The sequence below is a fragment of the Bos taurus genome, chromosome 3, assembly GCF_002263795.3.
Source record: "Bos taurus isolate L1 Dominette 01449 registration number 42190680 breed Hereford chromosome 3, ARS-UCD2.0, whole genome shotgun sequence".
Taxonomy (NCBI): Eukaryota; Metazoa; Chordata; class Mammalia; order Artiodactyla; family Bovidae; genus Bos; species Bos taurus.
The window spans coordinates 65,333,116-65,477,294 of record NC_037330.1 but is presented as its reverse complement, the minus strand read 5'-3'; positions in this window follow the sequence as shown (position 1 = coordinate 65,477,294).

Genomic DNA, 144,179 nt, shown 5'->3' with positions numbered 1-144,179 from the left:
TCAAATGGACAAATTATTTAAAATATTGCACTAAAAACAATGATTTTGATTGTAAAAAATTTTACTATAGCCTAACATTCTTAGATTTCTGATGCTGGGAGGGATTGGGGGCAGGAGGAGAAGGGGACGACAGAGGATGAGATGGCTGGATGGCATCACCGACTCGATGGATGTAAGTTTGAGTGAACTCTGGGAGTTGGTGATGGACAGGGAGGCCTGGGGTGCTGCGATTCATGGGGTTGTGGAGAGTTGGACACGACTGAGTGACTGAACTGAACTGAACTGAACATTCTTAGATTTTTTTCCCCATACTTTTGGTTCCAGACAGAATGACTATTTACATTTTGGCATGTGTGGCAATATTATTAAGGAATTTGGAACAATCTCAGGGGTTCACACATATCAAAAAATATAAAAATATTTATTTCTGAAGTTCAAAAGAAAACTTAAACCTATCCTTTTCTGCACATTTTAAACTTGGGTCTTGCTGTGAAATTCAGATAAGAATATACATTGAAGCCTAAAAGGAAATTTCTAAAGTCTTTGATGCTTAATAACTAAAGAAACAAACTATATTTAGGACCATGGAGACACAGTTTTATCAGATTAGGCCCATCATGTTTCCAGTTCTAGCATCCTGTGATTATAAAATGGGTTAAATCAAATTTCTATGATCTAAGTGTAGTTTTACATGTATAAAATAAACCATTGCTTTTGCCTCAGAACTGTAATACCTCGTTTTTTTGTCTTTGGCATCTGGGAATTTTCATGGTTTACTATATGGAATGTGGCTGTAATTTTTTAACTTGGGAGAGGAAAGGGAAAATGTTCTTATGAGTAAACAAAAGGTTATAGAGAGAAGGTTACATGGAAGTCTATTTACATAAAAATATTCTCTAAGTCCTCTTGGGAAAAATGGTAAAGGTTATGTGGGGGTAATTATTCAGTGCTCTGAACAGCCAGGATTAATAATTCCTTACTAAAATCAAAACACAACGGGTTTGGGCAAATGTCCAGAGATTATACTTAAGAAAGGAAGCAACAAAAGATATGTAGTAGGTCTGGAAGCACTAATCATAAATGCCTTTTAAATATCATACAATAGACTTGTGTGGAGAAATAAGTTAAACGGTATTTAACTTACCATTTATGGTAATGAATGGTAAAAACAAACTGTAATTAATTACTTCCTTAAAAATTCACTCCAAGCTTGCTCTTCAGCATAGCATATATGCCTGTCTCTAAATCCCTGAATATTTTCTTCCATAACTAAAAAAATATTTGTTTTTATAGGTTAATTTTTATTTTTGTAATGAAAGAAGAGAATTTGTTCACTTACTTTAGACCCTATTTATTCTTTTCCTAAGTCCAATTTTGAAAGCTTTATTAGTATTTTGAAATATTTTTGTTGGCTGAGTTAAATTGTTTACTTATACTTTTATTTCCTTTTCTTTTAAAATTTTTAGTGACATTATTATTATATGTAGTTTATACTAAATAAACTGCACCCATTCATAGTATAAAATCAAGCTATAGAGCATTTTCATCATTCCTGGTACATCTTTTGTGTACCTTTGCAGATTATAGTTCTTTGCAGTCCCTCCCACTGCTGTTGCTGCTGCTGCTAAGTCACTTCAGTCGTATACAACTCTGTGTGACCCCATAGACAGCAGCCGTCCCTGGGATTCTCCAGGCAAGAACACTGGAGTGGGTTGCCATTTCCTTCTCTAAGTCCCTCCCACAGACAAATAGTAATCTAATTCCTATCACTATATATTATTTTTAATTATCTTGACTTTTATCTATATTACTGGAATAATATAGTATATACTTGTGTCTGACTTTTGTCCAGCAAAGTGATTTTTAAATTCATTCATATTTTTTAATAATTTAATGGAAATTTCCTATTCATTGCTAAATAGTATTCCATATGGGCAGAAGGAGGTTGCTGGGGTATAGCCCATAGGTTTGCACAGAGTCAGACACAACTGAAGTGATTTAGCAATGTCAGATCTCTCCAATTTTAGCTATTTTAACAAGTTTGGAACCTCACTGTAGTTTTAATTTCATTTCCTTAGTGATTATATACATTGAATATCTTTTTATGGGCTTTTGACCACTCATATATTTTATCTTATGAAGTGTTCGTTTAACATATGCTTATTTTTATTGAGTTCTTTGACTTCTAGTTATTGTATTATGAATTATTTGTATATTCTTAATACAAGTTATATGCAGAGTGCATCATGAGAAATGCTGGGCTGGAAGAAGCACAAGCTGGAATCAAGATTGCCAGGAGAAATGTCAATAACCTCAGATATGCAGATGACACCACCCTTATGGCAGAAAGTGAAGAGGAACTAAAAAGCTTCTTGATGAAAGTGAAAGAGGAGAGTGAAAAAGTTGGCTTAAAGCTCAACATTCAGAAAACGAAGATCATGGCATCTGGTCCCATCACTTCATGGGAAATAAATGGGGAAACAGTGGAAAGAGTGTCAGACTTTATTTTTCTGGGCTCCAAAATCACTGAACATGGTGATTGCAGCCATGAAATTAAAAGATGCTTACTCCTTGGAAGGAAAGTTATGACCAACCTTGATAGCATATTCAAAAGCAGAGACATTACTTTGCCAACAAAAGTCTGTCTAGTCAAGGCTATGGTTTTTCCAGTGGTCATGTTGGATGTGAGAGTTGGACTGTGAAGAAAGCTGAGCACTGAAGAATTGATGCTTTTGAACTGTGGTGTTGGAGAAGACTCTTGAGAGTCCCTTGGACTGCAAGGAGATCCAACCAGTCCATTCTGAAGAAGATCAGCCCTGGGATTTCTTTGGAAGGAATGATGCTAAAGCTGCAATTCCAGTACTTTGGCCACCTCATGCGAAGAGTTGACTCATTGGAAAGACTCTGATGCTGGGAGGGATTGGGAGCAGGAGGAGAAGGGGACACCAGAGGATGAGATGGCTGGATGGCATCACCAACTCAATGGACGTGAGTTTGAGTGAACTCCGAGAGTTGGTGATGGACAGGGAGGCCTGGCGTGCTGCAATTCATGGGGTCTCAAAGAGTCGGACATGACTGAGTGACTGAACTGAACTGAACTGAATACAAGTTCTTTTATTTATTTATTTTTTTAACATCTTATTTTGTATTCGGGTACAACCAATTAACAATGTTGTGATAGTTGCCAGTGTATATGTCTGGCAGACAGTCTCTTCTCTGTTCACCTGAAAATACAATTCCTTTTTAAGATGTATGTATAAAAAATATTTTCTTCATTTTGTGGCTTAATTTCCATATTATTAAAAATATGGACATTTTTAAAATTTAAAATAAAAATTTGTTAAATGAAATTTTAACTTTGAGAAAAACCATTTTATTATTTTTCTTTTATTATGTTATTTCACAAGATACATTGATGAATGATAAAATTGTAAGGGTTTTCCTTTAGAGGTTTTAATTGTTAGATTTATGATGTGTTTTGAGTTAATCACTGACCACACAAATGTGGATATATTCGCGGATTGCATTCTATTCAGTTATTTCCCTTGTCTATCCTGTTTTGTAAAACCAGAGTCTTGATGAAAATATTTAGAAAGATGTAAATAGTGAAATATGGTAGTGTCTCTATTTTTCTTTTTTAAAAAATTGTTTTAGCTATTCCAGATTATTTGTATATGATACATATTTTAGATTCTGCTTGCCTATTTGGCTTTGAAAAAAATCATGCTGTAATTTGAAGAGGATTGTATTGAAACTAAAGCTCAAGTTGGAGAGAATTCACATTTAGCAATATTGTTTTTCAATTTATAAACAAGATATAGCTCTTTCATTTTCAGTGTGTGTCTATATTTTACATATTTTGCTAAATATGCCTGGGTAATTCCTTTGTTTGAATTCATCATAAAGTAAATAACATATTTTTTTTTTTACAAATAAAGCCTAGTATAGTACTGAAGTATGATACCATTACATTATTTAAATATGAAAACATTCACATATTTTAATTTACAATGAATATATAACAGATTTATTGTTGAAGCATACATGGAAATGATAGACACAGCTTCAAACTGGCCTTGGTTTAATTAGAACTTTTAAAAAAAATTAATAACAGTGTTTGCTTTAGGCTTCTCCACTGTACTGCCTGCAACAGTGCCATAACCAACACAGGAGACTATATAAAAGCAGAGCTTTCTCCTTTTATTAAAATTTTTTTTTTGCCAACTCAATAAATTATAGCTCTTCAGCTAGGCAACCTTTAAAAAAAGGTGTATTAGTTTTCTACAGCTGTATAATAAAAATGATCACAAGCTTAACACATTAAAACAATGCGAATGATCTCTCAGAGTTTCTATGGGTTGGAATACAAATAGTTGATTTTGTGAGATCTGTGTTGGTGATGGCGATGTTACAGGCAATAATCATAACAATAGAATCACAGCAGATTAATGATTGTAGTTTCCTTGCAGCCATGAGTGAGTTAAGGAAATCAATAGCAAAGTAAGACAGTAACTGAGGATCAGGAAAATAAAAGAGTGGGGAACAGGAAGTATTTTTGGCAATACAGTTTTGGGAAGAAGCTATGTTAATTAATGATATATTTACTCTAAATTTAAAGAGTAAGGCTTCAAGGAGTAAGACATGTAATTTGTAATTTGTAACAGTTAGTAGTCATAAAAGATCTGGAGTTTGAGGTGTTGCTAGTAAGTACAATGCTATGCTAGTCTTTAGAAGTTGGTAAAAACATGTAAAATTTAATTCAGCTTAATTTATATACTCTCAGCTAAGTTTTAGAAAGGTCTGATGAATTTCAAGATTTAAAAAAAAACCTCTATTTGCTATTGACTCAGTTTGTTCTTTTCTTCTACTTTCTTAGTATCTCTGTTTTAAATATTTCCTTCTTCCCTTGAGGTTGATTCTTCTTAAGGCTATTTTTCTCCAAATGGACCTTCTAAATTGGGTAAATCATGAAAATCCTATTCCCTATGCTAATGATTGGGTTATGGCAGGGTATTTAACCAAATGCTGACTGATGAATGAGATGGACGTTAGGTCTTCTGGAGGGGTTTTGGAAATGTTTTCTTGCACTGAAGCCAAGATAGCTAGAGAAGAAATAGTCCATCTTCTTTTTCCAGATATTGTGGGCCCTGGATTTTACTTGTTAAGCTGATACAGGTATTTTGCTTTCAGTTTGAAAACAAAGACATGAATAGAACATGGCTTATTGGAAAGTGGAGCTGGAGTCAGCATGTCTCACCTAGACCACACCTGCTTCTGAACTACTTATGTGAGAAAATTTAATTTCTTTATTATTCAGTGCAGTTTAGGACAGAGTATACTAGTCACTCAGTCCTGTCTGACACTTTTGAGATCCCATGGACTGTACCCTGCCAGGCTCCTCTGTCTAGGAAATTCTCCAGGCAAGAATACTGGAGCAGGCAGCTATTCCCTTCTCCAGGGGAGCTTCCTGACCCAGGGACCGAACCAGGTTTCCCACACTGCAGGTGAATTCTTTAACTTTTAAGCCATCAGGGAAGCCCAGGACAGAGTATTATTAGCTAAATCTCAGAAAGCATCTAAACTGATAATACTCCAGAAGTGTTTTGTCCTCTAAGCCAGTTACTGTCTTTATCTCTTTCTATGACTCATCATCTAATATCTTGAAAGAGAAGATATAATTTAGTTACTAGTCAGTATTTGGTATAGAGAACCTCTCATAGGCAACATTTTTGTACTTGGTAGGATTCATCATAGGCCATTGCCTCTTTATCCACTTTGATATCAAATTTGAGTGCTGGAATAGTCAGATATAGCCAGCCATACAGATTCTTATTACAGTTTGTGATAACTTCTGTAAAAGACAAGCAAACAGCTATTTTGCATGGAGATAAGCACAGAGACTGACAGATTGTTCGATATATTATGGCCTTTCCAGAAAAGATGCTTTATATGAGAACCCAATAAACCTAAGGATGACTCCTCATTTAGTTGGTTTTCTCTAGTTTAGCCTCAAATAAGAAATCCCAAAAAGACAATTCAGAAATGGTCTTAATCCACTGATGCTATTAAAATAGTCTTTAATGAAAAAGAGAAATCTCTTTAGAGTCTATTTTACCTTTGATCATAGGAATGAACCCTCAGATCAGCTATTGCATTAAAATCTGTAGTAGCTGAATAGAACCATAGAGATGAAATGGTCCATGATGCTTGCATGTTTATTTAAATTAAAGGCGGGGAGGGGTGGGGGTGGGGAGACTGCCAACCAAAGTCAAATCAAGCATCAGGCCTCTTATTATTTTTCAATATTTTTCCTCAGATTTTTCAAGAAGACAGCTAAATTGCTGAGCAATTTTCACCAATTGGACAGATATTTATGCAAACTTTATATATTGTCTTCAAAACTAAAACCACATAAGCTTTTCTTCTGGAAGTTTCAGGGTGTTAGTTCTAACTTTCTTTGGGACTTTTCAAATTGAAGAGTAGAATAACTAAGGAAGGTCATTTTATGGATTATACAGCAGAGAAAAAGACCTACAAATAACCCAACTACCTGTGCATTAGAATGAAATACGTTAGAAAGTGCCATCTGTTTTTCTACCCCTTCTTTTTCTATTTTTCAGAATGAATATATCTGACAGAACAATGAGTTTGTGAATGTGAATGAATTTACAGTTGACTGAAAAATAAAATCACTACAAAGTTGATCTGATAAATGATTATTCAAAACCCAAGATATATTTTACATAATAATAGAGCTCTGGTAAATAAGTGTGTGTTAAAAGAACAGATAATTTCGACCAGAAAGTTACTCTTTTAAAACGTTGCTTCCATTCTTCTCTGTCAGAATTAGTGATCACTTGAATACAAAATAATATCAATTTGGTCTGATGTTTTCTGACAGTTGTATTTGAAAGAAAAATATTATGTAAACCCATGCATGTTCATGGGAGATGAGAAAAACAATGCTCAGGGCAACCTGGTGGTATTCTCTAATATATAATGCTGTTTGTGTCTCTTCTTTGATTATCTTTATGTCCCAATTATTAGCAACCATTAGTGCCCTCAGGATAAGGAAGAGCAAAACAAAACAAAACAAAACAAAGACCTGTCAGTCTGTAACTGACAGATAGGTCTTTGAGGCTATAGAAGGATTTATTGGTTCTCTGTTTCTAAATCTGTCAAAAAGACCTGAACAATTTCTTGCCTGAAAGAGGTTGAGGACTGAGCACCTGGAGGCCTTTAATAATGATGATGGTGAGAAAGCATGGTACTTTTGAAGTTAATTTTCAATGTGAATTATATTGAGTACTCTGGCTCAGAAAGAAACTCCTCTAGTGAAAGAAAGGGAAATATAACATTTCCTGAAGAGGGTATAAAACTTTTTTTTTTTCTTTTTTTTAGATTCTATTTGTAAATGGTATCAACAAGCCTAAGAAATAAAGCCTCATCTGGGCTCCACTGAATGTGATGAAATAAGTATCGATATCTACTTTTTTTGTTTCAATTTTTATACTGCATTTCATAGTTTGAAAAAATAAAAAAGTCAAATATACTTTTGTATTTCTTTAAAAATTTTTTGAATTTATTTTTTAATTGAAGGATAATTGCTTTACTGAATGTGTTGTTTTCTGTCAAACGTCAGCATGAATCAGCCATAGGTGTACATAGCGGGGCATATGGTATGGTATGGTCTCCTGTTCTAAAATTTGATTTTCAGGTCAGTTCAGTTCAGTTCAGTCGCTCAGTCGTGTCCAACTCTTTGCGATCCCATGAACTGCAGCATGCCAGGCCTCCCTGCCCATCACCAACTCCCGGAGTCCACTCAGACTCACGTCCATCAAGTCAGTGATGCCATCCAGCCATCTCATCCTCTGTTGTCCCCTTCTCCTCCTGCCCCCAATCCCTCCCAGGATTAGAGTCTTTTCCAATGAGTCAACTCTTCGCATGAGGTGGCCAAAGTACTGGAGTTTCAACAATTTGATTTTATGATGTTACTAAAAGCAAATAGAATGTGTCAGTTACAGTTTCTAACTAAAATAAATGCCATTTTCTGCCCACATATGAGTATTATCTCATGATAAGTACTGGGACTAACATTCTACAGTATTACTTTTTTCCAGTTACATTTGTTGAACTTCTATTATGTGCCACACAGGGTACTGGGAGCCGGTGATTCAAAAATCATACTTGTGATCTCTTTATGTGTTCATTTTTTTTGTGCTCAGAATGTACTGAATAGGACCAATAAGTAAGAACTAAGCAGACAATTATGACAGTATGACAAATGCTGTAACAGAAATGCCTGTTTCTAGTTTAAAGAGCCATGTGATTTCTTTCAAAGTATTTGAACTCTCAGAGACGCAGCTTCTTTTCCATAAAGTGGTATTATTGTTACCTGGGTGAGAACAATCAAGTGGAGCAGATGCTTTCTTCCCAACTCTTGCAACCCTAACATTTACAATTCATCATAATAATAATTTCTTGGAAGTCACTTAAAATATCCTAATCAAACTCCCACCTCCAGAAAACAATCATGAAATAATCAAGAACACAGATTCTAACCTTGTTTGCCCTTTAAGAGTTTCTAGAAAAGGTTTGTTTGGCATATAAAGATTCACAGTAAGGATGAGACAGTTATACGGTCAATGATAATTTGCCATAGCATTTTAGTTTTAGTGAATGACTCCATGGTCATCCCAGTACTGGTTTCCACGTTTCCTCTTTTACAGATAGGCAGTTGGTAATTTTTAATTACAACGACCCAGAGGGATGGTATGGGGAGGGAAGAGGGAGGAGGGTTCAGGATGGGGAACATGTGTATACCTGTGGCAGATTCATGTTAATATATGGCAAAACCAATACAATATTGTAAAGTTAAAAAATAAAATAAAATAATAAAAAAATAAAGGTTTAAAGGGTAAAAAATTAAAAAAATAAAAAAAAAACTTCTTGCAAGTTTTTAGCTTTCATATTCTTCTGAACATACTCCATAAAGCTGTGTAGGAAATTACCAGGAAAAAAAATTAATAGTGTTCTCTTGATCATGATTACCTTATGAGGCTTCCAAAATAGTATCTAGAAATAAACTGAGAGAAAAGAAATAGACTTCCAAAGAATGTCCTAGTAACTGAAATTGTTGGATTTGATGTGCTTCCAGAGAAGGTCCTAGTAACTGACACTGCTATATTTGATGTCTTAGCACATGTCAAGCCTTGTATCTGAGTATGCAAAATGTAGTACAAGTTTTGTGCATTTGCCATGACTTCATATAGAAGTTAATATATGGACGACAATTGCCAATATGTTACTATATCTTTATATTTCAATTTAATCCCATATTTAATTTAAACAATATTCTCAGAATATAATTTAAAAATCTGCTCCCAAATAGGATAGAATATCATGTATCTAGAATGATTGACGTGGATTGCAATATTACTGAGATAGAAGAACTCTGGCTAGTCAAAGTCAATTTTAAAGTTAATTTAAAAAATATATTAATTTTCTTACAAAGGGATAAGATAACTCAAATCAGTAATGTGGTGTCATTATCACCATTATTATTATAGGAATAAGAAATTGGAGTAGATGACAACTTAGGTCATTTCAAGTGATAATAGCTTTTGGTAGTTCTTTCTTTATCATAACACTATTAATTAAGTGAAATAATGTATGTATGTAACAATGATTTGAAAATTACAGTGTTTTGTGTAAGTGTGCTATTCAGGTCATCTGATGGTCAGTTCTTCCTTAGTTGATCAGTTAATTCAAACAAATGGCCAATTTCATCTCTTAAAACAGTTTTACTTCTTCCTCATAAAAATGATCAACTGTGTTACTGTATTGACTGCTTTCTAACATATTGTTAGGGTCCTGCTGTAACATTATTCTGGAGTCAGAGCTGAGAGTATCATAGACTAGTATGTGGGACAGTTAAGCCACATCACTCCTTGGTGTTTTCTTATCGACAACTGAACATCTACAGTATGGCTTGAGAATTCTTTTACCTGACACAGAATGTTCATTGGAACATATGCCTGGCAATACTTTTAAATTTACATGGTTCTTTGGAAGTTGGTGGAAAAGAATTTGAATCATATGCATAACTGTGGTTTTATTAAGTATGAACTTATGTGAGGGAATGGACGTCACTAAAAGAAATGAGGCTGGTGAGAGAAAGAGTGGGTCCTTTGAAAAAAATATTCTGAGGACCGGCAAACAAGTAGCAGTGTACCTAAGCTAGCCGCAGGTCTGCTTAGACGTAGGGGAGTTGTTTCTAGAGTAGCATCTCTGGGAGGGAAAGCCTAAAACAAAGGGATAACTGACTGCTCTGCTGATAGAATTCCCTGGGAAAGAACTGGTGACCCAAACAGAACAGCGTTTCCAACCGACTGGGAAAAGAAAGCATAAAAAGATGGCAGTTCATAGCAGGGAGAATGTTGGTCCATGATTATTTTGTAATTATGTTTGGGAATCTACTCATACCACTCAAAGGTTCACTTAACTAAAGAAGCCATTGATAACTCACGTGCATAAGCTAGAAAGATAAGAAAAGACTATCATTACTTAAGCATGCACTTTGTGTCAGACAACTGTTTATATGCTATATTATTTAATCTATCAATTATTTAACCAATTTGTGCCTTTGATATGCCAGGCATTGTTAAAGGCTTGTAGATACATCAATGACTGTGATAGATGAAGTTTTATTCTTACGGGGCTTACAATATAATAGAACTGGATTAAAAATTAAAAAAAAGTAGATTAAGATAATTTCTGTAATAATTTTTTTTTGTAAAATAGTAGTATAATATTGTATGATGACTGAAGAAACTTTGATTAGAACTGTCAAAAGTTATGTTTAATAAAGAGCTGAAGATTGAAAAGATAGGTTTAGAGTAGTATCATCAGAAAAAGAAATAAGAATCCAATTTATTAGATTTTGCTGAGAAGCAAAAGACAAGAACAGAAAAAATGCCATCAGATTTAGTAAGATACAGGTCATGGCTAAATTTGAGAAAACATGACTAAATAGAAATTATTGAGAATAAAGATATAAAAGTGGAGATGGTTTAGAGAAAACTCTATTAGTATTGCTATGAAAGAAATCAGGGGTAGTGCAGTTGATAGAGAAAACTTGTCATCCAACGAGTAACTTTTTAATAGTGTGAAATTAGATTATAATGATAGGCATGATCTTAGAAGAGTAGTGATACAGATAATGATAAAAAATGGCAATGATGGTTTATAATCTGCCAGATATTTTTCTAAGGGATTTGCCATAATTATCTATATTTATCTTCACAGCATCCCCTCAAAGAAAATTTTACAATGAATTCCATTTTATACAGAAGAACACTGAGACTCAGGGATGATATCCTTTCTCAAGTTATACACATAGTAAACACAGAATTATGATTTGAACCCAAAACATTTGACTCCAGAGCATACATTCTTTATCAGTTATCTTTAACTTGAGAAAGCAAGAGAAAAGGGAGAGAATCACTGAAGTTAGACATATTGTGAAGGTAAATTACCTGTAAAAAGTCACTCAACTACTCTGCAAAGATCCAGTATTTGCATCCCAATCTCTCTGATTCAAAAGTTTCCCCTTGTAGCTCACTGCAAAGTCAACAAGCCCTAATCTTTCTAACATTACTCAACACTGTGCATGTTTTGGAATGAGGAAAGGAGAAAGTGAGTAAAGGAATTAATTGTATAGAAATTGCCAACCCTAACGTAAATATATATATATACTTGCGTATATTTTGGGAAGCCTGCACAGTCCTTGGAATTTAAAGCTCATTTTCTTAGTTACGTGGCCACGCCCAAGTACCAACATCTTCAAGTCTAAGTTTTCTGTCTTTTGGCTATGCCATGTGGTGGCTGGATCTTAGTTTCCCAGAGCAAGAATGAAACCTGTGCCTCTTGTATTGGAAGCTTAGAGTCTTAACCACTGGACAGCCAAGGACGTCCCCTAAGCCTTAGTTTCAGTTTGTAAAATGGAGTGGTTAATAATTCTCTTAGTAGATTTTTTTATAGATGAACTATATCATATACATGCAGGTACTGAAAAGTTGTTGTTGAAACACGAAAGACACCAGGATTCTTGGCCTCTGGAGGAGAAGAAAGCAATCTGGGGCCAGAGGCTGGATTGTTCAGAGCTTTTGTGTAATAAAGTTTATCAAAGTATAAAAGAGATAGAGAAAGCTTCTGACATAGACATCAGAAGGGGACAGAAAGAGTGCCCCCTGGCTAGTATGAGGCAAGGGAATTATATACTTTTTAATTAAAGCGAAGTTGCTCAGTTGTGTCTGACTCTTTGTGACCCCATGGACACCAGGCTCCTCCGCCCATGCAATTTCCTAGGCAAGAGTACTGGAGTGGGTTGCCATTTCCTTCTCCAGGGAAGTTCTGAATCCAGGGATCAAACCCAGGTCTCCCACATTGTAGACAGATGCTTTGTCTGAGCCACTAGGGAAGTCACTTTTTAATTAGTTATTACAATGAATCAAAAGAATGTCTGGAGGTTGTAAAGGTCTTACTAGACTCACTTCCATAATTTACATTTTAAGATAACAGGATTAGCCAGAAGGTTTTCAGGAAGAAGAAGCTGTCCTCAGGTAGGATACATTGTTATATAATCCTTAGTACAAAGTTTAAACTGAGTTGTTTGTTGTGTAATCATCAGTTACAGGCTTTAAGATAAAAATGTTTAATGTGACTAGGACTAAGGAGTGTAGAGGAAAAAAAAAAAAAAGAAAATTTGTCCTTTCCTCCTCCCTGGTGGCTCAGATGGTTAAGCGTCTGTCTACAATATGGGAGACCCCGGTTCGATCCCTGGGTCGGGAAGTTCCCTGGAGAAAGAAATGGCAATCCACTCCAATACTATTGCCTGGAAAATCCCATGGACAGAGGAGCCTGGTAGGCTACAGTCCACGGGGTCGCAAAGAGTCAGATGCGACTGAGCGATCTTCACTGTAAGCTCTCCTTGGAGACTCCCAGACTTATCAACCGGCCTAGGAATTGACTCTTTCAGTACTTTTTAGACTATAAAGCGTTATACTTCAGTAAGGTATTATTATGATCATTTTTACTATGGTTGCTTTTATGAATATTGGGAACTTGGGTGTACCAGCTATCTCTGGATTTTTACTTTCTCTTCTGGATATTCCTTGTATTCTCTGTGGTGGGGGAAGGGGAGAGAACAGGGGCTGACATTTGTATAATATATTAATGAGATTACTCTTTTAGTTGAGTTCTGCCAATAGGAGGTAAAAGTAGGAAAGTAAGGGATAGAAATAAAGATATCATCTGTCTGGCTTTCATCATGCCAGGCCAATTTTGGAATGGTTCTGTTTATCCTACAGAAGCCACAGATTCTGTCCGACTCTATTAACGGTTCAGGTCATTGGATTCTACTGCTGCCCCTTCAGGAGTAGTTGAGGTGGGTGGGGGGTAATGGATTTCTGCCTGTTGGTTTCACTATAGCAGCCCACTCCTTAGTTTCTCTTTTGACTATGCCAACTTTTTTTTTTTTGCCTAGACTGACCTCCTTTGCCTTCCCTGGTAACTCAGAGGGTAAAGCATCTGCCTGCAATGCAGGAGACTCGGGTTCGATCTCTGGGTCAGGAAGATCCCCTGGAGAAGGAAATAGCAACCCACTCCAGTATTCTTGCCTGGAGAATCCCATGGATGCCTGGTAGACCACAGTCCATGGGATGGCAAAGAGTCAGACACGGCTGAGGAACTTCACTTTCACTTTCACTGACTGCCACCTGCTTCATTAATAACTCTTGCTGTGGGGATTCTTAAGGTTTCTCTCTCTCTACTTTTGGTTTTGCAGTGATTTCTGACTTTTTAGTCAGTGGCTCTTTTCAATAATCATTCCTGCCCCAAAGTATCTTATCATAAGTGCTGACTCTGTTTTTTAAGAAATCAAACTTACATAAAACAGTCAACCACAATTTTGATAAATATGAAAGGGCCAACATTACAATCTGAAGTTTATTTTTTAAGTAGAGACAAACATTATCATCTGTATCAGTCATGTTATAAATACTTTCTACATTTGTACCATGTTTTGTGATATCCTCTCATAAACAGAAGTTCTAAGTTTTAATGTGGTTGAAATGTCCAGTTTTTCTTTAATAGATTGTTTTTAAAAAAATATTTAAGAAACACTGATTTTGCAACTTATTCTATGTATTCTATTAAATTTTTTATGTTTTTATCTTTTGTATTCTATTATTTAATCCAAGTGAAATTGGTATTTTACTATGATATGGGGTAAGGCCTAAGTGTAATTTTTAAATGAATGCATTATCTTCCCCATTTGTATGTAATATCAGTTCTATCATAAACTAAATTTCCATATCCCTGTTCTTTGCATTATTTAACTTTTTAGCCTTATACTGATACTTCTATCTTAATACTGATTTACAATGTCCTGATTGCTAGCTAGACATATCTATTCTATCTTATTATTATTATTTTTAGGAATGGCTTAACTATTCATTACATTTTGCATTGCCATTCAGATTTTAGACTGACAACCACTGCAAAACATGCTTATATTATAATTTTAATTATATTAAATGTAGATTATTTGGGGAGAATATACATCACGTTACATTAAAAGTCTTAATCCATGAACATGGTATTTTTCTTCACATTTGTTGAAATCTTTTAATAGCTTTGGATAACATCTCATGATTTCAGTCTTATCTATATATTTATTTTGCTGTTAAAATCTGTAAGATTTGAAAAATTATGTGCTCAGTTAATACACTTGGATATTGATTTATATTCAGTTGCTAAATCTTCTCCTTAAACTTAGTAATTCATTTGTAGTTTTACTTATATTTTCTATAATATTTGTGTACTTTTCTATATAGGTAATAATACTGTCAAAAATAATGAAAACATTTTTTCCTTTCTTTCTAGTTCTAGTAATTTTATTCCTTTGATTAATTATATATGTTTTAAGTTTTTATTCAGGCAAAGAGCCCCCCAGATAATGTTGAATATAAAAGATTCTCTTTACTTGTATTTGATATTAAGATGAAAGCTTTACATTCTTAACTTTATATGTATTTGCTTTAGTTTATTATACATGAAACTATATGTATGTATTATTTTACATATATCTTTTGCCACATTAATATAATTCCATTATATTGCTATTTTTCAGGTAATATATTGTTGAACATTATTGAATGTCTTATCTATATCAATTTTTCATAATTTATGATTTTATTTTTGTTTAATCAGTTGACATTGTCAATCAGGTTAATTTACTTATAGTGTTAAACTGATACTGTAACCTGAGTACTTTAAATTATCTTTACATTTTGCTGAGTCAGGTTGCTAATATTTCATTTAGGATTTTTAAATCCACATCCATGAGTATAATTTTCCTTTCTCATTCTGACCTTGTGCTATTTTGGTGTCAAGTTTATGTTAACCTCATAATTTGAGTTGGAGAATCTTTCTTCTTTCTCTGTTAGATTTTTAAAAAATCCTAAAAATTTAATTGCTTCTTTTTGTATTTGGTAAACCTTATCAGGAAGATATTAGGATGGATAGTTTTCTTTTAGAAAAAAATTTAAATTACTAATTTATTATCTTTGTTACTTATCAGATCAGATCAGATCAGTCGCTCAGTCATGTCCGACTCTTTGCGACCCCATGAATTGCAGCACGCCAGGCCTCCCTGTCCATCACCAGCTCCCGAAGTTCACTCAGACTCACGTCCATCGTGTCAGTGATGCCATCCAGCCATCTCATCCTCTGTCGTCCCCTTCTCCTCCTGCCCCCAATCCCTCTCAGCATCAGAGTCTTTTCCAATGAGTCAATTCTTCGCATGAGGTGACCAAAGTACTGGAGTTTCAGCTTTAGCGTTATTCCTTCCAAAGAAATCCCAGGGTTGATCTCCTTCAGATGGACTGGTTGGATCTCCTTGCAGTCCAAGGGACTCTCAAGAGTCTTCTCCAACAACACAGTTCAAAAGCATCAATTCTTCAGCATTCAGCCTTCTTCACTGTCCAACTCTCACATCCATACATGACCACAGGAAAAACTATAGCCTTGACTAGACGGACCTTTGTTGGCAAAGTAATGTCTCTGCTTTTGAATATGCTGTCTAGGTTGGTCATAACTTTCCTTCCAAGGAGTAAGCATCTTTTAATTTCATGGCTGCAGTCACCATCTGCAGTGATTTTGGAGCCCAGAAAAATAAAGTCTGACACTCTTTCCACTGTTTCCCCATCTATTTCCCATGAAGTGATGGGACTGGATGCCATGATCTTCATTTTCTGAATGTTGAGTTTTAAGCCAACTTTTTCACTCTCCACTTTCACTTTCATCAAGAGGCTTTTTAGTTCCTCTTCACTTTCTGCCATAACGGTGGTGTCATCTGCATATCTGAGGTTATTGATATTTCTCCCGCCAATCTTGATTCCAGTTTGTGTTTCTTCCAGCCCAGCGTTTCTCATGATGGACTCTGCATATAAGTTAAATAAGCATGGTGACAATACACAGCCTTGACGTACTGCTTTTCCTATTTGGAACCAGTCTGTTGGTCCATGTCCAATTCTAACTGTTGCTTCCTGATCTGCATACAAATGTCTCAAGAGGCAGATCAGGTGGTCTGGTATTCCCATCTCTTTCAGAATTTTCCACAGTTTATTGGGATCCACACAGTCAAAGGCTTTGGCATAGTCAAGAAAGCAGAAATAGATGTTTTTCTGGAACTCTCTTGCTTTTTCCATGATCCAGCAGATGTTGGCAATTTGATCTCTGGTTCCTCTGCCTTTTCTGAAACCAGCTTAAACATCAGGAAGTTCACGGTTCACATATTACTGAAGCCTGGCTTGGAGAATTTTGAGCATTACTTTACTAGCATGTGAGATGAGTGCAATTGTGCGGTAGTTTGAGCATTCTTTGGCATTGCCTTTCTTTGGGATTGGAATGAAAACTGACCTTTTCCAGTCCTGTGGCCACTGCTGAGCTTTCCAAATTTGCTGGCATATTGAGTGTAGCACTTTCACAACATCATCTTTCAGGATTTGGAATAGCTCAACTGGAATTCTATCACCTCCACTAGCTTTGTTCATGGTGATGCTTTCTAAGGCCTACTTGACTTCACATTCCAGCATGTCTGGCTCTAGGTCAGTGATCATACCATCGTGAATATCTGGATTGTGAAGATCTTTTTTGTACAGTTCTTCTGTGTATTCTTGCCATCTCTTCTTAATATCTTATATCTTACATCTCTTAATATCTAATATCTTACATCTCTTCTTAATATCTTGTTACTTATAAGGATAATCAAATATTCTAATTTTTCTTAAGCTATTTTTGGATTATTGGTCTTAAGAACTATTATTGCCTCAGCCTAACACATGAAAAAAATATCGTCAGAGAATTCATCATTTTCCCATGAGTAATCTGATGGAAAACTTTGAAGGAAAGATTTGAACCCAGGAAGCTAGTTCCAATATCCAGATTTTTAAACTTCCAAGTTGCACTGTCTATTAAATTGCACATTTTTAGAAAACTGTCTATTTCATCTCTGTTTTCAGGGTTTCAGAGAAAAACGTGTTTTTGTGTCATTTCAAATACTGCTGCTGCTGCTAAGTCGCTTCAGTCGTGTCCGACTCTGTGTGACCCCATACACGGCCTCCTGTCCCTGGAATTCTCCAGGCAAGAACACTGGAGTGGATTGTCATTTCCTTCTACAATGCATGAAAGTGAAAAGTGAAAGTGAAGTCGCTCAGTCATGTCTGACTCCTAGCGACCCCATGGACTGCAGCCCACCAGGCTCCTCCATCCATGGGATTTTCCAGGCCAGAGTACTAGAGTGGGGTGCCATTGCCTTCTTGGTTTCAAATACTAATGGTCTATAATTATAATTTCATTTTCATTCTTAGTTTTGTATGTATGCTTGGATGTTAAGTCACTTCAGTTGTGTCCCATTCTTTGTGATCTATGGACTATAGCCCACCAGCCTCCTTCATCCATGGAATTCTCCAGGCAGGAATACTGGAGAGGGTTGCCATGCCCTCCTCCAGGGGATCTTCCTGACCCAGGAATCGAACCAGACTCACTTAGGTCTCCTGCATTAGTAGAAGAATTCTTTACCATTAAGGCTACTAGGGAAGTTGTTTGTATGCATACCTGCTATGTTTTTCTCTTACTCATCTAACTAAGGATGCTTTATTTTTTATTGGCTGGTTCAGAAACAAGTTTTGAATTGATTCTACTTTGTCATGTGTTATACTTTATTAATCTCTGCTCTCTTCTTTTATTTAATGTATCTTCTTATTTTTATTTTGCTGTCTTTTCTAACAAGTTATAAGTTTAGTAATATTGAATGTATCTTACAGCATTGTGGAAGTTTTCACATAATTCATTTAGTACTAATTTAAACATTTTTATCTTGACTTGTTTTTTCATCAGTGAATTATTTTAAATATTTTTAATTTCCCTCTAAATACATGATATCCAAGTTTTCTTTTGCTGTTATTATTGCTACTTATTTCTAATTTTATATCATTCTTTTGTTCATATTTTCAAAGATTAGGTACTTAAAATATACAATATTAGTAAAGATCAAGCCAAGAGACAGAAACCACCTATTATTTGAATAGGGAAGCTTCAACATTATGATTTATTTAGTACTAACTAATTATCAAAAGAACAAAATAAGATTTTAAGGTATCCCCTTAATCTACTAAATATTATGACTTCTTCTGAATATCACTTTCTCAATGAATAGCCTTATTATTTATACCAAGAACTAAGTTATGAACCTCTATTCCACTCCCCACCCACTTTGGAAATTACCTTCTTCATCTCATCTAGTTACCATGTAGTGAAGAGTTCAGATCCAGTGAATCCATTCCACATTACCATCTGAGTGATATTTAGAAATGCAAATTTAATCATTTTTGTTAACTATTTATAATATTTCCACGCCTCCTTCTTCCCTTAAATATAGAAATCTTTGATCTGCCCTAAGAAATCTTTAGTCTCCCACTGATCCTGTCTTATTACCCACTTTCTGCCTTTTCTGTGCTGAATTACTTGCAATTTACTGATGCACAGCAGGCTTAGGCATGTATTTTCCCTACATTCTATATTGTACAAGTTTTTAAAATATATCGGTTCTTTACACTCTGGCGAGTTCTACTCTTTTCCTCATCTCTCTTTCAGATAAAGTTATACTTGCCTTATAAAGCTCATATAACTATCATATTAATTCAGAAATCTTTCTTTTCCTCTTCCTGGGAAGGGGAATAAATGTTCTCCCTTAGCATCATCATCACATCCATAGTATATATCATTATCATATAGCATTCTGTTATTATGTCCAACTTACAAATGAATAAAACAAAGAATCAGATAAGCCTTTTACTCAAGGTCACAGAGGAAAATATACACTGCTTAGTTTTATGGTCTGCTTATTACCTTAATATCTGAGGGACAAATAAAAGTCAAATCATCACATGCATAGAGGTGACATAATTCTAAAATAAATTTTTAGTTAGGAATTTCAAATGTTTTAGAAAGAAACAGAGCACTTTTTGGAAAAAAATAAGAACTTGTCCTCAGAAACCTGATATGTAACATCCACTCCCGTCCCCTGCTTCCTGAGTATAACAGTCTGAAAAACACTGCTCTATTTGTTTTTCTTGTAGTATCAGAAACAATACAAACCTGCATGCCTAACAAATCATCTGTGAGATAATGGCAAGGGGGTAGATAGCTTAAGAAAAACAGGAAACAATCCCCATGGTACTTTAAATATTAATCAAAACAAGTTTTCCTTAGGAAGACTTATGGTGAAGCTAAGATCAACAGAATGAGTCATATCCAGTCCAGAATGAGCCAGGGAGGGGGGGAGGGATGTGTCACTTTAGGATTCATTCTACTATTGGGAGAAAGGTTTTACAATTACAAGTATAAATTATATAAAGCACAGCTGAATCATATGCCATACTTTTATACAAACTATTCCTAAGTTTCATGACTTTATTATTGAATTGAATTTATTACAGTCATAGAATCATTTTTCAATATACTTGAAGCCAGTAAAAACAGGTGACAGTTCAACTGTAAGAAGTTTGATTTTGAAATCACATTATTTTTGTCCCTTTTAAGGGAGCATTTTATTTTATAATGTTTAACAGGTTAAGATTTATAGTCAGGCAGACACAGCTTCAAATCTCAACTGTGCTGTTTTCCAAATGGAAACCTTGGGCAACTTGCTGAACCTCTCTAAGATGGTTTCCTTGCTTCTATAAATGCAGATAACAATAGCTACAACATATGATTGTTGGAAGGAGGCATAAAATTAAGTATCACTTGTAAAATTATGAATAACTGACAAAAAACCAAACCAGTTTATGAAAAAACAAATTCATTTATTGGTTCTCAAAACTCTCAAATGTAGCAATAATCTGCTTCAGAGGAAGCTTGATCCAGGGTTCAAGCAAGATTACTACCTGGCTATTCTTTCTATATATCCCAATACGTTTCCTTTGTGCAGGCGCATTCACAGCCTTTTCCTCCATTTGTCACGTCAAACTATGGTGCTGATCCTCACACCCTTTTCTATTCATCCTGTAGGAAGCTCTTCATGAAAGATAGATTTTAGTTTTAGGTATAACTACCAAAGATACATTCACTTTAATTGGGCTGTCTTACATTACCCGGTTCTTAGACCATTCACCGTGACTGGCAGAATGTAGTAACCTGATTGACTTGGGCCTGATGTACATTTTCCATTCTAAAGCAAAATACTGATAGATCTTCCTCTTAAATGTCATGAGCTGAGAAGGAGAAATAAATCTCTGAATAAGAATTAAAGAGGAGGAGAAGTTCCAGAAGAAGAGTAAATAGGTACTTGAGAAGAGCTGGTGAATAAACCAAATTCTGCTCTCTTATATTAAAGAGAGTGACTCTCTAACTGCAGACCTGGAAGATTTCAATGTGTAACAATATCAAATAACAAACAATGAAAGAAAACCTAATCTTTATTTGTAACACTTTCCTTTTTTTTTTTAAGCCTTTAAGTTTCTAGACTAATGGTCATACATAGCAGAGTTCTTTAATTTTGACTAGATTTTCATCAACATGTTTCTTGTGGTTAGCAGGGTTGCATCTGATTCTCTTTTTAAAGCAATGAAAGTAATCAAATAGGAAATGCAAATTAAAATTTAAAAACATTTTCTAATGTGCTATAAATAAACTATTACTCTTCTCAATTATATTGGACTAAATAAGTAAAGAAGATTAAAGCAAAGAACTGCTGGGATTCAACATCAGGGTCATTTCATAAATAACATTTGAGCGACAGAAAAAGAGTCCAATCACTGCCACCATGTTGGCCGAATTAAATGGGAGGAAGTGCTGTGTCTGTATTTTAGTTTCCTTAAAGAAGTAGATATTAAACGATTCTTACAATGATGGTGGCAAGTTGTCCCAGATCTGTCTGTGAAAGTATAGTCACTGTTAAGCTGACTCCTCACTAAACACTCTTTCTAACATCATGTCTTTAAATTTGTTACAGCTTTAGAGAAAACTTTTTTGTTCAGATTGGATTACAAACAGTTCTAAATGTTTTGACTTAGTGCTGTAGTTTGCTACTCAAGTCACAAATGATGTGGTTTCTCCATCTCTATCTCTTCACCTCTTTCTACCCCAAAGATCCGATATCAGTTTCTGGCAAGCCTGCTGTGATGTGGCAGCAACACAGAACAATGTGTGCTAACCAGAGTTATTTTTAAATCATGTTTGTGACAAAATAGATATAGGGTAAGTTTGTACTCCACTTGCACAAAGATTTTGGCCTGTAAACTCAACAGACACTGTTGTATAAATAAGTTGACAAAGATTTACCTAGTACTAGGTAGCTGATAGTGTTTGTTGGGGACCTAGCTTCTGAGATATTTTAGTTTCTAAGTAGACTATTGCTATAAATGGAAAACCAGTTGCATTTGTTATTTATGGGGGCTTCCTGGGTGGCTCAGGTGGTAAAGAATCTGCCTGCAGTGCAGGAGACCCCGGTTTGATTCCTGGGTTGGGAAGATCCCCTGTAGAAGGAAATGGCAACCCACTCCAGTATTTTCGCCTGAAAAATCCCATGGACAGAGGAGCCTGGTGGGTTACAGTCCATGGGATCACAAAGAGCCGGATACGACTGAGCGACTAAGCACAAGCATAGGTCTGCTCAAAACCAAGTTGAAATCTTGACAGAATTAGTGTACTTATGTGGATAGCATAACTCTTGAGATTATTATTGTTTTTTTACTTTTGGTAATTGGAAAGAGTGAGAAATATTTTGTGAACTTAAAAACAATTTGGGATGTTGGATTCAGTTTTGGGACCTCCTTAAGAAATATAATTTATCCTATTTTGTCTAAAATTTAACTTCTATGGGAGAAAGTATGTCACAATTCAGGCTGAAAAGACACATACCAAGAAAAGGTCCTCACTTGATATTTTCAGAGCATATTTTCTTGAAGGATAAACATTTCCCATTTCCCTACATTTTAAGATGTGCACATGAAATCATCTTTGGATAAGACATTTGGTGGCATGTATAAGAGATACTTGATCATTTAACCTTCAGCTCCTGGTCTAATTTTCTGGTTCCTCTCAAGGAGGGTTGAGAATGTGAGCCTACTTGGCATTCCTTTGTGACATTGGGCAAATAATAGTTAATTCCTCTTTTCTTCAGAAGACTTGAACTATTTACAAGTCCTGTTCCAGGTTGAAAACAGCAGTGATACTGCGAGGCAACTTCAGAAATGAGAATGTTTCTTCAGTGTCTATTTTGATTTAACCATAGCTTCAACACGAAGTTTCAACTTTGGAAACCTAGATCTACTGCTACAGTTGATAAGTTTACAGAAGTTCCAACCTGTCTATGTGAAGATTTCACTTTTCTAGGCCACTGAAGAACAATTTAGAGGGATTATTTCTTTGGGTACTGTGAAGGGCACTCTGGAGGGTTTCACATAGGAAATTACTTCACATGGTTGAACACTGTATACTCAGGGAGTCATTTATTCACCTTTGTTCCCTTCAGGATCAGCCCAAGTATAAAAAGATATCTTATAGATCTATCAGTTAGCGTTAGCAAGGGGTGCTAAAGAAAATTACAAAAATTAAATTAGATTTCTGGAATCCAGCCTGGCCAATTAAGACACATTATCATATTGTTGAGCATTTTTACAAAAACTCACTGTTAAATATATTAAACTCCCCTTTGAGCATTAATTAAAGATACTCACAACTGACTTGAGAGGTATCATTTCTTATTCCAGGTCTGTTATTTTCATGTATGAAATATTAAGCAAAGAGAACAAAGCAGTTGTCTACTGGTCATCAGTGAGTCAGAAGCTAGAGGTAAACAGATTCTTGGCTACAGTTTGTTCTGTGTGGGTAACTGCAGTCTCTCAACTGCTCTTTTATATCCTGGTCTTGTTTCCTGCCTCTGGGAAAGAAAAAAAGGCAATAGGTATACTTTTAAATCATAATTAAACTCTGAGCCAATAAATCACCAACATTTTAAAGTATTCAATGAATTCTTGCTTTATCTAAATTTTTAAGAGCGACTACTTTTCAATAAGTCTTAAGAACTTGCTGTGAGATTGACCATGTTTAGGTCAAATGCGTCAAAGAGAGTTTAGAACAAAGAGGCTCTGCTTGGAGTACGCCTTCCTCCCTTCCTCTGTAGAGCCGCCATGTCAGACAGGAGGCTATGACCAGTTCCTTCCTGTGACTCTTACCTCAGCTGCTGAGTAGTAACAAAAGCACTTAAGAAAGATGAAAAGTGACCTGACGTTTTACCCAGATAACTAAAATGTTTAATCACAGTGTTAAAAGAACAATATGAATATAACACCATCTGACCTTTGAAAACAAAAAAAAAATTGACCTTTACAGTGTGCAGTTCTTGCTTTTATCGAAAAAAGTGATGTCTTTTCAATGTGCTGTGTTGATTCTAGCACTAAATAACTGTTTTCTGTCTTATTGCCATAAAAATAGTGTGTAATTTTTGTAACAACCAATTTTAAATACAAAAATGGGTCTAGTAACTCTAATTAAACATTTTATATAGTCTATTAAAATCTACATATCAGATGTACTGAGAAAAGTTCAAATGTTTTTTTCCAGAAAAGCCATTATATGTTATTTGTCCTGTGGGAAAAAAATATTTACCTGAGTTAATATGTATTTTGACTCCTAAGATAGCCTGCTGTGGCAAAGTTTTATAATAAACCCACTGGGGCTTCCCTGGTGCAATTAGAGACAATGATTAGCCAATATTCATATATATATATATATGATATTCATATATATGATATTCATATATATTAATATATTCAATATTCATATATATATTTAAGGATCATATATATATACATATATATAAAGGCTTCCCTGGTATCTCAGATGGTAAAGAATCTGCCTGCAATGCAGGAGACCCAGGTTCATCTCTGGGTCGGGAAGATCTCCTAGAGAAGGGAATGGCAAACCACTCCAGTATTCTTGCCTAGAGAATCCCATGGACAGAGGAGGCTGGTGTGCTATAGTCTATAGGGTCACAAAGAGTCTGATAGGACTAAATGACAAATGACTGCACTTTCACTTTTCAAAAATAGACTTAATTATTTCTAAAAAACTGACAGAACAAAACCTCTCACATATCTTTAACTACTCCACCCACCATTCTTTACACCTACAATGAATGACTTCCTCAAACTTCTGATGCTCAGTTCTTTTCCCAAAACTTCCTTAATAAAAAAATAAGAGAAGCAACATTTTACTGTTTACATTTATGTATTACAAGATGCAGTCTTGGCAAGACGCATATTAAAAAATATTTATTTGCACCTGTAGAGTTGGTTGAAATATGTATGCAACCATTTTAATGACCTGGCTTTCTCTATATATGGATTACAACTTAAAAAGAAATCTTCCCTGATTTCCAGTTTCTGTATATAGTGATTGATAGTGAAAGTTGCTCAGTCATGTCCTACTCTTTGTGACCCCATGGACTTATACAGTCCATGGAATTCTCCAGGCCAGAATACTAGTGTTGGTAGCCTTTCCCTTTACCAGGGATTGAACCCAATCTTCCACATTGTAGGCAGATTCTTTAACAGCTGAGCCACAAGGGAAGCCCATAATATATTTTTTTCAGAAATTGATTAAAGATTTGGAAAAATGAAATGTGATGCCTGTATTCTCCCTAAATAAACATTCCCCAAAGAGAATCTTACAAAAATCCTCTTCCAAGTAACATGCAACTCTAAATCGCAGCTGGCATTATTTTCATAACACCAATCTAGTTAAACCTGCTTCATTAAATTGCTTAATCTTAGAAAAAGGGATTCATTTCATTAACTCCACTTCACAAACATAATTCAATTTCATACCTAAAAGATATCTAGTATGAACAATTCTATTAAAACAACATGAATGATCAGATGCCATTGTTACTTCAAATTGGTTTCTCTAATAAAATAAACTGATTTTATTCAAAGACTTGTTTTTCACTCTGGGCACTGACTAGAAGTGGAATCCAGAGTGAGGCTTTCAGATAGAGAAATCCAGGGACATGAGAATGTTCAGATTATTCATAGGCTTGACAAGGCAAGCACATTTGCCTACAGGCATCCTTTCTCCAGGTTCCTAAACATTCCTGTGCTTCCTTTCCCTTCAGTTTCTTTCCTCTTTTCATTACCATCTGAATCACTGTACAACAGGGGCCCTTTCATGTGAATAATGAGATACAATTATTTGTCACTGGCTCAAAGCTATTTATACTTAGTAATGTTTGCAGTTTTCTTCTTCACAAAAGGGGCCCCACCGCTACTGTTTCAGTGTATGTATTTCATATGCAGCATTGCACATTGATCCTCTGTGTTAGGAGATTAAGTGACTAGACAGGTCTTGTAGGTGAAGTGTCTTTTGAAACCCTGAAGGTGAAGGAAGAAAATGTGAGAAAATTTAGTGGTTATGTTACAACAGTAATTTTGGGGGAAATGTGTATTTATGAGGAAAGAAAAAGAAAGGTGTAGGTTCTAATCACTATTTGAAGAGAAGTGCTTCTTTTATGTACCTCACACTGAATATTGACTCAGGGTAGTGCTTTTATACCACATCCAGCATCATTTGTCCAACTCTTTGTGAACCCATGGACTGTATAGTCTATGGAATTCTCCAGGCCAGAATACTGGAGTTGGTAGCCTTTCCCTTCTCCAGGGTGTATTCCCAACCCAGGGATCAAACCCAGGTCTCCCACATTGCAGGCGAATTCTTTACCATCTGAGCCACAAGAGAAGCCCAAGAATATTGGAGTGGGTAGCCTATCCATTCTCCAGGGGATCTTCCTGAACTAGGAATTGAACCTGGGTCTCCTGCATTGAAGGCAGATTATTTACCAACTGAGCTATAAGGCTGTATATTGTCACCCTGCTTATTTAACTTATATGCAGAGTACATCATGAGAAACGCTGGGCTGGATGAAGCACAAGCTGGAATCAAGATGGAGGGGGGAAATATCAATAATCTCAGGTATGCAGATGACACCAGCCTTATGGCCAAAAGCAAAGAAGAACTAAAGAGCCTCTTGATGAAAGTGAAAGAAGAAAGTGAAAATGTTGGCTTAAAATTCAACATTCAGAAAACTAAGATCATGGCATCTGGTCCCATCACATCATGGCAAATAGATGGGGAAACAGTGGAAACAGTGACAGACTTTATTTTTTTTGGTCGGGGAGGTGGAGGGGCTCCAAAATCACTGCAGGTGGTGACTGCAGCCATGAAGTTAAAACACACTTGCTCCTTGGAAGAAAAGTTATGACAAACCTATGCAGCATATTAAAAAGCAGAGTCATTACTTTGCCAACAAAGGTCCATCTAGTCAAAGCTATGGTTTTTCCAGTAGTCATGTATGGATGCGAGAGTTGGACCATAAAGAAAGCTGAGCAATGAAGAATTGATGTTTTTGAACCATGGTGTTGGAGAAGACTCTTGAGAGTCCCTTGGATTGCAAAGAGATCCAACCAGTCCATCCTAAGGGAAATCAGTCTTGAATATTCACTGGAAGGACTGATGCTGAAGTTGAAATTCCAATTGCTGTGGCCACCTGATGCGAGGAACTGACTCATTTGAAAGGACCTTGGTGCTGGGAAAGATCGAAGGCATGAGGAGAAGGGGATGACAGAGGATGAGATGGTTGGATGGCATTACTGACTCAAGACATGAGCTTGAGTAAACTCCAGGAGCTGGTGATGGACAGGAAGGCCTGGTGTGCTGCAGTCCACGGGGTCACAAAGAGTCAGACACAACTGAGTGACTGAACTGAACTGAACTGCATCATTTGTTTCAGTTCTTTAATCCAGAAAGTTTGCTCCTTGTGGTATCTCTGCTCTTTGTTTCTCTTACATGGGCTGCTCTTTTTCTCAGTCACTCCACAGAAAATGCTTCTTCAGGAATAGAATGATGGGTGTCAAATAGAACAAATGATATGAAGGAAAAGTGAAAGTGTTAGTCACTCAGTTGTGTCCAGCTCTTTGTGACCCCATGGACTACATGTAGCCTGACAGGCTCCTCTGACCATGGAATTCTCCAGGCAAGAGTACTGGAGTGGGTAGGCAGTCCCTTCTCCAGGAGATCTTCTCAACCCAGGGATCCAACCCAGGTCCCCTGTATTGCAGGCAGATCCTTTACTGTCTAAGCCACCAGGGAAGCCCTTATATGAAGGAATTTCTAGCAAAATAAAGGGAGCAAGAGTTTCATTACTGGGGAAGCAGATTTTCCTTTAGAACTTACATCGTATGAAATTGGAGAAAGTGTGCTGGCATTGGGGTTTCATGGAGCCTCACCCCCAGATGGCCCTGACTTACCCTGAACAGAAGAGTCGCTGAGAGTGTGCCTGTTCATTTTCCACTTGACTGGAATCTGAAAACACAGAAATCTCAGAAGAAACTTGGGTCTCACAAAGTTTCAAACCAAATTTTGCAGATTCAGGAGTGAAGTCAACTGAGCTTGATAAAATGGTATGCTTTGTTTTTTTCCCGCACCTCTAAAATGAACCATCTAAACCCCTTTCTATCAAGCACAGGGAGAGAATCATGTCTTATTCAACCATTCCCAGGTCCCTAGTTAGCAATAACCATAAGGAAAACCATTTAATTGCATTCTGTGAGGGTGGGAAGTGACAGTTGCCTCCTTTCCTATTCATTCTTACCTGCCTCTTGACCTCATGGAGACTGATTACTCTTTGATAAGAAAGCCCCTACTCACTGCTCCCCTAGACTATAGTAAACTGACATGGAATTTTGTCAGTATGTTGCCTCAGGAAAAGGTGCCATGTATTGGTTTAAATTGGCCTGTTACATACCATTTGATAGAGTCTGAAGCTTACTCAGAGAACAGTGAGCATTGCACAAAATGTGTGCTAGGGAGAGTTGCTCTGTTCTGTGAGCAGGTCATCTACAATTACTCCTTTGTCTCTTTTTAAGCTCCATTAGATTCCTTTCTCTCAATTTCTTAACTATCTGACTAAATATTTAAAATGTGAATTTATCTTGATATTATTCATGCATTTTGACTCAGCTCAAATACTAGTTATTTGGAGTTTGACACACTAAATAGTGAGACATTTCTTTTCTCCTTTTCCAATTGGAATGTGTTATCATCTATTCCTTGTGTTTTGTCCATAAAAGTGTTTAGTTATATTTAACATATTACAGGTTTTTCCTAATCATCTCTTCATATTTTTCATCATCTATAGTACATATAGCAGCACTATTTGTGCTGTGCTTAATCTCTTACTCATGTCCAACTCTTTGCAACCCCATGGACTATAGCCCACTAGGCTCCTCTGTCCATGAAGATTCTCTAGGGAAGAACACTGGAGTGGGTTTCCATGTCCTCCTCTAGGGATAGCTCTCTTTAAGTGCTGCTAAATAAGCACAGTGGTTGCCATGTGACAGCCATTGTTTTAAGACCTTATGAATGAAAGCATCTGAAAGTGTTAGTCGCTCAGTCACGTCTGATTCTTTGAGACTCCAAGGACTGCAGTTTGCCAGGCTTCTCTCATGGAATTCTCTAGGCAAGAATATAGGAGCGGCCTACCATTTCCTTCTCCAGAGGATCTTCCTGACCCAGGGATCGGACCCAGGTCTCTCCTGCATTGCAGGTGGATTCTTTACTGTCTGAATCACCATGGTTAAGACCTTAACATGTTATTAATTCATGTAATCCTAACAATCCAAAAAACTGGTAATATTGTTATCCTCCCTATGTAAGTTAAATAGTTTGACCAAGGACAGAAGCTAGTGAAAAGAATTCCATTCAAGCAGTTCAGCTGTGGAATCTATGCCCTTAACCACTCTACTACGCTGCCTCATCAACCTAATGATTTTCTTCAGGAATAATATATTTTAGGCTGCTATAGAGGGTTCTGGGAGGTTTTATATAAGACTTGTTACAGGAGTATACCATCCTCCCTTGTTCTTTTAAATAGCTGACTGCACTGAAACTACTTCTCTGTCAGTTAAGGAAATGTCTTAAAATCATCAAATGTTAAAGAAAGATCTTGTCACAAACACAACCCATTAAAAAATATATGTACAAACCCCACTTATATGAACAGTGAAATATACCTTATTTTCTTCAGATCATTTTAGACAAGTCTCAACCAGCAAGACAGGAGCTAAAATGATTGACTCAAAAAAGGTTTGCATTGAAAAGAAAGTGGAAAGCAAATCTGTACTCTATTATTTCAGTTCAGTTCAGTTCAGTTGCTCAGTCATGTCCAACTCTTTGCAACCCCATGAATTGCAGTACACCAGCCCTCCCTGTCCATCACCAACTCCTGGAGTTCATCCAAACTCATGTGCATTGAGTCGGTGATGCCATCGAGCCATCTCTCCTCTGTCGTCCCCTTCTCCTCCTGCCCCCAATCCCTGCCAGCAACAGGGTCTTTTCCAGAGTCAACTCTTAGCATGAGGTGGCCAAAGTATTAGAGTTTCAGCCTCACTGTCAGTCCTTCCAATGAACACTCAGGACTGATCTCCTTTAGGACAGACTGGTTGGATCTCCTGGCAGTCCAAGGAACTCGCAAGAGTCTTCTCCAACACCACAGTTTAAAAGCATCAATTCTTCGGCACTCAGCCTTCTTCACAGTTCAACTCTCACATCCATACATGACCACTGGAAAAACCATAGACTTGACTAGACAGACCTTGGTTGGCAAAGTAATGTCTCTGCTTTTTAACATGCTTTCTGGGTTGGTCATAACTTTCCTTCCAAGGAATAAACATCTTTCAATTTCATGGCTGCAGTCACCATCTGCAGTGATTTTGGAGCCCAGAAAAATAAAGTCTGACACTGTTTCCACTGTTTTCCCATCTATTTGCCATGAAGTGATGGGACCAGATGCCATGATCTTCGTTTTCTGAATGTTGAGCTTTAAGCCAACTTTTTCACTCTCCACTTTCATTTTCATCAAGAGGTCCTTTAGTTCCTCTTCATTTTCTGCCATAAGGGTGGTGTCATCTGTATATCTGAGGTTATTGATATTTCTCCCGGCAATCTTGATTCCAGCTTGTGCTTCTTATAGCCCAGCGTTTCTCATGATGTACTCTGCATATAAGTTAAATAAGCAGGGTGATAATATACAGCCTTGATGGATTCCTTTTCCTATATGGAACCAGTCCGTTGTTCCATGTCCAGTTCAGTTCTAACTGGTTCTTCCTGACCTGTGTATAGGTTTCTCAAGAGGCAGGTCAGGTGGTCTGGTATTCCCATCTCTTTCAGAATTTTCCAGTTTATTGTGATCCACACAGTCAAAGGCTTTGGCATAGTCAAGACAGCAGAAATAGATGTTTTTCTGGAACTCTCTTACTTTTTTGATGAATCAGTGGATGTTGACAATTTGATCTCTGGTTCCTCTGCCTTTCCTAAAACCAGCTTGAACATCTGGAAGTTCACCGTTCATGCACTGCTGAAGCCTGGCTTGGAGAATTTTGAGCATTATTTTACTAGTGTGTGAGATGAGTGCAATTGTGCGGTAGTTTGAGCATTCTTTGGCATTGCCTTTCTTTGGGATTGGAATGAAAACTGACCTTTTCCAGTCCTGTGGCCACTGCTGGGTTTTCCAAATTTGCTGGCATATTGAGTGCAGCACTTTTACAGCATCATCTTTCAGGATTTGAAATAGCTCCACTGGAATTCCATCACCTCCACTAACTTTGTTCATAGTGATGCTTTCTAAGGCCTACTTGACTTCACATTCCAGGATGTTTGGCTCTAGGTCAGTGATCACACCATCGTGATTATCTGGGTCATGAAGATCTTTTTTGTACAATTCTTCTGTATATTCTTGCCACCTCCTCTTAATATCTTCCGCTTCTGTTAGGTCCATACCATCTCTGTCCTTTATCAAGCCCATCTTTGCATGAAATGTTCCTCTGGTATCTCTAATTTTCTTGAAGAGATCTCTAGTCTTTCCCATTCTGTTGTTTTCCTCTATTTCTTTGCATTGATTGCTGAGGAATGCTTCCTTATCTCTTCTTGCTATTCTTTGGAACTCTGCATTCAAATGGGGATATCTTTCGTTTTCTCCTTTGTTTTTGGCTTCTCTTCTTTTCACAGCTATTTGTAAGGTCTCCTCAGACATCCATTTTGCTTTTTTGCATTTCTTTTCCATGGGGAAGGTCTTGATCCCTGTCTCTTGTACAATGACACGAACCTCATTCCATAGTTCATCAGGTACTCTGTCTATCAGATCTAGTCCGTTAAATCTATTTCTCACTTCCACTCGGATAATTTCTGAGGCCTTTATTGTTGCTATTGAAGCGATGTGGGAGAAGCAAGAATTTCACATTGGGAATATTAAAATCAAGGGTGAGTTCTGATTGCCTTGATAGCTTATCCTATGCTTTATACGAAAGATAAATTACTACTGCATAGGTTGTGACTTCAGGATGGTATTTGTCTTTGATCTGTTGGTTGAGTCCCCCATCTGGTGGCTGAATTTTTCTTGAATGTTGCTACAGAGGAGATTCTAGGTCTCACACAACCCACAGTAATGTTTTCTAGACCTCAAGGGCTTCAGAATAAATTCTCTTTTATTTGAGGTTTCTCTTTAGAAATATTAAATGTTTTTCTTTCATTATGGCCTTAAGGAGTGATTACTTCCTCAAGGATTGAAAGTTTTCACATCTTATATGATCCTGCTGGGCTCTTTCCTTGAATGTTTCTCAAGTTGTGATCTGGGACCCACTCATCAACTGAGTGACTTATAAAATGCAGACTCCTGAACCTCATCCTAGAAGCACTTACTCAAATCCTCTGAGATGAGACTCAAGAACCTGTATTTTAAATGAATATTTCATGTGGGTTTTGCATATTTAACACCAGGGAATCTTGGGAAAGGGCCTTAATGTGGCTGCTTTTTAATATATTACTAATGGGCTTCTCTGGTGGCTCAGAGGTAAAGAATCCATCTGTCAAGCAGGAAATGTGGGTTCAGTCCCTGGGTCAGGAAGATCCCGTGGAGAAGGAAACATCAATCCACTCCAGTACTCTTGTCTGGAAAATCCCATGGACAGAGGAGTCTGGAGGGGTACAGTTCATGGGGTCATAAAAAGAGTTGGACATGACTTAGTGACTAAACAATAATAACAATAGCATTACTTTGAGGTAGGGGGAAAGTTTCAAATGCTAAGTAAAGGGAAATTATTACAGAGGCATCAGTGAAGTAAAGAGGTTATCTCTTCTCCAAAGTGTTCTGCAGATAAGAGTATTTGTACTTGCTCGTAGACATAAAATCTGATATAATTCCTTTGGTAGCGTCTTCAGCTTTTGTACTTGCCCATAGACAAGAATCTGCTATAATTCCTTTGGTAGCCTCTTCAAGCATTTGTGGAAGAAAGGTTTAAAGCACACACAAACATCTCTTTAATTTTTATATTAGTCATATTCCTCCATGCCCTTTTATGAAAAAAAAAATCTGCCAGGATATCCGTTTACCTGCAGCTTTGTGAAATAGAAAGTTTTTGTTCAAAGATCACTGTCCTTTTTCTTTCTTTCTTTATTTCTTTTTTTTTTTTTAATAAAAACAAATGTCATCAGGTAAGATAGAGGATGAAATGACAGAGGCTGATACTAACTTATTGAGTCCTGCACAAAACTAAGATTGTAAATAAAAACATTTGAGAGACTTCAAAAATATTTTCAGTGTATAAACAGATTGTCTTATTCTCATTGAACAAGGTATCTGAGCTTACTTGTTTCAGCTGAATGCCTTTCCTTGATTTTCTTGTATGATTCAGTTGTAAACAGCAGATACTTTCAGGTGATTAAAACACATTCACAACAATGTGAATATATTTTTTAAATGCTTTTCTATTTCAGTCCACCTGTCATAAAATAATGCAAAAGTAAACACAAAGATGCTTTATCTTTAACAACAATGGGCTTCCCCAGTGGCTCAGATGGTAAAGAATCCCCCTGCAATGCAGGAGAACTGTGTTCCATCCCTGGGTCAGGAAAATCCCCTAATGAAGGGATAGCTACCCACTCCAGTATTCTTGCTTGGAGAATTCCATGGATAGAGGAGCCTGGTGGGTTACAGTCTATGGATTCACAAAGAGTTGGGCATGACTGAGTGACTAACACTAACAACAATAACAAAATAATAGAAAACTATCTTCATAGAGTTATACATGCTGCCATTGCTTTCCAGGATGACAAGCACTTTCCTTTAAGGCTTTGGTGGATAATTTTGTAAGTCAATAATTTTCCTGGACAATGCCTTTTCCCTGAAGGTAGCTGATTCCATTTGGTCCCTGAACCACAGACATAATCACATCACTGTATTTCCCCTGTGATATTTACTTTTTTTTCTCACAGATAGGGTGGGATACAACTGACTTCAGGAACAAGGTATTTGAAATTAAACTTTACAAAAACATAAATATTTAGAGGTTATGTTATAGTCAAGGCACAGGAAATAAATAAACTATAGAACAATATTGTAACTGTTTATTTAAATTAAATTGTAATGTTAGATATTCTAAAAGGAAAAATAATATGCAAACATAAAACTAGGATTAATGAGGATTTTCTAGATTATGAGTTCTTGAAAAGATGCTATTTATCTTTGTTTATCCAAGTAGCAAGAGCATAAAGTCTAGAACTTACATTATAGAAGCACACAGGATGAGTTTGTAAACTAGTTCTGCTATTCACTACTTACTACATATGTTTGACTAAATTACTTAAGTTTTGTCATGTACATAATGGGAATAATAATGGTACTTATCTCATTATAGTCTGTAAGTATTACATGATATAATGAACATGCAATTCTTGACATTTTTCTTGACATATTCTAAACTTCAATGTTAATTATTGCTATTTATCAGTACAGAATGAAAAAGAGCTTAACAGTTAAATGAAGGCTATTTTAATACTATTATATATACTCTAACCTTCTTGGGTCTAGATTGTCTCCAACTATACATATTATTTTTCTCACCTTGATCTCTCTGACTGAAATTCCCTTTAAAGCAATTTACTATACAGGAAATTCCTTACTTATTGTTGAAACATGGAGGACAAGCATAATAAAATGCTAAAAAAAAAATGTTCTCAGAGATTTTTAACTCTGAAAGCAACAAATACATAACAAGAAAGCTATAAATGCTTTCTTAATAGTATAGCCCAATTGCCAAGGGAGCAGTATTTGACCCTAAATTACTGATTCCTCAAAGGGAGCATTTTTGCTACCAAAGAGTTTAGCAATGTCTGGAGACATTTTTGTTTCTTACAACTTGACAGAGAGTTGTTCTAATAGGTAGAAGCCAGACATGTTGATACACATTGTAAGCCACTTGGTAGTCCCCATAGCAAATAAACATCTAGCTTTAAATTTCAATAGTGCACATATTGAAAAACTTGGCTAATCTGATAAAATACAAATATATTTAAAGAAAGAGAAAAAGGCATCATTTAAATTCTTTTAAGTAACTTTTTTAAAAAATTTATACTCACTAAGAAATCTATCAATACGGCTTCTCTGTAGATTTTTTGGAAAAGCTGGCTCAAGATTCTGCCCTACATGAAGTCATTTGATGTAGGTAGACATTCTCAACATTTAGACAAGGATGAGATCTATTTTTAAAGTAAGTCAATCCTGAATATTCTTTAGAAGGACTGATGCTGAAGCTGAAACTCCAATACTTTGGCCACCTGATGGGAAGAACTGACTCACTGGAAAAAATCCTGATGCTGGGAAAGATTGAAGGCAGGAGGAGAAGGGGACGACAGAGGTTAAGTCAGTTGGATAGCATCATTGACTCGATGGACATGAGTTTAAGCAAGCTCTGGGAGTTGATGATGGACAGGGAGGCCTGGCATGCTGCAGTCCATGGAGTCACAAAGAATTGGACACGACTGAGTGACTGAACTGAACTGAAGATCTATTTTTATTTATTTATAAACCTGAAGTTCAGACTCCTGGACAAAGTAAATATTAAATTTTAAACTGTATGGAAAGATGTTTAACTTCTGATTCAACTTTTCTAAGAGCTATAGAGCTATTTAGCCTATCTTTTTCATCTCGAGTGAGTTTTGGTAGTTTGTGTCTTGCTAAGATTCAGTTCAGTTCAGTCACTCAGTCGTGTCCAACTTTTTGTAACCCCAGGTACTGCAGCATGCCAAGCCTTTCTGTCCATCACCAGCTCCCAGAGCTTGCTCAAACTCATGTCCATTGAGTCAGTGATGCCATCCAACCATCTCATCCTCTATTGTCCCTGCCTCCTCCTGCCTTCAATTTTTCCTAGCATCAGGGTCTTTTCCAATGAGTCGGTTCTTGACATCATGTGGCCAAAGTTTCAGCTTTAGCATCAGTCCTTCCAGTGAACATTCAGGACTGATTTCCTTTAGGATGGACTGGTTGGACCTCCTTGCAGTCCAAGGGATTCTCAAGAATCTTCTCCAACACCACAGTTCAAAAGCATCAATTCTTCGGTGCTCAGCCTTCTTTATAGTCCAACTCTCCACATCCATCAGAGAAGGCAACGGCGACCCACTCCAGTATTCTTGCCTGGAAAATAAACGGAGGAGCCTGGTAGGCTGAGTCCATGCGGTTGCTAGGAGTGGGACACGACTGAATTTCTTCACTTTTCACTTTGATGCATTGGAGAAGGAAATGGCAACCCACTCCAGTGTTCTTGCCTGGAGAATCCCAGGGACAGGGGAGCCTGGTGGGCTGCTGTCTATGGGGTCGCACAGAGTCGGACACGACTGAAGTGATTTAGCAGCAGCAGCTCACATCCATACATGACTACTGGAAAAACCATAGTTTTAACTAGATGGACCTTTGTTGGCAAAATAATGTCTCTGCTTTTTAATGTGCTGTCTAGGTTGGTCATAGTTTTTCTTCCAAGGGAGCAAGTGTCTTTTAATTTCATGGCTGCAGTCACCATCTGCAGTGATTTTAGAGCCCCTCCAAAAATAAAGTTTCTCACTGTTTCCATTATTTCCCCATCAATTAGCCATGAAATGATAGGACTGGATGCCATGGTCTTAGTTTTCTGAATGTTGAGTTTTAAGCCAGTTTTTTCGCTATTCTCTTTCTCCTTCATCAAGAGGCTCTTTAGTTCCTCTTTGCTTTATGCCATAAGGGTGGTGTCATGTGTATATCTGAGGTTATTGATATTTCTCCCGTCAATCTTGATTCCAGCTTGTGCTTCATCCAGCCCGGCATTTCACGTAATGTACTCTGCATATAAGCTAAATAAGCAAGGTGACAATATACAACTTTGAAGTACTCCTTTCCCAATTTGGAACCAGTCTGTTGTTCCATGTCTTGCTAAGATTAGATTGCTTCAATAAGATACAATTAAATTTGTTCAAAATACTTTGTTATTATTCTCATAATATGTGAAGAATCTGAGTATCATTGCTTCTCACATTTCTTATGGTATAACATTTCTTGTTCTTTTTTTTTTTTTCCTTAACCATGACCAACTTGGCTAGTTTATCAGTCTTATTGACCTTCTCAAAGACTCTGCTTTTGGTTCCAAATATTTTCTTTATTATTTCTCTGTTTTTTAAAAAATAACTATTTCATTATTTTACAATTATTTTGTTACCTTTCTCCTCCTTTGATGCTAATTTGATCTTCTTTTTCTAGTTTCTTAAGGTAAAAGCTAAGATCATTGAGTTTATGCTGTTCTTCTTTTCTAAGAATTTAGAGATATGATATTTCCTTTAAGTACCTCTTTAGTGGCATCCTACAAATTTTGATATTGTGTTTTCATTTTCATTCAGAGAAAAATAATTTTTCATATCCCTTTCATTCTTTCTTTGACCATGATTATTTACAATATGCTATTTATTTTGCAAATATTTTGATATTTATCACAAATCTTTCTATTTTGGATTTCTAAATTATTTATTTGTATACACAGGTATACTTTTAGTTACTTAATACTTTTAAATGTATTAAGGTTTCCTTTATGGCTAAGGATATGGGCTATCCTGGTAATGATTCTGTGTGATCTAGAAAAGTATTTATATTCCCTATTGTTTGTAGGGTTTTCTATAAGAGTTAATTAAGTAAGATAGTGGATAGTTTTGTTCACTTGTTACTGCAAATAGTGAACTTGTCAACATAAATGTTCAACTGTAGACTCCTGCCTAGGAAACTACTTGGGTTCTAAGGCAAGCTCTTCTTTCTCATTAATGAAATTTTGGGGAATTTTGGCTCAGTTTTCCCTTAGGACTCAATCAAATGTTACCTACTTTAAGAAGCCCTCTTTGATTTATTATTTTAAAAACTTACAATATTGTTTACATTGACAGTATATTTAATTATCTATATTTATTTTCATGCTTTTTTGTACCTTGAGAAAAAAATCTAGTTCATATTTATCTGCATTTACCTAGCAGATGGTGGAGAAGGCAACGGCACCCCACTCCAGTACTCTTGCCTGGAAAATCCCATGGACGGAGGAGCCTGGTGGGCTGCAGTCCATGGGGTCGCTAAGAGTCTGGCACAACTGAGTAATTTCACTTTCACATTCATGCATTGGACAAGGAAATGCAACCCACTCCAGTATTCTTGCCTGGAGAATCCCAGGGACAGAGGAGCCTAGTAGGCTGCTATCTGTGGTGTTGCACAGAGTCGGACACAACTGAAGTGACTTAGCAGCACCTGGTAGAGATCTTACAATATGGCAGGTGTTCAAAAATGTTGTGTCTTTTAAAACCCTTGTGTTTATCATAATGTTGAGTAGCATTTGCACAAACATTGATATTTGTGAGTAAATAGATTCCTTGTAGTATATTCTAAACCAGTGACCATCCAATATTACTTTGAATACTTCTAAACATATGCAGCTTGCCTTGTGGCTCAGATGGTAAAGAAACTGCCTGTATTGTAGGAGACTCATGTTAGATCCCTGGGTTGCGAAGATCCCCTAGAGAAGACAATGGCAACCCACTCCAGTCTTGCCTAGAGTATCCCATGGACAGAGGAGCCTGGTGGGCCACAGTCCATGGGGTTGCAAAGAGTCAGACACGACTGAGCAACTAACACTTTCACTCCAGAACTAACTTATTGCATGCTTGAATAGTTCTGTTAAATTTTTTTCTTATGTTATATTAAAATATGCCTTGTTGTTATTTGTATCCAGAAAAAAGAGATGCACCTTCTTGTCTTGTTTATTCTGTCTCACTTCTCTTAGCCATTTCTCTGTCATACTAAGAATTTCCAGAGTCTTTATTCTTTTTAATGGCTGAGAAATACTCCATTGTGTATATGTGCCACAGCTTTCTTATCCATTCATCTGCCGATGGACATCTAGGTTGCTTCCCTGTCCTGGCTATTATAAACAGTGCTGCGATGAACATTGGGGTACACATGTCTCTTTCCCTTCTGGTTTCCTCTGTGTGTATGCCCAGCAGTGGGATTTCTGGGTCATAAGGCAGTTCTATTTCCGGTTTTTTAAGGAATCTCCACACTGTTCTCCATAGTGGCTGTACTAGTTTGCATTCCCACCAACAGTGTAAGAGGGTTCCCTTTTCTCTACACCCTCTCCAGCATTTATTGCTTGTAGACTTTTGGATCGCAGCCATTCTGACTGGTGTGAAATGGTACCTCATAGTGGTTTTGATTTGCATTTCTGTGATAATGAGTGACGTTGAGCATCTTTTCATGTGTTTGTTAACCATCTGTATGTCTTCTTTGGAGAAATGTCTATTTAGTTCTTTGGTCCATTTTTTGATTGGGTCATTTATTTTTCTGGAATTGAGCTGTAGGAGTTGCTTGTATATTTTTGAGATTAGTTGTTTGTCAGTTGCTTCATTTGCTATTATTTTCTCCCATTCTGAAGGCTGTCTTTTCACCTTGCTTATAGTTTCCTTTGTTGCACAGAAGCTTTTAAGTTTAATTAGGTCCCATTTGTTTAGTTTTGCTTTTATTTCCAATATTCTGGGAGGTGGGTCATAGAGGATCCTGCTGTTATGTATATTGGAGATTGTTTTGCCTATGTTCTCCTCTAGGAGTTTTATGGTTTCTGGTCTTACGTTTAGATCTTTAATCCATTTTGAGTTTATTTTTGTGTATGGTGTTAGAAAGTGTTCTAGTTTCATTCTTTTACAAGTGGTTGACCAGTTTTCCCAGCACCACTTGTTAAAGAGATTGTCTTTAATCCATTGTATATTCTTGCCTCCTTTGTCAAAGATAAGGTGTCCATAGGTGCGTGGATTTATCTCTGGGGTTTCTATTTTGTTCCATTGATCTATATTTCTGTCTTTGTGCCAGTACCATACTGTCTTGATGACTGTGGCTTTGTAGTAGAGCCTGAAGTCAGGCAGGTTGATTCCTCCAGTTCCATTCTTCTTTCTCAAGACTGCTTTGGCTATTTGAGGTTTTTTTGTATTTCCATACAAATTGTGAAATTATTTGTTCTAGCTCTGTGAAGAATACCGTTGGTAGCTTGATAAGGATTGCACTGAATCTATAAATTGCTTTGGGTAGTATACTCATTTTCACTATATTGATTCTTCCAATCCATGAACATGGTATATTTCTCCATCTATTAGTGTCCTCTTTGATTTCTTTCACCAGTGTTTTATAGTTTGCTATATATAGGTCTTTAGTTTCTTTAGGTAGATATATTCCTAAGTATTTTATTCTTTCCGTTGCAATGGTGAATGGAATTGTTTCCTTAATTTTTCTTTCTATTTTCTCATTATTAGTGTATAGGAATGCAAGGGATTTCTGTGTGTTGATTTTATATCCTGCAACTTTACTATATTCATTGATCAGTTCTAGTAATTTTCTGGTGGAGTCTTTAGGGTTTTCTATGTAGAGGATCATCTCATCTGCAAACAGTGAGAGTTTTACTTCTTTTCCAATTTGGATTTCTTTTATTTCTTTTCTGCTCTGATTGCTGTGGCCAAAACTTCCAAAACTATGTTGAATAGTAATAGTGAAAGTGGGCACCCTTGTCTTGTTCCTGACTTTTGGGGGAATGCTTTCAAATTTTCACCATTGAGGATAATGTTTGCTGTGGGTTTGTCATATATAGCTTTTATTATGTTGAGGTATGTTCCTTCTATTCCTGCTTTCTGGAGAGTTTTTATCATGAATGGCTGTTGAATTTTGTCAAAGGCTTTCTCTGCATCTATTGAGATAATCATATGGTTTTTATTTTTCAATTTGTTAATGTGGTGTATTACATGGATTGATTTGCAGATATTGAAGAATCCTTGCATCCCTGGGATAAAGCCCACTTGGTCATGGTGTATGATCTTTTTAATGTGTTGTTGGATTCTAATTGCTAGAATTTTGTTAAGGATTTTTGCATCTATGTTCATCAGTGATATTGTCCTGTAGTTTTCTTTTTTTGTGGCATCTTTGTCAGGTTTTGATATTAGGGTGATGGTGGCCTCATAGAATGAGTTTCGAAATTTACCTTCCTCTTCAATTTTCTGGAAGAGTTTGAGTAGGATAGCTGTTAGCTCTTCTCTAAATTTTTGGTAGAATTCAGCTGTGAAGCCGTCTGGACATGGGCTTTTGTTTGCTGGAAGATTTCTGATTACAGTTTCAATTTCCATGCTTGTGATGGGTCTGTTGCTGCCAAATCCCTTCAGTCGTGTCCAACTCTGTGCGACCCCATAGACGGTAGCCCACCAGGCTCCCCCGTCCCTGGGATTCTCCAGGCAAGAACACTGGAGTGGGTTGCCATTTCCTTCTCCAATGCATGAAAGTGAAGTTGCTCAGTCAGGTCCGACTCTTCGCAACCCCATGGACTGCAGCCTACCAGGCTCCTCCGCCCATGGGATTCTCCAGGCAAGAGTACTGGAGTGGGGTGCCATTGCCTTCTCCGGATGGGTCTGTTAAGATTTTCTATTTCTTCCTGGTCCAGTTTTGGAAAGTTGTACTTTTCTAAGAATTTGTCCATTTCTTCCACGTTGTCCATTTTATTGGCATATAATTGCTGATAGTAGTCTCTTATGATCCTTTGTATTTCTGTGTTGTCTGTTGTGATCTCTCTATTTTCATTTCTAATTTTATTGATTTGATTTTTCTCCCTTTGTTTCTTGATGAGTCTGGCTAATGGTTTGTCAATTTTGTTTATCCTTTCAAAGAACCAGCTTTTGGCTTTGTTGATTTTTGCTATGGTCTCTTTTGTTTCTTTTGCATTTATTTCTGCCCTAATTTTTAAGATTTCTTTCCTTCTACTAACCCTGGGGTAATAGCTCAGTAGGTAAAGAATCTGCCTGCAATGCAGGAGATGTGGGTTCAATCCCCAGGTAGGGAAGATGCCCTGGAGAAGGGAAAGGCTACCCACTCCAGTATTCTGGCATGGTCTGGAGAATTTCATGGGCCGTATAGACCATGGGGTCACAAAGAGTCAGACATGACTGGGTGTTCTTTGGAAGGACTGATGCTAAAGCTGAAACTCCAATACTTTGGCCACCTCATGTGAAGAGTTGACTCATTGTAAAAGACCCTGATGCTGGGAGGAACTAAGGGCAGGAGGAGAAGGGGACAACAGAGGATGAGGTGGCTGGATGGCATCACCGACTCGATGGACATGAGTTTGGGTGAACTCCAGGAGTTGGTAATGGACAGGGAGGCCTGGTATGCTGCAATTCATGGGGTCGCAAAGAGTCAGACATGACTGACCGACTGAACTGAACTGAACTGAACTGATAGCCAATCAACAAATAATGTTGTGATAGTTTAAGGTGAACAGCAAAAGGATTCAGCTATACATATACATGTATTCATTCTCCCCCAAACTCCCCTCCCATCCAACCTGGCACATAACATTGAGCATAACATTTCCATGTGCTATACAGAAGGAGAGAAGGGATAATTAGTGAGTTTGGGATGTACATGTACACACTGTTATATTGAAAATGGAGCTATATTGAAAACAAGGACCTACTGTATAGCTCATAGAACTCTCCTCAAAGTTATGTCCATTCCTTTTGTATGGCATTGCTTGGTGACCATCACCATTATATTTATTTTACTCATGTAGAGATGCATACTCTAAATTCTCAGTGTATGTAAGCAGTTTTCTATGCCTCTTATGATCATATACTATCTTGAACTGAATGCTATGCTTCTATATTCAGTCATAGAAAGAGTGGAAGAGAGGAGAGATGAAAAAAATAGAGGTTGTCTCTTCTCTAACTCATATCCAGGGTCACCATACATCTTTCTGCAGGTTGTTCATTGCACAGTAGTATCCTGCTAAAGCTTGCTAGGTGGCTCAGTGGTAAAGATCCACCTGCCAATGCAGGAGACATAGGTTCAATCTTTGGGTTGGGAATATTCCTGGACATGGAATGGCTACCCATCTCAGTATTCATGCCTGGAGAATCCCAAGGACAGAGGAGTCTGGCTGGCTAGACCATGAACTTGCAAAGAGTCATACATGTATGAGCACACACATGTTCAGCTAAAGGGGAGAGTGAAGTATAAAATTAAATTTTGACTCTGTTGACCATATCTTTTACTTGAATCTAGGGCCTGCTTGTCCACCCAGTATAAGGAGTACCTTCTTCAAATTTGAACCAGGTTTGGGTTCTTAGAATTTGGGTCTACCCCAAGAGAGACATCTTTGTATAATTATCATAATAGTACTGTATATTTTTATCACATCCCTCTTATCATCCATCCCTTACATTAATGGCAAGAAAAAGTGAAAAAAATGAAAGCAGCTCAGTCATGTCTGACTCTTTGTGATCCCATGGCCTATACAGTCCATGGAATTCTCCAGGCCAGAATAATGGAGTGGGTAGTGTTCCCTTCTCCAGGGAATCTTCCCAGCAGAGGGATCAAACCCAGGTCTCCTGCATTGCAGGTGGATAGTTTACCAGTTGAACCACCAGGGAAGCCCCAAATGACAAGAAATTATACCTAAAGTGGCAAAGTCACTCACCCCAAGCTGCATAAGCAGTACATATTTCCCATAAAAAGTACTATTGAAATCACATTCCGTGTGAAATCTCTTATTTTGGTTTTTGCCTGTGCTTTCTCCCTTATTTATATTTAACAATATTTGGTCCAGATGCTTATTCAAGCAAGACTTTGTGGGCTTAGATTTTGTTTCTTGTGTCATGGGTTCAAATCTGTAAAATAACTTCCAATCCTAATAAATTTGAACATGAAATTGTCAGATGGGAAAATCCAGAACACAGATATTGCAGGAATAAAGGGTACACTTGACGATGTGAGGCAATTTGATTCACTGTTGTGGTTAAATCCATATTTAATTTCTGGACAGCTTCACCATTGCTAGGTTAGTGAAGACAGGCCATATACTTGTAATGATTTTTACCACAAGGTTTATAGAAATATCAGAATAAAAGTGGACATCACATCAGATGCAAAGAAGAAGTTACAAAGTGAAATGTATTAAAAATTAATTTTCTGAAACCCATTGTATTTGCATAATATACTTTATGTATTATTTCATTTTCTTTCTGCTATAAAATTCATTAATTTTAATCCAGGATTAATACAACAAGAAGAAGAGAATTGGTTTTCTGTAGCATCTTCCCTACTCAACATATCCTAATGTACTTTATAAATAATGAATGAGATACCGTTAGAGTAGGGACTCTGTAGGCAAACAGAGTAGCCATCATATAAACTGGAAATAATTCTCAAAAAAGATAAATATGAAAATGAAAGCCCTTTATGCCCTTTCTTTTGTTCTTCTAAGTTTTTGGTAAAACTTTTAATAAGTTGTTGTCTGGAAGTAAATGTCATGTCTAAAGAGAGGGAAATGGGAAAGGCTATGGGAAAGGATATGGGAAAATGCATTAATCAGGGTTGTATTTGTAGGTCATGATAATCATTTATTAGTCTAAATAAGACTGCTGGGTTTTTTTCACTTCTAGAACTTATCCTCTAAAAACAATTTTTGGCTGAGGTCAAAGCCCCTGCCAAACAATCCAAGATAGTTTCCATATAGCTTCCAGAGACTTATGAAATTCAAGCATATTGTCTTTTACTAGAGGCAATCACATATAAAGTAAACTATGGTGAGTCTACCCCAAACAGGTTTTTTAAGCTAAAAACAGAATTCAAATATAACCAAAATGATGACTCTGTGAATAGCAGTTTCCCACTGATTACCTTTAGCATTTCTCTCTCTGATATAAAAGCAAAATGATTTGTGGAAATACAGCCATAGATTGAACACTGTGATGGGAGATGGAGCCATGGGTGAACTTGGGAAAAGTTTCTTTTTAGCCCAAATTTCCTGACTACCTCTAAATTTACTCTTATTAGAGTGATTATCCAACTTAAAAATATTTAATTTGTTATTTCTTCTTTAGAAAAATAACTGCTTGAAGCCTGGCCATTGTTTCAAAGAAGAAAAATGTTCTCTGTTGAGGAAAGATTAAGCAAGATGATGTGTTTCTACATTTGTAGAGATTAAAGAAGTGGCAAGAGCACACAGAAGAACTATACAAAAAGGTCTTAATGATCTGGACAATCACGATAGTGTGGACACTCACCTAGTGCCAGACATTTTGGAGTGTGAACTCAAGTGGTCCTTAAGAAGCATTACTACAAATAAAGCTAGTAGAGGTGGTGGAAATCCAGTTAAGCTATTTAAATTCCTAAAAGATGATGCTGTTAAAGTGCTTCACTCAGTATGTCAGCAAATTTGGAAAACTCAGCAATGGCCTGGAAAAAGTCAGTTTTTATTCCAATCTCAAAAAGGCAATTCCAAAGCATGTTCAAACTACTGTATAATTCCATTCACTTCACATGCTAGCAAAGTCATACTCAAAAAGTCCTTCAAGCCAGTTTTCAGCAGTACATGAACTGAGAACTGCCAGATATACAAGCTAGATTTAGTAGACAGTGAAACCAGAGATCAAATTGCCAATATCCACTGGATCATAAAGAAAGCAAGGGAATTCCTGAAAAACATCAACTCTGTTTCATTGACTATGCTAAAGCCTTTGACTGTGTGGATCACAACAGGCTGTGGCAAATTCTTAAAGATTTGGGAATACCAGACCACCTTATTTGTCTTCTGAGAAACCTGAATGCAGGTCAAAAAGAAACAAGTTAATATTGGATTTGGAAAAGCTGAATGGTTCAAAATTGGGAAAGGAGTATGTCAAGGCTGTATATCACCATCCTGTTTGCTTAACTTATATGCAGAGTACATCATGAAAAATGTCAGGCTGGATGAATAATGTGCTGTAATCAAGATTGCCAGGAGAAATATCCACAACTTCAGATACTCAGATGATACCACTCTAATGGCAGAAGGTGAAGATGAACTAAAGGGTGTCTTGATGAAGTTGAAAGAGGAGAGTAAAAAAGCTGTCTTAAAACTCAACATTCATTTCAATATTTGGCAAAACTAATACAATATTGTAAAGTTTAAAAATAAAATAAAATTTAAAAAAAAAGAAAAAACACACACACACACACAAAAAAACAAAACTCAACATTCAAAAAATGAAGATCATGGCATCCGGTGCCATCACTTCATGGCAAATAGAAGGGGAAAAAATGGAAGCAATGACAGATTTTCTTTACTTGGGCTCCAAAATCACTGTGGACAGTGACTACAGCCATAAAATTAAAAGACACTTACTCATTTTGAGAAAAGCTATGATAAATCTAGTTCAGTTCAGTTCATTTCAGTTCAGTCGCTCAGTTGTGTCCGACTGTTTGCGACCCCATGAATCACAGCATGCCAGGCCTCCCTGTCCATCACCATCTCCCGGAGTTCACTCAAACTCACGTCCATCAAGTCGGTGATGCCATCCAGCCATCTCATGCTCTGGCGTCCCCTTCTCCTCCTGCCCCCAATCCCTCTCAGCATCAGAGTCTTTTCCAGTGAGTCAACTCTTTGCATGAGGTGGCCAAAGTACTGGAGTTTCAGCTTTAGCATAATTCCTTCCAAAGAAATCCCAGGGCTGATCTTCAGAATGGACTGGTTGGATCTCCTTGCTCAATGATAAATATAGACAGTGTATTAAAAAGCAGAGACATCACTTTGCTGACAAAGGTCAGTATAGTAAAAGCTATTGTTTTCCCAGTAGTCATATACAGTTGTGAGAATTGGACTATAAAGAAGGCTGAACATGGAAGAACTGATGGTTTTTAATTGTGCTGGAGAAAACTCTTAAGAGTCCCTTGGACTGCATGGAGATCAAACAAGTCAATCTGGATGGAAGTCAATCCTGAATATTCATTGGAAGGATTGATGCTGAAGCTGAAACTCCAATACTTTGGCCACCTGATGTGAAGAGTCCCTGATGTGTAGTCCATTGGAAAAGACCCTGATGCTGGGAAAGATTGAAGGCAAAAGGAGAAGGGGGCAGCAGAGGATGAGATGGTTAGATAGCATCACCAACTTAATGGACATGAACTTGAGCAAACTGGGAGATAGTGAAAGACAAAAGATCCTGGGATGTTGCAGTCCATGGGGACACAAAGAGTCGGACACAACTTAGTGACTGAACAACAACCACAATATATATTAATTTAGAGACCTAATGCATTAGCATTCAATACATCTGTCAGAGGCCATATTTGTCAGATCAGATGAATCCAAAAGAAATAATCTTTGTGGCTCAAAGTTGAAGAGTAGAAGCCAGACTGAATAAGACTTGAATCAGTCATTCAAATGGCTGGGAGTTCTTGTGGTCTAATGGGTGTCCATTGCTTTGCAGTTGGGTTGTAAAGGAGTCACGAATTGTCCCCAAAGACAGCTCCCAGAGTCAAACAAGAAGTCTCTCAAGAGAATAAGATGACATAAGAGTTGCAAAGTCAAGCTGATCAGAGCCAGATCTTGAGGCAGACTTGGAGGCACAAAATGAAACTAAAATTAGAGGACTTGGTCTGAGTCATTCAAATGAGGTAGTGGTCTAAGGTAAGCAAACTTTCTGTGAAGAGTTACAAATATTTTTATTTTTTGTTGATTATATGATCTCTGTGGCACCTACTGTATACCATTGTAGTGTGAAGGAGCCCATAGACAATGCATGAAAGAATGGATGTGGCTGCATTCCAATGAGCCTTTACAAGCATAAAAAGATGGTGGTCTATATTTGGCTCTTAGGTCATAATTGCCAATCTCTGGTATAAACAACAATGCTGGTTTAAAGTAATCTATAGTTGAACAGCAGTCATATTGTAAGGGAATGGGACATGAGGCCTATGTGTAGTCCATATAAGCCCCTGTAGACTAGCATTCTTCAGAGAAAGTACTGCTATGGGAAGACTTATACTGGGAATTGGTCTTTAGTAAATACCCTTATTTATTGTGTGTGGATCACAATAAACTGTGGGAAATTCTTCAAGAGATAGGAATACCAGACCACCTGACCTGCCTCTTGACAAATCTGTATGTAGGTCAGGAAGCAACAGTTAGAACTGGACATGGAAAAACAGACTGGCTCCAAATAGGAAAAGGAGTACATCAAGGCTGTATACTGTCACCCTGCTTATTTAACTTATATGCAGAGTACATCATGAGAAAAGCTGGGCTGGATGAAGCACAAGCTGGAATCAAGATTGCTGGGAGAAATATCAATAACCTCATATATGCAGATGACACCACCCTTATGGCAGAAAGTGAAGAGGAACTAAAAAGCCTCTTGATGAAAGTGAAAAAGGAGAGTGAAAAAGTTGGCTTAAAGCTCAACATTCAGAAAACAAAGATCATGACATCTGGTCCCATCACTTCATGAGAAATAGGCGGGGAAACAGTGGAAACAGTGTCAGACTTTATTTGTTTGGGGCTCCAAAATCACTGCAGATGGTGCCTACAGCCATGAAATTAAAAGACGCTTACTCCTTGGAAAAAAAGTTATGACCAACCTAGATAGCATATTAAAAAGCAGAGACATTACTTTGCCAACAAAGGTTCGTCTAGTCCAGGCTATGGTTTTTCCAGTGGTCATGTATGGATGTGAGAGTTGGACTGTGAAGAAGGCTGAGCGCCGAAGAATTGATGCTGTAGAACTGTGGTATTGGAGAAGACTCCTGAGAGTCCCTTGGACTGCAAGGAGATCCAACCATTCCATTCTAAAGGAGTGCCCTGGGATTTCTTTGGAAGGAATGATGCTAAAGCTGAAACTCATGCGAAGAATTGACTCATTGGAAAAGACTCTGATGCTGGCAGGGATTGGGGGCAGGAGGAGAAGGGGACGACAGAGGATGAGATGGCTGGATGGCATCACCGACTTAATGGATGTGAGTTTGAGTGAACTCCGGGAGTTGGTGATGGACAGGGAGGCCTGGCATGCTATGATTCATGGGGTCACTAAGAGTCGGACATGACTGAGTGACTGAACTGAACTGAACTGTCTTATTTAATCCTTGAGAATGTATATATGAGAAATGGCAACCCACTCCAGTATCTTTGCCTGGAGAATCCCATGGACAGAGGAGGCTGGTGGGCTACAGTGTATGGGGTAGCAAAGAGTTGGACATGACTGAATGACTAACATACACACAGAAAGGATATCTGATGAACTTGTGGTGTTGATATATACTAGCAATGATTTAATGTAATATACCTGACTAAAATTATGATTAATACAGAAGCATATGTATATGTATGTTTATGGGTTATAAAAATATGCAAAAAACTTCACCAGTCAGGGGAAAAAAATCAGTGCCCAGAGAACAAAGAGAAAACAAGGATAATTATGAATAAACTCATCAGTCCATGTTTAAGCCTTAAAACAAACTCCAAATGGAAGAACAGCCAAATATATTTTTGAGGCCTAGAGGCTAAACTTTTTTATGTTGAGATCTTTTTGAAAATATAAACTTTGAGTTATTGCTAAAATATGTTTAATCTTTACAGGTCTTTTAGATATTTGTGTATTTTGTTCATAAAACAGTATATATATACATATCTTTATTTTGTTTCTTATTCTTCAGCTGCAATAATCCTAAATGACAGAGTCATACTATCTACTTGTACAGAATTATAATATCAAGGAGTTAGAATGAAATGTAGGTCTTTTTAAGGTCTTTCTCAAAAATTATGCTTCTATCTTTCTGAGGAAAGATAATCTTCCTTAGAATGCTAACATTTTAGTCTGTTCCATTTGCTTGAGTTTAGTTTGTATGAATTGACATTGCCATTATAATCATAATAATCACTATCACACCAGACATGGGTAAAATATTGATATATTTTGCTTCTTAGTAGTGATTCTTACAATTAAGGGAATAGATGAGGCTACTAGGTTCAGAGAGATTAAGCATCTTGTCTGTGGTTACCAGTTGGTATGTGACAGAGCTAGGATTTGAAACCAAATCCAACTGATTCCCTTAACTATTATAGATAGTAATATAAAAATATATGTATACACAACTGACTCTTGAACAGCAGGGAGGGTTAGGGGTGTCCATCCTCTATGAAGTTGAAAATCCATCTGTTCTTTATAGTTGGCCCTCCGTATACATGGTTCCTCTCCATACTTGGTTCCTCTCATATCTGTGATTGCACAGACATGGATTCAGCTGGCCTAGGATGTATAGTACTGTAGTGTTTACCATTGAAAGAAGACCTGTTTATAAGTTGACTTGCACTGCTTCAAATCTGTGTTATTCAAAGGCCAACCAACTGTATATACATGATGTATCTCATAGTAAAAATATTTATGATATTACTGCTAAGTGCTAACATCTACTGAGTGCTTATTAATTGAGATAAAATCTTGAGTCTGATGCATTTTCTATCACAATGCAATGACAAAGCATCAGCTAATCATGCCAAGAACTCTGCACTCCTGCTTCTGATTTTCACAGCTGACTTCTGAAATGTCAGTGACCATTTCATTGTGTAGTGCAGTGCCAAAAACCTCTGGCTTAATAACTAGGTCATTCATGTCTCACTGTATTTTGCTGCCCAGGCAGAAGATAAGAATTTGCTTTTCATAAACACAGAATCTTATATTTCTTGTGACATTTATTCTTCATTTACCATTTACATTTTATACAGAAAGATTATGTTGGTGATACCATTCCTTCAACCCATGGAAGGAAGTCAGCCAGCTTTTAAAAATTATAAATCTGTTCTCTTTGTGTCCATTCACTCATTCATTTCCTATGTGTGTATAATAAGCAAGGTGTTATTCTAGAGTCAAATTAAGCAGTGAAGAAACAAGCAAAGTCTTACTCTTATGAAGTTTTCATTTTAGTGCAAAAATAAATGAATAAATTCATATGATTTCAAGTGGTAACAAACACTATGAAAGAAGAAAAAGAGAGCAAAAAATAAAAATTGACACAGCAGAATAGAGATGTGATATTTTAGCCATCTTGCTCCAACCTCTGAATTTACTTATATAGAATCTTTTATACATGGGCTTTAAATGAATTTGAATTGTCTTATTTGTGATTCTCTCAGTTCTGTTCAGTTCAATTGCTTAGTCATGTCTGACCCTTTGCGACCCCATGGACTGTAGCATGCCAGGCCTTCCTGTCCATCACCAACTTCCGGAGCTTGCTCAAACTCATGTCTATTGAGTCGGTGATGCTATCTAACCATCTCATCTCTGTCGGCCCCTTCTCCTCCTGCCTTCAATCTTTCCCAGCATCAGGGTCTTTTCAAATGAGTCAGCTTTTCGCATCAGGTGGCCAAAGTATTGGAGTTCCAGCTTCAACATCAGTCCTTCCAATGAATATTCGGGACTGAATATTCAGGACTGAATATGTGATTCTCTAGAGGCATTTAAATATGCGTGTTTTTCTTTGTAACTTTAAGAATCCCATATTTCCTCAGCAAAGTGACTTTGAAATGTTGTAAGTGATAAGATTTAAGATGGTACTCAGAGTAGGACAGAAAATCTGCAATGTCCTGTGCTGGGCTTAGTCGCCTGACTCTTTGTAACCCCCATGGACTGTAGCCTGTCAGGCTTCTCTCTCCATGGGTATTCTCCAGGCAAGTATACTGAAATGGGTTGCCATGTCCTCCTCCAGGGGGTCTTCCCAACCCAGGGATCAAACCCAAGTTTCTTGCATTGCAGGTGGATTCTTCACTATCTAAGCTTCCAAGGAAGCCCTATACTACTGGAGTGGGTAGCCTATACCTTCTCTGGGGGATTTTCCTGACCCAGGAACATCCTAGAAATGAACACCAAAGAAATATGCTTTTAATGGTTTTTCAATGTTTATAAGAAATAAGCAGTCAGGGTTTCATGTTTCCATGTCTAGAAGTTACATGATTAAAATGCCATGTTACCACACAGGGAGAAACTGTGGTTAGAAATTTTCACATGTGTGTATTAGTGTGTTGCATGTGTGGTATGTATTATGTGGCTGTTTGACTCCAGCTGGAATATAGATTTGGTCCTATGTTCAGAAGGGAGCAATAAGATTTCTTTAAGGTGTATGATTTTAAAGATGGCAAGGGAGAAATTCTGGGCCTTTATGTTCTTGAGTCCTAATGTGAAAAGCCTGTCATAAGGAAACTCAATTCAATAGTATCTGAATATGTTGGGAGATTGATAGAAGAATCTTAGAAAATTGTGCACAGTGACTCATTGAGGTACCAACTAGAGATGGTGTGTGAGTGGTGTCAATAATGTGGACTAGTCTATGAGAGAAGGACCTAGAGCCAATGTTAACCATAATGAGTCACAGAAGTGAAAATACTCATGCCCAGGTGCAAAATCAACATTCCTCACAAATCTGTTGAGTAACTCCAGATGTTTGTCTTCAGGTTTCCTTATAATTAATGTAAATTTTCCAGGTTTTAAAAGCCTCAGACTTCATCTGGACCTGACTGTTTTAAAGCAACTTAGGTGTTCTTGTTTGTTCTGAAAAACATGGAGTGCCAATATCTATGATAATTCAAATATAACTAATAAGGATAGGCATGATTTATTTAGATTTTTATTAGCTTAAAACTTTTGGGATTTTAAACTAAAACCATGTAGCATAAATTAATCTGCATTTAGAAAAAAAATTTCATTGGATTTCATACTAAAAAAGTTTCATAGGAGAAGGATAGAAGAGAATTTATAAAGATACCAGACCTCTAAGGATGTTAAATTGCCATAACATGAAAAATTAATAGTTAACTAAGAACATTATTTTAAAATACTAAGGATATTAATTTTTTAAAACTCTCATTCCTGAAATATTTGGAGACAAATGTTTAATGCATAAAGTAAGCAGGGGTACATTTGTTTTTATTTTGAATGCTCTCCCATGGAGATTTGGCCTATCTTTTATACATACAAATATAAGCTGCAAGGAATCTTTAGGCATTAAAGAGGATTCAAATAAATTTCAACATGGAGGGTAAGCTTATAAACACAAGACATCAAAAGTCCTGAAAATACATCACTAGAGTCCAGTGCAAAAAAAAAAAAACAACAACGAACACCATATAACTTTAGGATTTTTCATGAAAACATGAACTGCAGAGAATTACTTACAAAGTAATGAGGCATTCAAAAATTGTTTTGAAAACCCTAAAAGAGAGATTAACAATAATTAATACATACACACATATGCACAACACAAAACACACAAAACTCTGAAAAGTTTTTGAATTTTTTTTTTTGAACATGAAAAGTCATGTTCTGAAAAATGTAGGAAAATGAGTTATCCAGAATATAAAATTTGTGTCCTGTTTTTTGGACTACAGTGTTAGAAATTTGAGTTTCACAAAGAGCTTTGTACTGAAGAAAGTTATATTTGAAAAAACTAAGTCAAATTTGGCATAAAAGACTATGGGGAAATTTCTCTTTGGAACTTTGCTTTAAGCAGCTTGTCATTAATTGACATGATTGGCAAGTGAATTTTTATTCTTCTGATTTTTATCTAAATTCTTGTATTAAATAAGACATTTACTTTTAAAAGATAGTTTTGCTAATTAGCCAAATAGCAAAATATGAAAATATTGAAATTATAAAGGTTGTTTTTCACATTTAGAGTAAAGAGTTTTAAAATGAAGTTTTAAAATGAAAACAAAAGGGAGAGGATAAAGAATGCCTACAATTAATGGAAATTATATAAAAGGTGTTATCATCTCCATTTCTTGATTTGTTGGTGTTGTTTGTTGGTTTAGTCCCTAAGTCATGTTGACTCTCTTTGAGACCCCATGGACTGTAGCCTGCCAATATCCTTTGTCCATGAGATTTCCCAGGCAAGAATACTGAAGTGGGTTGCCATTTTCTTCTCCAGGGGATATTCCTGACTCAGGGATTGGATCCGTGTCTCCCGCATTTGCAGGCAGGTTCTTTATCACTGAGCCACCTGGGAACCCTTTTTCTTGACTCTTTTTAAAAATTTATTTCCAACATTAGTTTTTTTTAACTTCCAAGATGAAAAAATATATACCTCTCTATCCAGTAGATCTACAGTCTTGAGTGAAGAAAGAGTACTAATAAATACTTTTCATTTTGTTGGTAAATACTAAAAGACTAATGATTAAGGTATTACAGGGACATAAAGTTTGGCATACTACCTTCGCCTTGTGGATATCAAGGAAGACTTTATGTGAAAGAGGTACACCGAGTCGAACTTGAAGTTTGGCTAGGGAGCTGGCCAAATGAAAGAATGCCAGACAGGGATTCTAGGCAGATAGAATAGTATCAAATCTAAGAGCAAGAAAATTATTATTCCAATATTCACTGAGCATCTAGTATTTACCTAATATTGTTCTGAGTGCTGGGTTTGTAAATCCTGCTTCTATTAACAAGGAGGTTACTTACTGAATGGAAAGAACAGATCATTTCAAGAAAAGAAAAAAAAAATAATAAAAGAGATGTACAATTGAACCAAGGTAATGAAGGTTTTGTATTTTATTATAGTGAAGATTTACTGGATTACAGGAATATGCTTCTCTTTATGCTTTGATAGGTATAAGATACTTGTTTCCCAAGTTTGATGTTTTGTTGTATACCCTGATGATTTAGGATATGAGCAACATGTTCTGTGTTTAGAAAGCTACTTGTAGTCTGGGGCTGGAGGAAGAGTGCTTTTCCATCTCATTTGGTCCCTTTTCTGTTTACTTCCTTGTTTGCTGCTGAATTCTTCACAATACCTTTATCAAATAGTCTTGTTCACATGATGACTCTTGGAGCAGAGATGGACCACAGGATAGTGCCTGAACTCTGAGAGTTACTCTTAGGAAAACAAAAGTTAGCTATAAATGTGATGATTGTACATGAAATAGTTCTGACATGTAGTTTGGAAACAGAGTCTATTATATGGTTACTGGCTAAATTCAAATTTTTAAAAAACCTGTTGACTGAATTTATTCTGACTAATAGTGAAAACAATTACTTGGGAGGAACAAATTAGGGGTATAGGATTAGCAGATACAAACTACTATGTCTAATATAGATAAGTAACATGTGCACTCTGTGTAGCACAGGGAATTATAGCCATTATCTTGTAATAACCTATAATGGAGTATAATCTGAACAAACATGAAATCACTATGCTGTACACCTGAAACTAACACAATATTGTGAATCAACTATACTACAAAAAAATTCTCTTTATGCTAAAATTATGTCAAACCTTGACAGTTTCAATCTCTTCAGTGGCCAATGAGTCTATCTTATCATGACAAGTTTCTAGGTGGGTATGGACATAGTAAAAATGATCTAAGACAGTAAAAATTATACTACCTTCCTTAGATAAAAATATCCACTTTGTTAACTGCCATGGCAATATTATTTGAGAGGCCTAGGAAAGTTAACTTCAGAACATGAAAAGGCACTTCACACCTCATTATTTTATAATCCTTTGGGTCCTGACAAGATAGAGTGGTCAATGGCCCTGACTGGTGTGTATCAATGACCCCATTGGAAATTGTTAGCTGATGAACAAATAGGTAAGACTTATATCTTCTTCTGGATGCAATAATTGAGCCGAGGTGAATCCCTTGAGCAAGAAGATTAGCTAGGTTAGAACTAATAGTGAAGAAAACTGTATTTTCAAGTTTATTCCAACTTAACTCTAGGGACATATAACTTCAATTTACGGACTGAGCAAAGGTCATCAGGTGATGTGCAAGCAATGTTACAGCCATATTTCAAGGCATCTGGAGTGGATATCACTTAGAATCCAAAAGCTTAGGGTTAGAGTGGAATAATTTAAAGTATCAGCAGCAAGTTTGTATCTGTGCTCAAAATTCAGCTTAGAAAAAGCTGTTTCTTTGGTAAGAAGTCTGCTAATATGAGATATGCCCTGGAGACTGACAGAGAATCATAACTGTGATAACTAAAAGTGATGTCTTTTCTGTCTGTCTACCTGAAACTACTTGTTATTTTTAAAAACTTGATTGATCACAATCAAAAACTGATCACAATCACTCACATAGACGTCTTTACAAATTTCTCCCACTTGTTCATCATTTATTCATTCTTTCTTTCATTAAATATATGATTATTGAGCTTCAACTATGTAAGCTAGAGCTGGAGATATAGGAACAAAAAATGACTCCATCTCTGTCCTTTTGAAGCTCACATCCAAACTGAGCACATGAACAAAACACTAATTATATAAAGCTACAATTGAGCTAGCAGATAATAGGAAAGGTAAAGTTTGGTGGGACAGTAACTGAAGGAATCTAATAGTTTGGAGGTTAGACAATGTTTCCTTCAAACACTAGATTCAGCTGATCTCTAAAGGATGGATGGGCATGAATAAATGAGAGGGAAGAAGTTAGTGGAAATAGTGCTGTGGGCATAGAAAGCAGCATTTGCAAATATCCTGAAGCAGATGCCGTGAAGAAGGCCTGAGTCTCAAGAGGATAGAGATAATGGAACACAATGTCTGGAGAGCTTCCTGGTAGTATGCAAAGGTTATGGTCTTTTTTTATAAGAACAATAAGAAGACATAAAAGGATTTTAAACAAAGATGAACATAGCCATATTTTCATGTCAGAAAGATTGTTTGGATGTAACGTGAAGGTTGTTCTGGATTGAAAATGAGAAGAGTGAGTAAAGAAGACTAACAGAAAAAGTTGCATTTCTGTAATTCAGAGATTCACCTATAGAACCTTGAGCTAAGTGGTAGTAAAAATGGAGAAAATTACAGAGATGAGAGACATTTAATAGGTAAAGTTGATAGGATTGAGCAATTAATTGAAAATGGAGATGGGATAGATGGTTTGTAGAATGACTTCTGAATTTGGAATCTGTGTAATTAGGCAGAGTGGTGCCATTTATTGACTAAAACAAAACAAAACAAAACAAAACTAGAATTGCATCTACCATATGATCCAGCAATTCCATTTCTGAATATATATTTGAAGAACACAAAAACAGTACTTCAAAAAGATATATACACCCCAATATTCATAGCAGCATTGTTAAGATATGGAAGCAACCCAGATGTTCATCAGCAGCTATGTGTGTATATAAAAATCTCCATACTTGCATATATTATATATGTATGTATATGTATAATGCATGTATACATTATCATATACTTATGTATAATGGAATATTAATTAATCAGCCATAAAAAATGAAATTTTGCTATTTGAAACAAAGAAGATGGAACTGGAGGGTATTATGCTTAGTAAAATAAGTCATACAGAGAAATATAAATACTATATATTATCACTCATATGTGGAATCCAAAAAACAAAGTAAGCAAATAAATATAAGAAAACAAAAATGGACACACAGATATAGAGAACAAACTAGTAGTTACCAGGCAGGAGAAAGAAGAGTGAAGGGCAAGATAGAGGTAGGGGATTAAGAGATACAAACTACCAGGTGTAAAATGAATAAGCTACAAGGCTATATTGTAGCATAGCACAGGGAATATAGCCAATTTTTAATGATCATTTTTAATGAAATCTAATCTATAAAAATACTGAATCACCATGTTGTATATAATATTGTATGTCATCTGCACTTCAATTTTAAAAACCATAAATTCAAAACAAAAAACACTGGAGAAGAAACACTTTGGGAGAAAATCGTTGATACACTTGAATAAGTTAATGATCCATAAATGTGTTACATATCAACAAATTAGATGAAACAAAATACCCATGTTTTGATAGAAATTTTCTATCACCTAAGCAATCACCAATGTCCCCCCCCCCGTTTATGCATAAAGTAACTGATTATATCATATTCTTTGAAAAATATTTGTTTTCTTTTTGAAAGAGTTATTCTCTTACTCATCATTCATTCATTTGTTTATTCATTGATTATCTTAATAATTTATCCAAATATATATTGCACAACTTACATATGACTAATGTTTTACTGGATACTGGAGACTTGGGAATGAACAAGGAAAATTCAGATATGGGCCTTTTTGCCTTTCCAAACTTTCCAGCTAAAGGAATTTAAAATATACTAGGAGGGAAATGGAGAAACTCTTCATTAGGCAATTTAATAATATGTCATTTTAGTAAAATGTCATACATATTTTAAAGTGTTAATATTTTGATATAATAATTTACTTTCTAAAAATATACCTTAGAAATATCTGAGGTAGAGGAAAAAAATCTATGCTTAAGAATATTTTTCAGTGCATTTTATAATAGCAAAAATCAGAAACATTTTAGTGACCAATAATTGATATTTTGACAAAATACGATACATTTGTATGGAGTAATATTTTCTAATCACTAAAATCATATTATAAAAGAATATTTACAAATTTCGAAAATGTTTCTTCTGTATGCTGCTGCTGCTGCTAAGTTGTGTCAGTCGTGTCCGACTCTGTGCGACCCCATAGACGGCAGCCCACCAGGCTCCCCCGTCCTCGGGATTCTCCAGGCGAGAACACTGGAGTGGGTTGCCATTTCCTTCTCCAATGCATGAAAGTGAAAAGTGAAAGTGAAGTCGTTCAGTCGTGTCCGACTCTTAGCGACCCCATGGACTGCAGCTCACCAGGGTCGTCCGTCCATGGGATTTTCCAGGCAAGAGTACTGGAGTGGGGTGCCATTGATTCCTCCATTCTTCTGTATAGTCTAGTGCAAAAATTAGGCACATATGTAAAAAAATATATAAATATTGATAAATGTATTAATTTTGGAACTTCTCAGCATTAGTATAAAAGTCTGAAGTTCTAGAATTCTAGGAACCCTAAATGTTTCCTTGTAAAATCCCATTTAGAATTAAGAATCACGACAACCAATCAATGAGGTACAGTAAAAAAGGAATAAATAATCTAATGTGAAAAAAAGCTGGGTTTGGGTGCTACCATTTACTTGCTCTGAGAGCTTGAGAACATTTTTGAGTCTGCTTCTTTGCTTATACATTAATGATATGCTTTTTCATTTAACAATGATTTATTGAGTACCTACTGTGTGTCAGGCATTATGAGGCTAAAGCAGAGCAAAGAATAAATTATGTGTTGTTGGTACAACATTCTGAGCAAACAGAAAAGCACTGTATTAAGTCCCTAAAATGGCTCATAGTGAGGAAGGGAGAAGGATATGCAAGTCCAATCAAGTAAGACAAGAATATGAAATCATACGTTAATTTGGATAACATGGGGCATGTGTTTTTTACAGTTACACTAATGTTTAACCATTAATTCATCAGTTCTCATGTTTTGCTAAGTTGCTTCAGTCGTGTTCGACTCTGTGTGACCCCACAGACAGAAGCCCACCAGCTTCCTCTGTCCCTGATATTCTCCAGGCAAGAACACTGGAGTGGGTTGCCATTTCCTTCCCCAGTGCAGGAAAGTGAAAAGTGAAAGTGAAGTCGCTCAGTCGTGACCAACTCTTAGTGACCCCATGGATTGCACCCACCAGGTTCCTCCATCCATGGGGTTCTCCAGACAAGAGTACTGGAGTGGGGTGCCATTGCCTTCTCCTTCTCATATGTTTTATTATAAAACTAATCTGAAGAAATTTTATTGCTTTGTTCATCTGAATGTTTTAAGTGTCCGTAGTCTTGAATGATCTGTAGATTGTTTTTGAGATTAAAAAGAAGTTTCTTCTGTGAAGTCTTCTGTTTTCTTTATTTAAAGAAGAGGCATCAAAGTTGAATCTGAAGTGCGGCAGCAAGGTACTTCTTCTCAGGTACTCATATATAGGTGATAGAATGGCTTCACTTTTCAGATACATCTGGAATGGCAAGCTGAATAACAGAGAATTCAGATCCAAGCTTCAAAATAGTCTTCAGTAAATAAAAAATTCTATCCAAGAGGACTAATGCAAAAATTGGTAGTAGTATGGGGATTAGCCGTACAGGAAGTACCAGATCAGATCACATCAGATCTGTCGCTCAGTCGTGTCTGACTCTTTGCGACCGCATGAATTGCAGCACGCCAGGCCTCCCTGTCCATCACCAACTCCCAGAGTTCACTCAGACTCATGTCCATCGAGTCAGTGATGCCATCCAGCCATACCTGCATATAATCGATATAGAAATGGTTCTGAATCATGTTCAAGAAATACTTGTTTGGAATTGGGCTGAGAACCAGGTGTAGAGTGAAAAACTGAGAGTGAGCTCATGTTAGCAGTATGCAAATTTGTAGGTGGATAGAAAAAGAAACGCTGGCTGTCAAGGTTGAGAAGGAGTAGGTAATCTTTGTCTTTTTTTTTTTTTGTAATCTTTGAAAACTAATTCACTGATCAGGAAAAACCAAAGAGTGATGAAACCTATGTGCTAAGTTGCTCCAGTAAGGTCCAACTCTATGTGACGCTATGGACTATAGCTTGCCAGGCTCCCCTATCCACGGGATTCTGGAGTGGGTTTCCAGAATCCCATGGATTCCTCCTTCAGGGGATCTTTGTGACCCAGGGATTGAATGCATATCTCTTACAACTCCTGCACTGACAGGTGGGTTCTTTGTCACTAATGCCACCTGAGAAGCCCTGTGGAACCAATAAGTATTTACTTAATTGGAATATTCTCAAAGAGAGAAGCTATTTAAGCATATGATACTAAGCAATTCTAGTCTTTAATGGCATGGCCTCTTACTCCATTTTGTATTAAAGAGGCTTTATTCCTTAATGAATATTAACAAATATTTATAGAGAGATGGAGACTGACAAACAAAACTAAAGAATTTTTATTGGAGCTATAAGGGAAGAAATGAAATGAGGAGATTTACTATTACTAATACTTATATATTGCATTTATATAGATTTGGCAATTTCTAAAGCACTTTTGCTCTTATTCTCTACTTTTGAGATTGGGCTATGTATTTTATACATGTTATATGTACATATGTGTGTGTATAATAGGTATGTATGTTTATATATGTGGTTGTTCATGTGTATGCATAGTTGTTCCTGTTCAGTTGGCACATGGTATTTATTCTACTTTTTGCTTATTGAAAATAACTTGTGCAAGTGTTAATTTAATGCCTAAGTTCCAGGCTAATTGAGCTCATGACTGTCTTTTTCTGAAGTATCTATGTTAACTGAGAGATGCCAAGGCCAAGCAAATGCTGTCAAAGTAGGAACTGTTTTGTTTCACAGATGAGTAAGTTGAAATTCAGACAGGGAAAGTGGTCTCTCTAAGGTTTGAAATGTGAAAATGGTATACACAGGTCTCTGTACTTCAAACTCTTGCTGCTTTAAAAGCAAACACAAATCCAACCGAAGCATCCAAGAGAAGAATTTGAGCAATCAGGAAATCCCTGAAAAGCAGCGGACTCAGGTAGATAGGAGAATACATAGAGAAGGCAAAACAAAACAAAATAAAACAAAACAAAACAAAAAAAACCAGAATAGGCTGTGGAGTTTTTAAAATGGTTTTTCTCAATATTTTTGTCAGTGGATGTATTTATTCCTACAATTTTAATTAGGTGATTATACAGCTATCAGAAAAAATGACATTAGAGAAATATATTGAGCACCTACTATATGCCAGACATTCTCCTTTTTAGATTAAGTACAACTTCATTCTTTACAGCTCTCTTGGGAGAAGTAATTACTATCATTTCCATTCTAAAGATGAAGAAACGGAGACTAATATAGCTCATAAAAGATTTTCAAGTCTTCACAGAGTTAATCTTTATAATTCCATGTCTCTTCAATGCTAAACCACAAGCTTATTGAATCGGCAAATATCTTTCAAAATGCCTACTGTAAGAACTTACTCTTTATTATAGAACTTAACTTGTAAAAAGGCGATTACAGTTAGTGAAAATGTTAGGATATTTACAGATACTAAGAGAACATTTGGAGAAGAAATATCCAATGCCATTGAGGGTGTCCACAACAGTTCTTGGAGGAATTATTTTCAAATATGAGAACTGAAGAGTGTATAAAGATTTAAAGTCTTTTCACTGTACCTAAACATATTTTCAAAATGAAGGAAAGTGGATATCTTCAAAGCAAATTATTTATATAATTGTCTAAACTATCCACCTCACCTAACTTTCCATTTCATTGCCCACTCATGCAAGTGTGACTTCAGAAAGGAAAGTGTTACAAGATGAATGATCTTACCATATGGCAGAGAACAATATGTGAATTGATTTTACAATGATATAATTTACCAGCAAGTAATATCCAGCTCTGTTATGAAATCTTCTACATGTATTGTTCAGTGACATTTTTATCAATATTTCTCATAGTTCCTCTCTTTATATACAATGTGTGGCCTTTCCTATCTTCCTAAATATACTTTTATTTTCTATTTCACTTTTCTATGTGACAAGACTTGATTCATTCATCTTTGTTGTATCTGTGAATCATATAGGCACAAAGTATATAAATTTGGCTTTGTAGTTTAAATTTTTCTAATTTGGGATATGTGAATGTTATTAAAGAGAAATCTACATCTCTTCCACCCAAACATTCATTCTGAAGACCATGTAATAAATGAGAACAAAAAATTCTACTAAGCATCACTACATTTCTGGTCTTGCATTGCTATCTTCTGCTAACCTTTAATCTCCAAGAATGCTAAATGACTTTCAGTTTTAAGAGTGAAGTACTATGGTGTACTGCCAGATACATGACAGTTAAAACTCCCACAGCCTTTTGGCAGGAAATATATTAGTGAATGTTCATATGGGTGAACAGTGTCTTAACAAGGGGACCATATGTGTTCTAATGAAAGGGTTCATAAAACCAGCTTGATAAAGGTATTTTCCTTAGCTATGTAAAGAAAAAATCAACAAAAATTATCAAGAAAGTAGTATTTCCCTTCATGCTTTTTACATGTCAGTAACTATTAGTCCATTCTGAAGGAGATCAGTCCTGGGATTTCTTTGTAAGGAATGATGCTAAAGCTGAAACTCCAGTACTTTGGCCACCTCATGCGAAGAGCTGACTCATTGGAAAAGACTCTGATGCTGGGAGGGATTGGGGGCAGAAGGAAAAGGGGATGACAGAGGATGAGGTGGCTGGATGGCATCACTGACTCGGTGGACGTGAGTCTGGGTGAACTCCAGGAGTTGGTAATGGACAGGGAGGCCTGTCGTGCTGCGATTCATGGGGTTGCAAAGAGTCGGACATGACTGAGTGACTGAACTCAACTGAATTGAACTGAACAATTAGCCAAGATCATTGAGAAGTTGTTTATAACAGTATCTGTATTCAGCTTAAGACCAATATGTGACAGTCACATTTTCAGGAAAAATCTTCCCATGTCCTCTGCTTGAATAAGTACTGTTTTCTTTTTTTTCTCTTTAAGAACTATATAGGCATATGAAAGGAGAAAAAAGTGTAGGTTATAGTTGATGACAAGACAGGAGAAAGGCAAGATTCTATTTCTGTTTACAAGTTGCTCCATACAAATGTTTATATATAGAATGGATAAACAACAAGGTCCTACTGTATAGCACAGAGAACTGTATTCAATATTCTGTGATAAACTGTACTAGAAAAGAATGCAGAAAATAATGTATATGTATAACTGAATCACTTTGCTAAAAAACAGAATCTTTTTCAATACACCATACTGTAAGTCAACTATGTGAAGTGAAGTCGCTCAGTCGTGTCCGACTCTTTTCGACCCCATGAACACCAGGCTCCTCCGTCCATGCGATTTTCTAGGCAAGAGTACTGGAGTGGGTTGTCATTTCCTTCTCCACAGAATCTTCCCAACCCAGGAATCAAACCCAGGTTTCCCACATTGTAGACAGACGCTTTACTGTCTGAGCTACCAGGGAAGTCAAAATTGCTCTATATGTGGTGATGCTGTATCAAATATATATATATATATATATATATATATATATACATACACATATATATATGCATATGTATGTAGTTGAACAGTAGATATATATACATGCTGTCACCTAAAGCTTGGATTTTTAGAAAGTAAATGCTACAAAGCTTGTTTGATAAGCAAAAGAGATTTTTCCTTCCACTTTGATGGTTATCTTGGGAATTGCCTTATGTCTGCACAAAACATGCACATGTATAGCAGCCTTTCATAATTGCCAAAAATTGAAAGTAAACAAGATGCCCTTTAATAAGTGAATGGAGGAACAAATTGTGGTATATCCATATAATGAAATATTATTCAATGATAATAAAGAAATGAGCTGTCAGCAAACCACGGAAAGGCATAGTTGTATGTTGCTAAGTAGAAGAAGCTAATCTGAAAAAGTTTCATACTGCATGATCGCAACTCAATTATGAGACATTTTTGGAAAGCAAAACTATAGGGACAATGAATACATCAGTGGTTGCCAGGGGTTTGTGATGGGGAATTTTAAATAGGTAAAGTACAGAAGATATTTGAGGACAGCAAAGTATTCCATGTGACACCGTAATCATAGACACATGTTGCCATGCATTTGTCAAAATTCATAGAAATTTGGAGCACAGAGGGTAAATCTTTATGCAACAAATTAAAAAAATCATTTAGGAGGTAATGGCATCTGTGGATAGAAAACAGAATATAAACAAATATAATCATAAATGTAAGAAACAGTCTCACTGAAAAAGGTAGGAGAAAAAGATATCAATATAAATGATTCTGGAAACGTGGTATCTGTGAGATGAAAGACAAACAAATAAACAAAAATTTGTAAATGAAAGCTGCTGCTGCTAAGTCACTTCAGTCATGTCCGACTCTGTGCGACCCCATAGACGGCAGCCCACCAGGCTCCGCTGTCCCTGGGATTCTCCAGGCAAGAACACTGGAGTGGGTTGCCATTTCCTTCTCCAATGCATGAAAGTGAAAAGTGAAAATGAATTTGCTCAGTCGTGTCCAACTCTTCGCGACCCCATGGACTGCAGCCTACCAGGCTCCTCCATCCATGGGATTTTCCAGGCAAGAGTACTGGAGTGGGGTGCCATTGCCTACTCCCCAAAGAGTTACAAGTTTAAGAATTCTGATACCATGATACATGAAACTGGAATTGAATATCTCATTAATTTGATAGCAGATGTTGGGAAATTAGATAGCAGTAGGGAGAGAGGCCGAGGTCAGGGTGGCAGCCGAGAGGAACTACCCCACGTCTGAGGACAGGGTTGGCAAAGGACAGGAGCAACCCCATGTCCAAGGAGTGGTGGCTGTGCCGGGGCAGGAGGGCCGAGAGGAGCTACTCCGAGTTCAAGGTCAGGAGGGGCGACTCGTCCAAGGTAAGGAGCAGCGGCTGCACTTTGCTGGAGCAGCTGTGAAGAGATAGCCCACATCCAAAGTAAGAGAAAACCAAGTAAGATGGTAGGTGTTGAGAGAAGGCTTCAGAAGGCAGACACACTGAAACCATAATCACAGAAAACTAGCCACTCTGATTACACGGACCACAGCCTCCTCTAACTCAAAGAAACTAAGCCACATCATGTGGGGCCACCCAGGACAGGTGGGTCATGTTGGAGAGGTCTGACAGAATGTGGTCCACTGGAGAAGGGACTGGCAAACCACTTCAGTATTCTTGCCTTGAGAAGCCCATGAACAGTATGCAAAAGCAAAATGATAGGATACTAAAAGAGGAACTCCCCAGGTCGGTAGGTACCCAATATACTACTGGAGATCAGTGGAGAAATAACTCCAGTAAGAATGAAGGGATGGAGCCGAAGCAAAAACAATACCCAGTTGTGGAGGTAACAGGTGATAGAAGCAAGGTCTGATGCTGTAAAGAGCAGTATTGCGTAGGAACTTGAAATGTTAGGTCCATGAATCAAGGCAAATTGGAAGTGGTCAAACAGGAGATGGCAAGATTGAAAGTCGACATTCTAGGTATCAGGGCACTAAAATGGACTGAAATGGATGAATTTAACTCAGATGACCATTATATCTACTACTGTGGGCAGGATTCACTTAGAAGAAATGGACTAGCCATCATGGTCAACAAAAGAGTCCGAAATGCAGTGCTACTGCTGCTAAGGTGCTTCAGTCATGTCTGACTCTGTGTGACCCCATAGATGGCAGCCCACCAGGCTCCACCATCCCTGGGATTCTCCAGGCAAGAACACAGGAGTGGGTTGCCATTTCCTTTTCCAATGCATGAAGGTGAAAAGTGAAAGTGAAGTTGCTAAGTCATGTCCGACTTTTATCGACACCATCGACTGCAGCCTACCAGGCTCCTCTGTCCATGGAATTTTCCAGGAAAGAGTACTGGAGTGGGGTGCCATTGCCTTCTATGCTGAAATGCAGTACTTGTATGCAGTCTCAAAAATGGCAGAATGATCTCTGTTCGTTTCCAAGGCAAACCATTCAATATCATGGTAATCCAAGCCTATGCCCCAACCAGTAACGTGGAAGAAGCTGAAGTGGAACGGTTCTATGAAGACCTACAAGACCTTTTGGAACTAACACCCGAAAAAGATGTCCTTTTCATTATAGGGGACTGGAATGCGAAAGTACAAAGTCAAGAAACACCTGGGGTAACAGGCAAATTTGGCCTTGGAATACGGAATGAAGCAGGGCAAAGGCTAATAGAGTTTTGCCAAAAGAATGCACTAGTCATAGCAAACATCCTCTTCCAACAATACAAGAGAAGACTCTACACATGGACATCACCAGATGGTCGACACTGAAATCAGATTGATTATATTCTTTGCAACCAAAGATGGAGAAGCTCTATACAGTCAACAAAAACAAGACGGGAGCTGACTGTGGCTCAGATCATGAACTCCTTATTGCCAAATTCAGACTGAAATTGAAGAAAGTAGGGAAAACCACTAGACCATTCCAGTATGACCTAAATCAAATCCCTTATGATTATACAGTGGAAGTGAGAAATAGATTTAAGGGACTAGATCTGATAGACAGATGCCTGATGAAATATGGATGGAGGTTCATGACATTGTTCAGGAGACAGGGATCAAGACCATCCCCATGGAAAAGAAATGCAAAAAGCAAAATGGCTGTCTGGGGAGGCCTTACAAATAGTTGTGAAAAGAAGAGAAGCAAAAAGCAAAGGAGAAAAGGAAAGATATAAGCATCTGAATGCAGAGCTCCAAAGAATAGCAAGGAGAGATAAGGAAGCCTTCCTCAGTGATCAGTGCAAAGAAATAGAGGAAAACAACAGAATGGGAAAGACTAGAGACCTCTTCAAGAAAATCAGAGATATCAAGGGAAAATTTCATGCAAAGATGGGCTCGAAAAGGACAGAAATGGTATGGACCTAACAGAAGCTTCAGGTATTAAGAAGAGGTGGCAAGAATACACAGAAGAACTGCACAAAAAAGACCTTCATGACCAAGATAATCATGATGGTGTGATCACTGACCTAGAGCCAGACATCCTGGAATGTGAAGTCAAGAGGGCCTTAGAAAGCATCACTATGAATAAAGCTAGTGGAGGTGATGGAATTCCAGTGGAGCTATTGCAAATCCTGAAAGATGATGCTGTGAAAGTGCTGCACTCAATATGCCAGCAAATTTGGAAGACTCAGCAGTGGCCACAGGACTGGAAAAGGTCAGTTTTCATTCCAATCCCAAAGAAAGGCAATGCCAAAGAATGCTCAAACTACCGCACAATTGCACTCATCTCACATGCTAGAAAAGTAATTCTCAAAAATCTCCAAGCCTGGCTTCAGCAATACATGAACCATGAAATCCCAGATGTTGAAGCTGGTTTTGGAAAAGGCAGAGGAACCAAAGATCAAATTGCCAATATCTGCTGGATCATGGAAAAAGCAAGAGAGTACCAGAAAAACATCTATTTCTGCTTTATTGACTATGCCAAAGCCTTTGACTGTGTGATCACAATAAACTGTGGAAAATTCTGAAAGAGATGGGAATACCAGACCACCTGACCTGCCTCTTGAGAAACCTGTATGCAGGTCAGGAAGCAATAGTTAGAACTGGACATAGAACAACAGACTGGTAGCAAATAAGAAAGGGAGTACATTAAGGCTGTATATTGTTACCCTGCTTATTTAACTTATATACAGAATACATCATGAGAAACGCTGGACTGGAAGAAACACAAGCTGGAATCAAGATTGCCAGGAGAAATATCAATAACCTAAGATATGCAGATGACACCATCCTTATGGCAGAAATTGAAAAGGAACTAAAAAGCCTCTTGATGAAAGTGAAAGAAGAGAGTGAAAAAGTTGGCTTAAAGCTCAACATTCAGAAAACAAAGATCATGGCATCTGGTACCATCACTTTATGGCAAATAGATGGGGAAACAGTGTAAACAGTGTCAAACTTTATTTTTCTGGGCTCCAAAATCACTGCAGATGGTGATTGCAGCCATGAAATTAAGACACTTACTCCTTGGAAGGAAAGTTATGGCCACATAGATAGGATATTCAAAAGCAGAGATATTACTTTGCCAACAAAGGTCTGTCTAGTCCAAGGCTATGGTTTTTCCAGTGGTCATGTATGGATGTGAGAGTTGGACTGTGAAGAAAGCTGAGCACTGAAGAATTGATGCTTTTGAACTGTGGTGTTGGAGAAGACTCTTGAGGGTCCTTTGAACTGCAAAGAGATCCAACCAGTCCCTTCTAAAGGACATCAGTTATGGGTGTTCATTGGAAGGGCTGATGTTGAAGCTGAAACTCCAACACTTTGGCCACCTCATGCAAAGAGTTGACCCATTGGAAAAGACTCTGATGCTGGGAGGGATTGGGGGCAGGAGGAGAAGGGGATGACAGAGGATGAGATGGCTGGATGAAATCACCGACTTGATGGACATGAGTTTGGGTAAACTCCAGGAGTTGGTGATGGACAGGGAAGCCTGGTGTGCTGTGATCCATGGGGTCTCAAAGTGTTGGATACGACTGAGCGACTGAACTGAACTGAATAGAGGGAAAGGGGACTAAAATGATTTACATAGTAATGGACTGGAGTTGGAGCCATCAGAATCATCTTAACATAGATAATACAGATAGCTACATAAATAAATATTTATAGATATGCACATATGGATCAGTTAGTATGCATACAGCTCCTGGTTCTGTCAACAGAGAAGGCCTAGAAGCAACAATAACCAAGTAATGATGAGCACATCTCTGCCCAGATCTTGATATCTAATACTACTTTACAATCAGAGGAATCAGGGATACTTGGAGAAATTGTTGACTTTAGAAATGGGTGAGGAAATACACAAAATAATCTAAGCCTGGAGCATTTTTGTGGTGACAGAAAGTAGGGAAGTAATAAAATAAAATCCTTAATACTGGGACTATGTCAAAGGGATAATAAAGGAGGCAACTAAAGGATTCCCAATGGCCAAAGTGCAAACAATTTGAGCAAGGAAATAAAGTATGTCTGGATTACAACAAAGTAATTTATACTTTGATTGTATTAAATCAAAGCATAATATAAATAACTCTTATCCCATACTGACATTAACAAAAGGTTGAATGATTATTTGAGTGAAGGATAAGAGACAAATCTCCATGCAAAAAAATTCCAAATAATTTATGTAGGTAATTTGCCCTCTATTTATCTATCATCTACCTACCTATCTAGAGAGAAAAAGAGAGAAAGACAGAAAGTGAGAGAAAATTTGGAGAACTGATGGCTTGAAGGATAGAAAGGCTATTATACAGAGCATTAAGAATTTTTTGAAGCACCAAGAAAGGATTTTAAGTTTTTAATTTTAGAAATGAATTTCAAGTACAGCATATAATCTGGCCACCATGGGCATTGTTGCTTTTGTAAGATTAGGCAAGAGTGACTACAGAATTCTATTGCCACTGATGTGGTTAGCACTGCTGCCAGAACCAAAGACCTCCATGTCATAAACTTCAAAGGCTAAATTGATAAATCACTCTTGAACCCATCAATGTAATGATTGGCGACTACAAACAATAGCAGTGATTCCCCAGAAAAAGCAAACTCCATGAATAGCATGCCCACTTGGTAGAAGCAGCAAAAGAGCAGGGGTTCTCCCTTTGTCTTGGTTTTGCCTCCCAATTCATAAGAAAAGACATGGATTGCTTAAATCTAAATCTTACCTTCAATCTCAAGTTGCAGGAAATCTGTGAAACTTTCTGTTTTTTTTTTTTTTTTTTACTTTCATACTCTTTCCATAGAGGAAAGTATATTAGAAGCAGGAAGGACTGATGGTTTTAAGGATAGAAAGTCATCATGTCAAATGTTGCTGAATATTCAGAAAAAAAAGTGATTTCAACTGGATTTGAAAATACAGATCATTAGTGCCCTTGTCAAATGCAGTTTCCATCAGAATCAAGGGCCAAAACTCATATTCACTTGCAACGGAATATACATGAATTAAACTCTACACTCAAAGAATCACAAAATTTAAATCAATTTTTAGGGTTTGACACCCAACTCACTGCTTCTCATCAGACATTTAATGTGAGGACCAGAGAGGGAAGAGGTCAAAGATCATGAAGTCAAATTGATGGCTTAGCAGTGGCTTGTCCTCAAAGTGTGGATATCAGTGTTTTATTAAGGTAAAAATATCAAGAGATATAGTAAAAACAGAATGCTTTTTATTTCCACAGTTGGCAAGATTGAAAGGTAAAATGTGCACAAGCATCAGATATGGACAATAAAAATAAAGTCTAAAGTAAACAAGCAAATTATATGTTTAAGTCTTTTGGAATCAAATGCAAATGTTTTTGAGCAAATGTGTAGAAAGTTTCTATAAGTAACAGTATGAACTGATGTGTGCATTAGGGCTTTCTTCTTCACTGTAGGGATGGTACATGATGCAGAAGTGAGTGTGACAGTGGTAAAAGAAACCTCAGTTTAGGTGAAGAAACTATAAAGTGATTAGCTGTAGTATTGATGTAAAATCTTGTTTCCATCTATGTTTTCTTTCTGCTTGGGCTAAATGGATCAACGGAGCACCTTGGTTCAGCTTTGATTAAAGAATTTATTTCATAGGACTCTAGTTCCCAAAATTCATATTTTACCCAGTTAGGAAGGAGTATTCCAAGATGCAATATATCATATTCTCTTCTGAACCCCCTAATTAATATATACACCTATGTTTTGCAAACTCAATTTTTAAATTGATCTCTTTCTCACTACATATCATGAAATTTCTAGTCACTTGCCTAGTTCTATCCTTTAATAAATAATTTGCCCTCTCCCCAAATAATTTTACCAGTGGAATTCCTGTTTGAGAGCCAAAGATGACCTTCATGTAAGAACTTTTCCTGGTTTCCTAAAATTTCTATTACAAATGGCAAAAAGAGCATCATACTTTGTACCTATTTTTTGTTGTTCAGTCGCTTAGTCATGTCCAGCTCTTTGTGACTCCATGGACTGCAGCACAACAGGCTTCCCTGTCCTTCACCAACTCCAGAAGCTCGCTCAAACTCATGTCCATCAGATGTTGATGCCATTCAACCATCTCATCCTCTGTTGTTCCCTTTGCCTCCTTCCTTCAATCTTTCCCAGCATCAGGGTCTTTTCCAATGAGTCAGTTCTTTGCATCAGTTCACCAAAGTATTGGAGTTTCAGATTCAGCATCAGTCCCTCCAATGAATATTCAGGACTGATTTCCTTTAGGATTGACTGGTTTGATCTCCTTGTAGTCCAAGGGACTCTCAAGAGTCTTCTCCAACACCACGGTTCGAAAGCATCAGTTCTTCAGCATTCGGTGTTCTTTATAGTCCAACTCTCACATCCATATATGACTATTGGAAAAACCATAGCTTTGACTATACAGACCTTTGTAGTTAAAGAATGTTTCTGCTTTTTAATATGCTGTCTAGGTTGGTCATAGCTTTTCTTCCAATGAACAAGCATCTTTTAATTTCATGACTGCAGTCACCATCTGTAGTGATTTTGGACACCTAGCAGATGACACCTAGCAAATGGCAGAAAGTGAAGAGGAACTAAAAAGCCTCTTGAGGAAAGTGAAAGTGGAGAGTGAAAAAGTTGGCTTAAAGTTCAATATTTAGAAAACTAAGATCATGGAATCTGGTCCCATCACTTCATGGCAAATAGATGGGGAAACAGTGGAAACAGTGTCAGACTTTATTTTTTGGGGGCTCCAAAATCACTGCAGATGGTGACTGCAGCCATGAAATTAAAAGACACTTACTCCTTGAAAGGAAAGTTATGACCAAGCTAGATAGCATATTGAAAAGCAGAGACATTACTTTGCCAACAAAGGTCTGCCTAGTCAAGGCTATTTTTTTTCCAGTGGTCATGTATGGATGTGAGAGTTGGACTGTGAAGACAGCTGAGCACTGAAGAATTGATGCTTTTGAACTGTGGTGTTGAAGACTCTTGAGAGTCCCTTGGACTGTAAGGAGATCCAACCAGTCCATCCTAAAGGAGATCAGTCCTGGGTGTTCATTGGAAGGACTGATGCTGAAGCTGAAACTCCAGTTGGCCACCTCATGCGAAGAGTTGACTCATTGGAAAAGACTCTGATGCTGGGAGGGATTGGGGGCAGGAGGAGAAGGGGACGATAGGGATGAGATGGCTGGATGGCATCACCGACTCGATGGACATGAGTTTGAGTGAACTCCGGGAGTTGGTGATGGACAGGCGTGCTCTGATTCATGGGGTCACAAAGAGTTGGACACGACTGAGCGACTGAACTGAACTGAACTGAGTAGACAAGGCAAACTTTTTTTTTTTTTTCTTTTATTTCCTTCTTTCCTCTTCCCTCCCTTCTTTGCTTTGCTTGCCTTCCATTCTTCCACTGTTTCAGATTTCAGGACTGACAGATGTATAACTGTCAACAGGTAGCAAATCAAAATAATGAAATGACTACATTTTGAGTGATGAAATTGTTATGAATACTTGTAGAAACGGTGTGAATAGCAACAGCTCACTTCACTCCTCTTCCCTCATATCTTTCCTCCCACCCTTCATGCTTTTTCATTAACTGTAACCAATATCCAGTGTTAGTGGCTCACTGTAGAAGATGCTTGGGGAAACTAGAGCTTTCTCCTTCACCCATCTTGCCCCACCTCCTCTTCCCATCCCACCGCACTATCCTCTATTTTTCTTTCTGTTTCAACAAGACTGAACCTCTAGGGGAGCATATTTATACTTTCAGTCATTCTGAGTCATGACTTGTGAAAGTCACTCTCAGTTCCTTGGCAAGTTAGATTTTGAGGAGTCTTGCCCATGTAACTTTTCACCAGATAGAGTGATAGAGAGAATGGCAGTAAAGCAGTGACTGCTTTCCTATGTCAAAAAGTTAGCATAAAAAGTTGAAAGTGGATTGGCAGACCAACCTTCAAATCCTACCAATCAGAGGAAACAACCCTCATATCACTCCTTGAATGGCACATATTTTATTGGTTGTTGCTGATGTTATCATAGATAAATTTATTTTTCATTAGCTCCAGATGCAATTTTGAATTTTCAATTTGGCTGCTAGTTATTTGACATCAACTTTGGTGGGCTTTCCCGGGGGCTCAGTGATAAGGAATCTGCCTGCCAAGCAGGAAACATGGGTTGAATCCTTGGGCTGGGAAGATCCCCTGCAGAAGGAAATGACAACCTACTCCAGTATTCTTGCTGGGACAGAGGAGCCTGGCAGGTGACAGTCCTTGGGGTCACAAGAGTTGGGCGTGACTTAGTGACTAAACAATAACAACAACAAACATTATTCTGCAAGGTAGATTTTAGTGTGTGTGTTTGTATGTATTTCTATGTTTTTGAATTTAGGGTAAGCACTGTAAAGTGGAGAAAGTCTTGAGGATGCAATTGCTATCATTTGCAAACATGCACATATAACTGGTGGATGGAAAATAGCACATCATTACATGGAAAAGAAGCATATAATACTATGTGGAGTCTAATATGTCAAAAATTTTTACAAAATAGACAAAAAGGTAAAGAAAATTCAAACCCTAGATAATTCAGTTCTTGCTCAGTGAGAACTACTTCTGTAGTGAGCCTGGGCACGTAGATCCCAACAGTATTCTGGTGCTGAGCAGAATAATGTTGGGCAAAGAGCCCTGGAGCAGGCATTGGATATTCTGAGTTTAATGAGATATCTAACACATTTGGTCTTGCATGAACTTGGGCAAGCTATTTAACTCTCTCTAGTCTTGATTTTTCTTATTCATGAAAAGGGTCTGTTTATGCAATGTAAGTGAAAACATTTTGTAAGATATAAACCTGTAATATTGTGACATTTATTTTAATAAAAGCAAATAATTGAATACCTGCTGAGTATGACTGCCTCCAATCTCCACACACCTCCTCCTCACTTGAAATAAGAGGGGAAACAAAATTAACTCAATCCCTAAGATTGAGTTAAATAAGATAAATAGTTTAAGTTTCTGGGCTATTTTTCTATAGGGAAGAAAGCTGACCAGTATTTTATTCTAAAGAAATAACTGGCAGGCATTGGGCTTACCTTGATCTCTGGATGTGCCTTGTTTTGCTTTCATTAAGACCACAGAGTGTTTTGGTGGCCATGTGAGTAGGCAGCTTTCTTCTAGGTCACAGCACAAGCGACTCACACTCATATTCCTTTTATCAGACTTGATGATAGTGATGTTGACCGGACACTCACTGCAGGTGGTTGAGCTCATGACCTTTATTTATCATTTATTTAGGGTCTCTATAAAGAGCCCCAGATATTTTGAGGGACTCAAGAATAAAAGTATCAACCTTGATAAATGTCTCCTTGGATCTGGCTAGTGCACGGATGGGGAAACAAAATTAAGCAGACAGCAAATGGCAGCATACAGCAGTATTCAATACATTCCATATGTGCTGTTAAAAGAATAGGACTGAGGTGATGAGGAACAATTAGATGGAGCAGAGGATATCTTCCACTTTAAGAGTGGGAGAAATTATAGAATGTAGAAAAGGAAGGCTTGGGAATGAGGAAGGGCACTGCAGACAGAGAATGCCAAAGAGACTCTTGCTTGAAGACTCTTCCGAGCAAATTACTTGTTAAATTTCTGGATGCATTTGTGGTACTAACAGTCCACAAAAATGAGACTAATTTTTCTAATTTGGCTTCACAAAGCACAAATAAAACACCCTGAGGGATCAATTGATATTAAGTGTAATTTCTCTAAATATAATGCAAATTAAAATATTGAGCTTCCATTACTAATATCCATTCAATATAGTATGATTAAATGTATCTTTAATTTGAGAAATATTTATTTATTTGGCTGCATTGGGTCTTAGTTGCAGCATGTGGGATCTTTCCTTATGGTATACAGACTCTCCAGCTGTGGTGCGAATGTTCTGGAGAGCATGGACTCAGTATTTCCTCTGCATGTGGGATCTTAGTTACCTGACCAGAGATCAAATTCATGTTACCTGCAATGAGAGGCACATTCTTAACCATTTTTAATTTTTTAAATAATCATGTTTTAATCAGATTAAGTTAATCACAGTGGCAACACTCACTTAGACTACTATCTATGGTAACAAGGTGGGAGTTATGATAGTAATGGTAGTCAATGACCATGACAAGTCTACTAAAAAGCTTTCAATTAAAATATTGTCTCTGCAACATAAAGAGTCTGGAGCAAGCTGCACTCTTTTCCCCAGCCAAATTATGTCTGAACTGAGGATAACTCCTGGTTTGACTAAGATTTGTAGTAAAGAGTAGTAAAAACAGTTCTGGACAAGAAACTAGAAGATCTGTTTCGTTCTGAACTCTGCTTTTATCTGGCTTGGCAGTTTTAATTCATGATTCCTTGAGAACGATCTTAACTCCTTAGTGATTAAGTGGAGAGAATATTAACACCAGCCTTGAATTGCTATTCAAAGAAGGGTGTGGTTATAAATGGAACCAGAATATTTCTGGAAAGTTTAAGATCATCTATAAACTAGAAATCTACTGACTTTTCTCTATGTTATTTACACTAAAATTTCTTTACTCTCTAGTAGCACTGGAGAGTAAAAATTGAGCACTGGATTGGTTTGCTGACCATGTGATAATAGGAAGGCAATAGAAACAGCATAAAGTACCTGGGGAGAGCCATGAACACGTTGTAATCATTGCCGCTAATGTCCCTAATTCTAGAGAAATTGAAGCTGAAAGTAGCGTAAAGAATTGCAGGAATGTGATACATCTATTTGACAACTGTACAGAGGAAGATTTGCTACATGCATGAATGGTCCCTCTTCTCTGTGAGAGGCCCAACCTTGCTACACTGTAGTCACACTGACAAGATAGCGCTATACTGCTCCATGGAATCTTAAATGATACTTTGTGACAGCCAGGGGTCTTTACTAGTGCATTGCAGCTAGTTTAAGTAGGAATAGATTTACCAAGGCATAGTTAAGTTCATGGAACATTGGGAAAATCAGAGAACAAGATTTGTGTGTTCTCTGAAACACAACAGGGAAAATGCCTGAAAAAGGGAAAATGCATGAAACAGGGGAAAATGCCTCACCACACCAGGCACACTTCTAGGGGAAACAGTCGTGAAGTTTTACCCATTCTTAGGAAACTATGGTTGGCCTGAATGCCAATATTCCACTACACTGTCCAGATCATCTGATTTTCTTTTGACTGGCTACCACATTATACAGGTGGATTGATCGGAAGAAACCAATCACAGGCCTGCAGATTCATGGGATAGAGATCAAGAAAATTTGATTTTAGCTTTCCAGCCTAAATATGGTAAAGAAAAGGAAAAGAAGATTGGAACATATGCTAAGTGAGTCAAGTATCAGCATCTGCTGTGCTGCTGCTGCTGCTATTTCGCTTCAGTCGTGTTTGACTCTGTGCGACCCCATAGACGGCAGCCCACGAGGCTCCCCTGTCCCTGGGATTCTCCAGGCAAGAACACTGGAGTTGGTTGCCATTTCCTTCTCCAATGCATGAAAGTGAAAAGGGAAAGTGAAGCCGCTCAGTCGTGTCCGGCTCTTAGCAACCCTAAGGACTGCAGCCTACCAAGCTCCTCCGTCCACGGGATTTTCCAGGCAAAAGTACTGGAGTGGGGTGCCATTGACTTCTCCTATAGATAATATCAAATAATAATAACAGTAATAACAACACCATGGGTTTTCATGTATATAGCACTCTTTGTGTGTAAAGCCTTGCTCTAAGCCCTTCTAGCTGTTTCAGGCATACAATCCTTAAAAGCACCTTGCAGATAAAAGTATTCATCTACGTTTTACAGAAACATGAAACGTAAGAGTTACAGTTAGTTATCTCAAATCACATAGCTGCTGAATACCAAGACCAAACAATGGATCCTGCAGTCCAGCCCGAGAAGTCATGGCCTTCACCACTATTCCACACTGTGTCTCATGCACAGAGGGAGGGGTCTCTGACAATGAGGGGGAAAGGGAGTGTGACAAAATTTCACTCATAAATAATCAAAATCACTTAGGCTAACTTTGTTGCCTTTGGTAAACAGATGGGCTCTGATCTAGAATTTGGCCCCAAGCTGGAATTTTACTCTGGGAATCAGAGCAAAGCCCACCAAGCAAAGGAGTTTTCTCTTTCAGAGCACAATAAAGCTTGTGCAGTTTGGCAGTGCTGTGCACTAGGGGAGAAGCATTCTGATGATTTCTATTCCTTCCAGCTCTGCCTTTTGCTTCACTGACTTAAGAAACCTGGACAGGTTGGCATAGCAGAGTAATGTGTTTAGGAAAGGTCAGGGGAGATTGTGTTCTGGTACTTGACATCATCAAGAAAATCTTTGGCCTCATTGTAATTACAGATCTTTATCAATAGCCAGGAGAAGAGACGGTGAGAATGCAGTTTGAGTTCCAAATCTAAGGCTGATCATGTAACATAAAAATTGAGAAAAGTCGTCTCTGACTTGTAAACAGAAAATTTGAAATGAAAATCATAGGCAGAAACAAAACAAAACAAATATTGTCACAGTACAACCGTTTCTAACTATACTTTAAAAATGCAACAGGCCAGATTTGCTAGAACAACAAAAGTTACCCTTTCCTATTTGATGTTTTATTGTCTGATTTTGATGTGGAATTTTTGTCCTTTGATGTCTAGATCATCAGGACACATATGCCTGTTAATTACTTTGTTTAAAAATACCATTGTTCAGATGTTAACATGGCTCACGTTTGGACTTCCTGGGGACAATAAGGCTCTCCAGGGGGTACTTTGCCTGATGAAAATGTTATTCCTGTATGATCATGCCTTTCTTGCATAAGTGTGCTAATAAATACCACTAATGAGCTTATTAAATATGCTTCTTCCTTCATTATGTGCTAGGTCACCTCTGAACATACCACAGACGCATTTCACTTACAAAATGGAGTCATTAATTTACTTTTTAAGCCAGGGATTTTCTGTTTAAAAGCCATTTCATTATTCTTATTTTTTCCTATGCAGTGATCAAGACATTAGAAAGACCAAAATGTGAAGAGGAAAGAAATTTAAAATACAGCATAGGAAAATATATGAACATTTCAGAGATATTACAGAATTTTTTCTCTATTCAATAGGTAGGGAAGAAGAGTTTATTAATACTTACACCCTTTAACATTTTTATAATCATAATGCATTTCCTTCAGTAAATACATTTGAGCCAACTTTCTGCATTTATTCAAAAAATAAATTAATTTCTTATGGCTTGTTTTTCCTAGAATCCCATGGATTTCCTACATCAATTAGGATTATTTAGGAACACATTATATTTCACTGTGAGGGAGTATATACAACTTAAATGGCTTTTTGTTGGATGGGATGCGATACTTCTTAATGCTTCTCAAACTGCTCCAAGGGAATATAATTTGAGAAACACTTTTTGTTAGGAAATCCATCCAGCATACCACAGTTACAGCAAATGTTGTTTTCATGCTGATAGATGTTAAAAGACAAATCAAAGCATATTAAAAATACTGAATTTGTTTGAACAAAAAGAGGTTTCAATTGGCCAGTGCCAAACCAAAGGGGCTAGGGAGATCCACCAATAGGAGTGAGGGGAAGGACTCTTATAGAGGAAAGGCAGAAGCAAAGCAAAAACATTATTTGGCTATAGCTTAAGTGGTTGCCTTATTTGACTGTTTATGACTGGTCATCCTTAGGTTTTGATTTTTTAACCTTGAGGTGTAAAGACAGGTTTTAAGATAGCTTACATAGTCTGCTAAGGCATTAGAACCACCTCAGCCAAATGGCCTCCTTGTTTAATTAGAACAGCTGCCCTGTGGAACACTGAAGAAGAAAGAATTGTCTTAACCTTGTGTAAGTCTGTAAGAATACCCAACAGACAGGTCAGTTGTTTGGAAGGAGAAACATTCCCACTTCCCTATACAATCTCATTTCCTATACTATTAAAATTGGATGGTAGTCTCTGTGCATCAACTTTAGAAAAAAAAAAAAATTGATGTAGTCTTTGCTGGTTGTTTTGATTTCTATTACATCATGTGACACGAATACAAATACAACTGAGAGTAATGAAGTTGCTTTGATGAAATCTTTTTGTTACATATAGGTCTTTTACTACAAAGCAGAACATAATCTCATCCTGTGTGGGCTCTGTATCTCACAATTAAATAAGTTGTTTAAAAAGACTTTCACAATCCATTATGTATTTTCACCCTATAGATTGTTCACATCAAAGAGACATTGAGAGATTTGGTAAGGTATATTATTAAGAGAATTTAAGTCACATAGCAAGTTTAGACATGTGAATTATAAGAGAAATGAGGAATACTCTTTCTGTTTTAATAAGCAACTATCCAGAAAGACTGAATGCTCTTGATTAGAAACTCATGGGAAATATAAGAGGACAGGGGGAATAATTTCCTTGGAGTGTTTCATCACTTAACTGACAGTCCCTTGAATGGTAGCCAATAAAAGCAGGCTATCACTATCAGTACCACTCATTACATAGCTAGAAAATATTGATTACTTGGTTTTCAAGAAAATTACATAATAAATTCAGACTTGATTCACCATTTCCTTTCTCTATATTTGTTCTGATTTGCTGTTGAATTCATTTTTTACATATTCAAATCTGACTCATTTCCCCGTAGAAGAATGTTTGTTACACAAAATGAACAGGATCGAATTTGTGTTCAGATTATTAATGGATTGGTAACAACTGTTACTGTGCCATGCTTCTCTCAACAGCTGTTTATATTTTATTTAAAATCTGTAAAAACATTTCCATGTAGTCTCTTGATCTGTATAATAATTTCCTTTTGTTCCAAGCCGTTGAAGGTGCCTTTGAACCCACAAGGCACTATTCATCTATTCCTTCAAGACAGGTCCACTTTCATTATAAAAAATGAACATCGTGAAAAATGAACTCTGGAATCAAAGTGAGAAAACAAAGGTGGGTGAACTCTACAAGGCAATCGAATAAAAGTCCAGGCAGCTGCTGAAACTGATCAGTTACCATTGTTCTGAATCGCTCTTGATATGCACTGAGAAGCTATCTTAGGGCACTACACCGAATCTTTTCCAGAGTTATCTTTTGTGTTCATTCTCTGCTTACAGCGTCTCTCAAAATTCTGCTCACTGTTTGTCACAGTCAGGAATAAGTCTGTTAAGCTCCCCCTTGTTGATAAGTAGGCGTTGTTACTTATGGATATCCTGTTGTGCTCGCCTCCCGTAGTCTTGAATTTTCTTATTGTTCAAGCCAGAGTGATCTCAGAAGAGTATTCTTTGTAAAATACAATGTCTACTTAAAATTTTGTCAATGTGCTTCCAAAAATAACCTGGAGAGGAGTCCAAATGACTGTCCTCTCTGCATGCTTCATTGTGATTAAAGTAAAACCAGGAAAAATAATCTTCAAAATGGGAGAGGGAGGCAGAGCAGCATCTTACAAATTGCTATATCACCTGTGAAATGCCATGAAAGGGCTTTCCTTTTTGAAGCAAACGATGAATAAGGAAATGTAAGTCCATAATATGTAACTGAAGAAAAAAATAATAAAAGGCTAAAAGCCGTTACTGCTTTGTCAGTGAAAGGAACAGATAAATTGGGTTGGATGCAGTGGAGGTGGGGTGTAAGAAAGCAGAGAAAGATGCTAAGACTAATAACTATCAGACTTCTGAGTGAGCAAGGTAGTTTTAAGTTTGAAAGTTTAGTTAATTACTTTTATCTAGAAAAATCTGAAGGCGTTCATTTTTAATTATTTTATACAGGAGTCTCTGTTTTACTGGGAACTCTAGAATGAAAAGGAAAAATTTGTTAAGTCATATTTTATATTGCCTCCCTATAATGTTTTGAGCTTCCCTTGTAGCTCAGTCAGCAAAGAATCTTCCTGCAATGCCGGAGACCCATGTTCGCTTCCTGGGTTGGGAAGATCTCCTGAAGAAAGGAAATGGCAACCCACTCCAGTATTCTTGCCTGGAGAATCCCATGGACAGAGGAGCCTACAGTTCATGGGGTTGCAAGAGTTGGATACGACTTAGTGACTAAGCCACCACAATGTTTTAGATGCAAATATTCTGGATATTTATTAGAAATAGGAGCATGGGTTTGCATAACTTTTAACATCTTAATACACAAAGCACTTCTTTGTACACAAAACAGTTCTTTCTTGCAGTAGGAAAATTCCATCAGGGAAGGGAAGTGAGCAATACTGGGTAGCGGAGAAAAGAAAGGCTTCAGGCTACAAAAGGAGATATGTGACTCTACTAACTAAACAAAATACAGAAAAAAAACAGCAAAATATCTTAGAACAGGAATATGTTTAATTGTGGCCCCAGGAGAGGCAATTTATGTACCAACAAGTCATGTGGGTTTTATGTGCCTATTAGTTTGCTATTCAATTAAAAAATGTGTACTTTCCGTGGTAACACCCATCTCTCCTGATACACAGGCTAATTTTGAGTCATGAAGAGAACCTTCTCAAAACAACACACAAACAAGCCCTCAGATTCGAATAGTTGCAAATTTCTTTAATGCATATCATTGAAACAGATGTGCTCCAAATGCTGTTTTATTTTTTAGAAATGCTTTTTGTGTTTCATGGTAATGATAATTCTTAGTTACAAAAGGACTCTTTAAAAAGCAAGTTGCAAAATAGTAAGCACCAGAAACTAGCAAGTCATCTTTAAAAGAAGATCCATTCATTAAAGAGTCAATTTCCTAAATTAATTATTTTACTGATTATTAAATTATCTTCTATTTTCTCAAAATATTTACTTTGATTTTTATTTGCATAACTATAATCTGAATATATTAATGAAAAGAGATGGTAAAATAAGATTTCCCTCCTTTTTCATCTGTTTTTATTTTGAAGAGCCAAAACATAGTTAGTATGTTGGTTATTGGTCTTCCTTGGTAGCTCAACTAGTAAAGAATCTGCCTGCAATGCAGGAGACCCTGGTTTGATTCCTGAGTTGGGAAGATCCCCTGCAGAAGGGATAGGATACCCACTCCAGTATTCTTGGGTTTCCCTGGTGGTTCAAATGGTAAAGAATCCACCTGCAGTGCAAAAGACCTGGATTTGAGCCCTGGTTTGGGAAGATCCCCTAGAGGAGGGCATGACAACCCACTCCAGTATTCTTGCCTGGAGAATCCCCATGGACAGAGGACCCTGGGGATCTACAGTCCATGGGGTTGCAAAGAGTAGGATACAACTGAGCAACTAAGCACACAGCACAGCATGCTGGTTATTAAATTGGTTATTATATTGATATACTGGATGCAACCTACCTAAAGACCTTCAGGTGTCTTTTGGTGAATTTAATTCATTTCCTATTTAAAATTTTCAGACTGCATATGAATTTTTGTGTATTGCAAATGCTCCCGGTTACCATTCATATATTAAGAATAATCTATTGCTGAAATCAGTCCTGGGTGTTCATTGGAAGGACTGATGCTGAAGCTGAAACTCCAATACTTTGGCCACCTCATGTGAAGAGTTCATTGGAAAAGACCCTGATGCTGGGAGGGATTGGGGGCAGGAGAAGAAGGGGACGACAGAGGATGAGATGGCTGGATGGCATCACTGACTCAATGGACATGAGTTTGAGTGAATTCCGGGAGTTGGTGATGGACAGGGAGGCCTGGCATGCCTCGCAAAGAGGGGTCGCAAAGAGTCAGACACGACTGAGAGACTGAACTGAACTGATTCCTGAAATAATTAGGTAGCTTATTGGGTAAAACCAGGGGTTCTACATCTAAACGTTTTATGTTTGATTATAAATTCTACAGTTTAAAACTGGAAGACTTGAAGCAAATTCATTAAACTCTCTTTAAACCTCCCTTTACTTGGTTGTAAAAGTTGGGCAACTAGTTTCAAAAGGCCGTTGTGGAGATGACATAAATAAGTTACATAATACATTTGTGATAAATGTCAGATCTTCTCTGCAGTAAAGGTTGTGATCACAGTCAGATAATTTTAGCAGTTTGCAAAAATCTTACTTAAACAACTAGATTATAAACTCTGTTTACATACAACACAAGCAATATACATAAAAATCTTAGCTATGAAATAGCTTTGACAACAAAGATGAGCTCATTTTCTACTTCTGAAAAAGCATATGGCATGCATTCAATGAATAAAGATTTTCTCAACTCCTGTGGCACAGTTTAGCAATATCAGGTAACTTTTTAAAGACAATATATCTAAATATATTGATATATTTTTAAAGTATTGGATAGTTTTTAAAAAGAAAATTAAATCTAAAATAAACATAAAAAAGGTACAAAATTAGAGCAGAATCAGTTAAATTGAAAACAGGATGTCAATAGAGAAAAGTGAAATCAATAGCTGATTTTTTAGAAAGATCAATAACATTGATAAGCTATTGACCAGGCTAGTTAATTCAAAATGACAGAAGATACAGATTAATAATGCCAAAAATGAAAAAAGGGACATCACCACAGATACTATAGACTTTAAAGGAGTACTAGGAAAGGATATTTGCCCAAAATTTGCTAATCTAGAAGAAATAAACCAATACATTTAAAGACACAATCTGCTAAAATTAATACTAGAAAAAAATAGATAATTTGAATAGATTAAATGTATTAAAACATTGAGTCAACAATTAATAACCTTGCAAAAAGGAGCACCAGTCCCAGATAGATTCACTGGTAAATTCTATCAAACATTTAAGGAAGAAGTTATGTCAATTCTCTACAATCTCAGAAAATATAAGCAGAAAAAGTATTTTCCAGCTTATTCTATGAGGCTTGCACTAGCTTGATACTGAAACCACAAAAACTCTTTGAAAGAAAACTACAGACCAATTTCTCTAATAAATATGGATGCAAAAACTCTCAATAAAACACTAGCAAATCAAATCTATCAGTAAGTAAAAATAATAATACACCACAACCAAGAAGGATGTATTGCATGTATGTGCACCTGATTCAACATTTAGAAATTAATGTAGCACACTACATGACAGACTAGTGAAAAAAAAAATCACATGGTCATACAAATCAATACAGAAGGAACAATCAGCACCCATTCTCTATGTAAAGAGTCTTAAAAAACTGTCAAAGAAAATCTCCTAGAACTAAAAATTATAGCAAGATTGCAGGATGTAAGATTAACATACAAAAGTCAATCTCTTCCCTATATCTCAGCAATGAACAACTGGAACTTGAAATTAAAACCACAATACCACTTATATTAAAATCTCCCCAAAATGAAATACTTAGGTATAAATCTAACAAAATATGCCCAAGAACTATATGTTAAAAATTACAAGACCCAGTGGAAAACAACTAAATAAATAGAAATTTCATGTTTATGGATAGGAAGATTCAGTATCGTCAAAATGTCACTTCTAACTTAATCTGTAGATCAAATGTAATTCTGATCAAAATCCAAATAAGTTATTTTGTGGATATCAGCAAATTGATTCTAAAATTTATATAAACATTTGAATTTTAATTGTTCCAGATATTAAATATATTTTTAAATATTAATATTGTGCTACTATGCCTATAGAAATGAAGTTTTCATATTAAATAAGCATACACAAAAGCAAGTAAGAGAGAAGTGTTCCTATACATGACAATAGAAACAGAAAAACAATTCATGCAAGCTCTTTTCAGACATTTTGTTTATTTTTTGGAACCAAGTGAAATAGGAAGTAATCAAAGAATTTTAATCAAGAGAATCACAAGATTAGACTTGTAATTAGATTTCTAAAAGGTTACTCTGCGTGCTGCATGAAAAATACTCCATACAATGCATAAAGGCATGGTGTCTGATATGGGAGAGAAAGAAGAATTCAGCTTATGTTGAGATTTAAAGGAAATTAGTATGAGAGGAAAGCAAGAGATGCAGAAAAAAGAGTAAAAAAACACATGTGTGTGATGGAAAAATAATCAGAGACATTTTTCAAAATTTGGTAATAGGGCCATAATTAGGGACATGTTCAGTAACATGAAATGCTCCGTGACAATACAGTTCATTTTTTAAAATGGTCATAAGTGAATTTGATTAAGGAAAAGATGAAAGCTATGGATGATAAAGGCATAAAATTTAACTTATATATAAGTCTATCTTAGAAGAAATAAGACAACTGAAAATGAAGTGATAAATGAGAATATAAACCATGAATAATTTCCTTAGAAAGAAGTGGAAGTATAAATATACAGAGTAAAATGCTATCTGAACTGCAAAATTAATTAATAGAGCAGCAGCATATAGATACAATCTTAAAATATTTTACTTTCCATGATAAAGGGAACAACTCATATAGGTGCCCCATATAGATTATTCGCAAAAGCTAAAGAATTCCAACTCTAGTAGATGATAGAAAAATACCCATAGAGGTGTGATATAAAGATATAGTGACTGAAGTATTTTACATATAACTGAAATATATGACAATAATAGAACAAATTTAACTTATTAAAAATATAGAAAATAAACTACACACACCAAATTTTATTAAAAATCTTTAAGAACAACTCTTGCTGACCAAGAGATGCTAAATAAATGCATATATTTAAAATACAGAAAAAAGGAAACAACAGAAAATTAGAACTGGATATTTCTCTTTGTAAAGAGGAAAATTAAATTTGCAAAGAGCCAGATGCAACTGAGTGACTGAACAACATTTTCCTTTGCATATGAAAGTTGTTTAGTCATGTTTGACTCTTTGTGACCCCATGGACTATACAGTCCATGGAAGTCTCCAGGACAGAATGATACAGTGGGTAGCCTTTCCCTTCTCCAGGAGATCTTCCCAACCTAGGGATGGAACCCAGGTTTCCCGCATTGCAGGCAGATTCTTTACCAGCTGAGCCACCAGGGAAGCCCCAATTCCTTTGCATACTTCAAATTAAATAATTTAATATGTTAGCTAGATTGTGAGTAAATCATTATCCTCTTGGAATTTCTTTCTCATGTATTTCCTGAGTTTTAAGAAATTTGCTTATAAATTTCCAGTGTGGTCCCATGGTTTAGATAAACTCTACTGTGAATATTTATATTCACTAAGACAGTAACAATGTCCTAATTCAGTAATCTGGTAGCTCAGCTGATAAAGAATCTACCTGCAATGCTGGAGACCCTGGCTCAATTTCTGGCTAAGGAAGATCCCCTGGAAAAGGGATAGGCTACCCACTCTGGTATTCATGGGCTTCCCTGGTGGCTCAGATGGTAAAGAATTCACCTGCAATGCAGGAAACCTGGGTCCCATCCCTGGGTTGGGAAGATCCCCTGGAGGAGGGCATGGCAATCCACTCCAGTATTCTTGCCTGGAGAATCCGCATGGACAGAGGAGTCTGGAGGACTACAGTCCATGGGGTTGGACATGACTGAGTGACCAAGCACAGCACAATCCAGTAATCATTTCAATGAATAAACAATTTGCTTGATTATAGCACTATGGGAGAAGAATTAACCACAATTTTTTTTTCTCATTTAATCAAATTCTAGAAAAACAAAAAAGTAGATTTGAGACTATAATTTTCATTTTCAAGGAACATGAAAGATGACTTTTGCATCACTAAAACTCTTAAAAATTGAGCCACACATTTTTTAATTTTGAAAAGCCCATGAACCATTCAGTTGAGTATATTTTCTACCATGAGTGCAGTTTCATTTCTTCTGTGATATGTGAAGTTTTGTTTTAGAATGTTTAAAAATCACTATGTCATCTTCTCATGAAACTATAAAAACTGCATTTAAAATCTGTCAATGGATATGGCAAATCTCAGCAGTGATATGAATGAATATTTTAAAATATGTGTATTCTTTATTTCTCAATTTTTATAATTAAATTATTACATGTTTATATAATCACAAATTTGATATTTGAAAAGGCAGGCAGCATAATTTCACTATATCATTTAGTCTCAATTCTAAAGATAAACAGAAATTAAAGAATAAAAATAACACTGCTAAGTAGTAAAATATGGTTTTCTTATAACACAGACATCGATGACTGTTATGACACTCTGATGATTATAACAAATTGGTACTGCTATAAGAATAGACAAAAAGAACAATTAGATGAGACAGAAATTCCATGCATGTGTAGTCACTTCATTTATAATAAAAACAATACTAATGTGTAGTAAAAAGAACAGTGATTCTTGCAGTGGTTTTGGATCAACTCCATATCTATAACTGATTAAAAAATTCTTGATCCTTACCTCAGACTATACCAAATTACCCATTCTAGATTAATGATTATCATAAATATGAATAATAAAACATACATTTAAAGAGAAAATACATAGTCTTTTGTAACCTTGGAAGAGGCAAAGATTTTTCTTAAGCAGGACACAAAAAATGCAAATTATTTTTGAAAATTAATATGCTGGACTATAATGCAATCAAGAAATGCTATTTAATAAAAGATATTATTAAGAAAGCCTTCTCTGGTGACTCAGATGGTAAAGAATCTGCCTGCAATGCAGGAGACCCCTGTTGGATCCCTGAGTCAAGAAGATCCCCTGGAAAAGGGAATGGCTACCCACTCCAGTATTCTTGGCTGGAGAATCCTATGGACAGAGGAGCCTGGCAGGCTACATATCACGGGTCCCAAAGAGTTGTACACAAATGAGTGACTAACACTTTAGCTAGAATTGCTTAGGATCAGAAAAATTTTCTCCTGTGTTTTCTTCTGGGCTTCCCACATGGCTTAGTGATAAAGAGTCCACCTGCTGTTGCAGGAGACATGGGTTCAGTCCCTGGGTTGGGATAATCCTCTGGAGGAGGAAATAGCAACCCAACTTCTGTATCTGCCTAAAGAAACTCAAAAACAGCAAAATATATGAATCAATGATTTTTAAGACATGAAATATCAGACAACAAAGAACAGTGTACCTGAGATCCATACAAATGGCATGAACTTTATAGTATTCCCAGGAGGAACGAGTGCTCTAGGGAGAGCTTAGTAGACTTCCTGAGTAGGAGTGCCTTTGCTAAGAAACAGAAAGACCATGGTGCCTGGAATTCTCAGAACAGATTATTGGAGAAAATATAGCTATGCAACAGGGGAACTCCAAAGATCTGCTGAGGAAGACCCTTGAGAGTTCGGTAGAGTACTGATTATCATATGTATATGTGGAAACTACCCAAGATGAGGGAAAGAACTGACAAAAAAGTATTAGCAAGAAGAGAATCTAGCATTCACATAAATCTGGAAAGTGTCTTTTCTCATCAGCAATGCTGGAGAAATGTATAATTTACTAGGTATTGCGCAGGTACCCCAAAGATTTTGCCTCAGCATTAGGGAATAATCATGCCTAAGCTGAATGTCACTGATACTACATAGAAAACTTTAAAAAAACAAGAGCCAGAGAGATCAAACTATTCACAGGTAACTTATCTATATCCGAGAACAAAGAATATAGAAGTTTAAAGATACCTAATTCACTACAGGGCTCATCTGTCCTATATAACTCAGTTGTGTACGACTCTTTGTGACCCCATGGACTGTAGCCTGCCAGGCTTCCCTGTCCACGGGGATTCTCCAGGCAAGAATACTGGAGTGGGTTGCCATTTCCTTCTCCAGAGGATCTTCCCAACTCAGAGATAAAACCCTACAAGATAACTGTGTCTGGCATTCAGTTAGAAATTAATAAGCATTCAAAGAAACAGAAAAATACAATTAATAAGAATTATCAACCAATTGAAACTGACTGAGAATAGATTCTGATATTACAATTTACTAATGAACCCCCTGCAGGACAGCAAAGGAGATGCAGATATGAAGAACAGAACTGTGGACACAGTGGGGCAGAAGAGGGTGAAACAAATTGAGAGAGTAGCACTGAAACATATACATTGCCATATATAAAGCAGCTAGCTAGTGGGAAGCTGATGTATAACACAGAGAGCTAAACCAGGTGTTCCGTGACAATATAGAGTGGTGGGATGCCATGGAGGTTATAGTGGGAGGTTCACAAGGGTGGGGACATATGTATACTTATGACTGATTCATGTTGATGTATAGCAAAAAGCAACACAATACTGTAAAGTAATTATCCTTCAATTAAAAATAAATTTAAAAAGAAACAAAGCCATCAGACAATTATTATAGCAATATTCAGTTCAGTTCAGTTTAGTCTCTCAGTCGTGTCTGACTCTTTGCGACCCCATGAATTGCAGCACACCAGGCCTCCCTGTCCATCACCAACTCCCGGAGTTCCCTCAAACTCATGTCCATCGACTCCATGATGCCATCCAGCCATCTCATCCTCTGTCGTCCCCTTTTCCTCCTGCCTCCAATCCCTCCCAGCATCAGAGTCTTTCCAATGAGTCAACTCTTCGCATGAGGTGGCCAAAGTACTAGAGTTTCAGCTCTAGCATCATTCCTTCCAAAGAACACCCAGGACTGATCTCCTTTAGGATGGATTGGTTGGATCTCCTTGCAGTCCAAGGGACTCTCAAGAGTCTTCTCCAAACCACAGTTCAAAAGCATCAATTCTTTGGCGCTCAGCTTTCTTCACAGTCCAACTCTCACATTATAGATGATCAAAAAGCAAATAAAGAAGGTATAAAAGAGACCCAAAACTAACTTGTAGAAATAAAAATACAATGGTTAACACAAAAATAATACTGGGTGGAATTAATAGCAGTTTAGATGTTGTAGAAGAGAAGATTAGAGTGCTTGCAGGTGAGACATAAAAACAGTCCAAATTGGGACAGAAAGTAAAATGACTAAAAAAGTGCACTGATTAGGGGCACTGGTAGGCTTTGCCAGTGAAAGGATCTCCTTAAAGGAGTTTCGCATTTTGTATATAGGTATTTTGCGGTGATTATCACCCAAAAAAGAGATGCAAAAAGGCAAAATGGTTATCTGACAAAGCTTTACAAATAGCTGAGAAAAGAAGAGAAGTGAAAGGCAAAGGAGAAAAGGAAAGATATACTCAACTGAATGAAGAATTCCAAAGAATAGTAAAGAGAGATAAGAAAGCCTTCCTAAGTGAACAATGGAAAGAAACAGAGGAAAACAACAGAATGGGAAAGACTAGAGATCTTTTCAAGGTAATTAGAGGTATCAATGGAAGATTTAATGCAAGTTCAGTTCAGTTCAGTTGCTCAGTTGTATCTGATTCTTTGTGACCCCATGGACCTCAGCATGCCAGGCTTCCCATCACCAACTCCTTCCCATCCAACCATCTCATCCTCTGTCATCCTGTTCTCCTCCTGTCTTCAATCTTTCCCAGAATCAAGGGTTTTTTTTTTTTTTTTCTATTGAGTCAATTCTTGACATCAGGTAGCCAAAGTGTTGGAACTTCAGCATTAGTCCTTCCAATAATATATAGGACTGATTTCCTTTAGGATTGACTGGTTTGATATCCTTGTAGTCCATGCAAAGATGGGTACAATAAAGGACAGAAATGGTATGCACATAACAGAAGCAGAAGATATTAAGAAGAGGTGGTAAGAATGCACAGAAGAACTATACAAAAAAGATCTTAATGAGCCAGATAACCACAATGTGATTATCTTATCTACAGCCAGACATACTGGAGTGTGAAGTCAAGTGGGCCTTCAGAAGCATCACTACGACCAAAGCTAGTGGACTGATGGAATTCCAGCTATTTCAAATCCTAAAACATGATTTTCAGATATTGACATTGAGTGCAGCTATTAAAGTGCTGCACTCAATATGCCAGCATATTTGGAAAACTCAGCAGTGGCCACAGGACTAGAAAAGGTCAATTCTCATTCCAATCCCAAATAAAGGCAATGCCAAAGAATGTTCAAACTACCACACAATTGCTCTCATTTCACATGCTAGGAAAGTAATGGACAAAAGTCTCCAAACTAGGCTTCAGCAATAATTGAAAAGAGAATTTCCAGATGTTCAAGCTGAATTAAGAAAAGGAACAAGAAATCAAATTGCCAACATCAGCTGATCATAGGAAAAGCAAGAGAATTCCAGAAAAACATCTACTTCTGCTTCATGGACTACTCTAAAGACTTTGACTATGTAGATCACAGCAAACTGTGGAAAATTCAAGAGTTGGAAATACCAGACCACCTGACCTACCTCCTGAGAAATCTGTATGCAGGTGAAGAAGCAACATTTAGAACCAGAAATGGAAAATAAGACTGGTTCAAAATTGGGAAAGGAGTACATCAAGGCTGCATATTGTCACTCTGCCTTTTTAACTTATATGCAGAGTACATCATGAGAAATACCAGGCTGGATGAATCACAAGCTGGAATCAAGATTTCCAGGAGAAATATCAATAACCTCAGGTATGCAGGTTATCACCCTTATGGCAGAAAGTGAAGAGGAACTAAAGAGCCTCTTGATGAAGGTGAAAGAAGAGAGTGAAAAAACTAGTTTAAAACTCAGTATTCAAAAAACAAAGATAATGGCATCTTGTTCCATCACTTTATAGCAAATAGATGGGGAAACAATGAAAACAGTGTTAGATTTTTTTTTTTTTTTTTTGGCGGGGGGTGCTCCAAAATCACTGTAAATGGTGACTGCAGCTATGAATTAAAAGATGCTTGCTCCTTGGAATAAAAGCTGTGACAAACCTACACAGCCTATTAAGAAGCAGACATTACTTTGCCAACGAAGGTCCATCTAACTATGGTCCATCAAAGCTATGTTTTTTCCAGTAGTCATATACATGTGTGAACTTTCTTTATGGTCCAACCCTCATGTCTGCTTGTTTTGCTGTTATGCTATCCTGGATTGCTTAACACTGGAAAAAAAATCCCCTGCCTGGATCAAGTTAATTTGTTTGTAAGAGAAGGAATGAGACTTCAACATATATTTATTCCTGCATCTGAAGTACCAAAACAGCAGAAAGACTCCCTCACAGTATTCATCTCAACACCAAGACCCAACTTCACCCACTTGCCTGCAGGCTCTAATGCTGGAGACCTCATACCAAACAACCAGCGAGGCAGGAACACAGTCCTAATTATCAGCAAATTGGCTGCCTAAAGTCATACTAAGCTCACAGACACCCCAAAACACACCCCCTCATGCAGCCCTTCCCATCAGATGGAAGAGATTCAGCTCCACCCACCAGAGCTTAGACACCAGTCTCCATCACCAGGAAGCCTACACAAACTGCTGGACCAACTTCACCCACCATGGTAGAGACAACAGAAGCAAGAGGAATGTCAAGCCTGCAGCTTGTGGAAAAGAGACCATAAACACAGTAAGTTAGACAAAATGAGACCACAGAGAAAAATGCTGCAAAGAAGCGAGCTTAAAACCCATAAGACTAAATAAATGTAGACAAAATAGGCACTGTACCTGAAAAAGAATTCAGAGTAATGATAGCAATTATGATCTAAAATCTTGGAAATAGAATAGAGCACAGATCAAGAAGATACAGGAAATGTTTCACAAGGGCCTAGAAGAACTAAATTACAATCAGTGGTGAGCAACACAATAACTGAAATGAAAAAATAAACTAAGGAATCAATAGTGGAATAACTGAAACAGAACAGATAAATGAGCTGGAAGATAAAATGGTGTAAATAACTGCTATGGAGCAGAATAAAGAATGAAAAGAATTAAGGACTATCTTACAGACCTCTGGAACAACATTATACACACCAACATTCAAATTATAGGACTCCAGAAGAAAAAAAAGAAAGAGTCTGAGAAAATATTTGAAGATGTTATAGTCAAAAATTTCCCTAAATGGGAAAGGAAAATCAACCAAGTCCAGGAAGCACAGAGAGTCGATAAAGGACAAACAAAAGGAGAAACATGCCAAGACACGTATTAATCAAACCAGCAAAAGTAACATACAAAGAAAAAATATTAAAGGCAAAGGAAAATTGACAAATAACATACAACTTTCCAAGACTGAACCAGGAAGAAATATAAAATATGAACTTGACTAATTACAAGTAATGAAAATAAAGGTGTAATTAGAAATCTTCTAACAAACAAAAGTCCACGACCAGATGGCTTCACAGGAGAATTTTGTCAAACATCTAGAGAAGCGCTAGCAGCTATCCTTCTCAAACTCTTCCAAAATATTGCAGATATAGGAGCACTGCTGAACTTATGCTACAATGCCACCATTACCCTGATACCAAAGTTACAGACCAATATAATCAATGAACATGGAAGCAAAAATCCTTAACAAAATACCAGCAAACCAAATCCAACAAAGTGAGTCCAACAACACATTAAATGAATCATACAGAATTATGTTAAATAATAGTGGTGAAAGTGGACACCATGTCTTGTTCCTGATCTTCATGGGAAAGCTTTCAGTTTTTCAACATTGAGAATGTTTGCTGTACACTTATCATATGAAGGTCAGTTTTCATTCCAATCCTAAAGAAAGGCAATGTCAAAGAATGCTCAAACTACCATACAATTGCACTCATCTCACAGGCTAGTAAAGTAATGCTCAAACTTCTCCAAGCCAGGCTTCAGCAATACGTGAACTGTGAACTTCCAGATGTTCAAGCTGGTTTTAGAAAAGGCAGAGGAACCAGAGATCAAATTGCCAACCTCCGCTGGATCATGGAAAAAGCAAGAGAGTTCCAGAGAAACATCTATTTCTGCTTTATTGACTATGCCAAAGCCTTTGACTGTGTGGATCCCAATAAACTGTGGAAAATTCTGAAAGAGATGGGAATACCAGACCACCTGACCTGCGTCTCGAGAAACCTATATGCAGGTCAGGAGGCAAAAGTTAGAACTGAACATGGAACAACAGACTGGTTCCAAATACAAAAAAGAGTACTTCAAGGCTGTATACTGTCACCCTGCTTATTTAACTTCTATGCAGAGTACATCATGAGAAACACTGGGCTGGAAGAAGCACAAGCTGGAATCAAGATTGCTAGGAGAAATATCAATAACCTCAGATATGCAGATGTCACCAGCCTTATGGCAGAAAGTGAAGAGGAACTAAAAAGCCTCTTGATGAAAGTGAAAGAGGAGAGTGAAAAAGTTGGCTTAAAGCTCAACATTCAGAAAATGACGATCATGGCATCCGGTCCCATCACTTCATGGGAAATAGATGGGGAAACAGTGGAAAGTTTCAGACTGTATTTTTTGGGGCTCCAAAATCACTGCAGATGGTGATTGCAGCCATGAAATTAAGTCACTTACTCCTTGTAAGGAAAGTTACGACCAACCTAGATAGCATATTGAAAAGCAGAGATATTAGTTTGCCAGCAAAGGTCCGTCTAGTCAAGGCTATGGTTTTTCCAGTGGTCATGTATGGATGTGAGTTGGACTGTGAAGAAAGCTGAGCACCGAAGAATTGATGCTTTTGAACTGTGGTGTTGGAGAAGACTCTTGAGAGTCCCTTGGACTGCAAGGAGATCCAACCAGTCCATTCTGAAGGAGATCAGCCCTGGGTGTTCTTTGGAAGGAATGATGCTAAAGCTGAAACTCCAGTACTTTGGTCACTTCATGTGAAGAGTTGACTCATTGGAAAAGATTCTAATGCTGGGAGGGATTGGGGCCAGGAGGAAAAGGGGACAACAGAGGATGAGATGGCTGGATGGCATCATGGACTCGATGGACATGAGTTTGAGTGAACTCTGGGAGTTGGTGATGGACAGGGAGGCCTGGTGTGCTGCGATTCATGGGGCCACAGAGAGTCGGACATGACTGAGCTACTGAACTAATCATGTATGGCCTTTACTATGTTGAGGTATGGAGAAGGCAATGGCACCCCACTCTAGTACTCTTGCCTGGAAAATCCCAGGGATGGAGGAGCCTGGTGGGCTGCCGTCCGTGGGGTCGCTAGAGTCAGACACGACTGAGCGATTTCACTTTCACTTCTCACTTTCATGCATTGGAGAAGGAAATGGCAACCTACTCCAGTGTTCTTGCCTGGAGAATCCCAGGGACGGGGGAGCCTGGTGGGCTACCGTCTATGGGGTCGCACAGAGTCGGACACGACTGAAGCGACTTAGCAGCAGCATGTTGAGGTAGGTTTCTTCTATGCCCATTGTTCTGAAGAGTTTTAATCATAAACTGGTGCTGAATTTTTTCAAAGGCTTTTTCTGCATCTATTGAGATTATCATCTGGCTTTTGACTTTCAATTTGTTAATTGGTGTATCACATTGATTGATTTGCATACACTGAAGAATCCTTACATCCTTGGAACAAAACTAACTTGATTATGGTGTATGGGCTTTTTGATGTGTTGCTGAATTCTGTTTGCTAAAATTTTGTTAAAGATTTTTGCATCTATGTTCATCAGTGATATTGGCCTGTAGTTTCTTTTTGTGCGTGTGTTTTTTTTTTTTTTTTTGGTCTGGTTTTGGTATCAGGGTAATTATTCAGCATAGTTCTGGAAGTCTTAGCTACAGCAATCATAGAAGAAAAAGAAATAGGAATCCAGATCGGAAAAGAAGTAAAGCTCTCACTGTTTGCAGATGACATGATATTGTACATAGAAAACCCTAAAGATAGTATCAGAAAATTATTAGAGCTAATCAATGAATTTAGCAAAATTGCAGGATAGAAAATCAATACACAAAAATCACTTGCAATTCTATACCCTAACAATGAAAAATCAGAAAGAGAAATTAAGGAATCAAACCCATTCACCATTGAAACAAAAAGAATGAAATCTCTAGGAATAAACTTACTTAAGGAGACAAAAGAACTGTACACAGAAAATTATAAGACACACTAATGAAAGAAATCAAAGATGACATAAACAGATGGAGAGATATTCCCTGTTCCTGGATAGGAAGATTCAATATTGTGAAAATGATTATACACCAATCTACAGATTCAATTGGATCCCTATCAAATTACCAATGACATTCTTCACAGAACTAGAACAAAATAATTCACAATTCATATGGAAATACAAAAGACCATGAATAGCCAAAACAGTCTTGAGGAAGAAGAATGGAGCCGGAGGAATCGACCTTTCTGAGTATTGATTATACTACAAAGCTACAGTCATCAAGACAGTATGGTACTGGCACAAAAACAGAAATATAGGCCAATGGAACAAGATAGAAAGCCCAGAAATAAACCCATGCTCCTATGGGTACTTTTTTTTTTGATAAAGGTGGCAAGAATATACAATGGAGCAAAGACAACCTGTTCAATGAATGGTGCTGGGAAAACTTGACAGCTACATGTAAAAGAATTAAATTAGAATGCTTCCTAACACCATACACAAAGATAAACTCAGAGTGGATTAAAGACCTAAATGTAAGCCAGAAACTATAAAACTCTTAGAAGAAAATGTAGGCAGAACACTCGCCATAAATCAAAGCAAGATCCTCTATGACCCACCTCGTAGAGTAAAGGAAATAAAAACAAAAGTAAACAAGTGGGACCCGATTAAACTTAAAAGCTTTTGCAAAACAAAGGAAACTATAAGCAAGGTGAAAAGACAACCCTCAGAATGGGAGAAAATAATAGCAAATGAAACAACTGACAAAGGATTAATTTCCAAAGCATTAATCATACAGCAGCTCATACAACTCAATACCAGAAAAACAAACAGCCCAATCAAAAAATGGGAAAAAGACCTAAACAGACATTTCTCCAAAGAAGACATACAGATAGCTAACAAACACATGAGAAGATGCTCAACATTGCTCATTATTAGAGAAATGAAAATCAAAACTACAACGAGATATCACCTCACACCAGTCAGAATGGCCATCATCAAGAAGTCTACAAACAGTAAATTCTGGAGAGGGTGTGGAGAAAAGGGAATGCTCTTGCACTGTTGATGGGAACATAAATTGATACAACCACTATGAAAGGTAGTATGGAAATTCCTTAAAATCTAGGACTAAAACCACCATATGACCCAGCAATCACACTCCTAGGCATACACCCTGAGGAAACCAATATTGAAAAGGATGCATGTATACCATTGTTCATTGCAGCACTATTTACAATAGCTAGAACATGGAAGCAACTTAGATGGCCGTAGACAGATCAATGGCTAAAGAAGTTTTAGTACATATACAAAATGGGATATTACTCTGCTATAAAATGGAATACATTTGAGTCAGTTCTTATGAGATGGATGAACATAGAACCTATTATACAGAGTGAAGTAAGTCAGAAAAAGGAAGATAAATATATTCTAAAACATATATGGAATCTAGAAAAATGGTACTGAAGAATTTATTTACAGGGCAGCAATGGATAAACAGACATAAAGAATAGACTTATGGACATGGGGAGAGGGGAGGAGAGGGTGAGATGTACGAAAAGGGTAACATGGAAACTTACATTACCATATGTAAAATAGATAGCCAGCAGGAATTTGCTGTATGACTCAGAAAACTCAAACAGGGGTTCTGTATCAACCTAGAGGGATGGGATTGGGAAGGAGATGGGAGTGAGTTTCAAAAGGGAGGTGATATATGTATATCTATCTGAAGGAGATCAGCCCTGGGATTTCTTTGGAAGGAATGACGCTAAAGCTGAAACTCCAGTACTTTGGCCACCTCATGCGAAGAGTTGACTCATTGGAAAAGACTCTGATGCTGGGAGGGATTGGGGGCAGGAGGAGAAGGGGATAACAGAGGATGAGATGGCTTGATGGCATCACTGACTCGATGGACATGAGTCTGAGTGAACTCTGGGAGTTGGTGATGGGCAGGGAGGTCTGGTGTGCTGCGATTCATGGGGTCGCAAAGAGTCGGACATGACTGAGTGACTGAACTGAACTGAACTGAACTGATGGCTAAGTCATGCTGAGATTTGACAAAAAACAACAAAATTCTGTAAAACAATTATCCTTCAATTAAAAAATAAATAAATTTAAAAAAACTAAAAAAAAAAAAAGAATTATACACTGTGACGAAGTGGGGTTTATCCCACAGATGTAAAGATTCTTCAATACATGCAAATCAGTCAATGTGATGCACTACATTAACAAATCGATGTATATAATCAAATAGGATAAATGTGAATGGTGGGTGTATCTTTACAGATAACAAAACTACAGAAAATAATTTTAACAGTCATGTTTATTTTTATTTATATTTTTAACTTAGACTGATGTGAATATTGATGTTTCATTCTTATAGACCCTCTTTCTGATCTTCCCTTTTGTTTCTCACTTGGTAAAAACTTTTCATTTTTTAAAGACTTTAGTGTCAACCATAACGTGTTTGCTGTGCTTAGTCACTCAGTCGTGTCTGACTCTTTGTGACCCTGTGGACTGCAGCCCACCAGACTCGTCTGTCCATGGGGATTCTCCAGGCAAGAATATTGGAGTGGGTTGCCATGCCTTCCTCGAGGGGATCTTCCCAACCCAGGGATTGAACCCAGGTCTCCTGCATCACAGGTGGATTCTTTACCATCTGAGCCACCAGGGAAGCCAGTAAAGTGTTTACCATTCCAAATCATGTACGATTAACCCCTCACTGTTGTGTCCCTATTAATTTTGGTATAAGAATATCTATGACAGCTTTTTACCCATTATTAAGATAATGTCTATTTGTTCTTTGAGTTTTTTTTAAGGTAATGGCTGTGTCTTCTATGGGCTTCCCTGGGGGCTCAGCTGGTAGAGAATCCACCTGCAATGCAGGAGACCTGTCTCCTGTATATAGCATATGTTATATTCTTGGTAAATAAGTAGGGCTACCAAATTTTCATGTGTGCATAAGCAGGGTCTAAACATACAATTATATCATTTAGTGATTCATTCATTTTTCATCGATTCAGAATGGCCATACACAGTGAATGAAAGCTCTGAAGTCACTACTATGGCTAAACTTCCTGCCTTTGTAAGTTGTTCACTGAGTGATCTTGGGCAATTTATTTAAATTTCCTGAGTCTCAGTTTTCTCATCTGAAAATAGGGATACTAATAGTACCTAATGCATAGAGACAAACTGAGTAGTAAGTACATGAGTAATGTGTATAAGTTGTCTGACCGACTGACACTGACATAGGAAACACTCAAACATGTTAGCTATGTTAACTTTTATTCAAAAAACCTGAGGTGGGTTTTTACTCTGTGCCAGACACTGAAATATCGTATGGTGCATTTTAAGTTTTCAAGGAGCTCATAAGCTAATGCAGGAGATGGACAAACATGATAAATATTGAATAGTATGGATAAAATCCTATGGGAGCACAGAGGGAGACCAGACAATATCCTGGCTATTTAGAAAAGGCATTGTTTGAGAAGACAATTGACAGAAATATGTGTGTATGTCAGTCTGAGAATGAGGGTGTGACAGGGCAGTACAAATGGAGAGAGCTGAATGCCCAAAGATGTGATAATGTGAGAAGGAAGATATGGGATATTGGAGAAGGTTGAGAAATGGAGAGGCAGGAAAATGTAAATGAATACAATCACAAGACAAAAGAGTTGTCACATGCCTCTGGATAGAAATAGTTGCTGATCTGAAGTTATGTAAGCCATTTGTGAGTGGCAGCCTTGTATGTAACTGAACAAAACACTCAAAAGCACAGATTTCTTTATTATAAACTCATATAACATTTCCTAGAACATGCCCAAGCATAGGCAGCTAGAAGGTACCATGGGATCAAATAAACTCTTTTGACATAGCTGAATAAAGAAAGGGCAAAAATTGGATATGTTACATCAAAAATAAATCAGACTTCCATTAGAGCTACTAATTTTCAAAAGATTCAGTTTAAAACTAATAAAGTAGAAGCAAAATGAGCTGATTTAAATTTCACCTTCTCTCACATTTTTATCCAACCCTATTAGAAGTGCTAATATCCATAGGACTATAAAATGGCCTAAAGACCTCTTGTTGGAGGAATAAAATGAGGATAATAAGGGCAAATTGAATAAATTGCATCTGGAAAATAAGGACTTATTTGAGAACTCAACAGAATTTTGCAGTTCTCCTACATTTGAACCACTTTATATTTAACCTTTTGTTTTAGTGTAAGTTTTTCATGTGAAATAAATGAACTAGAAATAATTCCTAGTTGGAATGAAGTACGAATGGTGAAGCAAATAGATTTAGCCACAATATAAAATCCATTTTCAGGTGAAGCTAAATTCTGACACCCGAGTTTCCATGTAGTTATTTTTCTATAGAAAGAAAACATAATTTGGCATCCACAGACTTATGTAATGCCATGACAGTGTAACTGAATTTTTACAAACTCAATATTTTTATCCTTTGTTAGCTTAGTCAAGTTATATCTGAGCAAATGCCATATTTTTCATTCTAAAGAACAAGACTGAGGTGATAAATTGGAATTCTGGGTAGTTGATATCCATTTTTCCTGTTGCTAAAAGCTATTACTCTTCCAGACATCAGACTACATGTTTTTAGCCAAATAATGCCATATTCCCTACCCACCATAGGAAGTAGCAGATTACAGAAACACAAAACAGCATGTGGTTTATTGACTAAGAATGTGAACTTGGAGCTTTTTCCCAGCTTTGTCACTTACTAGTTGAGAATGTGAACTTGGAGCTTTTCCCCAGCTTTGTCACTCACTAGTTGAGTATTCCAGAGAAGGCAATGGCAACCCACTCCAGTACTCTTGCCTGGAAAATCCCATAGATGGAGGAGCCTGGTAGGCTGCAGTCCACGGGGTCGCAAAGAGTCAGACACGACTGAGCGACTTGACTTTCACTTTTCACTTTCGTGCATTGGAGAAGGAAATGGCAACCCACTCCAGTGTTCTTGCCTGGAGAATCCCAGGGACGACAGGCAAGAGTACTGGAGTGGGTTGCCATTGCCTTCTCCAATATATATACGTGGACTTATGTTAATAGTAGTTAGTATGTATTGAGTCATTGATATCTACCAGGAATGGTGTTAAATGTTTGATGTATATACTCTTTGTCTTTCTGCCAAGAAGCTTTGATGGAGATTCTACTCCTGTACTCATTTTGTAGGCAAAGAAACTAAGGTTCAAAATTTAAATACAATATCTGCTTCCATAGTTTATGAGGGATGTAGCTGTGATATGTGTTTACAACAGCTCTCAGAATCAGATATCCAGAGCCTGAGATACATGGCCTCTGCTTCTTCTGGAAATTTGAGTCATGTGAAATGGATTAATATTTGACTGCTTTTGATCTAAAAATACTATAAATTTCAAATAAGATTATTCAGCTATGCATAAAGAAGTTGCTTAACAAAGGGTTGTTATATTTTTATTATGTACAAAAAGGTTAAATGGCTCCCCTTCTCTACCATTACTTGGTAATCTTCCCATTTTATTCCTTTTCTGTTTGATTGTTGAGCCAAACTATTGTGATATGAACTTATCTAATCAAATATAATTAAGACCAATTTAAATCTTAATTCCTTTTCAACAGAATGTATTCAATTTTTAACTAATATAAGATTTCCATTATCAATTTACATAGATTTGTATGATCAATAGTAAAAACAAGTTAATTTGTACAAAAATCAACAGAAACTAAAACCTTTCCAAGTTTTATTATGATTAAGCCTTATTGTTTTTCTCCTTTGAGTCTTTCCTAGTAACAGAGCTATTGACTGGTTTCCTTTGCCATTTTCCAATTGCTGAGAAATCACAAAAAATCATCATTTGGTCTTTCACTACCTTTCAATACACAAGTTGGAAATGGTAAGATGGCACATATGTCAATTACATACTCAAACAATTATATATTTTTCTAAACAGTATATATTTTGCAAAATTATGAGCAATCCATGTAGACCAATGGAGAAATTCAGAAGAAAAGGTGGCAATCCACTTTCTATCATTAATTAATATGAAATCTGGTACAAGAAATACAGTCTTTTTGGACTTGAGTTTGTTCATGTGTAAAATGGAAACCATTGTACTCAACTCAAAAATAATTTGTGTAGGATTGGATTGTGAAGTTTTTTATAAACTATCAGAGTCTATGAAATGTCTATCCCTTTCCCCAAACTCTCAGATTATATCCATCTATTTTAGTTTTCTGACTTACAGCAAGCTTATTGTTGATCTAACAGTAAGAGGCAGAAATTACCACCTGATGATTATGGGGACCTCTCTAATGTGTAGCTGACATGGCTTTGCATCATTGTAATCCCCAAATCTATCACTTAAGCCTACATTGATATTGCTATAGTGGATCTACAAAAAATATGAAGAATTGAATGAAACTTCACTTTCAATTGGTTTTTGAGAACGCTTCCATGTCTCTGAAGAAGTTAGTTCATCTTTAGGCTAGTTAGCTTGAAAAAATTTTAATAATATTTTTGGTAATATAGATTAAATTTATTGTTATTAATATTCCATGTGCTCTTTCAGTCTATGCTGTTTATTTTGTTCTAAATGAAGGAAAACATCCACTTTGTAAGAGGTGAGAAATAAATGATTTTATAAATACAAAAGATATAATTTTTAATAAACTATATTCTCATATTAGTTTTGATGCAGCTGGACTATACTGCAGGTATGATGGTCCTTCCTGTTCTATCCAAGGAAAGAAGAGTTTTGAATCTCCTTGTCACATGATGGATGTGAGTGATTTTCCTGAGCAAGCACCACTTTTCTTTCTAGAAGAAGAACATAGTTAAGCATATCAACTTTGATACACCTCCTTTAACAATTTCAAATTGGGCAATGTTGCTTTAATAACCCACACCTGGTTAAGATCTCTGTTCCATTGAATTCACACTGCAGTAATGAGCCCTGAACATCAGGCATAGAACATAATGAGAACAATGCAATTAATCACCAAATTGTGCTCAATTTCAGTAACATGAAAATTTCTCTTACTTTTTTTCTCCCTAGAAATAATATTTTATGTAGTGGAAAAGGTAGGTAAGGTTTCAGTGATGAACAAAAAAGTGTTCTCAGTTTTAAAAAAAGCTAACAGTCAGCAGGCCACATGAAGGTGAATGCATAAACCAAATATCTATACCATCTGTTATAGAAAATTAACAGGAATTAAGTGGCACACACTTATAAAAATATATTCCTTCACAGCATGCTAAAGCATATTTTAATAATTACATTTCTGAAAAAGATGATATAATTTATTATAAATTAGAAAATCTTAACATTAAGTAAAATATGGGAGATTCTGGTTTTGTGGGGGAAAAACATACACACAAACAAACTTATAGGCAGGTAAATCTACAGCTGTAATTATTAAAAACAAAACATTTTGGCTGAATATCTAGAAAGTCAGGCACACAGGTACTAGTTATTTGTGTGTTGTAGGAAGAATCACTCAATTTCTATCGGTATGTCTTCTCACCAGTAAAAAATAAAGCAGTGGGACATTAGGTAAAGCAGAGTTTAAGAAAGTTCAATTCTAAGGCTCATGGATTTTGGGTAAAGAGTAGAAATCGCAATGGATAGTAATTTATCCCATTCACCTGTTTCATGTAGAAATTTTAGTGAAAGTAATGGGAGAAAAACGTATTTGTAAAGATTTACTTTTTTAGTGGGCTATACTCCCTTGCTGTCATTAAGCTCTGACATACTACTTGGGTATACTAAATACAAGTGAAGGAGACCTGAATCTCTACTTTAATATTTAAGTAGGACATGGCCAGTTGTCTTGAAATTGACACAAGGCCCACATATTTATGACTACACATATTTCTGAATAAGACAGTTCATTAAGGACTGTCATTTGAAAAACAGGTGCAATGAGTCCACCTGCAAAATTAGTTTATGTGCACATTTCTTGTAATAATAAAAACAAATTGGGCATTTAGGCACTAGCTATGCATTTTTTGTAGATATGCTCTTCTTTTATAATTAAAAAACATTTCCCATGCATAATTTAGCATCTATATGTGGTATAAACCCTGTTCTTTCCACTCACTTTAGAAACAGTTAGTATGAAGGGCTGCCATCCTTTATAGAGTGAACACTTTTTTGAGATCAAAAATGACAATGTGTTTCACACAATTTGCAGACCAGTTGACATGGCTGCATTTCTGATTTTAATTTAACAGTGTCATGAACACTTACTTTTTCAATTTCAACTAAGGTAACCAGGCAGGAAATTCAAATGAGTAAAAGTAGTGATTGATGCAGAGGATGACTTTTGACATATTTAAAATACACCTTCAAGCTTGAGTTTGATGCTCTAAAGTAATTTCAGGCTACCTGGAATAGAATTTCATTTAGCTTAAGCAAACAATGTGTGCAAGCACTTTTTAAATATAAGGACTTAAAAAAAAAAAAAAACACCAGTATTTGGTTGAGCAGTACACTACAAATCTCATAAAATGGGGATACTACAATTGTTTGAGCAAACATGATGAGATGATTCCATGCAACAGCCATCACATCATGCATTTGAGAAAGATTATATTACCATCATTTTTCAAATAAGAAAAGTGAAGATCAGAGAGATGAAGTCATTTGCCTAAGGCTGTATAGCTGATAAAACTTCAGCATTGGAATTGAAAATTGGACAACTGATTGATGTCACCACTTTTCAGTAAAGGACTTGCAGATATTTTGTAAATAATTGAGATAGATAGATAAAGAATTGTTTTTAAGCATGTTCTAAACCCAATTTATGAACTGCCCCTTTTTGAGCAAAATCAGGGATTGAATGAACAAGATTGTTACTGAACTCAGGTTCAGCTGCTCATTGCTCAAGAATCCCAAACTGAGAGACAAGTGTTGGGTAAAAAGAAAGGTAATTTTATTGAGGAAGCCAGAAATCCTGCAGAGAAAGTGAACTCGGGTCCCAAGAACATATTCCCCTTTGTCAATCAGGAGATGAGAGCTTTTAAAAGGGAGCTTCAGGGTTGCATAGGTGGGGTGGGATGGGCATCTACATGGAGAACAGCCTAGTCAGCTCCAACAATCTTCTTAAAACTCGCCATGTGGTGGTCTGATCATTATCTTGATTGTTTTAAGTACAGTTAATCTTCTAATACAGGGATTTTTTGTTCCCATTTCCTTGAGGCTAGTTCTTAGATTGCACAAGATGGAGAAATACATGTCATGGCCACAGCCTGGTCATTATGTAATTAACTTCTTCCACTGGTGAGGGTTTTAGTATCTGCAAAACGTCTAAAATATATGGCTCAAAATATTGTCTAGAACCTTTAAGAAGGAACTAAAGGTCTTTAAACTTTTTAGTGGCTAAACTATAATTATTTTATCTTGCTTGACAATTTTCCTTTCTTTCTGTAGTTTCTCAGATTAAATTTAAAGATTAAATTTAACCTTTGGAACTTGAGGAAAGCCTAGAAGACTAAAGTTTTCCTAGAAATAAGAGGCAACTGGAGGATGGGAGAAGGAATGCCCTATCCCAGAAAGGCCCCCATATGGTCCTGCTCAGTTGCAAGATGATTTCTTATTATTCATAGGTCTTTCTTTCTATGCTTAGTGCATGGAGTGGGTAAAGGGCTTTACAGATAAGCATCAACTTTCAGTTGAGTAGCACCTCCTGCTAGAAATGTTGAAGAAATGTGTTGTGGAAAAATCGCACATTAGTTTTGGAAGCAGGACAGGTTGAAATCTATGTGAAGTGTTAATGAGTGTCACTTCTTTTCAATCATTAATACATTTAAAAAAGAATAAGTAAATTAGAAGATGGATGCTTTCTCCAAGGTATCGTGACAATATCATAGGAAAGACAACTCTGATCATCTGAGTCTAATTTTGAAATTAATCATGCCTTCTGGAATAACAATTCTAATTACATTCACTTCAATTTCATTTCAAAAGAAAGAAAAAAAAATTTCAGTACTAACATAACACCAATACTTTTCATTTCTTTTCTCCAGAAATGATTCTAACACTATTGTGATGATATCTAGGACTGTAAAGAAGTCCAGACAATGCCCTTTATTTTTTAAAAAAATAAAATAATTTTATCAATAGTAATCATGCTTTTGTTTAATGCCCTTAATATTGTCTCATTTCTTTATTCTTATTCTTGGCCTCATGGGACAAGCCACAGGCAGATTATGATGTAATATGGTGCAGCAAATGTTATTAAAAGTGGTGAAATAAAATGCTGACTGTGAACCATGGTCATGGGTGCTTTATGTGTTTTCACAGGTGTAAGCCTTTTTCAGGAATTTTCTTAAGTTTAGTTAATATTTTTTTATGAATTCTTAATAAACATTTCAATATTCATTAAAATAGTAATAAGGACTATTTTAAAAGTCAGCTTTGTCACTTCCCTCCCCAAGGAGAGCAAGCACAGGGAATATCATTTAATTGGGTCTCTGAGCCTAAACGATGGGGGTCAACCTTGTAAACAGATCTTAGAATACTAAAATATTGCTTACAATATGTAGTATTTGAACATCATTGCATTTCCAAGCAGCTTATAAACTTTATGGAAAAGACTTTATTAATCAATTTACCATCTCTTAGAAGTAGGCATGCGGTAAAGTATTTTAACTACTGCTTGAGACCAAATTCTGGTATGTTCTCCTTCTGAACTCTGACTGGAGCCCTGGTTGACTTAAACAGCATAGAGTTGTGGTGACCTTGGGTGAAATGTGAAGTGAGTGACTTTGCATTTGAAAGTGGTTCATTAGAACTTATGAAGGGTTTTGAATGGAAGGGTCTGGAGAGGACATTGGATATACTCCTCCATTACTTTGCCCCACTCTCCTGAGCTACCCCAGAAATAGGATAATCTGTCCTAAAACAGAAATATGTTAACGTCAAGTTGACAGTACATTATAGATTACAAAATCCATGAAGGGAAATGATATTGCTCTAGTTTACCACTGAATATCACAGTAGGAGTTCTACAAATATTTATTGAATACATAAATTAATGAGTAAATAATAACAGTTAAGACATACTGACCATACACTGTCTTTCAAGCATAAGTCTGTCAGAGTGTGCAAATATATTCATTAATTGATAGAGTCTAATAATTAATAATAGTAATAAATTCAAGGGAAAACTGCATAATTGATTTTCTTATAGTAATTCCAGTAGCTTACAGTTTTGTGAGGAAATATTTCTTTCTGCCTGAGCTAAACTTTTATATTCTTTTCATTTTTGTGTTCATTCAAGAAGAGAAATATTAGCTAAAAATACTTTAAATAGTTTATGAATATAAGAAAAAAGGAAGATGGGCACTTTGAGGACTTAATATAAACATTATTTCTATAAAAACATAAATAACATTTAAATACAGAATAATGTGAAAATTATTTTATTTAAAATTGTGTGTGTGTGCATACATGCTCAGTCATGTTTGGCTTTTTGCAACCCCATGGACTCTTTGCGATCCCATGACTGTAGCCCACCAGGCTCCTCTGTCCACGGGGATTCTCCAGGCAATAGTATTGGCTGGGTTGCCATGCCCTCCTCCATTGTCCTGCAAGGTCTGTATAGTCAAAGCTATGGTTTTTCCTGTAGTTATGTATATATGTGAGAGTTGGACCATAAAGAAAACTGAGCACTGAAGAACTGATGCTTTTGAACTGTATTGCTGGAGAAGACTTGCGAGTCCCTTAGACTGCAAGGAGATCAAACCAGTTAATTCTAAAGGAAATCAGTCCTGAATATTCATTGGAAGGACTGATTTTGAAGCTGAAGCTCCAATATTTTGGCCACCTGATGTGAAGAATTGACTCATTGGAGAAGACTCTGATGCTGGGGAAGATTGAGGTTGGGAGGAGACATGGATGACAGAGGATGAGATGGTTGGATGGCATCACTGACTCGATGGACATGAGTTTGAGCAAGCTCCGGGAGTTGGTGATGGACAGGGAAGCTTAGCATGCTGTAGTCCATGGGGTCACAAAGAGTCAGACAGGACTGAGTGACTCAACTAAACTGAATGAGATCTTTAAAACACAAAGGCATCTGATATCAATGGTTCCAAGCAATTTGAGCAAAACAAAACTCATGTCAGAAATAATGCCTGTGCCTTCCTTTCATGGTAAAACCAAAGATATTCACGACACTGTCTTTTTCCCAAGAAATGTGTCATCTGAAAGTAAGAGGATAGAAGGAGCAATTGCCTTAGTATTTTTTGGTTTGTAATAAGCCAACCACTCTAAGACAGGCCTAACATAACGAACAAGTGCAAATGGGTACCGTAACTTTGAAGTTAATTCATTAAAAAAATAGGAATTTGCAAAAAGCATATTAAAATCTCTCCCTTTCTGGTTTGAAAATTTGCTGTTACTATGTTGTAAAAGAGGTCATGCTCTTCTGAGAGTATGACACCCAGCTATTCACAAGGCCTTTGTATATATGCAGTATTGTCCGATTCTGTTTCATTGTTTGTTTTAGGCCAAAAGTATTAAGATTATACTAAGTAATTCATAAAATTTGTACCGTGCTGTAAAAGTTCCATATCTGTTCAAAAATTACACTTCTATTAAAAGTTCAAAACAGAGTTGCAGTAGACACATTTTATCTGAAGTTTTAAAATAACGTTAAAATGTTCTCCTTTTCTTTCCATTACACTAAGGAAAAAAAATCTATCTATAATTCAGTTGATGAAATAATCATTGAAGCATTCATGAATATATAGGCTTAATTTCTAAGCATGGAGATTAGGTTTTTAAGGGGCCTGTTTTGCAGTCACTATCTATGCTACTACTTTTGTAGTGATTGTTTTCTGCATGTTATTCCTAGCTCTTTCCAAGAGAGAGCAGTAGTGAATCACATTCTTTGTGCTGGCTATATAGTTTTACTCAAAAGTACTGATTTTCATTTTCAACTTTATAACCTTTCAACCTATTGACCATGAAAAACGCTCTGACACAACGTGGCACATATAAATGTTTAAAGTCCAAAGGGTAATTATCTATATTCATAGTTAAATCTGTGCCTTGATTTCACAATAGAAACCATATGTTCACTCAAAACACTTTCAATAGGTTAAATAACACCCAGATTAACCCTGAGTTAGTTTACTGGTTAAAATAATAGCAGCATCTTCTTCCAATTCAGTAGTTCATTTATCATCTCTGATCAAGGCACTGGACATGAACTTTCAAGATTTAAAAGCTTAAGTTTAAAAAGAAAAAAGAAACAGGAGAAAAAGCCTACAGATGTTTAAATATCCTCTTTCTTGACCTTATCATGGTCTTATCTGTTCAGGTACTTAATACCAGCTTTGAGAGTCATTATTGAAAATCACATTCAACTTTGTCTTACATTTAAGAAAATAAAAGTTTTCTCCCTCAAGTCATGAAGACAATAACTTGATGATTTTTCCTTGGCAATTTAACCTTATGAAGAACAATTCAGAATGATTATTGAATTTTTTTTAAAAAAAGCAAATTGCCTTAAGCCTAGTTCAAACCAGCGGAGTGGCCCAAATGGAGGAAAGTAGAACTCCTCTGTCATGGCCAGACCAAAGCATCTTGCTTCACTGGTCTGTGGAAAGATTTTTAGGAGACTGAATAATGTGATGTGAAACTTAACTTTCAAATAAGTCAACTCATACACACACACACACACACATATATGTTATCATCCTTGCAATAATTGATTATTCTGAAACTTTGAAATCACTGCAGCAGAAAATTACAAACTGAAAACAAAATTGTATATTGTGGAAGTAATTACAACCCAAAGGAAAGAGACACTGAAAGAAAAAAAGACAAACAGGCAAATGACTTTTCAGCATGTGCCAGCTCTGCTGACACTAGGCGGGCTGCACATTGCTCCTTGCCCTGCTTTGTAATGTCACACATAGCTCCTTGTCAAGCTGCAGAGATCACCTCCAGTGAACAGATGATCTACAGGGGACTTTATCAGAAAGGGCCTTTCTTCTTCTGAAGAATAAACATTTTTTTCCCTGAATATTCTATTCAAACCCCTTTGTAAATAGCATAAAAGCATAATACAGAATGAAGTAGGGAGCCAGTGGATGCTTGCTTGATATACTTGTTCTGGTCACAATATTATTTTTATAATTACTTGGAATCATCATTCCTCTATACAGAAACAGACGAAGGCTGTGTAAACTGGTGAGGGGATTATTCCCTTTGGACATAAATGAGTTCGGTCTTCATAGGCAAAAGCAAGAACTCCAGAGGGGGGCTTTGAACTGAGTGTCCCTCCCCTTGAAATTGAAAAATGATATCTTTTGACATATAAAAACCAGAAGCTCTGTTTGTTAGAGAACCATTCTCTTTCATTTCCTGGAAATGACATTCTAAAACGTTGGTTTTGCATCCATCACAGGAAGATATACACTAAACAAGCCAGCAAAACCACTCACCTTTAGAAAAGCTGCCTCTCCCTCAGTGCACTCTCTCTCTCTGTGAGTTTTCATAGGTTCTTTTTATACACCTTTACCATCGTTTTTGCATCATTTACCATAAAGATAGGACTCACTAATAAATCTCTTTTACAGAATGCTGAAAAGAAATCCTAGAGGTCTTTCATATTTAATATTTCAGTGACTCTGCCTCCTTCATTTGGTCATGGTGTAGGCTATTTTGGATAATGTTTGCGTGAGCCCTAGTGTTATTTATCAATTTGACTCTGAATGTGTGAATATCAAAGAAATTTCCTGGCATTTGCATTGGAGGAATATGCCAGGCTCTCCTCAGTTCCAGTTATTGAAAACTAACACCAATGTAGCAAGGCTTAGAGCTACTTTCACTCATAGGAAGTTCACAGCAGTGACTGCTAAAGCCCAGGAATCCAGAAATGGTAACAAAACATTTATGGTACATTACCTATCAGCTCAAAGTGACAAAAGGCAGGTAGCGGTGCCAGGGTGAGTGTTTCATTTAGTTTTCCAGTCGGTGAGTTAGCACTTGGAAAAAAAGGGAAACAATACGTGGTTAATGTTACTAGAGAAAAGGTTATGCTCTGTAGACCTAATAGATTCCAAATATAAGTAGTGCCTAAACCGAGAAGGGAGGGAAAGTTGATGTCAGAGAAATTGTGTCTATTCATTTGTAAGTGAAAAGTAATTGAAATACCTATGGAAAGTGGACCAGAATTACTGTTTTTCTTGCTTTACTGCTCTCACTTCACTTTATGGAATAAAAGGGAATTAGTATTATTTTACCAGTAAAAGGAGAAATTGAGTCATAGGGTACATTTTCACTCTTCCTTACTAGGTTTGATGTTCATTGTGGATACCCTCAATGGACCAAAAAATTAAAAAAAAAAAAAAATCAGCTAATCGAAGGCAAAGAGTAGCATTCTTGGTCCTAATTCAGTGTTTTATAGACAGCATTCTTTAAGAATACTACTCATTTAGGTTGCTTTCTTTCTTTCTTTTTTTCCTGGGCAATCAGAAGCTGAAATACTATACTTCTGTAACACCCTCTCGGTCCTGCTATTTCAGGGTCTGATAGCTCTGGACTTAAGACGGCCTCTAAAAAGATTTTTAATGAGAATAGAAAATTTTCTGTATTTAACCATAGTATATGCAATAATCTCAAAAAAAGGCAGTGAAGTGCTGATGTTAACTTTCATTTTCTCCTCCCTGAGCATCTAGTCAAGACTGTTAATCAGTGTAGCTGAAGTGTCTGAACTGACTTCTTTTGGGTTGTTTTGCAGATTGTTTTCTCTGCTCTTTCTGACCTCATCCCTATGTGCCATTTGGTTTGGGGGGCTTTGCGATGCAAATCCACAATGGGAACTTTAAATTCAGTCAGTAAGGAAGTCTTGTTCCTTTTCAAAATGCTCAGAAAAAAATTGCTGGCTGCCTGCTTCACTTGTTAACTGAGAGAGAAGCTGGTTTTTGTCTTTACGTTGGCCCTGCAATTTTTCTTTTCAGTCTGTTCTGTGTCTGTGTTCTTTCTCCCACACTGCAGTAAAAGGAAGAAGTGAGCTGATCTCCAGGGTGGAAGTAGCACTTCCTTGTTGGAGACAACAAAAAACAGATCTCTCTCCTGTTGAGGGGTGCCTTGTCATGTTCTATGTAACAACATTAAAAATGCATCTGAAGAAAGGGGCTTGAGATGTGAGTGTGTAACCACTTCATATCCCAAATCACCTAGGGCAGAGAGTCACTGATGGCGTGCAAGAGAGGAGAGGAGGGTATTAAAGTAAAAAGAAGCTATGCAGGAATATCAATACCTACTTGCTTCTTAAAGTTACTTAATGTTTACTGAGCAAAAAACTTACACACACTTTATGACAAGCACACCAGGGGATTAAAGATGACTTAGACATAAAACTATCTTTAATAACTGACAGTCTAAAATAAGAGAAAAAATATCAGATGTACTAATAACCTTGGCACTAAGTAGTTAGGATCATTGATGAGGGAACAAGTTGGTGGCAAAAGGACGTTCTGGGAAGGAGGGCAGAGAGGGAGGTGACAATAAAGGAAGGCTTTCAGGAAGAGGTAGCCTTTTATTTGGCCTCTGAAGGTAAGAACCTGAGTGTGAATAGGGAAGATTCAAGGTTCAAAGTGATTTAGTGCTAAAATGATCCTTCACAAACAGTAATATGTAGTTCTGTTTAGTGTATTTTGTATGGAAAGAGGACAGTGGAAAATAAACTTTTAAAAGGCAAGTTTGAGAGGGAGATTCCATAAAGGAAAGGAACTTCAACTTTATTTTCTAGGGTACATTTTCTTCAATTTTTGGTCTTGTCTATCAGAATCTCCTGGAATTTTTTTTTTAAACAATCATATTCATAGTCCCTGTAATGCACATCCCGATTACTAATTGTAACGCACATCCCAATTACCGGTCACTCCAAGTTGGTATTTTGGATTCTCAATTTTTAAGCATATGAAATGTATTACTGTGTCCATGGAAGATTGAGAATAATGGATCTAAGGAACATTGGAGCCAGTGAAAATTTTCTTTCATTCAACAGATATTGAATACCTACTAAGTGCTAACTCTATGCTGGCCATGTAGTGTTGAACAAGGCAAAGACCACACTCATGAAAGAATAATAACATCTGCAAGCTGCTGCAAATGATGACTCTAAAGGAATGGTTGCAGTTCACTAGAACTATTTATAACAGTCAGTTAACTTTGTATGCTTTTTTCACTAGCTTATACTAGAGGCTACTGTAGAAAAACTGATGACCTTAACTAAGCACAGGATTATAAGTTGCAGGTAAAAAATGCTATAAATCTTTAAAGAAAGGGCTGTTAGTGAGATTAGGATAGTAAACAAAGGTTTCTGGGGTGCCAGAATTTATATTGAAATTTCAAATAAAGGTAGATTTGGGCCAGCCATAGAGGCACTAAAGCAGTGCCAGGAGGGACAAAAACATGAGTGACAGCAGAGGCATTATGAAATGAATCTTTCTGAAGAGAAGATGTTCATTTTGGTGATTCTGAGCATCAGACTGAGGCTAGACAAATTGCATGGGAAGATATTGACAACAAAGCAAAATGGTTAGCAAAATGATCAGACAACTGAAAGCATGGAATATTTCTAACAAGCAGCACATGCCAAAGGAAGCCTTTATAAGATGTGTGTTAGAGAAGGAAAAGAGAAAACATGTGGAATAGCAGGGCTAATGATATTTGAGGAGGAGAAAGGAGAGTGAATTCAAGGAGTTAAGAGATTTTTGGAAAAATCTGGATCAATATGAATATCAAGTCTGGGGGTAGCACATATAGTCTGGAACGGAAACATTGTCTATTAGAGTGCTCAATATATATAAGCACTCTGCTGCTGCTTCTGCTTCTGCTAAGTCGCTTCAGTCGTGTCTGACTCTGTGCGACCCCATAGACGGCAGCCCACCAGGCTCTGCCATCCCTGGGATTCTCCAGGCAAGAACACTGGAGTGGGTTGCCATTTCCTTCTCCAATGCATGAAAGTGAAAAAATAAAGTGAAGTCGCTCAGTCGTGTCTGACTCCTAGCGACCCCATGGACTGCAGCCTACCTGGCCCTTCTGTCCATGGGATTTTCCAGGCAAGAGTACTGGAGTGGGGTGCCATTGCCTTCTCCTATATAAGCACTCTAATAGACAATATTTCCAACAATGATTTGGCCAAAGGTTAGAAATATTTTTGTGCAGTTATTATTTATGTTACCTTTAGACTAAAATCAAGGCAAAACACTGAATCGTAACACAACAAAGGCATCATTAAAGGAAGTCAAGCTAAGAGATTTCAAGGATGTTCGTGTCTGGTAACCTTATTTAGAGGATATAAGACTGAATTCCATGCCTGGTGATCAAATTATAGATTTTGTGCTATTGTTTGTGGAGAGATCCATCCCATGAGATATTCAAACATCTGACAGCAACCTTGCCCTTTCCTTGTACACATTAGGATTCATAAAAGGACGGTCACCTTACCACTGCATTGGAATCTGTGATGCTTTCCAGAAAGAGATTTTAATGCAGAAGCTTGAATCACAATTCAATTAGCATGGGGTTCTGTGTATAAAATAATTTATCTGGACATGAAATATCTTGAAAGCATACATATCTTCTCCATAAGAGAAATTCAGTGTTGGATCAGAATTGCTCCAAATTTTAAGTGGTGCTATAAACTGATTGGCCGACAGGGAGTTGGCTGCAGAGCACTCTTCTAAGATGAACTGACTTGCAGGATGGAGTTATTTCATAGTGTCCATTTTAACAGCTGAGAACTCCTGCCAAAGACAACTTCAGCTTCAGTGGAGTTGACATTAAGTTGTTTTGTCTGACAGTAATTAGCCCAAAGATTTTATTGCTTCTTGAGGTTGCTCTTAGCTCCTGATATAAAAACATGTCAACACTATAGAAGAGAATAATTTTCTTCCTTTTGGTATGGCAAGTGGGCTTTCATCCAACTCATCTAAAACCAGAATCAAGCTATTTAAATGTAAGTTAAAGAGAAAAGAGGCCACAAATAAGCCGTTTTCCAAACGATTTAGACTTATAATTTGATTAGTTCAGAGACTCTCTCTTTTTACCCTTCTTCTGACATAATATTGCATTATAGTACAGGAAATCAGACAAGCATACAGATTCAAGGTTCTACACTGAGATCAATACTTTGGCCTGAAGGAAATTCCTGCTTGCTTCTTGTCTGTTGCAGAAGAAGCTGATAGGAAGATGAAAACATGGTGCATGCTCAGTTGCTTCAGTCATGTCCAACTCTTTGCAACCGTATGGACTGTAATCCACCAGGCTCCTCTGTCCATGGGATTCTCCAGGCAAGGATACTGGAGTGGGTTGCCATGCCCTCCTCTAGGGGATCTTTCCAACCCAGGGATCCAACTTGCATCTCCTGCATTACAGTGGATTATTTACCCACTGAGCCATCTCTGGAAACCATAAAACATGATACACACTGATATTACTCAAAGCATCTGTACTTATAATTAGAGAGAAATTATCGATGGCTTTGTCAAATATCTATGGAGTCAAATTTTAATCCAAGAACATTGAATGCTCAGAGAGGTATTATATTATTGTAAACTTAGTAAGATGAAGAGTGCAGGATGATCAGTAATGTGAACTTGCTTACTACAATGTCCTGAATCTAAGACATGAGGTTGAGAGACATGGCCCAGTTGAGGTAGCATTTTAAGAAAATCCAGAAAACTCATGAGTCTATATTTGAGGATAAAATAAGATTCCTATATTCAAGGCGGGATAAGCTACATTATGAGTTTATTGTCTAGCCTAAAGGAAGAGGACAGAAGAATTATTTAGGAAAAATAGTTTGAGAAAGACTAGAATTTGCTGAGCAAGAAAAATTTTGGTGTATTTGGAAGTTGATATTCTTCTTATGATAGTTATTTAGCCTAAACTGACTGACTAAATGTTTATAGTAGGTAGAGTTTCTATACCCAAGAGGAAAATAAATCTGAATTCTATAAGATAAGGGAACGTTAAATAAAAAATGATAATTTTCAGATTTAGCTCAATTAATTGGGATTTTTCTTATTTATCTCATAAAATTATGTGAGGAATAGCCATGCCAAAATATGTAATTACTGTTAGCCTTGACAATCTCAAAACTTCCCATTGAAATAAAAAAAATACTTTTAAAAAGTAATTTTATTTGGCAGTTTGAATTTAATCAACATCTATGTGATTTCCTTTGTATTGTAATTGAAATTTTGTTTAATTAATTATCTAATGTTGTTGAACTTCTGGTAAAAGTTTTTTGAGCCTAAAGATAGGCTGATCAATCTACTGCCCACATCTTATTGGACTACTACCATTTTCTACTTTATGGCTATATAATAAGCAGAGAAAAATTTTCCAGTCAGAGTGCGGTGGTATTTTTTTTTTTAAATTATATTGTTATCTATGGAATCCTGGAGATCCTTACTTCATTTTTGTATTTGAATGGAGATATCACTATTCAGGAGTTTAAGGGATTTAATATGGAAATGGTCACTTTTTATTCTGCCTAAATTGGAGGTAAGAAGACAATGATTACTAGTCATTAAATAAAGCTTGTTTCTTAATAGGGAGCAATAGAAATGTTCATGCTTTTTCTAGCCTTCCACTTGCAAAAGACTGCCATTTAATAAAACAAGATTGAAATTGTAAATGGATTTGAGTAATTTTTTCTTTAATTAACTCTGTCGACCTATAGGAGGCTTTCTTGGTGTCTCAGTCTATAAAGAATCTGCCTGCAATGCAGGAGACCTCTTGCAATGTAGGAAACCCAGTTTTGATACCTGAGTCAGGAGGACACCTTGGAGAAGGAAATGGTAACCCACTCCAGTACTCTTGCCTGGGAAATCCCATGAACAGAGAAGCCTGGCGGGCTACAGCCCATGGGACCACAAGAGTTGGACACGACTAACTAAACCACTACCACCATAAACCTATGGAATAATCCACAGTGAGGTTATATTTTAACTGCAAGTGTTCTAGCAGTAAGAAGTTGGCAGAATTGTTGCCAACAGTAGTATTTAGATCACCATAACTGGCAATAAAAGATACACAATTTAGCAATCTATCAAGTTATCATTGAGCATGACGAGATTCTAATGAGACCTTGCTGCTGCTGCTGCTAAGTCGCTTCAGTCATGTCCGACTCTGTGTGACCCTGTAGACGGCAGCCCACCAGGCTCCCCTGTCCCTGGGATTCTCCAGGCAAGAACACTGGAGTGGGTTTCCATTTCCTTCTCCAATGCATGAAAGTGAAAAGTAAAAGTGAAGTCGGTCATGTCCGACTCTTAGAGACCCCTTGGACTGCAGCCTACCAGGTTCCTCCATCCATGGGATTTTCCAGGCAAGAGTACTGGAGTGGAAATGAGATGTTACCTAGAAGTAAATAGTCATGATATTAGATCATCCAAATTGCCAATGGCTCTATCATAAGATATTAAAATAATGCAAATCACACAGCACCATTTCCAAATATATCCAAAAGTAAACAAATAAAATATCTTCTAATACCCAGTGGTGAGGTTGTAAAGAAATGCAAACTTGAAAGAAGTCTAGTGGGTCAACTTATTTGCATTAACTTATCCATCATTTTCCAGATGTTTGCAGATAATTTAATTTTAGACGCAGGGAGTTATGTCCCAAATTGCCTGAGGAGTAAAAACGAGGGTTAGTGATATCTTCTGTTCTTTGGATCCTGACATTATTTATTTCTCTGATTGTGATCTATGTCCACCTAATGCTCCAATTCAGAGAAGGCAATGGCACCCCACTCCAGTACTCTTGCCTGGAAAATCCCATGGATGGAGGAGCCTGGTAGGCTCCAGTCCATGGGGTCGCTAAGAGTCGGGCACGACTGAGAGAATTCACTTTCACTTTTCACTTTCATGCATTGGAGAAGGAAATGGCAACCCACTGCAGTGTTCTTGCCTGGAGAATCCCAGGGACAGGGGAGCCTGGTGGGCTGCCGTCTGTGGGTTGCACAGAGTCGGACACGACTGAATCGACTCAGCACCACCAGCAGCAGCAATGCTCCAATTAGCTGTAATATGAATAGGCTTCCTCCAAAACCCACTCAGTAAGGTGTAGCTCTGAGAAAGAGTTCTGGTCTGCGGTTGGTCAAAGTAGGGTTGAAAGAGTCTAGAGTCAGCTTGAAAGCCTACAACATCTGTAGAAAACAATTTTGGGAGATATGAGGGTCTGAAAAGTTTCCTTCAAGGTAAATTTAATAGTCTTTTATTTTATAGTCTTCTTTCCTGCATTGTGCCAGATATTAAGCTATTATCTTTCAGCTTAAAACCCACCCTTCCGTATTCTGCTTTATGATGTTGAAATTCAGAAAACTCATATTTTTGTTTGCCAATAGGGTCCCTTAACACTCTATCAAGAAGGGGTGCTGAAACGGAGACAGCAAAGCTCAAGGAAGAACACCATCCTTTCTGCCTGCTGCCTTTGCCTTTGTCTATTTCCTACTCTTGTTAGTGTCACTCCAGCAACACTTCTTCACCCTAGTAACAGCGGTTGATTTCAGCTTGCAACTTTTTCCAACGTGTGAAGAATCAGACCAGCAGTAACTGGTGTTACTCCTTCATCAGATATTTGGATTCTAGACCACTGAGCCCCTAATTCTAAGCTCAGAGATATCAGTACAGCTGAACCCCTTCCCAGAGGCCTATGTTACAGTGCTGTGGGACCTCTATTCTACATTGTATGTTTTAATAATATTGATCCCTTTGTTTGTTATCCCAGCTCCATCAATAATGTCAAGTTCCTGAAATTGTTAGCTAAGGAATACCTTAGTTTTCTTTTTCTGAATTTTCATTTTTAATATTGAATTTTTATTTTGAAATATTTTTATTAAAATAAGTGATATTGTTTTCTTTCTGTGTTTGGAGCCTAGGGATGATATCTAGGTACAGTCATTCAGTTCAGTTGCTGAGTTGTGTCTGACTGTTTGTGACACCATGAACTGCAGCATGCCAGGCTTCCTTGTCCATCACCAAATCCTGGGGATTGCTCAAACTCCTGTCCATCGAGTCAGTGATGCTAATCCAACCCTCTCATTCTCTGTCATCCCCTTCTCCTCCCAACTTCAATCTTTCCCAGAATCAGGGTCTTTTCCAATGAGTCAGTTCTTTGCATCAGGTCACCAAAGTATTGGAGTTTCAGCTTCAGCATCAGTCCTTCCAATGAATATTCAGGACTGATTTCCTTTAGGATGGACTGGTTGGATCTCCTTAAAGTCCAAGAGACTCTCAAGAGTCTTCTCCAACACCACAGTTCAAAAGCATCAATTCTTCAGTGGTCAGCTTTCTTTATAGACCAACTCTCTTATCCATACATGACTACTGGAAAAACCATAGCTTTGACTAGACAGACCTTTGTTGGCAAAGTAATGTCTCTGCTTTTTAATATGCTCTCTAGGCTGGTCATAGCTTTTCTTCCAAGGAGGAAGTGTATTTTTTAATGTCATGGCTGCAGTCACCATTTCAGTGATTTTGAAACCCAAAAAGTAAAGTCTGTCACTGTTTCCCCTATTACTCCATCTATTTGCCATGAAGTGATGGGACTGGATGTCTTGATCTTAGTTTACTAAATGTTGAGCTTTTTAAGCCAACTTTTTCACTCTCCCCTTTCACTTTCATCAGGAGGCTCTTTAGTTCTTCGCTTTCTGCCATAAGGGTGGTGTCATCTGCATATCTGAGGTTATTGATATTTTTCCTGGCAATCTTGATTTCAGCTTGTGCTTCATCCAGCCTGACATTTCGCATGATGCGTTCTGCATATAAGTTAAATTAGCAGGGTGACAATATACAGCCTTGATGTACTCCTTTCTGATTTGGAACCAGTTTGTTGTTCCATGTCCATTTCTAACTGTTGCTTCTTGACCTGCATACCAATTTCTCAGGAGGCAGGTAAGGTGGCCTGGTATTGCCATTTCTTGAAGAATTTTCCACAATTTGTTGTGATCCACACAGTAAAAGGCTTTGGCATAGTCAATAAAGCAAAAGTAGATGTACAAGAGTACATTACATTAGTACAGTCATGAGCACAACAAAATGACTTTCCTTTAGAGGTATTGCTGCTGCTGCTGCTGCTAAGTCGCTTCAGTAGTGTCCGACTCTGTGCGACCCCATAGATGGCCTCCCACCAGGCTCCTCCATCCCTGGGATTCTCCAGGCAAGAACACTGGAGTGGGTTACCATTTCCTTCTCCAATGCATTAAACTGAATAGTGAAAGGAAGTCGCTCAGTTGTGTCTGACTCTTAGTGACCTTATGGACTGCAGCCTGCCTGTTCCTAATAAAAAGCAAACAATGAAGAAATTCCAAAAGATAATAAATAGTATGTAGAAAGAAAAATAAATAACACTGTAAGATCTTTTAGTCTTCTAGAAAATCATATGCATGCAAGAGACAAACACAGAAGCTGGGTAGATAGATTTTAATCTGAAATTAGTCATATTTTAATCTGACTTTCACTTATAGGTGAAAGTCACTCAGTCATGTCAGACTCTTTGTGACCCCATGGACTATGCAGTCCATGGAATTCTCCAGGCCAGAATACTGGAGTGGGTAGCCATTCCCTTCTCTAGAGGATCTTCCCAACCCAGGGATTGAACCCAGGTCTCACAATTTGTAGGTGGATTCTTTACCAGCTGAGCTACCAGGGAAGTCCCTTTTATAATAGTCATAGACTATTATAAAAAAAGATATTTCACAGCATTAAGGGAATGGGAAATAATTTATTCTCATGCTTCCTTTCATTGAAAAAGGGATCAAATAAGTAAGAAATCTAGCAAAAGAGTGTATTTATTTTTTTAAACCATACTTTGTAAAAAATCTCAAAATCACCACCCCCAAGGCAAACCTATAAATTAATCTATGTCAGTTTACTGAAGGAGTAGAAATAATTGAAGAAGAGCCACTAAGGAAATAGAAGTTTTAAATCTTGGACAAGATATTACTTATTTCTCAAGATATGTTATATTAAACAGAAATTACTGGCTGGCACACAGAAGGCATTATGCCCTATGCTAAATGTATACTACCTCATTTAAATCTCACTGCAACTCCATGATGTATTATTATTATTCCCATTCTAAACCTAAACTGATGCTTAGCTTAAGTAACTTGCTTATGATCACAGAGCTTGTAAATTTATCAGCAAGAATTTGAACTCCATTCTAACCAGGTTCACACTTTATGCTCTTAACTATTACTACCAAGGCTGAGAGGCAATATTCTCAATTGTTTTCTCCTGACAATAGGGTTGGCTAACAAGTGAGCTTGTGTGGGCCTTTGTGAGTCACGTGCAGCCAATCAGGGGAGGGGAGGGCAGTGGGCAATTTGTGGTAAGACATGAAAATGGAGGGTGTATATTTTTGTCCAGTAGAAAGAATCAACCCACTATGATTCATCCTAAAATGTACCTCAGAGATTTTTAATTTTTACACGATTTGAAAGTTTGGAGTTCAGTCTTTGGTTGTGGAAAACAGTACCATCCCATATGGGAATGATACTTGAAATCATTATCTCGTTAGCATTTTCCCAACTGAATTTACAGTCTAAAGATTGAGACATATTCCTAACAAGCAAACATAGTTTGACTCAAGCTATAAAAAATGATGAAATATTCAGAGACTATAAAAGCCTTTATTGATATTATTAAATCCTCAGCCATCCAGAGGGAGATTTTTCTGAACACAGAGAGCCAGACAAAAGGCAACATTGATTTCCTGCCAGTTTTCACAGGTTTACCACCACAAACATGGCAAATAGAATCAGTGTAACTATATGAACTTTCAAAATAGGAACACGGTTATTTCAAAATTTCCAGGCTTTTCCTTTCCATCTTGAATGATGTTGGAATGTCCCAAAAGTTCAAGATCAATGTTCCTTATTTCATGAAAAGGTAATAAATGTATTACCTCATAGTCTTATGTATAGCTTCATAGTCTTCTTTGTTGATTATATTCTGTTAAGAAATCTGAAAATCCTGGCCCTCCCAGAATTGCCTTGTGACTTTAGGGGATTAACAAAAACTCACTGGACAACTGGTTTACAAAAGAAGTACATTTTTCCTTAGGAACTTGCCACTAAACAGTTATGCAATTTTGGCAAGTGTGACAGTAATCTCCTTTTAAGCCATAGTTTGCTCATCTGTATCATGAACGGGTGATATTAAACTAATTTTATGACCCTGATCAGGTCTAAGGCTACATAATATATCACACAACAGCAATAGAATTAATGCCTAATTCATATAAGACAATGCCAGGTCACCAGATTTTCCAGGTTTCATTTGTGGTGAGCATAGAAGGGGAAATTAGCTTTGAGACACAGATCCCTTTTCTGAATGAAAAACAGATTGGATTTCCAAAACTTCCATCTTCTCATTCCCTGTTCTCTCCAGGGAAAATGGCTGAAAGGGAGCGTAAGGGACATAACTGAAAATGGAAAAAAAAAAAAACAAAACTGAAAATGGAAGATGCTGATGGAACCCATAGTGAAAATCTTGTAAAAACGCTGAACATGTCTTAAAGGATAATTTCCAATGTAAAAAGGATACTTGAAGATGATATTACTCCTGGACTGAAAGCAGACTGATTAACAGTATGAACCTTTCATAATTTAAATCCTCAACCATATCTATAAGTCCTCCCTTCATCATAAAAGTGGAAGTATGGGTGCTTGTTGGACTCCACCAGAACTTTACTCTTTACTCAAAATTTCCATGGCTCTTCTCTATAACTTTTAATGGAATGGACTGAGTTTTACAAAAGTAATTGCTGTGCAAATAAAAACAATTATTAATAAGTTGTGAAAATAATGTATATATCAGTCAGAAGTGAACAAGAGAAGTATTGATATACAGATACACATTATATATCTTAGTTGTTTATTTAAATAAACTGCTTCCCAGGTGGAGCAGTGGTAAAGAATCTGCCTGCCAATGCAGGAGATACAAGAGACACAGTTTTGATGCCTGGATCAGGAAGATTCCCTGAAGTAGGAAATGGCAACCCACTCCAGTATCTTGCCTGGAAAATTCCATAGACAGATGAGCCTGGCGGGCTACAGTCCATAGGGCTGCAAAGAGTTGAACAGTACTGAGCTCACATGCACACATGCATATGTTATTTGTATATGTGTATATGGCCATGTGTATATGGATACACATGTGCCCAAAGGATTTTGTTGCAAGGATTTTACCTTGTACCATTGTGTGAGCTGACTAAGCAGTCTCCATAGTCTTTTAGTCACAGCTTTTCTAAAGCTGAATGTCCACAAGGCAGGCAGTAGGAAACGGAAGATGAATGTAAAGTGGGGGACAGCAAGAACAAGCTAAAGCCCACAAGCATAGGCTGGCTTGGGATGAATTAAAACACTATCAGTCTTATTGCCTCTTGAGAGTATGGATGTCCTACAGGAGTAGGGACCCTTCATTATGGATCTAAAAACATGTACCTGGCCCAAAGTTAGGGAAGCTATAAAAACGGTGGAGCAGGCAGATAGGGGTTTAGTTTTTGGGTGATGCCGAGTTGAACAAATAGGCACGTGCCATAATATGTCTGCTAAACAACTTCTACCTCTAAGATCTCCCACAAGAATCTTTCTTGTATATTGCCTTAACCAGAAACAGGAAAGGGACTTTTGGAAAATGAAGTTCAGCCTGACCAACGTGATACATTACAAAATCTCTACAATGTGCTACTAAGATACTTCCTGATGATAGCAATACACCCCTACATGGAATAATGCCTTATTGTGTGTCGAGCTCTGTGCTAGACAGTTGCTGTCCATGATTTTGTTTAATCCTCATTTCACCAAACAAGTTAAGTATTTTTACCTCTATTTTAAAGATGAGGAAATTGAGAATCAGGGATAATAGGAACAATCTGAAGTCACACATAAAATAGCTTCATATTTTTTTTGAGATTTAGTCCTAAATACTTACTATTGCTACTTCAAATGTTATATCTAAAAATAAACATAAACAAATGTACATATTTTAAATAACATACTCTAATTACTACAAATATATAGAAATTCAATTGACTCTTATAATTTGACCACTGTATTTTGTGATCTTGCTAACTTTTGTCTTTGATGCTCATAATTTATCTGTAGATATTTTTGGCTTTCTATATGAAAAGTGGCATCATCTTCAACAAATAACATTTTGTCTTTTTTTATCTTAATTTTTCATTTAGTTTTATATCATGCTGAACAAATGTGTCTATCTCTAATTGGTTGACAGCTTTTTCATAAGTGAATGTTAATGAGATACTATTTATATAACTAGTGGGATAGTTTGGTCATAATTTATTAGATTTATGAATTTGTCATTTTTACTGTAAATACATCTTTGATTCTGAAATAAATCCAACTTGCTAACACTGTATATGAGTGTTTTAATACTTTGTTAAATTTGGTTTTCTAAATTTTTAATTTTAGATTTTTTAAAATATTTTGCTTTGTTTTTTAGCATCCAATATTCTTTTAGCATTTAGTTTTCCATTCTATTTCTAAGTTCTTGGAGTTTATTCCAGCTATTTTAATGTGCAAAATTTAAGGATGAAGTTTAGAGTTACTTAAATTTGTTTTATTTAAATATTTACAATATCTTCACTCACTAATTCTTGTAAGTTCTTTCATCTGAAATCATTTTCTATGTATCTAAAACATATGGTCTGTAATTGTCTTTGGTGTGGGACTGTTGGTAAGCTCTCTTTTCCATTTGTAAATGTCCTTATTTCTTCATCAGTCTTTAGCACTGTCACTGGGCATAATATTCTCAGGTGACATTTATTTTTCATTATCCCACATCCCAACATTGTCATTATATGTTAAGTCTAATTTCTGTTCTATCTTTCATTTGTTTCCTTCAAAAATCTTCTCTTTTAGTTTGTGTTATAGAGTGTCTCTGTGTTAAATAAGAGGAGAATTCTTTTCATTCATCAGGCTTGAGATTTTAGGACTTTCTGAATCTGAGAATTGGTTTATTTCAACAATTCTGCTGTTTTAGCCTCTTTCTTGTCCAACTTCTCTTTAATATTGTTGCTAATTTCCATCTCAGGGCTGTGTTTCTGATAATGTACTCAAATTTATTTTCTAGTTCACTGTCTCTTCAGCTCTGTTTATTTTGCCACTTCATCCATCTATAGAGATTTTTATTTCAACTCTGTTGCTGCTCATTTCTAGAAACTCTATTTGGTTCTTTTGATTAGTCTGTTTTCCTTGTTGATGTCTTAACTTATCTTTTAAAACCTATTAAAACCTATTTATTGTGTATTCTGTATTTGATGACTTCAATATCTTCAGTCGTTGACAGTTTGATTATGCTGTCTGTTACACATTGGATTCTCTGAAGGCAGAGGCTGAGGTTGAGTTTGAGGTGTAAAATATTTATGAAGGGTCACTTCCGGTGAAAAGCAGGGAGAAGCAATCGAACTGTAGAGCAGACTCGACACGAAACATCAGCCCACATGATGAGGGACTGAGAGCAGATACTGTCCATGGGAGTCATCCTGGGAAGAAATGGTTGAGCCTTCACACCCTCACCAGAGGCAAGCTGCCTCAGGAAGGATATGGTTTTGAACAAGGCTATTCTCTGAGGCTGAAATAAATCCTGAAGATGCTGTCCACTTCAAATCTTGCAGGTGGGCAGCACAATCTTCCTTCAAGGGAGTTCTAGTCAACTTCATGTCGATTACAGTTATGTTTGGCCTTTCTCACTGGTGTTGCCTAATTTGCTTTCACTGCTTTCAAGCACTCTTTCACTGCTTCCACTCTTTCCCCATCTATTTGCCATGAAGTGATGGGACTGGATGCCATGATCTTCATTTTTGAATGCTGAGTTTTAACACAATATGGCAAAACCCACATCATTACTCTATGCTACTTTTTTAAAAGTGCTTATTTATTTATTTGGTTGGGGCTTACCTGGTAACTCAGTGGGTGAAGAATTTGCCCACACTTCAGGAGATCCAAGTTTGATGCCTGGGTTGGGAAGATCACCTGTAGAAGGAAATGGCAAATCACTCCAGTATCCTCACCTGGAAAATCCCATGGACAAAGGAGCTTGATGGGTTGCAGTCCACAGGTTTGCAAAGAGTCGGGTGTGATTTAGTGACTATTTATTTGGTTGTGTCAGGTCTTACTTGTGGCATGCAGGATCTTAGTTGTGATGTGTGGGATCTAGTTCCCTGACTAGGGATCAAACCCAGGCCCCCTGCATTGGGAGCATGGAGTCTTAATCACTGGACCACCAGGGAAGTCCTGGCTTATGCTACTTTTATTAATATTAAATAGGACTAATTACTCAGTCATTCCCAAGATCTGGAGTATATATATATATATATATATATATATCAACTATATATGTATAGTTAATTAACAATGTTATGTAATTTTTAGGTGCAAACTATAATGATTCACAGTCTTTAATGGTTATACTCCATTTATAGTGATTACAAAATATTGATTATATTCCCTGTGGTCTACAGTATATCCTTGTAGTTTATTTATTTTATACATAGTAGTCATGCCTTTTATATGCCTACCAGTATCTTGCCCCTCCCTCTTCCCTGTCCCTACTGGTAATCACCAGGTTTTTTTTTTTTTTTTCCTGTACTTGTAGGTCTATTTTTTTTTTTGTTTTAAGCACTGGTTTATTTTAGTTAAATTTTACATATAAGTGATATTAAAGAGTATTTGTCTTTCTCTGACATTTTACTAAGCATAATACCTTCCAAGTTTACCCATGTTATTGCTAATGGCAACATTTCATTTTTTATTGATGTATAATATTTCATTTTACATATATATATGTATGTATGTATATATATGTATGTATATATATATATATATATATATATGTATATACACCAAATCTTAATTCAGTTATCTATTGATGGATAGTTAGGTTGAATCCATAACTTGGCTATTGTTAAGTAATCCTGCTATAAGCATTGGAATCCACTAATCTTTCTGAATTAGAGTTTTCATTTTCTTCAGATATATATCCAGGAGTGGAATTGCTAGATCATATAGCAATGATCATATTGCTAAATCATATCATTGCTTCCCTGGTAGCTCAGCAGGTAAAGAATCTGCCTGCAATGCAGGAGACCCTGGTTCAATTCCTGGGTTGGAACGATCCCCTGGAGAAGGGATAGGCTACCCACTTCAGTGTTCTTGGGCTTCCCTGGTGGCTCAGATGGTAAAGAATCCACCTGCAATGCAGAAGACCTGGTTTTCATCCCTAGCTTGGGAAGATCCCCTGGAGGAGGACATGGCAACCCAGTCCAGTATTCTTGCCTGGAGAATCCCCATGGTCCATGGGGTGGCAAAGAGTCGGACACGACTGAGCTACTAAGCACATAGTAGTTCTATTTTTAGTTTCTTCATGAACCTTTATACTTTTTTTCAGACTGGCTGAATGAATTTGTATTCCCACCAAAAGTGCACAGTGTTCTTTTGGCTCCACATCCTTGCCTACATTTACTATTTGTGGTCTAGAGCTTATATGTTGCATTACAAGCTAGGTATTAGCCAAACGAGTATTGCTAACTCTGTTGAACAGAATAGCTGTTCTCAAATATTATCCAAAGGAAGAGATAATAGGTAAATGAATTGCAAATATAGCTCACTCAGTGTCTGTCTGTAGAATGACATCACTTGAGAGTTTGCATCAGTTCTGTTCCTCAGTTGGCCTATAATCATATCTATGAGGTCTGCAGATTCTGGGTTGTCCTTGTCCATATCCTTGACTTCCCATCCTAATACTATTGACTGTTATTCCCCTTTGCACTGAGTTAAAAGGCAGTAGCATCTGCTACCAACAAAAATATTCAGAATTTCTTCTGTACTTATAAATTGGAAATGGACTGAAGACTCAGATTTTAACTTATTATCTTGCTGGCTGATTTCTCATTAGGTTTTCCTTATTTTCAGAAAGTGACTGAATATAATCCAGTAGGTGGACTCGACTATTATCATGGTTAGTAGTAGCATATTATATTAATTCCATGAACAGTTTCCTGATCCTAGATATGAAGGAAAACAAGAGATCACTTGTTGGTCTAAGGTTATGGCAGGGCCATCAGGGGCATGCTGCTAAATTTTATGTTGGATATTTTTACTTTTAAGCAATCACTAAACCTCTGCTTTGGTTTTTCTAGTTGCAAAGTGGGGTTTTGAAGAGGTTATACAATTAATATTTCTAAAGTATTCTTAAAATGAAAAATGCTATGCAGGTGTTAATTATCTTGTCATGTTATTATTAATAGTCATTTAAGTAATACATTTTAGAAAACAACATCATGCCATTTTTAGAGCTTAGTGAGCTGTTTTCCAAAAACATCAAGCACGTTAGTACAGTATAGATTTCAGTATTTATAAAATATCTCCTTTTTAATCTCTAGAAGTAGTCAGACCTACACATATTGTAGGTTTACATTATGTTAAGAGGAAAAAAAATGCAAAACCAATAAGATGTACAGACCTAAAAAGTAAAACACATCAGCTATGTGGATGTACATGCATGTGCTGTGCTGACCAAGAGAGAGAAGGGCTGAAGAGAGATTATCTTAATGAAGGAAACAGGTCAGCAATCCTGTTTATTCTGACAAACTTTGTTCCTTCTGTCAAGTCTCTTCCTCAGGGGCTGAATAGGAAGAGAATTTCAAATGGCTTTACTGGTTAGGGCAGGCAATGAAGACACCACACTGGGAGGTAAAACCATGGAGTACTGACAGCTCATGGGTCAAGTAAAGAAAAAATTCCTGTGCAGAACTCTTATATTAGGGTTCCCAGCAAAACAGAATCAGTAGTATACAGTGAGACAGAGGGGGAGAGAGGGAAAGAGAGATTGATTTATTATAGGAATTGGCTGACATATTTCGGAGACCAAGAAATCCAACAATGCACCCACCTGCCTTCTGCAAGCTGGAGAACTAGAAAAGCCAGTGTGCCATTTGGGCCAGGTCCAAAGGCCTGGGGACCAGGAGTGCAGATGTCAGAGGGCAAAAGAAGATGCCTTCCAGCCAAAGAGCAAATTCCTTCTTCCTCTTCACTTTTGTTCTATTCATGCCCTCAATGGATTGAATGATCCTCACCTACACTGGTAAGGGTAGTCTTCACTTAGTCTCCAGATTCAAATACTAATCTCTTCCAGAAATACATCACAGACACACCAGTAAATAATATTGCACTGTTCCCTATTTAGGCATCCCTTAGTCCGGACAAGCCGACACATAAAATTAACCATCACACTATGTTTCAGTTCAGTTCAGTTCAGTCGCTTAGTCATGTCTGACTTTTGCGACCCCATGAATCACAGCACACCAGGCCTCCCTGTCCATCACCAACTCCCGGAGTTCACTCAGACTCACGTCCATCGAGTCAGTGATGCCATCCAACCATCTCATCCTCTGTCATCCCCTTCTCCTCCTGCTTCCAATCCCTCCCAGCATCAGGGTCTTTTCTAATTAATCAACTCTTCGCATGAGGTGGCCAAAGTACTGGAGTTTCATCTTTAGCATCATTCCTTCCAAAGAAAACCTAGGACCGATCTCCTTTAGAATGGACTGGTTGGATCTCCTTGCAGTCCAAGGGACTCTCAAGAGTCTTCTCCAACACCACAGTTCAAAAGCATCAATCCTTTGGTGCTCAGCTTTCTTTACAGTCCAACTCTCACATCATACATGACCACTGGAAAAACCATAGCCTTGACTACTTTGTTGTCAAAGTAATGTCAGACATTCCAAAAAGTAGTCAACACTAGGGGGAGTCATGGATTTTCCATGTCAACAGAGAAGAAGAAACATCCTTTCATTTAAGAAGAAATGCCTCTTCCTAAAATTCTTAAGGTTGTAGGAGGGAGATTATGGAAGAGACCTTGAAGAGTTTGCTAGATATTTCTTATCAGAAGGATGTAGATTTGTGTAGATGAAGATTTGCACAGATTCAGATTGATGTGTAAATACTTCTGGAGTGTCATCAGAGCCAAATATAGAACCTAATACTCTTGTTTAAACTTCTGCCTAGCAGAATTTCTGTGTTTTCTGTCCCATATTACATATTATCTTGATTCCTGAGATTCTACCCTAAGCTTCAAATTGCATTGCTTATTCTTATGGAAAAATAAAAGATTGTATGATATGAACCCTGGCCACAAGAGCCTTACCGTCTAGAAGTGGAGATGAAATACATGAATAAATAATTGTGTGATTAAAATATTTGTTTTTAAAAACTTCATGTATAATATCATATATGAAACGAGTCGCCAGTCCAGGTTCGATGCATGATACTGGATGCTTGGGGCTGGTGCACTGGGACGACCCGGGGGGAGGGTATGGGGAGGGAGGAGGGAGGAGGGTTCAGGATGGGGAACACATGTATACCTGTGGCAGATTCATTTTGATGTATGGTAAAACCAATACAATATTGTAAAGTTATAAAATAAAATTTTTTAAAAAAGGAAAAAAATAATAAAAATAAAAATCACTTTTACAGAGAAAAAAAAAACTTCAGGTGGCTTTTGTTCTGTAATAAATCACACGCAAACATAGTGACTAAAAAACAGTGTGAATGCCTACTAAGTTGCTTCAGACATGTCCGACTCTTTGCAACCCTATGGACTGTAGCCTACCAGTCTCCTCTGTCCATGTGATTCTTCAGGCAGGATTGCCATGCTCTCCTACAGGGGATCTTCTCAGTCCAGGGATCCAACCCACATCTCTTTTATGTCTCCTGCATTGGCAGGCTGGTTGTTTACCACTAGCGCCACCTAGGAAGCCCCGGCTTAAAACAGTAGCCATTTACTAATACTTAAAATTTCAGGAACTGACAATTGCGGACTAGGTTCGGCTGTTCTAGATCAAGGATCATTCATGCATCTGTGGTTTGCTTTAGCCAAAGACCTCAGTTCTTATCCACAAGATGTCTTATCTTCTAGATGGCTAGCTCAGGCTTTTTCACATACATAGAGAGGTAAAGTGTTCCAAGGGGAAAAAAGCAAGAAAACTCCAGTGTTAAGCACTTTACAAGCTTCTCCTGGCATCACTAATGCACATTTGCTAATGTGCTATTATTGGTCTACACAAGTTAAATGGCCAACCAGATTCATTTATTAGTGGAAGGAACTGCAATTACTAGGGCATAAAAGTAGGTATGGAAGGAATTACAGACTATTTTTACAGTTTACCAAGACTGAGGAATAAAAATAGACATTCCTTGGAATGTTGGATGCCATCCCCAAGAACATTCCCCCTCAAGAACATAGTTGCATAAATTAATGTAAAGTCCAGTTCCTGTTCCTGATATACCCCTTCTCTTGAGATTCTGAGAACTTTCCAAAAAGTTTAGTCATTGTGCAAAGATCATTTCTCGCTGCTATTTTCAATATGTTTGCTGGGTCTAGAACTGAGTTGTACCTTGTTGAGGTTAGGGTGTCTCTATAATCCCTTCCAAAAAGAGCTGTCCTCCAGTAACACTGAACACCTGTAGTTATAACTGTAAGGTACAGTTCGAGACGAGGCAAGGAAGAAAGGAAGATGACCTCAACGGAGATAGGTTACCTAGCTTTATTCAGGCAAGGAGGGGCGACAGTCGGTTTAAAGACCAGGCTGAGCGCGTGCGGGATCAGGGAGGCTTCATATTTTAGGGGAGGCTTTGCAGAAGTGATACGGGAAGATTTGGTCAGGCGGATGAACAGGGGTGGGGAGTCCCAGGCCGGGGGTGGAGGGTTCCGGGCTGATGCAGTCTCCCCGGAGTATCGGGTGGGACTTAAAGTTCAGTCTTGTCATCCTCGAAGTCAGGTGGTTCAGCAAGGGCCCTTGAGGTCGTTATCTTCTTTTCTGGGTGCGAGGACTCCTTCAATAACAATCTCGACGCCCTGCGTTTCTTTGATTTCCATGGCTTGACAATTGAATTAAGTCTTTGGAAGGTAGATGGGATTGAACTGCTTGTCCTGGTTGTTGCCTGTCTTTACTGAAAAACGTCTTCAAGTTGCAAGGTAAAGAGAAAGTACAGTCTGTTACCTCGGAAAAGGATGTTTAGACCTAAATGTCCTAAAATGTACTTCCAACATAGTATCTTTCTATGTTTACATACACATTTGCATTTACCAGAAAGAAAACCTCCTCTCTCACAGATTCAGAACTACCATGACATTTTTAACAGTATAACTTCTAGATAAAGTTCAGGTACTCCTTAACGGTTTTATCTTAAGTGCCATGTTATTCTGACATTTTTTAGACCTAGATCAGGGTTATCCTGGGTCATCCCAGTAAGTTTTTATGACTTTGAATACAGAGAAGATTAAGTGATATAATCACTCTTTTCTGAATTTCCATGTGATTCCAATGCCTTCTTTCAGGTGCCCTTCCCAACAGTTTCATTTTCCAATCTCTGTGTGTGTGTGTGTGTGTGTGTGTGTGTGTGTGTGTGTATATATATATATATATATATATATATATATATATATATATAAAAATACCTCTTCAAGCCACAAAACCAATACTACAAAAGTAGAGTGGGTTAAGTTTAGAAGAGCTCACAGTAGAGATCATTGTTCAGGGTAGAGATAGATTACTCAACACTGGATAAACTAGGAAAGATTTTATTAAAAAATTGTTATTTCATTTGTTTTCAACTTGGAGAATCTGTAATCTTTGTTATTATGAAGAGAGAAAAAGGTCATTCCTTAGATGGATAAAAGTGGTATAAATGTTCAATTACTGGAAGTTCAACCTGTTAGGGCAGAAGAAAGTTCTGTAATATATTGGAATATAGGGTCCTTAAAGGGAAAAACATACAGGTGATCACTATTGAAATATTGTATTGATAAAGATCTTTCCGTAATTTGAATGGTAGAATAAGTTTAACTTTTTGAAATATGAACTTGAAAATAGCTTGAAGAATGCATTGGACAAAGGCTATAGGTAATATGAAATTGAGTTTTGGAAAAGCTATCAAGATAATCCAAGCAAAAAATATTTATCTCCCTTATTTGTTTTATGGAAATAATGATGCCTCTTTTAGTTACCTTGAGGGTTGAATAAGATATTTCACTTCTAGCACTGAATACTGTGCTTGGCACTTAAAAGAAGGGCTGTGATAATAACAAATTGTTACTTTAGGCTTCAAATTACCCTAAACAGAAGGTATATCTTATTTTTGAAAAGGTGGTTGTAAATTTCTTAAAGTGAAACTCTTCCTATGCCCTTAAAAATACTCTTTCTTTTGATCCTTTATATCTGACACAATTTAAATTCTTAGAAAACACTAGCTGCATTAAAATACACAACCACATATCATGCAGTTGTTTTTGGCAGAAGTGTCTTTAATTTGATGCAGTCGGATTATGCAGATTATAAACCTCATATACTTCAAATATTTAAATCTTATTGCTTTTCTCTATTACACAGATTTTCTAAACTCTTCTGTATTGTTGCAATTGCCTCACAAATGGAGAAATAAAGTCAGAAGGAGCATTTTATCTGCCTCATTCCAGTGCCAAACCAAATTTCAGTTTCCAATTCAGTTAGTTTCACCATGGTGCCTTCAGCATAGATTCAGCCTATCTGTCAAATATCTGCAAGAGGTCAAAATCATACAGCACACATCTAGAGCCTGGTCTATCCTGTTACTTTATGCTCTCTCTTCTATCCTGACTTTTGATGCTTTCTTGGCTCTTTCAAATATCTTGCTTTCTAGAACTTTATACAGACATGCTTTTGCAACTTTGTCCTTATTGTCTCAGGTGGATGCCATTTGTTATTTGTTCTCTACCAACTTTTCTCACTTCATCTGACACCAGAGATCCATATGACACTTACTGCCTTGGAACACCCCTATTGACATTCTAACGGGCATAGGGAAATAAGAGACTCTTAACAACTTGGTTCTGGGTTAAGGAAAGCGACGTAAGAAGTGCTAGAATTCCAAGCTGAGGTAATGGACCACTGTTAGTGCCAGTGTAGCTTCTACATGGCAACACACCTGGACAGAAATAAGCCTGGCAAGTGGCATCCAGCAAAGGGTGTTGCTTATTGGTTTTGTATGCTCTGGGCTCCGGATTGTTAATTGCGAACATAATCCAGAGGCTACCCAATCCAAATAGGGCCATATTAGGTTTGCGAATATAGTCCAAATATGTTTAGAAGACTCATTGGCCTATAGAGGCCATGCAATTATCGTTAATAAATAAAATTATTACTGTGTCAGACAGAAAGGAGCAAAAGGAGAGGACTAAGATGAACCAAGGGGACAATGCCAGGGAAAACTGCCAGCCACTACTCAGCTCCAACTAATTGTTTCACAAGGAAACACAAGGCTGAATATACCTAGTTTCTGAATTTTTCAAAAGGAGATAGAAATCTGTAGTTCTATATGGCTTAAGTATATTTAAGACAATGTAGGGTAAACATTCTGTAGCCTCTCATTTATAATAGTAATGAAAGGGAGTAGAATTTTACAAAAATGATACTGTATTAAATTTAGGAAATGGAAATTATTAATAAATTTACTCAATATCATAAGCATGTATGTATTTACCAAAGTTACAGATATTATAATATGAAATTTAGTTTTCATTGTCAATTCTTCTATCCAGTAATGGGATAATATTTGGAAAATATTAACTTGATTTATTTGTTATTTTTTTAAAATCATTTTCCCTGGTAGTGTTCTCTTAAGGGCAAGACAAGAGGCTTAACCCTGGGGAAAATGGATATACCAATTAGAGCAATAAAGGCATTACTAGGTTTTGACTGTCAAATTAGTCACAAAGAATTTCTCAGTGTTTTGTGAGATAATATTCTCTAAAGCTAGGGATTATTGAGAGAGAAAATGATTTTCTAAATTCCTTAAGCTTCCATTAACATATCAAGAGTCAGTTCTGATACAGTCAAGCTTGAATAGTAGTCAGGTTTTTTTTTGTTGTTGTTTGTTTGTTTGTTTGTTTTTCCTGAGTCACAAAGAGAGAATTCAGGATATGATAAAATAGAAATCCTACCTGATAAAGGAGGATGTGGTAAGTTATGTGAGTTCAAAGTGAAAGAAATTCCTGGAGAAAGTTTTAGTGAAAGAAAGGAGATGCCAGATTATCATTTTTCTTTATAAGGGAATTCTCAAGGTGGTACAAGAGAGAAGTATCTAGATTAAGATGGGGAACCTGACAAAGGACAAAACCCTCCTTCAGTAGTTGCCTTGTTTAGGCACCACATCCTACAAAGGGAACTCTCTGACCGTGATCTGGTCTAGTGGTTGGGACTCAGAGTTTCCACTGAAGGAGAAACTAATTCCCTGGTTGGGGAACTAAGATCCCACATGCTGTTCAGCTAATAATAATAATAATAATTCTTGCCTTGAGAACACCATGAACAGTATGAAAAGGCAAAAAAATAGGACACTGAAAGATGAACTCAGCAGGTAGGTAGGTGCCCAATATACTACTGGAGATCAGTGGAGAAATAAATCCAGAAATATGAAGTGATGGAACCAAAGCAAAAACAAACCCAGTTGTGGATGTGATTGGTGATAGAAGCAAGGTCTGATGCTGTTAAGAGCAATATTGCATAGGAACCTGGAATGTTAGTTCCATGAATCAAGGCAAATTGGAAGTGGTCAATCAGGAGATGGCAAGAGTGAATGTTGACATTTTAGGAATCAGGGAACTGAAATGGACTGGAATGGGTGAATTTAATTCAGATGACCATTATATCTACTACTGTGGGCAAGAATGCCTTAGAAGAAGTGGAGTAGCCATCATAGTCAACAAAAGAGTCCGAAATGCAGTACTTGGATACAATCTCAAAAACGACAGAATGATCTCCATAGGCAAACCATTCAATATCGTGGTATCCAGGTCTACTCAATGACCAGTAATGCTGAAGAAGCTGAAGTTGAATGGTTCTATGAAGACCTAGAAAATATTTTAGAACTAACAGCCAAAAAAGATGTCCTTTTCATTATAGGGGACTGGAATGCAAAAGTAGGAATTCAAGAGACACCTGGAGTAACAGGCAAATTTGGCCTTGGAGTACAGAATGAAGCAGGGCAAAGGCTAATAGAGTTCTGCCAAAAGAAGGCATTGGTCATAGCAAACACCCTTTTCTAACAACAGAAGAGAAGACTCTACACATGGACATCACCAGATAGTCAATATCAAAATCAGATGGATTATATTCTTTGCAGCCAAAGATGGAGAAGCTGTATACAATAAGCAAAAACAAGACTGGGAGCTGACTGTGGCTCAGATCATGGGCTCGTTATTGCCAAATTCAGACTTATATTGAAGAAAGTAGGGAAAACCACTAGACCATTCAGATATGACCTAAATCAAATCACTTACAATTATATAGTGGAAGTGAGAAATAGAGTTAAGGGACTAAATCTGATAGACAAGAATGCCTGATGAACTATGGACAGAGGTTCATGACACTGTACAGGAGACAGGGATCAAGACCATCCCCAAGAAAAAGAAATGCAAAAAAGCAAAATGACTGTCTGAGGAGGCCTTACAAATAGCTGTGAAAAAAAAAGAGAAGTGAAAAGAAAAGGAGAAAAAGAAAGATATACACATTTGAATGCAGAGTTCCAAAAAATAGTAAGGAGAGATAACAAGGTCTTTCTCAGTTATCAGTGCAAAGAAATAGAGAAAAGCAATACAATTGGAAATACTAGAGATCTCTTCATGAAAATTAGAGATACAAAGGCAATACTTCATGCAAAGATGGGCTCAATAAAGGACAGAAATGGTATGGACCTAACAGAAGCAGAAGATATCAAGAAGAGGTGGCAAGAATACACAGAAGAACTGTACAAAAAAGTTTTCACAACCCAGATAATCATGATGGTGTGATCACTCACCTAGAGCCAGATATCCTGAAATATAAAGTCAAGTGGGCCTTAGGAAGCATCACTATGAACAAAGCTAGTGGAGGTGATGGAATTCCAGTTGAGCTATTTCAAATCCTAAATGATGATGCTGTGAAAGTGCTGTACTCAATATGCCAGCAAATTTGGAAAACTCAGCAGTGACCACAGGACAGGTCAGTTTTCATTTCAATCCCAAAGAAAGGCAATGCTGAAGAATGCTCAAACTACCACACAATTGGACTAATCTACACGCTAGTAAAGTAATGCTCAAACTTCTCCAAGCCAGGCTTTAGCAATACGTGAACTGTGAACTCCAGATGTGTAAGCTTGTTTTAGAAAAGGCAGAGGAAACAGAGATCAAATTGCCAACATCCAGTAGATCACTGAAAAAGCAAGAGAGTTCCAGAAAAACATCTATTTCTGCTTTATTGACTATGCCAAAGCCTTTGATGTGTCAATCAAAACAAACTGTGAAAAATTCTTCAAGCGATGGGAATATCAGACCACCTGACCTGCTTCCTGAGAAATCTGTATGCAGGTCAGGAAACAACAGTAGAATTGGACATGGAACAACAGACTGGTTCCAAATAGGAAAAGGAGTACGTCAAGGCTATATATTGTCACGTTGCTTATTTTACTTATATGCAGAGTACATCATGAGAAATGCTCTGCTGGATGAAGCACAAGCTAGAATAAAGATTGCCACAAATCGATAACCTCAGATATGCAGATGATACCACCTTATGGCAGAAAGTGAAGTCATACTAAAAAGCTTCTTGATGAAAGTGAAAGAGGAGAGTGAAAAAGTTGGCTTAAAGTTCAACATTGAGAAAACCAAGATCATGGCATCTGGTCCAATCACTTAATGGCACATAGATGGGGAAGCAATGAAAACAGTGAGAGACTTTATTTTGGGGGGCTCCAAAATCACTGTAGATGGTGACTGCAGCCATGATATTAAAAGACGCTTACTCCTTGGAAGGAAAGTTATGACCAACCTAGATAGCATATTCAAAAGCAGACACATTGCTTTGCCAACAAAGTTCCCTCTAGTCAAGGCTATGTTTTTTCCAGTAGTCATGCATGGATGTGAAAGTTTGACTATAAAGAAAACTGAGCATCAAAGAATTGATACTTTTGAACTGTGGTGTTGGAGAAGACTCTTGAGAGTACCTTTGACTGGCAGGAGATCCAACCAGTCCAATCTAAAGGAGATCAGTCCTGAGTGTTGTTTGGAGGGACTGATGTTGAAGCTGAAACTCCAATACTTTGGCCACCTGATGTGAAGAGCTGACTCATTTGAAAAGACCCTGATACTGGGAAAGACTGAAGGCAGGAGAAGGGGATGACAGAGGATGAGATGGTTAAATGGCATCACCGACTCAATGAACATGAATTTGGGTAAACTCCGGGATTTGGTGATAGACAGGGAGGCCTGCCATATTGCGATCCTTAGGGTCGCACAGAGTCGGACACAACTGAGTGACTGAACTGAATTGAACTGATTAATACATATTTCCCGTAGCAAAGAATTTGCAAAAGATTAGGTACCTTCAGGTAATTAATCAAAGGAGGCATTTCTATTTTTTTGTGAGCCACATGTGTAGAATTCCTATGTAGAGGTTGTGGAAGGCTCCAAAAACTTTTATCTTTTTTTGGTCCAGATGGATAAACTCATGATGCATACAAGGTAAATGGCCGTGAACGTGAAGTTCCACAACAAAAGTCTGCATGACATCACTTTTTTTGTTCTCTGGCATCATAGATATATTGGAGTAGGATAGGAAACCATCTTTAAAGACTAAACTTTTACCAACAAAAGATAGAATCTACCCTAAGGTACTTATATGAACATGAAGAATCAGACCTAATCTTATTTGACAATTTCAGCCTTTACTTTGTTCGTCACTATCCAGCAGGTTAGGTGCTTAAGAACCAAATTATGTCCAGTAGAGATAAAGTTCATGTTTCCCAGTTGGCACTAGTGGTAATGAACATGCTTGCCAATGCAAGAGACATAAGAGACTCAGGTTTGATCCCTGGGTGGGGAAGACCCCTTGGAGAAGGAAATGGCAACCCACTCCAGTATTCTAGCCTTGAAAATCCTATGGATAGAGAAGCCTGGCAGGCTACAGTCCATAGGGTCACAAAGACACGGACACGACTGAAACTACTTAGCACATAAAGTAGTTATTTTCTTGCTCACCTTAAAACGGTTTGTTAACTATTGACCTTACCATGTGCTCAGTCACGTCTGACTCTTTGCAACCCCATAGACTATAGCACACCAGACTCCTCTGTCTATGGAATTTTCCAGGCAAGAGTACTGGAGTGAGTTGCCATTTCTTACTGCAGGGGATCTTCCCAACCCAGTGATTGAACCCACATGTCTTAGCATCTCCTGCACTGGTAGGCAGATTCTTTATCACTACACCACCTGACCTTAATACATCTTTCAGGAATTAGGGAGCTTAGCTAGGGTTAACAAAATTGTCTCTGGTATAAAATTCAGTTTATTTCTTCTTTAACTCCTATGTCTTATATTTTGCTATTTTGCCCAACCCTGGGTTTAGTCATGTCCATTCTAAGATGACTCTTTCTAAAGTTAAGGCAATTAACAACAACTGGTGAAAAAAAATCAGTCTTTAGTGGCTTGCATGTCAGTTGTATTCACCGGGTCCTCTCAACATGTTTTATGGTTCTAATTATTTGTGTTCTTTATTGCAATTAACTTAAGAATGTTTTACTTCTTCAAATATATACTCCTGGGACACTTCTTATTCAAATATCCCAAGTTCTCTGTTTTCTTTTTCTCTAATTTGCCTGCATATAATTATATGAGAGGAAGGTCAGGTGAAAGTAAATTTTTTATTTGGAGTATGGAGAATAACATTACACATCAGAGTCACTTACAAGTCCCTATTTAACATTTCTCTTCACTTTCAGCTCACCAAAAAAAAAAAAAGTCTGATCTAGAAATATGGACTTTGTGCTACTTGTATAGAACAGTACGAAAAAGCTATCTCAATAGTAACAGATAGTTATGAAGTTACTATATTATGATATATTATGAAGTTTCTATGCTGTCATTTCCTTACCTTGTAATGCAGTCTACATTAACATGATATGTGATTGTGTAAAAGACGGCTTGGTTGGGGGTTGGGTATGGATTGGATTACATATTCTGTATCTTTCCATTCTTTCTAAGGAAAATTAAACTCACTCTTCAAGATAGGCCAAGAATTCTGCTCCTTTGCCCTCTTCCCCAAAGAAACCTGTCCCTAATTCTTTAAAAAGCTTGATGAATAAAATGAATGGGGCAGCTTTATCTACATGTCTCCTTGCAGGCTGGGGTGGCTACTGGAACTCTTATGGGTCAATAATTAGATAAGGCAGCTCCTGCCGGAGAAGACAATGCCATCCCACTCCAGTACTCTTGCCTGGAAAATCCCATGGTTGGAGGAGCCTGGTAGGCTGCAGTCCATGGGGTTGCTAAGAGTCAGACACGACTGAGCGGCTTCACTTTCACTTTTCATTTTGATGCATTGGAAAAGGAAATGGCAACCCATTCCAGTGCTCTTGCCTGGAGAATCCCAGGGACGGGGGAGCCTGGTGGGCTGCTGTCTACGGGGTCGCACAGAGTCTAACACAGCTGAAGCGACTTAGCAGCAGCAGCAGCAGCAGCTCCTGCAAAGATGAGGTGGGCATATCCAAGGGACTGTGGCTCTGGATGGACATGTCCTGGTCAATGGCCACTGAAAAGCTTGCATAAGACACTTCTCTCTATTGCTTTAAAAAAAATGTATTAACTCCTACTTTCACGGTCTCTATAAACTCATGCAGATTGAGAACACACAAAAAAAGAATACCTGTAAATGGCTTTTAGATAATACAGATTTTGAGAATTGTAGTCTGAGTCTATGCATTTCATGCATCTTTTTAAAATACTTTGAAAACGAATGGAAACAGGTGGGTTACTAAGCTCAAAGAGGTTGAGAACAATGTATACCATTCAGTAAACAGTTAAGAAATTTTTCTGGAAAGAAGAGGGGAAAAGGTAGGAACATTTTTTGTGAGGTCTGAATAAATATGGAGGTCAAAGTTAGATGCAGTTCAATTAGCTTTACATATGGAAAATTGAATTGTCTTGTATATTTAAACGGTAGCACATATTTCAGATAATCATCTTGAAAATTTGTGTTACATTTATCCAAAGATATGGACCTGGGAAATCTTGGATGGGAATGTATTTGAGAGGGAAGTTGTTAGAAAAGTTGAGAGGAGAGAAAAGATCATCTTGGGGCTCCCATAAGTTAATTTCAGTTCTTGTTATATTATTTATTTATGGTAAGTAGCTGTAATTCTTTCTTTAATAGAAAAGGAAATTTTGGTTGCACCCCCTAAGGTGCATGCACATATACACACACACACACATACAAACACAGATACAGAATTTTGGGTTCATGAAGGACAGAAGGTCTTATTTTCAAAGGACATACTTCTCTAGTGACCAAACCTTAATTTTCCTCGTGTTATGATTCATTGTCTTTGGAGAGAAACCTTGGAAAGAAAAATGTGAAGCAGAACTTGTGGGTCCAGGGAACACATTATTTTTGATGCTGTATAGACATTTAACAGTCTAAGCAAAAGGAATTTTTTGTGGCTTATGCAATATTGCACCCAATTACCAAGGATTGGGGCTTCCACATAGAGATTTGTGGCTAAAAATGTAAATGAATCTCATTTGTTGTTCCTCTTCAAATATTTGTGTGATGATAAAACCTGTAAATGCATTTTTTTTACTTTATTTTTAATTGAAGGATAATTGCTTTACAGTATTGTTTTGGTTTCTACCAAACATCAACATGAATCAGCCATAGTTTTACCCATGTTCCCTCAATGCATTTCTTTAAAAGTAAGTTTATGCATTTTTCTATTGCATTACTAAATGTGACTGGTATCAACTGCCTCAAGAGACTGAAATATTCAGAAAGTCAAATTTCATAGCTCAGTTAATTTCTTCATTTTCACATATTAATCAATATTATAGTTAGGAAAGAAAAAGTAAGGTTATCATTAACCAGATGAATATCACTTCATTTTCTCTTTTAATAAAATTTCTTCCTTAGTCCCTAACCATCATTAAAGTGAATTGAAATCATAGGTGGACATAAAATAATAGGAAATTCAGTTGTGAAAACTGGATAAAATAAACATTTATTTTCTACACTTTATATTGATATTTCTTGTAGCCTTTTTTCTGTTTGTTTTTTTCCTTAGTAGTCAGGCAGTTCAACAATGAGATTTTTCCTCCTGAAATGCAGGAATACCCCAAGATTCCCAGTCATTGAGGTTTGCCTGGATTTTAAAGAGGAAATTGCCTTGACAGTGCCTGTTCCATATTTAATTTTATGTATAACAATTAAATACCCCTCTGAGCCATCTGGTTTATTGGTTGTTTGAATTTAGATTTTTCAACCTGTGCTTCTAATTTACCCATAGTGGGACCAGATTTTCTCACTTAGTTTTTCATAAATGCTCTGCATGCAGCCAGTCCAGTAACCTCCCTGCTGATGTGGCTATAATGTGGTTCATACTTTTCAAGTTTTATATCTGTATACTAGACCTCATAAGGAAGTGTGCATATCTATAGTTTGTTCACACAAATAGGTTGGGACATAATACAACTTTCAGAAAAGTTACTTTCTTTGCTGGAAATTGGTTTGACTTTGTGGTTTATCCCTCTTTTTTTTTTTTTTTTGGTTATAATTATTGTCTGATATTGATGCTTTTGAACTGTGGTGTTGGAGAAGACACTTGAGAGTCCCTTAGACTGCAAGAAGATCCAAGCAGTCCATCCTAAAGGAAATCAGTCCTGAATATTCATTAGAACTGAATATTTATACTGAATAGTCCTGAATAGTCCTGAATATTCATGCTGAAGCTGAAACTCTGATACTTTGGCCACCTGATGCAAAGAACTGACTCATTGGAAAAGACCCTGATGCTGGGAAAGATTGAAGGCAGGAGGAGAAGGGGATGACAGAGGATGAGATGGTTGGATGGCATCACCAACTCAATGGACATGAGTTTGAGTAAACTTCGGGAGTTGGTGATGGACAAAGAGGCCTGGTGTGCTGCAGTCCATGGGATCACAAAGAGTCGGACACAGCTGAGCGACTGAACTGAACTAAATTGATAGTCTGGTAAGAATTCTCTACTATATATGTTATACAGTCTCTTCATTAATTCTTTAAATTGAAGATAGCTATTTCCCTTCTATTTATTCATCCAAAAATCATTCTAAGTGGATGAGAAGAGAAAAAATACCCACATTTCCTTCGAGCTTTTATTTTAGAAGATTCTTTAGGTTATCAAATTAAGGGAGCATATCTAAGTTCAAAAACCAAATTACTTTCTACTAAAATTTATATACTTTCCTATTTTTCAAATCCTTAAGTTGCATAATAGAATGTGTAGCATAAATAATATATAAATTCAATAAAAAGGAAAATTAGCTGGACCTTCATGTTAGCAAAACAAAACTGATTAGAAATTTAATATTCTGTTAAAAATAATTTTAGGCTTTTGTTTTTATAATTTAAGCACCAACAGTAGAAAATAAATCCATTTACATAATTTATAGTCTTAAAATGTTTTATATTTTAGCTTATTCTTTTATCAACAGTAAAAATATTAGAAAATGCAAAGAAAAATAATCACTCACATACAGACTATCTAGAATTAACAATAAAACGTGTCATATTTTCTTTATGCTTTTAGTAAAGCATTATATATATATTATATAAATATTATGTACAAATATATATATAGATACATCACTTCAAGAGGTATTTGTTAAGCACCAGGTCTTCACTGGTGGCTCAATGGTAAAGAATCTGCCTACCAATACAGAAGATGCCAGAGATGTGGATTCACTCCCTCAGTTGGAAGATCCCCTGGAATAGGAAATAGCAACCCACTCCAGTATTCTTGCCTAGATAATCCTATGGACAGAGGAGCCTGGTGGGCTGCAGTCCATGGGGTGGCAAAGAGTTGGACATGACTGAGTGATTGAGCATGCATGCATGCAAGTGCAGGACACTGCGGTGGGTATTGAGGCTATGTATGTGAATGGCATAGACAAAAATCTTTTCCTTCTTGGAACATATTTCTAGTGAGGAGAGACAAAAAATAAGCAATAGGGCAATAGCCACATACCTAGTGTCCTAGAAGAGTGTAAGTCTTATCAGATAGAAACATAAGGATTGAGAATGCAGGGTGGGAGTTGGCCTGCAGTTTTAAATAAGGGTGGGGAGTGATGGTAGGCCCATGAAGTAAGAGAACTGGCCATGTAAATCATTTGAAAGAATATTCCAGGAAGAACAAAGAGCCAGTGAGATGGACAGAGGTGGGTGTATTCTAAGACCAGAGAGGAGGGTAGTGTGTCTAGGGTAGAGCTGGTCACTAGAGAGACACAGAGGACAAGGACAGAGAGATT